At 38.8% G+C, this 144,179-nt stretch overlaps 1 protein-coding gene and 1 pseudogene across 4 annotated transcripts; one reads left to right on the top strand and one right to left on the bottom strand.

Annotated features, from left to right (window-relative positions):
- Positions 1-46,642: 46,642 nt before the first annotated feature.
- Positions 46,643-47,257, bottom strand: LOC126945871 (high mobility group protein B3-like; annotated as a pseudogene).
- Positions 47,258-54,917: 7,660 nt separating this feature from the next.
- On the top strand, positions 54,918-108,439 carry LHFPL1 (LHFPL tetraspan subfamily member 1). 4 transcript variants are annotated; one of them, XM_050776775.1, is made up of 4 exons: positions 54,918-55,258; positions 63,731-64,126; positions 74,116-74,214; positions 107,478-108,439. In XM_050776775.1, the coding sequence occupies exons 2-4, from the start codon at positions 63,745-63,747 to the stop codon at positions 107,657-107,659; spliced, it is 663 nt and encodes a 220-aa protein (XP_050632732.1). In that variant the 5' UTR covers positions 54,918-55,258; positions 63,731-63,744; the 3' UTR covers positions 107,660-108,439. The 4 variants fall into 4 exon arrangements, with proteins under 4 accessions (XP_050632732.1, XP_050632733.1, XP_050632730.1 ...); XM_050776773.1 differs by having other exon boundaries at positions 54,958-55,258; positions 63,488-64,126; XM_050776772.1 differs by having other exon boundaries at positions 54,958-55,258; positions 63,293-64,126.
- The last annotated feature ends 35,740 nt before the right edge of the window (positions 108,440-144,179 follow it).

The raw sequence follows: 144,179 nt of genomic DNA, 5'->3' as shown, positions 1-144,179 counted from the left end.
GGATAAGAAATCTGTCAGTGGATAGGAAATTCCAACTACAATAGAGGGCAAATCTGCTTTCTTAGTAGAAAAGAAAGCAGGCAACTGTACAATCAGGGAAGCCAAATTGTGGAAGAGTAGCTTACAGTGGCCAACAACGTAGGCAGCTAGGAGAGAATAGAGAATTCCAAGAAGTGGATAGAAGTGCCTGCAGATAGTGGCCAGACAACCATAATCTGCAAGGTTAGCAACATGGAGGCAAATACCTTGAAGGCTAGACTGTTATACTTATGAGAGGAATGCCAGTGAGCTCTGGAAGCCCCACCCCTAGTTGAAAGCAGAAAGAGAAGGATTGGAAGCCAAATTGAAAGTTGAAACCATTTTCCAGATGGGCAACACATCAAAAGGTATGTTGAATTTATTCCAATCATCTCAGTGAATAGTTCGAGGGAATTAGAAATTGTGCTTCATTGTTCTGAGGAGTATGCTTCCATGAGAAGGCAGTTGCAATACACTAAAGGAGGGAAGTCAGAATGGGTTCAGTCACGGAAAAAAAGCTACAGGTTTTTCTTTATGATAGTAGGGTAAGTCTGGAACACTAATAATGCTAATTCACTGTTAGTAAGCATTTTTAATGCGGAGATTGTTTTTCTTACTGGGAAGCATTTTTTTTCGTTCAATACTTTTCTAGAAATGATTATGCTAATCATATTTTGAGTGTAAACATTATTATTTCCATAGGTGCCTTGTTAAGGTCAGGGTAAAACTGACCCTGAAATTGATCTGAAATGGAATTCTGATTGAACACACTTCTTTTTTTTTTTTAAACAAAAATTACACCTATTAGTTTGAGCATTTCATTGCATAGCAAGTCAGTGTATTCTAGTTCTTTAGAAAACAATATCTCATTGTTTCTCCATAACTATGCTAGGGAAAATAATCGAAGGGATAGCAACTCTTTGGAATATCAGTGATTGTATATTTATCTAACACTTACATTAAAAAGTATTTCTTAAAGTGCTAATATATCTTAGCCATGTTCCTCTTAGAGCATGTTTCAATTACGGTTAACTGATTGTTAAGAGCACTTAAACTTTATCTTCTAACTCCATAGAAAGATAATGCTACTTGAAATCAATTTGTTAAAGTCTTAGAGATAAACAGCTTAAAAATTTTATTAATGCATAATAGATGTACCTAGTTTTGGGGTACAGGTGATAATGTAATACATTCCTACAATTCATAAAAATCAAATTTGTGTACCTGGAATATCCATTACCCTAAATATTTATATTTTCTTTATGCTAGAACTATTCAATTCTTCTCTTCTAGGTATTTTGAAATATACAATAGATTTCCGTAAACGAGAGTCACCCTACTTATCCATCTAACACTAGATCTTATATCTTCTATCAAACCATATATATGTATTCATTAATCTGCTTGTCTTTATTACTGCCTACTCACTACCCTTCTTGGCCTCTGGTAACCACCAATCTACTCTCTATCTTTATGAGATCCACTTTTTTTTTTTTTTTAAGCTCCCACAGGTAATTGAGAACATGCAGTATTTGTCTTTCTGTTCTTGGCTTACTTCACTTAACATAATGACATCTAGTTCTATCCACGTTGCTACAAATGACAGGATTTTATCCTTTTTATGGCTGAATAATGTTCCATTGTATATACATACCACATTTTCTTTATCCATTCATCCACTGATGGGCATGTAGGCTGATTCCATATTTTGACTATTGTGAATAGTGCTGCAATAAACACAGGAGTGCAGACACATGTCTTTTTGATATATTGATTTCTTTCTTTTGATATCTACCCAGTAGTGGAATTGTTGAATCATATGGTAGTTCTGCTTTTAGTTCTCTGAGGAACCTTTATGCTGTTCTAATAGTAGCTGTACTAATTTACATTTCCACCAACAGTGTATGCAGGTTCCCATTTCGCTGCATCCTTGCCAGCATCCGTTACTACTTGTCTTTTGATAAAAGCCATTTTAACTGTGATGAGATGATATCTCATTAAAATTTTGATTTGAATTTATCTGATTATAAGTGATGTTCAATATTTTTTTCATATATGTGTTGACCATTTGTAAGTCTTCTTTTGATGAATGTTTAATCAGGCCTTTTGCCCATTTAAATTGCATTATTTCTCTTTTTTTGGAATTGAATTGTTTGAGCTTCTTATATATTCCGGTCAGATCCCCAATCCCTTGTCAGATGGGTCTTTTGCAACTATTTTCTCCCATTCTGTGGGTTGTCTCTTCAGCTTGTTGATTGTTTCCTTTGCTGTGCAGAAGGTTTTTAGCTTGATGTAATTTTGCCTATTTTTGCTTTGGTTGCCTGTGCTTTCGAGATCCTACACAAAAATCTTTATGCAGACCAATGTCATGGAGCATTTCTCTGCTGTTTTCCTGTAGTTTCACAGTTTCAGGTCTTAGACTTGTCTTTAATCCATTTTGATTTGATTTTTGTGTATGGTGAGAGATAGGGGTCTAGTTTCATTCCTCTGCATACGGACATCTAGTATTCCCAGCACCATTTATTGAAGAGACTGTCTTTTCCCCCTTGTATGTTCTTGGCACCATTGTCAAAAATGAGTTTTCTGTAAATGCATGTATGTATACCTAGGCTATATCTAGGTTATCTGGGTCTATTCCATTGGTCTATGCATCTGCTTTTATGCTAGTACAATGATGCTTTGGTTACTATAATTTGGTAGTAAATTTTGAAGTCAGGTAGTGTGATACCTCTAGGTTTGTTCTTTTTGCTCAGGGCTGCTATGACCATTGGGGGTCTTTAGGGTTTTAAATACATTTTAGGATTGTTTTTCTATTTCTGTGAAGAATGTCATTGATATTTTCATGGGAATTGTATTGAATTTTTAAATTGCTTTGGGTAGTATTGCCATTTTAACAACATTAATTCTTCCAGTTCATGATCATGGAATATCTTTTCTTTTTTGGTATCCTTTTAAATTTCTTTTTCAGTGTTTTATTGTTTTTGATGTATAGACCTTTCACTTTGGGATTAAATATATTTCTAGATGTTTTACATATTTTGTAGCTATTGTAAATGAGATTGCTTTCTTGATTTCTTTTTTTTTTTTTTTGAGACAGAGTCTCGTTCTGTCACTTGATTTCTTTTTAGATTGTTTACTGTTGGTGTATATAAATGCTACTGATTTTTGCATGTTGATTTGTATCCTGCAACTTTACTGAATTAGTTAAGTCTTGCTCTGTCACTTGATTTCTTTTTTAGATTGTTTACTGTTGGTGTATATAAATGCTACTGATTTTTGCATGTTGATTTGTATCCTGCAACTTTACTGAATTAGTTAATCAGTTCTAATAGTTTTTGGTGGGATCTTTAGGTTTTCCTAAGTATAAGATAATGTCATCTGTGAAGAAGGCAAATTTAACTTTTTCTTTCAAATTTGCATGTCCTTTATTTCTTTCTCTTGCCTAATTGCTCTGGCTAGTACTTCCAGTATTATATTGAATAAAAGTGGTGAAAGTGGGCATCCTTGTCTTGTTCCACATTTTACATGAACAGCTTTCAATTTTTTCCCCATTTAGTACAATGTTAGTTCTGACTTTGTCATATATAAGGTCTTTATTATTTTGAGGTATGTTTCTTCTATACCCAATTTGATTAGGGTTCGTATTATAAAGGAATACTGAATTTTATTGAATGCTTTTTTGGCATTTATTAAAATAATCATATTGGTTTTGTTCTTGGTTCTGCTAAGCTGATGTTTCACATTTATTTATTTGCATATATTGGACAACCCTTGCATCCCTGGGATTGAATCCCACTTGACTATGGTGAATGATCTTTTTCATGTGCTGTTGAATTTGGTTTGCTAGTATTTTGTTGACAATTTTTGCATATATGTTCATCAGTGATATTGGCCTGTAATTTTCATTTTTCATTGTGTCTTTATCTGGTTTTCGTATCAGGGTAATGTTGGCCTTATATAATAAGTTTGAAAGTATTCCCTCCTCTTCATTTTTTTTGAATAACATTGATATTAGTTTTTCAAATGTTTAGTAGAATTCAGTAGCGAAGTCATCAAGTCCTGGGCTTTTCTTTGATGGGAGATTTTTATTACAACTTCACTCTCATTACTTGTTATTGGTTTATTAGGAGTTTATATTTCTTAATGGTTCAATCCTAGTAGGTTGGGTGTATCGAGGAATTTACCCATTTCTTTTAGGTTTTCTAATTTGTTGACATATAGTTGCTCATAATAGTCTCTAGTGATTCCTGGCATTTCTCTAATGTCAGTAGTTATGTCCCTTTTTCTGTTTCTCACATTGATAATTTTGATCTCTCTTTTTCTCTTAGTCAAAGGTTTGTCCATTTTATCTTTTCAGAAAACCTACTGTTATCTTCTATTTTGTTTTTTCAGTCTCAATTTCATTTATTTTTACTCTGATCTTTATTATTTATTTTCTTCTACAATTTTGTGTTTGGTTTATTCTTGCTTTTTGAGTTTTGTGAGGTGCATCATTAGGTTGTTCACTTGAGGGCTTTCTACTTTCTTGATATAAGATTTTACCGCAAACTTTCCTGTTAGTACTGCTTTTGATATATCCCATAGATTTCAGTATGCTGCATTTCCATTTTCATTTGTGTCAAGAAATTTCTAAATTTCCTTCTTAATTCTTTTGTTGACCCATTGGTTATTCAGAAGCATGTTGTTTAATTTCCATGTGTTTGTTAAGTTTTCTGAGTTTCCTCTTGTAACTAATTTCTACTTTTACTTCATTGTGGTCAGAACAAATACTTGATATTTTTTCTATGTTTTTGAATTTGATAAAACTTGTTTTGTAGTCTAAGATATGAAATATTCTAGAAAATACCACATGTGCTAATATAAAGAAGGTGTATTCTGCAGCAGTTGGATGAAATGTTTTGTAAATGTAAGTTAGACCTATTATGTTTAGTTTATAGTTTAACTTTGCTCTTTTTTTGTTGTTGATTTTCTCTCTGGATGATCTGTTCATTACTGAAGGTGAAATGTTAAAGTCCACCACTATTATTGCATTTTAGTCTATCTCTTTCTTCAGAGCTATTCATGTTTGCTTTGCATACATAAAAGCTCTGGATGCATAGGTGTTTATAATTGTTATATCTTCTTGCTGAATTGACCTCTTTTACATAGTGATCTTTTTTTGGCATTTTACAGTCTTTGATTTGTAGTTTATTTTATCTAATATAAGTATAGCTAGTATAGCTACTTTTCTTTTTCGTTTTCCAGTTGTATGAAATAGCTTTTTCCACCCCATTATTTTCAGTCTATGTGTCTTTAAAGGTAAAGTGGGCTTATTGTAGGAAGCATACAGTTGGGTCTTATTTTTATCCACTTAGCTGCTCTATGTGTTGTAACTGGATAATTGAGTCTATATTCAGTGTTATTATTGATAACTAAGGACTTTGTATGACAATTTTCTTGTTTGTTTTCCCGTTGTCTTGTAACTCCTTTCTTCCTTTCTTACCATCTTCATTTGTGGTCAAGTGATTTCTTTTTTAAGTAGGATGTTTTATTTTTTATTTTTCATGAATCTATTTTAGACTTTGTGGTTATTATCAGACTTACAGAAACATCTAATAGATATAATACATTATTTCAGAGGGGTAAAAACTAATCTCAAATCAAAAAGAATAGAAACAAATTAAAAACAAAAGAAATTCTTCTACACCTTAACTCTATCCTCCCAACATTTTGACTTTCAGTTATCTTAATTTACATGTTTTTATATTACTTCTGTCTCAACAGGTTGCTGTAGCTATTGTTGTCTTTGAAAATTTTGTCTTTTGGGATTCACAATATGTTATGAATGGTTTGCAATCTAACGTTACAGTATTAGAGTATTCTGGGTTTGTCCGTATCCTTCATTTACATTTAGCATTTTTTGTGAGATGGGTCTGGTGCTGAACTCTCTCAACTTTTATTTGTCTGGAAAAAACTTTATCTCTTCTTCATATTTGCACAATAACTTTGCTAGATACAGTACTCTTGAATGGCAGTTTTTTCTTTCTGTGTTTTTTGGTATTTTTAAATTAGCATTTATTTTAGGTTCAGTAGTACCTGTGCAGGTTTGTCACACAGGTAAACTATGTGTCATGGGAGTTTGGGGTACACATTATTTCATCACCCAAGTAATATACTTAGTCCCTGATAAGTAGTCATTCAATTCTTACCCTCTTCCTACCCTCCAGTAGTCCCCATGTCTATTGTTCCCTTCTTTGTGTCCATGTGTACTCAAGATTTACTTTCCACTTTTAAATGAGAACATGCAGTATTTGGTCTTCTGTTCCTGCATTAGTTTATTTAGAATAATGACCTCCAGCTCCATCCATGTTGCTGTATAAGACATGGTATCATTCCTTTTTATGGCTGCATAGTATTCCATGGTGTATATATACTACATTTTCTTTATTCAACCTACTGTTGATAGGCATTTATGTTGATTCCATATCTTCACTATTGTGAATAGTGCTGTGATGAACATATACATGCATGCATCCTTATGGGAGAACGATTTATATATTTTGGGGTAGATACCTAATAATGGGATGGCTGGGTCGAATGGTAATTCTGTTTTAAGTTCTTTGAAAAATCACCAAACTTCTTTCCACAATGGCTAAACAAATTTACATTCCCACTGGCAGTTTATAAATGTTCTTTCTTTTCCACAATTTCATCAGTGTCTGTTTTATTTTGACTTTTTAGTAATAGCCATTCTGACTGGTGTGAGATGGTATCTTATTTTGGTTTTGATTTACTTTTCTCTAACGGTCAGTGGTGTTAAACATTTATTCATATGCTTGCTGGTTGTGTGTATGTTTTCTTTTGAAGAGTGTCTGATCATCTGCTTTGCCCACTTTTTAATGGAGTTGTTTTCTGCTTGGAAATTTGTTTAAGTTCCTTATAGATTCTTGATATTACACCTTTGTCAGATGTATTCTCTGACAAATATATTCTCCTATTCTGTGGATTGTCTGTTTATTCTGTTGATAGTTTCTTTGGTTGTGCAGAAGCTCTTTAGTTAGATCCAACTTGTCAATTTTTGTTTTTGTTGCAATTGCATTTGGCACCTTCATGAAATATTTTCCAGGTCCTATGTCCAGAATTTTATTTCCTAGGTTATTTTCCAGGTTTTTAAAAATAGTTTTAGTGACTGGGCTTGGTGGCTCACACCTGTAATCCCAGCACTTTGGGAGGCTGAGGCAGGAGGATCATGAGGTCAGGAGATCGAGACCATCCTGGCTAACATGGTGAAACTCCGTCTCTACTAAAAAATACAAAAATTAGCCAGGTGTGGTGGTGGACACCTATAGTCCCAGCTACTCGGGAGTCTGAGGTAGGAGAATGGCGTGGACCTGGGAGGCAGAGCTTGTGGTGAGCTAAGATGGCGCCACTGCACTCCAGCCTGGGAGACAAAGCGAGACACCATCTCAAAAAAAAAAAAAATAGTTTTAGGTTTTGCATTTAAGTTTCAATCCATATTGAGCTGATTTTTGTATCTTGTATAAGGAGGGAGTCTAGATTCTGTCTTCTGTATATGACTAGCCAGTTATCTCAGCACCATTTACTGAATAAGGAGTCCTTTGCCTATTGCATGTTTTTGTCAACTTTGTTGAAGATCAGATGGTTGTAGGTGTGTGGCCTCATTTCTGGGCTCTCTATTCTATTCCATTAGTCTATGTGTCTGTTTACACACCAATATCATACTGTTTGGTTACTGTCAACTTGTAGTATAGTTTGAAGTTAGGTAACACGATGTCTCCAGCTTTGTTATTTTTGCTTAGGATTGCCTTGGCTATTCGAGCTCTTTCTTGGTTTCATGTGAGTTTTAAAATACCTTTTTCTAGTTCTGTGAAGAATGTCATTGGTAGTTTTATAGGGATAGCATTAAATCTGCACATTGCTTTGGGCAGTATGGCCATTTTAATGATATTGATTCTTCCTCTCTATGAGCATGGAATGTTTTTCCATTTGCTGTGTTTGAGCGGTGTTTTGTAATTTTCATTGCAGAGATCTTTCACCTCCCTGGTTAGCAGTATCACTAGGTATTTTATTCTTTTTGTGGCAATTGTGAATGGGATTGCATTCCTCATTTTCCTCTCAACTTGGCTGTTGTTGGTGTATAGGAACGCTAGTGATTTTTGTACATTGATTTTGTATCCTGAAACTTTGCTGAAGTTGTTTATCAGCTGAAGGAGGTTTTGGGCCAAGGCTCTGGGGTTTTCTACAGAATCATGTCATCTGAAAACAGGGATAGTTTGACTTCCTCTATTCATATTTGGATGTCCTTTCTTTCTTTCTTTTGCCTGATTGCTCTATACAGGACTTCCAATACTATGTTGAATAAGAGTGGTGGGAGAGGGAATCCTTGTCTTGTGTTGGTTTACAAGGGGAATGCTATCACTTTTTCCCCATTCAGTATGATGCTGACTGTGGATTTGTCATAGATGGCTCTTACTATTTTGAAATGTGTTCCTTCAGTACCTTGTTTATTGAGAGTTTTTAACATGAAGAGGTGTTGAGTTTTATCAACAGCTTTTTCTGCATCTATGGAGATATTTATGTGTTTTTTGTCTTCAGTTCTGTTTATATAATCAATCACATTTACTGATTTACTTATGTTGCACCAAACTTGCATCTCAGGGATAAAGCCTACTTGGTCTTGATGGATTAGCTTTGTGATATGCTGCTGGATTAAGTTTGCCAGTATTTTCTGAGGATATTTGCATCTATATTCGTCAAGGATATTAACTTGAAGTTTTCTTTTTCGTGATGTCTCTGTCAGGTTTTGGTAGCAGGATGATGCTGTTCTCATAGAATGAATCAGGAAGAAGTACCGCCTCCTCAATTTTTGGGGAATAGTTTCAGTAGCAGTAGTACCAGCTCTTTTTTATACATCTGGCAGAATTTGGCTGTGATTCTGTTTGGTCCTGGGCTTTTTCTCATTGGTAGGCTTTTTATTAGTGATTCAACTTTGAAACTCACTGTTGATCTGTTCAGAGATTCAGCTTCTTTCTGGTCCAATCTTGGAAGGTTGTGTGTTTTCAGAAATGTATCCATTTTCTTCCTGGTGTTCCAGTTTGTGTGCATAGTGATCTTCATAGTAGTCTTTGAGGGTTTGTTATTTTGTTTTTTATTTTTTTTTTATTTCTGTGGGGTAGGTGGTAATGTCCTCTTTGTCGTCTCTGATGTGTTTATTTGGATCTCTCTGTTTTTCATTAGTCTAGCTAGTGATATATCAATCTTATTTATTCTTTCAAAAACAAAAGTCTTGGATTCATTGATCTTTTGCATGGCTTTTTGGGTGTCCATTTCCTAAAGTTCAACTCTGATTTTGATTATTTCTTGTCTTCTGTTAGCTTTGGGATTGGTTTGCTCTTGTTTTTCTGGTTCCTCTAGGTGTGATGTTAGGTTGTTAATTTGAGATGTTACTACATTTTTGATGTGGGCATTTGGCACTCGAAACTTCCTTCTTAACATTGGTTTAGCTGTGTCCCAGAAATTCTGTTGTGCTACATCTTTGTTCTTATTAGTTTCAAAGAATTTCTTGTTTTCTGCCTTAATTTCATTGTTTACTCAATAGTCATTCAGGAGCAGACTGTTTAATTTCCATGTAACTGTATGGTTTTGCACAATTCATTTTTATTTTAAAATTTTTTAAAATTTAAAAAATTTTTGTGGGTACATAGTAGGTGTATATATTTATGGAATATATTAGATGTTTTGATATAGGTATGAAATGTGAAATAAGCACATCATGGAGAATGGAGTGCCTCAAACATTCATCCTTTGAGTTACAAACAATTCAATTACATTCTTTTAATTATTTTAAAATGTACAATTAAGTTATTATTGACTATAGTCACCCTATTGTGCTATCAAATTGTAGGTCTTATTCATTTATTTTTTGTACCCATTAACCATCCCCACCCCCATCTACCCTTTCTAGCCTCTGGTAACCATCTTCTACTCTCTATGTCCATGAGTTCAATTGTTTTGATGTTTTTTTTTTTTTTTTTTTTTTTTTTTTTTGAGACAGAGTCTCCCTCTGTCGCCCAGGCTGGAGTGCAGTGGCACGATCTTGGCTCACTGTAAGCTCTGCCTCCCGGGGTCATGCCATTCTCCTGCCTCAGCCTCCCAAGTAGCTGGGACAACAGGTGCCCACCACGACGCCTGCCTAATTTTTTTGTATTTTTACTAGAGATGGGGTTTCACTGTGTTAGCCAGGATAGTCTCGATCTCCTGACCTTGTGATCCACCCACCTTGGCCTCTCAAAGTGCTGGGATTACAGGCATGAGCCACCGCGCCAGGCCAATTGTTTTGATTTTTAGATCATACAAATAAGTGAGAACATGAGATGTTTGTCTTTCTGTGCCTGGTTTATTTCACTTAACATAATGGTTTCCAGTTCCATAATCTATTTACATTCAATGTTACTATTGATGAGTAAAGACTTACTCTTGCCATTTTGTTACTAGTTTTCTGGTTGTTTTGTGGTCTTTCCTTTTTTCTTTCTTTCCTCCCTGTCTTCCTCTAATCAAGGTGATTTTCTGTGCAATTTTCTTAGTATTGATTTCTATTTACTTTGCATTGTGGTCCAAAAGTGCAATTGGTATGATTTGAGATTTTTTTTTTTTTTTTTTTTTTTTTTTTTTTTTTTTTTTTTGCTGAGGATTGTTTTATGGCTGATTGTGTGGTCGATTTTTGAGTATGTGCCATGTACAGATGAGAAAAATGTATATGTTCTTGTTTTCAAGTGGACAGTTCTGCAGATGTCTGCCAGGTCCATTTGGTCATGTGTTGAGTTTGGGTCCAAATATCTTTGTTGGTTTTCCACTGCGATGATGTGTCTTACACTGTCAGTGGGATGTTGAAGTATCCTACTATTATTGTGTGGTTATCTAAATCTCTTCATAGAGCTCTAAGAATTTGCTTTATAAATCTGGATGCTCCTGTGTTGAGTGCATACACCTTTAGGATAGTTAGGTCTTCTTGTTGAATTGAACTCTTTACCATTATGTAATGCTCTTCTTTGCCCTTTTTATAGTTGTTGATTTAAAATCTCTATTGTCTGAAATTAGAATAGCAACACCTGTTTTCTTTTTTCTGTTTGCTTGGTAGGTTTTTCTCCATCCCTTTACTTTGAGCCTATTTGTGTCATTGAATGTGAGATGGGTTTCTTGAAGACAGCATATATTTGGGTCTTGCTTCTTTATTCAACCTGCTATTGTGTGCTTTTTAATTGGGGGCATTTAACCTGTTTACATTCAAGGTTAATATTGATATGTGCAGATTTGATCCTGTCATCCTGTTGTTAGCTGATTATTATGAAGACTTGATTGTGTGGTTGCTTTATAGTGTCAATGGTCTATGTACTTAAGTGTGTTTGTGTGGTGGCTGGTAACAGTCTTTCCATATTTATCACTCTCTTATGGTGCCTTATAAGGCAGATCTGGTGGTAATGAATTACAGAGCATGGCAGAGCAGAAGAGACAGAGAGTGAAAAGGAAAGTGCCACACACTTTTAAACCATCAGATCTCTCAAGAACTCACTTGCTATCACGAGAACAGCAAGTGGAAAATCCACTCCCATGAGTCAATCATCTCCCATCAGGCCCCTCCCCAACACTTGGGGATTACAATTCAGCATGAGTTTTCGGTGGGAACACAGAGCCAAACCATATCAATCAGTTATATGTTCCCTGCTTTATCTCTTCGAGGAGTCATGGTTCTCTGTCTGCTGTTTCTTGTGGATGTACATCTATGTCTTTGCTTTGAAAGATTAGCTGTTTATTCCAGTCATCTCTGTCTGGCTTGTTTATTTTTTATGGGATATATTTGCTTAAAAATACTTTTTATTGTAAAATCTAACAGATATAGGAAACTATATAAAACAAACCAAACACCCTTATAACCATAACTATGTTCAAAAAATGGAATTTTGCCATTCATCCTAATCACAGCCCTTTCCTGCTTTTCAAAGGTAATAACAGTCCTGATCTTTATGGTAATCACACCTTTATTTTATTTTATCACCAAAAAGTTCATTCCTAAGCACTAGTTTCGTTATGCTTCATATCTTGCTAAGTCTTTTTTTTTTTTTTAATCTGGAGACTGCCTTCATATTTTTTTTCATTGTAATTCATTCAAGAAATATTGTCTTTTTTCCTCTAAGAGTTTCTTATAGTCTTAACTTTGCTTGATGGAGTCTCCTGTTGTAGTTTAATAAGTTACTCTGTCCTGTACTTCTTGTAAATCGGTAGTTAGTTCTATAGGCTGAACCAAATTTGAGTTGATGTTTTTTTCCTCTTGACTTCATAGTGGTGTGATCTATTTGGAGGTACAAAATTTTGGGTTGCCTCTCTTTTCTCTGATATTAGCTACCAGTAATGATTAATACCATCAGTCTTTAGGTTGGTGATATTTCACCAGGTGTTTCAGTTATTAGAAGCTTATTCTGTAAAATCAGGAAGAACTTGCAGGAACAGTATTTCCTGAGTTCTCACATGTTGATAAACTTGTCTTGGCATTTTTACTTGAACTCAGGTTGGTCATAAAATCTTTGACTCACATTTTCTTTCCTTGGGAATGTTAAATATGCTATCCCATTTTCTGCTGACATAAAAAAAATTGTTGTCAAAGTCTGATAATCTTGTTTTCTCTCTTTTATTAGTTATTTTGGTCCTTTTATTGATTATTTTCTTTAAGGTTCAATAATTTTACTAGAATGTATCTCTGTGTTGGTTAATTTGCTAGGTTAATTTCCCTTTTTAACCTGAAGTTTTAAATCCCATTTCAGAGAAGTGTTCATGAACCATACTTTGTAAAAACAATTGTTCTGTTTTCTTCCTTCGGTTTTCTCATTTGAGGATTGAGAGCTTATGAAAAATGAAACATTTTTTAAAACAGCTGCTGAGGGGCATCAACATAGGGATGAATAAGGACTTGTCAAGCAGTATTGAAGGCTGAATTGAGAAGAAATGACATACATTTCTAGTGGAGCCAACTTTCTATAGCAGAACTCAGCAGCTACAAACAAAATAAATGGTTGGGTTTTGTGGCGGGTCACACAGCATAGAAAGACAAAGGCTTGGGAAATCCTAGGATGCTAGCTGAAGTACAGCTGAAATAGTTACCAGCATATTAATTGTACAAATAAGTAAAAAATACATGCAGCTATTTCTGGAATAGTTCCAAGTTTTTTTATTTTATTTTAAATAAAGGAAATGTGAATGTTTGACTAAATGTGATTTATTTCTTATTCATTGGTAAGAATGTTCATTAACAAATCAGAAAAGAATATCTTGATAGACCATCTGTCCCAATTTTTAATTTGAAAAAAATTTATTCCACATCTATGTGTCATCAGCCAGTGCGGTAATAATGTCAACGAAAACAGTGCCTGAGAGTGAAAGCCCTTTAATTGGAGACTTTTTTTTATTAGTCGTGTTGGCAGTGTTGGCAGATTTCAGATGTTTCAATAACATTATTTATACTAAATTTGTGGCCTGTGGAACTGAAGGTACTACTTGCTTAAACAATGAGCAAAGTCGGTCTTTGTCCACAGACTCTCTGAAGTGGGAATCCTTGAGTATTTTCTACCCTTACAATTAGCTTAAGGTCAAGATAGACACAATTGTAATGTTAAAAAAAGTAGGTTGTTTTATTGGTCTCTCCTTTCCTCATAGGAATGGTAAAAGTGCCCCTTAGTTAAATCTCTTTTTACTCTTCTTTAAGTTTCCCATTATTCCTCTGCTCTGATATTGTCATATCTGACACCACCGATGCTTATTGATTAATTGACTTTCTTTACCTCTTAACTCAGTATTCCTATTAAACAGGGGCAATGTAGGGAGATAAGATACAGATGGTTATTCCAGAAAAAAAGTCTTCATCTCCACATGGTCTTGACATAAACAGTGGGGCTAGGGTAAATATAGGTGGGGGTTGGGGAACTAGATACACAACAAATCTGATATATAAATCTGATGGAATTCTGCAGTTAACTTTAGAATCTTACATAGATTTTTACTACATCTAGCTACCACTTCTTGTTCTTACTGTTACTACAAAGCCTATTTCTCTTTCTTGATCTGTTTCATTGCAATTGTCCATTCAGTAGCCATTTTGTCATCCTTGCCCCCACTTCTCGTTTGCCTTGACTAGGATGGTGAAATGTATTTGAAATGTACTGGGAGTAGCAAAATAGGATATTAATGTGAAATTTTTGGCTGATTTACCCAGCTCGTAGCTTTTGCAATAATATCCTTCTAAAGGATTTCAGTCAACCCCTGTCACTATCTACTTAAAGATGTCTTTTGCTACTGCTCTCCACAGATGGCTTCAGGATGCTGATGCTTTCACTGAGAACATCAATGCCTAAACTCTTTGTTGGACCGAGGCAACATTACAGGTGCTGAATCCCTCTTTGAGACTGCTGCAGATGCTTGTACTTAGAGTACTTAACCTGCATAAAAGGCAATACATTGTATTACTGCCAAAGCTCTTGGTACCAATGCTGCTAATTCTTTGGCTTGCAATATCTTATGGCGATTTTATCTCTTTACTGCAACCTCTTTGCTAAATAATTCAGACTTAGTACTCCGAGGTTGGGAATAAAATTCAATCTGATATATACCATCCTATATTTAAAATTTACATACCTTCTGTGTTCAAACACTTGTCTGTTTCTATTGAATCAAACTTGTTTATCTTGATTCTGCTTACATAATTCTTTCTCAGAAGAATTATTAGACTCTAGTGTAGTATCTTTCCCAGCCCCACTGGTTCTCCTGATAGTGCTCAAAATGTGCCTGGAAACCCTCCTATGACATTCCCTTCCCTATTACTCCAAGTAAAAATGTTGTTGTCTTTATTAAAGTCTACACCCACCCAAGTATCAGTTTGAGTAATTGGCATTCCTTCAAGTGAGATCTTACACAATACCAAAGCATTGGGAAGAGAGAAAGGTGGAGCCATCTGATTGTTGACTATTAGTTCACACAAATCACCACTGTCTTGTTGCTACTATCTCTATTTGGTGATTTATAGAATTCAGCAGAGAGCTGTTGTCCAGTGCCTGCCTGGGACATGGTAGTCTTTCTATTGCTTCTATTCCACATTTGGAATACTAGTATTTTTATAAGGATTGTTGTGGTCATCGTTAGGACACATACCCCATAGCCATTTCCTTTCTGGGTCATGAGACCCCACTATTCCCACCTCTGAGAATCAGATGCAGGGCCTATGCTTTTGTTACCTACATAATTCTTTCTTTCCATTTCTCTGATCTTTTAGCCCAGAGTAATATCCAGACTGTAGAGAAAAGCCCCTAATCTTCTCCACCACTCACTACCCATATGAATTAATTTAATTTAATATATTTCTTCCATGTAGCTCAGCTGGAGTGGGAGTGGGGTTAGGTTTACAAGAGCAGTTAAAATATCTGTTAGAAAGCCTTGGAGTGGGTGTCTAGCAGCTGCTTGATGCTTTTTAAAGAATATGTGTGTGGAGAGGTAGTCCAGTCTTACTATCTTCAGCTTTGGAATTTTAACTGAAATAGTGACAAAAAGTCCCATTTATAAGTCTGTAAATCTTCACCATTAAATTTCAATCTTCTCACTAAGCATAGCAAAAGTGCACATCCTTCCCTAACTCTTACCTGTTCTCTTCGGAACATTCTTCTTCCAAGGCTAAAGAGGCTCCTCTCTAGTATCCTGAAATACAAGCAGGGTTAATGTAATCTGGGATAGATAGCACTCATACTATCTCGAGGGGAGGTAATGAGGACAGTAAAATAAGAGGGCACTTGAGTTACAATATAATAGGACAAACCAAGGTTATGTGCTTAAGTTTCTCTCACTGATGCAGTCAACAGTTAGTATAAATAAATCAGTTGTTGGCACACAATTCAAGGGGAAAAAGCAATAAACACTCCTATGGCTCAGAAATAAAAATATCTTGAGATCTTGCTAGGGATATGTAAAGAAGGGCATGAGATCAAGACGATGGAGAATGCAAGGCAATAGCCTTGAGAGTAGCCAGTTTCTACTGTAGGCTACACTGCATATTAGAGAGCTGTATTACTACAAAGAGACCACTTTCAGTTCAACTTTGGGATACCATGAAGCACAAATTTCATAGGAAACTTGGAAATTAAAAGGTTTGAAATATGTAAAACAGACTTTATGAGTAAGAAGAGAATTTTGAGTAAGATGTAATGACTGTGGTGTGCGTATATGTGGCAAATACTGCAAGTTTCTGAAGATTTGCAAGGAAACAGAGGTGTCCTAAATACCACCCTGAGAACAGACAGCTTGAAGAGTTATATTTTCACCAATATATGATAGCCATCACAATTATTCTTTTTTCCCCCCCTTGGTAGACTTTTCTCTAGCACCACCTGAAGTCATGTGGTCACTGAGGGTTGAGACTCCCTAACCAATGTCTACTTGTGCTGTAATCTTTTAATAAAGCCCTTGGGCTAAGCTGACTGACCTTCTTTTGGATAGCCTCCACAGATTTTGGAGCAAAGCCTGAGGGAGCAAAATTCCAGGGTCTCAAGGGAACCCTTTGGGTACCATTTGACTGGGAAGACCTACACCACAGCTCTCTTCAAGTCTTATACATGTGCTAATGGTCATTGCAGTCAAGGCAAGACTACCAATAGACCTTGATGCTAAATTGCTTTCAATTGTGTTTTTTTTTGACAGGGGGAATTGACTGGGTGTGTTACTGTGGAAGTCCAAACTTGGTAAAAAAGACACTGAGGTATCTTGAGTTGGAATCATGCCATTACAGAGGTCTGACAGAGATACTAGCTGGATGAACCGTACTTTTCCTCTGTGATTTCATAATATATTCTGCAAACTCTAGTTGAATTGGTTATTCATAAGTGTGATGAGTTACTGTAGATTTTTGTATCCAAGGCACCTATAACACTTTCTGTAGTGGCCAACTTAGACTTTCTATGATTTGGAGACATTTTAGTAGGTACCAAATACACAGAAGTATTTTCCACTGAATTTTAAGAAAATATATGCATTCTGATGTTTGCCATAAACCCACCATAGCAGATTAAATGACCAGCTCTTATTAAATCATTGACACCCCAAAGGCAAACCTATGCATTCTCTTCCTGGATGGTGTAAGCAGTGCTGGCATTAATGTTTTCTGTTATAGAAAGGCTAAGTTTGGAGAGTTATCTTTATTCTTTAAAAAATTATATATATAAATTATAGATATATGGTATACAATGTGATGTTCTGATATACACATATACATTGCATTCTTGGGATAAATCTTATCTGGTCGTGGTATGTAATTTTAAAATATTTTGCTACATTGAAATTGTATTTTGTTTAGGATTTTTATGTCTACATTCATAAGAAATATTGGTCTTTAGATTTCTGTTCTGATGATAATTTTGTCTGATTTTAGTGTCAATGTAATAGTGGTCTCATAGGATGAGTTGGGAGGCATTCTCTCCTCTTCTGTAGTTTTTGGAAGTGGTATTGCGGAAATGTTCACAAAAGTTGCTAAACAAGCAAAAACAATAACAGCAACAAACAGCAACAACAAAAAATCCTGGCCAAGGGAGAGAATATGATTTTCAAAATTATCTCATTATATTATTTATAATGTCCAGTTTTCAACAATATAAAATATAAGACAAGCAAATGAATGAGAAAGTATGACCTATGCATAGGAAAAGAAGGCAATCAATAGAAATGTTCTTTGATGAAGCCTAGGTTTTGCACTTATTAGACAATAATTTTAAATCAGCTATTAAAAATACTTTAAAAGAAATGAAAGAAATCATGCCCAAATAATTAATGCATGAAAATGTCTTGTCAAATTGAGAAATTAGTAAAAAGAAGTTATGAAAAAGAATAAAATAAAAATTCTCGAGTTGAAAAGTACAATAACAGAAATAAAAAATTCAATAGTGAAGCTCAATGGCATATTTGAGCATGCAGAAGAAGAATCAACAAACTTGAAGAGAGATCAATTGAGATATTCCATTCTGATTAACACAAATAAAAATAATAAAGGATATAAAAGAAAACTTCAGACCTGTGGGATACCATAATTTGTCCAACACACAATGGGAGTACCAAAAGGAAAGGAGAGAGAGAAACAAATAGAAAAAATAGCCAAAGAAATAATGGCCAAAAGCATCCTGAAATTGATGAAAAATAAGGATACACACATCCATGACGTCCAACAAACTTCAAGCAGGATAAACTCAAAGGGATCCAAACAAGATACATCATAATCAAACTGTCAAAAGCCACTGCAAAAGGGACAATCTTGAAAGCAATAAAAGAGAAGTGACTTATCATACACAATAGATCCTAAATACAATAAATAGTTGATTTCTAATCAGAAGTCATGGAAGCCAAAAGGAAAGGATGAGAAATTCAAAGTGCTGAAAGAAAAAATACAGTTGAACAACAGTTCCGTAACAGGCAAAGCTATCCTTCAAAACTGAAGGAGAAATTAAGACATTCTTAGATTTAAAAAAAAAAAAAAAAGATAATTCATTGCAAGTAAATCTACCCTATAAGAAATAATAAAGGAAGTCCTAAGGCTGATATCCTTAAGGATTTTTTTTTTTTTGAGTCGGAGTCTCGTTTTGTCACCCAGGATGGAGTGCAGTGGCGTGATCTTGGCTCACTGCAACCTCCTCCTCATGGGTTCAAGAGATTCTCCTGACTCAGCCTCCCGAGTAGCTGGGATTACAAGCCGCATGCCATCACATCTGGCTAATTTTGTATTTTAATAGAGATGGGGCTTCTCCATGTTGGCCAGGCTGGTATCAAACTCCTGACCTCAAGTGATCTGCCTACCTCTGCCTCCCAAAGTGCTGTGATTACTGGTGTGAACCACCACGCCCAGCCACTTTAAGGATATTCGAGAGTAACTTGAATGTACATGAAGAAATAAGGAGCACCAGAAAAGGTAACTATGCAGGTAAATATAAGACAGTTAAATGTATTTTTTGTTTGTAATGTTTTTTCTCTGTATGATTTAAAGGACAACTGTATAAAGCAATAATCACACATTTCTGTTGATGGGCATACAATATGTAACTATGTAATTTATTTGACAATAATAGCATAATAAAGAAAGAGTGAATGGAGGTATATAAGGGCCAAGTTTTTCTATATTACGGAAATAAATTTATATTAATCAGAGCTAGATTATTATAAATTATTATTTTTGATCCCCAGAACAATGACTAAGAAAATGACTATAATGAAATGGTAAGAGAAAAATAAGTAGAATTAAATTGCTCACTAGAAAATATCTAGTTAGAATGTAGAAGGCATAAATGGGGAAATGGAGTGAAAAAAGACATAAGATATATAGAAAACAAATAGCAAAATGACCAAAGTAAATCTTACCATATCAGTAATTACAATTAAAGTAAGTAGATTTAGCACTTCAATTAAAATGAAGAAATTGTTGAAACAGATTAAAAACATCAATCAATTACATGCTGTCTACAAAAGATACTTTAGATTCAAAGAAAAAATAGGTTTAACATAAAAGATTTCCAAAACCATGCCATACAAATAGTAACCAAAGGAAAGTTAAAGTGACTACACTAATCATCAGACAAAATAGACTTTAAGATCAAAATTTTTACTCGAGACAAAGAGGACATTTCATAATGATAAAAGAGTCTATCCATCAAAAAGATATACTGGCTATATATATATATATATATACACACATACACACACATATATATACATATATATACCCCTACAACAGAGTCCCAAAATATATGAAGCAAAAACTGTCAGAATCGAAGGGAGGAATAGACAATGAACAGTAGTAGTAGTAGACTTCAATACTCCATTTTGAGAAATAGATACAATAACTGGATATGTGATGAAAAATAAATGAGAAGACTTGAACAATGCTATAAAACAACTGTACCTAACAAACATCTATTGAACACTCCACCTGACAACAGCTGAACACAAATTCTTTCCAAATGCACATGGAACATTCTTCAGGATAAACCATATGTTAAGCTACTATACAAGTGTTACAGAATTTTAAAAGATTGGAATCATGCAGGGTGTATTCTCTGACCATAGTGAAATAAAATTAGAAATCAATAGCAGAAGGAAATGACCAATTCACAAATAAGTGAAAATTAAGCAACAAATTCCTAAATAACCAAAGAGTCAAAAAGAAAATCATGAGAAAAATTGGAAAATATTTTGAGATGAATGAAAATAAAAATGCAGCATTCCAAAATTTGTGAGATACCACAAAAGCAGTGCTTAGGGGAAAATTTATAGCCATATATATATATATATATTAAAAATGTTAAATCAACAACCTAAACTTTTATCTTAAGAAACTAAGAAAAAAAGAGCAAACTAAATTCAAAGCAAGTGGATGTAAAGAGATAATAAATATTATACTGGGAGTAAGTGAAATAGAGAACAGCAAAACAAGAGCAAATTAACAAAACAAAAAATTATTTTTTGGAAATATTAACAAAATGGAAAAAAATCTTTAACTAGACTGACCGAAAAAGAAAGAGGACTCAAATTTCTAAATCAGGAATGAAAGAGTGATATTACAAGAACCTTTATAAAAAGAAAAAGGATTATAATGTTATACTGTGAATAATTATATGCCCACAAATTAGATAGCCTAAATGAAAAGAATGAATTCCTAGTAAGACACAAACCATCAAGACTGACTCAAGAAGGCATAGAAAATCAGAATATAACTATAAAAAGTAAAGAAATTGAATTAGCAATAAAAGAGAAAGCCCGGGACCATATATTTATCCTGGCGAATTGTACCAAAGTTTTAAAGAAGAATTAATAACATTTTCTCAATACCACTTTAAAAAAATAGAAGAGGAGAGAACCCCTCTCAATTCATTCTATGACACCAATATTACACTGACACAAAAGCAAGTCAAAAACACCACAAGAACAGAAATCAAAAGACTAATATTTCTCATGAATATAGAAATAAAAGTCCAAAACAAAATATAAGCTAACTAAATTCAGAAACATATAAAAATTCTTATATACCGTGACCAGGTAGGATTTATCCCAGGAATGCAAGGTTGATAGAGCATATTGAAAACAAATCATTATAATACACCATATGAATACAGTAAAGGGAAAACATATGTTCATCTCAATAGATGAAGAAAAAGTGTTTTACAAAATGCAACATTCTTTCTTGATAAAAAACATTCAACAAGGTAGGAATAAAAAGAAACATCATCAACTTGATAACGGGCATATAAAAATCTACAGCTAATATACTTAATGGTGAAGGACTAAAGCTTTCCCCTAAGACCAAGAAGACAAAGATTTCTATTCTTGCCACTTCTGTTCCTCATTGCACTGCAGGTTCTAGTCATGGCCATTATACAACAACAATGACAACAACAACAAAATAGAAGACATCCAGAATGGAAAAAAGTAAAACAATATCTGTTCACAGATTACATGACCATGTGTATAGAAAAACCTTATGAAATCCAAAAAAATATCATTAGAGTTCAGCAATGTTAGGAGACACAAGATACGTATATAAAAATAAATGTTATGTCTATATACTCACAATGAAAATTGCAAAATAATTTAAAGAAACATTTTCATTTTCAATATCACCAAAAATAATAAAATACTTAGGAATACATTTTTTAAGTTGCAAAACTTGTACATGGAAAACTAGAAAACATCACTGAAGGAAATTAAGAAGACCTAAATGAATAGATAGTCCATGCTCATGAGTCAAAAGACTTAATATTTTCAAGATGGCAATATGTCCTAAATTGATCTACAACTTCAATGTAATCCCTATCAAAATCCTCACTGCCTTTTTTACAAAAATTGAGGAGCTGATTTTAAAATTCATGTGGAAATGACAAGGATTTCAAATAGCTAAAATAATCCTGAAAAAGAACAGCTGGAGGAGTGACACTTCCTGATTTCAAAAATTATTACAAAGCCACAGTAGCCAATTCTGCATGGCATTTCCATAAGGACAGACATGTAGATCAATGGAATGGAATTGAAAGTTCAGAAAGAAACCAATGTAACTACGGTCAATTGATTTTCAGCAAGGGCACAAAAGCCATCCAATGAGGAAAGACTAGTCTTTACAACATATGGTACTGGCACAGCTGGATATCTACATGTAAAAGAAAGAATTTGGACCCCTACCTCACCTCACCTTACACATATAGAAAAATTAACTCAAAATGGATCAAAGACCTGAATGTAAGTGTAAACTATAACTCTAACCCTTAGAAGAAAACTTAGGTTTAAACATTTGTGACCTTGCATAAGGCAATGGTTTCTTAGATAAGACACCAAAAACACAATGGCAAAAAAAAAAAAAGTGAATACAACTTCATCAAAATTTTTAAAATTTTGCTTCAAATGACAATCAGGAAACAGAAAAGACAATGCACAGAGTGGGGGGAAAATATTTGCAAATAATAACATTTTTAAGGATGCAGTATCCAGAATATATAAGGAACTCTTACAACTCAACACAAAAAGACAAATGGCTTAATTTAAAAATGGGCAAAAAACTTAAAACATTTCTCCATAACGGATAAGACTGGCCAATACATGCAATAAAACATGTGAAAAATCTTTAGCTTAATAGCTAAATGCAAACAAAATCACCATGACATACCACTTTATATCCACTAGGCTAGCTATAAGAAAAAAGTATGGAAAATAAAATGTTGATGAGGATGTGCAGAAACTGGAAAATGTCTATATTGTTGTTGGAGAAGACTTTAGCAGTTCTTCATAATGTTAAAAGTAGAGGTACCATATGACTCAGCAATTTCACTCCCAGGTATATACCCAGAAGAAATAAAAACATATTTCCACAAAAACACTTGTATGAAAATGTTTATAGCAGCATTATTCATAAAAGAAATGACCTAAATGTTCATCAACTGATAAATGGGTAAACAAAATGTGGTATGTTCATGCAATGGAATATTATTCAGTCACAAAAAGAATTGAATTTCTGAGAGAAGCTACAATATGAATAAGTCTTGAAAAGATTATTCTAAATGACAGAAGCCAAATAAAGGTCACATATTCTATAATTTCATTTACATGAGATGTCCACAATGTCAAATCCACAGAGGAAAAAAGTAGATCAGTGGTAGGAAGGGGTTTGGGCAAGGGGAGTAAGAAATGGGGAGTGAATGCTAATGGGCATGAGATTTCTCTTTGAGTAGATGAAAATGCTCCAGAGTTGGATAATGGTGATTGTTGTCAAACCTTGTGACTATACTAGATGTTGCTGAATTGTAACTTTAAAAGGATAAATTTTATGATATACAAATTATATTTCAAAAATCTAGAGAATAAAAAGTATTACTTATAGTTGGGCCATTCAATATGGCAGCAACTAGTGACGTATAGCTAATGAGCACCTGAAATGTCACTGGTCAGAATTATGATGTGCTGTAAATGCAGAATACATATCACATTTCAAATAAGGTAAAATATCTCATTAACAAATTTAATATTGATTACATGTTGAAATGATGACATTGAAAGTCCAGGACCAGATGGATTCAGAGCCGAATTCTACCAGAGGTACCAGGAGGAGCTGGTACCATTCCTTCTGAAATTATTCCAATCAATAGAAAAAGAGGGAATCCTCCCTATCTCATTTTATAAGGCCAATATCATCCTGATACCAAAGCCTGGCAGAGACACAACAAAAAAAGAGAATTTTAGACCAATATCCGTGATGAACATTGATGCAAAAATCCTCAATAAAATACTGGCAAACCGAATCCAACAGCACATCAAAAAGCGTATCCACCATGATCAAATGGGCTTCATCCCTGGGATGCAAGGCTGGTTCAACATATGCAAATCAATAAATGTAATCCAGCGTATAAACGGAATCAAAGACAAAAACCACATAATTATCTCAACAGATGCAGAAAAGACCTTTGACAAAATTCAACAGCCCTTCATGATAAAAACTCTCAATAAATTCGGTATTGATGGAATGTATCTCAAAATAATAAGAGTTATTTATGACAAACCCACAGCCAATATCATACTGAATGGGCTGGAAGCATTCCACTTGAAAACTGGCACAAGACAGGGATGCCCTCTCTCACCACTCCTATTCAACATAGTGTTGGAAGTTCTGGCCAGGGCAATCAGGCAAGAGAAAGAAATAAAGGGTATTCAATTAGGGAAAGAGGAAGTCAAATTGTCCCCGTTTGCAGATGACATGATTGTATATTTAGAAAACCCCATTGTCTCAGCCCAAAATCTCCTTAAGCTGATAAGCAACTTCGCAAAGTCTCAGGATACAAAATCAATGTGCAAAAATCACAAGCATTCTTATGCACCAATAACAGACAAACAGAGAGCCAAATCATGAGTGAACTCCCATTCACAATTGCTTCAAAGAGAATAAAATACCTAGGAATCCAACTTACAAGGGATGTGAAGGCCCTCTTCAAGGAGAACTACAAACCACTGCTCAATGAAATGAAAGAGGACACAAACAAATGGAAGAACATTCAATATTCATGGATAGGAAGAATCAATATCATGAAAGTGGCCATACTGCCCAAGGTAATTTATAGATTCAATGCCATCCCCATTAAGCTACCAATGACTTTCTTCACAGAATTGGAAAAAAATACTTTAAAGTTCATATGGAACCAAAAAAGAGCCAAGGCAATCCTAAGTCAAAAGAACAAAGCTGGAGGCATCACGCTACCTGACTTCAAACTATACTACAAGGCTACAGTAACCAAAACAGCATGGTACTGGTACAAAACAGAGATATAGACCAACGGAACAGAACAGAACCCTCAGAAATAATACCACACATCTACAAACATCTGATCTTTGACAAACCTGACAAAAACAAGAAATGGGGAAAGGATTCCCTATTTAATAAATGGTGCTGGAAAAACTGGCTAGTCATATGTAGAAAGCTGAAACTGGATACCTTCCTTACACCTTATACAAAAATTAATTTACAATGGATTAGAGACTTAAATGTTAGACCTAAAACCATAAAAACCCTAGAAGAAAACCTAGGCAATACCATTCAGGACATAGGCATGGGCAAGGACTTCATGTCTAAAACACCAAAAGCAATGGCAACAAAAGCCAAAATTGACAAATGGGATCTAATTAAACTAAAGAGCTTCTGCACAGCAAAAGAAACTACCATCAGAGTGAACAGGCAACCTACAGAATGGGAGAAAATTTTTGCAATCTATCCATCTGACAAAGGGCTAATATCCAGAACCTACAAAGAACTCAATCAAATTTACACACAAAAAAAACAAACAACCCCAACAAAAAGTGGGCAAAGGATATGAACAGATCCTTCTCAAAAGAAGACATTCATACAGCCAACAGACACATGAAAAAATGCCCATCATCACTAGCCATCAGAGAAATGCAAATCAAAACCACAATGAGATACCATCTCACACCAGTTAGAATGACGATCATTTAAAAAGTCAGGAAACAACAGGTGCTGGAGAGGATGTGGAGAAATAGGAACACTTTTACACTGTTGGTGGGACTGTAAACTGGTTCAACCATTGTGGAAGACAGTGTGGTGATTGCTCAAGGATCTAGAACTAGAAATACCATTTGACCCAGCTATCCCATTACTGGGTATATACCCAAAGGATTATAAATCATGCTGCTATAAAGACACTTGCACATGTATGTTCATTGTGGCACTATTCACAATAGCAAAGACTTGGAATCAACCCAAATGTCCATCAGTGACAGACTGGATTAAGAAAATGTGGCACATATACACCATGGAATACTATGCAGCCATAAAAAAGGATGAGTCCATGTCCTTTGTAGGGACATGGATGCAGCTGGAAACCATCATTCTCAGCAAACTATTGCAAGAACAGAAAACCAAGCATCGCATGTTCTCACTCATAGGTGGGAATTGAGCAATGAGATCACTTGGACACAGGGTGGGGAACATCACACACCAGGGTCTGTTGTGGGGTGGGCGTCGGGGGAGGGATGGCATTAGGAGATATACCTAATGTAAATGACGAGTTAATGGGTGCAGCACACCAATGTGGCACAAGTATACATATGTAACAAACCTGCACGTTGTGCACATGTACCCTAGAACTTAAAGTGTAATAAAAAAATAAAAATTAAAAAAATGATAACATTGTGCATGTATTGGATTAAATAAAATTATTACAATAAATAAGTTCACTTTTTAAAAAAAGTCCCTGCTGAAAATTTTAAACTAACATATGTGGTTTGGATTTTTTATTCTCATTTTATTTTCTTAGGACAGCATTTTCTTAGAAGGAAAATACATCAAGCCCACTATAAATTTTTTTTTTTTTTTTTTTTTTTTTTTTTTTTTTTTTTTGCTATCTAGATAGTTGACATTGAACTTTATGTTTCTATTAGCTCACAGAAGGAGGCCTGTGGGATCAGGCTGGAATATTGATTCCTGTGGGTGTGGATGGGTACAAGAAAAGGAGAGAATGGAAACAAAGCTGGTTTCTAATTATCAAAACAATCTAAAGGGTATGGGAATGCAAGATTATTGTTCATTCGTTTATTAGGTAGAATCATGTTTGGGGAATCATGATTACTATCTCTAAAGCATGTATGGCTTAACAATATGTATCAATCAGTGAGAAAATCTCTAAAACTCAAGTGTACATGCCATATATGTGTTTTAAAACATGTTATATTTTGTTAAAATAAACCGTTTTTCCCTCTCACTGAAATAGAGTGAGAATAAATGAAATGGTGGGCTACCACATTGAGCCATTCCAGCCATTTACACCTCCCTGTGATTGACTTCTTAGAAAGTTTGCTGAGGAAATATTATTTCCTCTATGATAGATGCCTCTTAAGTAAGAAGCCTAGGACTGTGAAGATTGCCCAGACCAGAGTCCATTGGCCTGACCCAAGGGTAGGGTGCACTGTTATTTAAAGAGGACAGAACAGGCAGACACTGGCAAGTGCGCCTCTGAGCTTTCAGAACCCACAGTACATCACCTTGGCAGACCACACGAATTAATGGGTTATTGATGACATGGAGAAACAAAAATATATTCGAAAATATTTTTTTAAAAGCTGTTATTTAAATACTACATAACAGGTAGATAGTAAAGTCATCTTTGGCTTTCAAGACCCATATGGGTTCACCATAGTTGACCACATAACTTAGAGACTATTGTTAATATAAAAAGAGAACAAATGTAAATCCTAAAAGCCTAAAAAAAGGGGTCAAGGAAATGTATCTCTTTGATGAATAATAACTCAGAAATGCCATAACTCTTATGTGCGATTCTAGGACATATACCAGAAGATTTATGGCTTGAGTGGCTTTCTGTAAGCTACTGCTGCTGGTGGTGGTGATCATGGTGGTGGGCCTAGTCAAGAGTGCAAATACTGTAGTTGTGGATGGAGATGGCAAGGAAAGGGGTAAGGCAAAAAGATCATTTTTTTGTGTGTGTGAACAGAGGGCTGAAATGCAAACCACCTTCTGCAAAGGCAAGTTTCCAGTTAAGAAGGTGCATTGGTTTAACTCATTGTTCAGGGAAGAGGTGCTTTCAGATTAAAACCTTAAGACTGTAAGATTTGAAGCCATTGGTGAGGAAATCGCCCACCTAAAGATGAATGCATCATATTTTCTCTAGTTAACTACAGAGTGATTTTCTTTTTTATTAAATGGAAATTCTTCCTTTCTACTATTAAAGGGAAAAATAAAAAAAAAAAATGGTAAGGGGGTGATCACAGGGCACCATCCCTGTCATTTGTACCTCCTAAAGGAGGGTCACTTCTGCCTGACACAAAGGTTTATCACACCTTCCTGTCTGAGGGCATCTCCAAACAGGCAAGCTGGGGGAAAAAAAAGAATCAACCTTTCAATTAGGAAGGAAAAACACATTTTAAAATGGGGAAGCAGAACAAGATGTCTGAATGGAAGCCTATACCATTACTTCCTCCTACAAGGACATCAACATTTAGCAGCTAGCTACACACAAAAAAGCACCATCAGAAGAACAAAATATCAAGTGAGCAATCACAGTACCTGATTTTAACTTCATATTGCTGAAAGGGACATTGAAAGGGAGTAGGAGAGACAGTCTTGAATTGCCAATGCTATCCCTCCCCCATTCCCCAGTAGCAGAGAATCTGCGTCCTTGGAAGAGGGAGAGCACAGGAACTGGAGGACTTTACATTGAACCCAGTGAAGATGCCCTGTCACAGCAGAAAGCAAAACCGGGCTGTACCCAGCTGGCACCCGCCCATGGAGGGAAGCATTTGAACTGGCCCTAGCCAGGGAGTAATCTCTCATCCCAGTGATCAGAGCTTGAGTTCTGGCAAGCCTTGCCACCACAGGCTGGAGTGCTCTGGGGTCCTACGTAAACTTGAAAAGCAATCTAGGACACAAGGACTGCAATTCCTAGGCAACTATTAGTGCTGAGCTGGGCTCAGAGCCACAGAGCTAGGGTAGCATGTGACCTAGAGAGACACCTTCTGGGGTAGCTAAAGGAGTGCTTGTGCCTCTCCTCCTCCAACCCCAGGCAGTGCAGCTTGAAGCAATGAAAGTGTCTCCTTTCTTCTGCTAAAAGGGAGGAGAGCAAATAACTAAGAGGACTTTGTCTTGTATCTTGGATACCAGCTCAGTCACAGTAGTATAGGGCACTGGGTAGAGTCATAAGGCCTCCATTCCCGGACCTTGCTCCCAGACAACATTTCTAGACATACTCTGGGCCAAAAAGGAATTCATTGCCTTGAAGAGAAAGATGCAGTCCTGGCAGGATTTGTGACCTGCTGACTAAAGAGACCTTGGGCCCCAAAGAATGAATAGCAATACTCAGGTAATATGCTATAGGCCTTGGGCTCTGTGTCAGCCAGCACATTCCCAGCTGTGGTGGCTGTGGTGAAAGATTCCTTTTGTTTGAGAAAAGGAGCGGAAAATGTAAAGGGGAGTCTGTCTTGAGCCTTAGGTACCAGTTTGGTCACAGTGAGGTAGAGCACCAAGCAGGGTAGTGGGATCCTCAATTCCAGGCCTAGGCTCTTGGTCAACATTACTGGACATGCCTTGGGGCAGAAGGGAGCCCACTTCCCTGAAGGGTGAGTCCCAGGCCTGACACATTCACCACAAGGTGACTGAAGATCCCTTGGACTTTAAGTGAACATTGGCATTGGCCTGGAAGAAACTGGTGGTAGTGGCCACAAGGAGAAGCTCTTCTGCCTGTGGAAAGGGAAGTTCCACTAGGAAGAAATTTGACTTGTGGTTTGAATGCCAACATAGCCATAGTAAAATAGAACATTGGGTAAATTTCTAAGGATTTTTACTCCAATCCCCAACTCTCAGACAGCATCTCTGGACACACTCAGGGTCTAGGGGGAACTTGCGGCCCTGAAGGAGGAGACACAAACTTGGCTGGTGTCACCATCTGCTGACTGTAGAGCCCTAGGGCCTTGAGTGAACATAGGTGGAAACCAGGTATTGGTTACAGTGGGTCCTAGGTGAGACCCAGTGCATTGCTGGCTTTAGATCTGACCCAATGCAGTCCCAGTGGTGGTGGCCCAGAGGTGGTTGTGTCCACCCATCCCCAGTTCTGTGACCAGATATGCAGTTGGGTGCAGGGAGATGTTTCCCTACACACCAAGCAATTCTCTAGTGGACACTGAATGGGTATCTCATAATTTATCTCAATTCTGTCCCTATCTACCTAGAAGTAGTGTCAGATCCCAGAGGTTAAGGTTTTAGTTTCACAAGTTTGCCCCCTCTTCAGATGACAATTACAAGTAGTAGGTTAACACCTATACTGTTGACTTACTGGATATAAAATAAAGTTCCTGTGAGCCTCTCCTCAAGTTTGATTAATTTGCTAAAGTGGCTCACAGAACTCAGGAAAATGCTTTACTCACGTTTACCTCTTTATTATAAAGGATACAGATAAACAGCCGAAGGGAAGAGATACATAGGGCAAGGCATGGGGCAGGGGTGTGGAGCTTCTATGCCCTCTCTGTGTATCCCACCCTGTAGGAACTTCTATGAGTTTGGGAACTAGAAAGATCTCCAAATCCTGTCATTTTAGGTTTTTATGGGGACTTCGTCATGTGGGCATGATTTATTAAATCATTGGCCATTGGTGATCAATTCCCCCTCCAGTCTCTCTCCCCTCCCCAGAGGTTGAGGGGATGGGGCTGAAAGTCTCAATCTTCTATGCCTTGGTCTTTCCTATGACCAGCCCCCATTCTGAAGCTATCTAGGTGCCCCAGCCACCAGTCACCTCATTACCATACACTCTTGTCACTCCAGAGATTCCAAGGGTTTTAGGAGCTGTGCGCCAGGAACCAGGGGCAGAGACCAGATATATCTTATTATATCACAATGTCACATTCATTCTCATTTTTCTCAACATGAAAAAGTCATGAACCCTATTGTCTTTTCCTACTCTCTGTTGCATTCTGCCATCATCTTGTAATCTTGTCACTTATCCACCAAAGAGATGCGGGTTTTCTTACCAGCAAGTGTTGCCCGAGAAATCTCCAAACCTTTCTCTCAGGATCCTCTCAGCCTATGCTCAAAGTAAGGGATCTGTTCTTTTCCCCTCTGATGGGGATTGAGGGCTGCTTTTGAGCTTGTGGGCTGGTGGAGACATGAGGAAAGCCAGTATAAAATGTCACTGAATATTTATGTACTTCAAACTGACTTTGGACTCCAAAGCACTCTCACTGAAGCCCAGGCCTCAGGCATACTTCTCCCAGCATCTCAACTGACAAGCTTCGGCCATGGTTCCTTGTACACTATGTAGGTCTTGCATGTTAAACCACATGTTTGCCCAGAGGTGAGAGCTGTTCAGAAGCAGAGTTAGACATTGGCGAGAGAGAAACTTTTTGGACAGCAATGTTTCTCCTTGGCCAACCACGTGACTGAGATCCTGCTGTCTAAACAGAAGTTTTAAAAAAGTGTAAAACTTGAAAATTATAGTAATGGCTACTGTATCTGTGGAAAGGCACCCAAAGGTCATCATTCCTTTGTGTGGTGCCAGGACACTTAGAATAAGACTTTATGGTTTAAGGAGGCCTGGGTGATCTGTTAGGAATATGTATTCTTGTGGTGGTGCAAGCAAGAGGCCAAATATCTGGCTTTTAGCCAAAATGTGAAGAGCCTTCTGGGAAGGCAGGATCCCTGTTTAGAGGGTCCATTGGCTAGGCCTGAGATAAGCATTCAAGGACGAGCAGAATGCTCAGATTGAAACATTTAAGGCTGCAGAATATGCAGCCTTCTGTAAGAAAACCTCCAGACTTCAGTAATACATGCTGCATACTTGTTCTAGCTAACTAAATGGTGCTATTCTCTGTTTTAAAGATAAGAAATCTGTCCCTCTGCCAAAGAGGTTAAGAACGAATAAAAAGGAGTCTATCACACTGAGTCCTCTCAGTTGTACTTTAAATCACAAAGCCCAAGAGTGCCAAGTCTGCCCTGAGGAGGCCCTCTTGATATGACCCAGGTGGTAGAGTGCACCATTACTTGGAGATTAAGGAACAAGTAGGTACTTGTGAGAAAGTCTTTTTAAGTTTTTAGGATCTACAGAGGTTCGCCTTGTCCAATTCAAGGATGTGCTGTTGGGGTACATGTGAAGGTTTGTTAAATAGGTAAATGTATGTCATGGGGGTTTGTTGTACAGGTTATTTCATCACCCAGGAATTAAGCCCAGTACCCAATAGTTCCTTTTTCTGTTCCTCTCCCTCCTCCGACCCTCTCCCCTCAAGTAGACCCCAGTGTCTGGTGTTTCCTTCTCTGTGTTCATAAGTTCTCATTATTTAGCTCCCACTTATAAGTAAGAACATGTGCTATTTGGTTTTCTCTTCCTGCATTAGTTTGCTGGGGATAATAGCCTCCAGCTCTACCCATGTTGCCACAAAAGACATGATCCTGTCCTTTTTATGGTTGCATAGTATTCCATGGTGTATATGTACCACATTTTCTTTATCCAATCTGTCATTGATGGGCATTTAGGTTGATTCCATGTCTTTACTCTTGTGAACAGTGCTGCAATGAACATTCAAATGCATGTGGTTTATAGAATAATTTATATTCCTCTGCATATATATCCAGCAATGTGATTTCTGGGACAAGGAGATACTCTTAAAAGAAGAAAACAAACATTTGTAAAACAAACAAAAAAGTATCGATTTCAGGGTATGCATATGAAGGCCATAACTCCTTTGGGTGATGCCAGAACACGTAACAGAAAACTTTATGGCTTCAGTGTCTCTTATAGTGAGGTCTGGCTAGTCTCTCAAGAGTACTGACTCCAGTGTAAGGGGGGAAGGGAGACCATGGAAGAGGTCAAACAAGAAGCTAGCAAAAGTAAAGACACAAAAGGACTTCTGAAAATACCAGATCCCTATTAGAGAGTCCATTGGTTAGGCTTAATGTCAGGGTCGGCAGTGGGCCCAGAATAGGCAGCCATAGGTGAGGAAGTTTCCTAACCTTTCCGATCTGTTCTGAATAGTTGCTTTCATAAAACCCAAGTATTTATCTTTCATTAAAAGATAATAATAGATTCCTCTCACCCCCCAAAAGAAAACAAGAAGTTGAAAAATAACAACAAGAACAAAACCTGTACACCACTAAAAGCTCACTAAAATGGGGGCCACCACACTGAAATTTACCAAAGATGTTTTTATTTTCTGATGATCTCTTTTGTTCGTTTGTTTGTCTTTTGTGGCAAACTTACCAATAGTTTATTTCTGGTGATACAATATTTTTATTGAGGGCTTTCTTACCTCCCAAGGAAAACACTGGGCCCCCTGCACCCAGGCCTAAAGGAAGAAAACAAAACAAATGCCAGAGAGAAAAGCCAAGCAGAAACCAGGGGCTTATACACAAGTGATTAAATAAATCATACACTTTATGTACTCTGAGTTGTATATTGAAAGGCCAATTTTTAAAAATCTTTTTTTTTTAATTACTATTATACTTTAAGTTCTAGGGTACATATGCACAACGTGCAGGTTTGTTACATAGGTATACATGTGCCATGTGGATTTGCTGACCCCATCAACTCATCATTTACATTAGGTATTTCTCCTAATGCTATCCCTCCCCCAGCCTCCCACTCCATGACAGGCCTCAGTGTGTGGTGTCCAAGTGTTCTCATTTATCAATTCCCACCTAAGAGTGAGAACATGTGGTGTTTGGTTTTCTGTCTTTGTGATAGTTAGCTGAGAATGATGGTTTTCACGTTCATCCATGTCCCTGAAAAGGACATGAACTTATGCTTTTTTATGGCTGCATAGTATTCCATGGTGTATATGTGCCACATTTTCATTATTCAGTCTATCATTGATTAATATTTGGGTTGATTCCAAGTCTTTGCTATGGTGAGTAGTGCTGCAATAAACATACGTGTGCATGTGCCTGTAGTAGCATGATTTATAATCCTTTGGGTATATACCCAGTAATGGGATCACTGGGTCAAATAGTATTTCTAGTTCTAGATCCTTGAGGAATCACCACACTGTCTTCCACAATGGTTGAACTAATTTACAATCCCACCAACAGTGTAAAAGTGTTCCTGTTTCTCCACATCCTTTCCAGCATCTGTTGTTTCCTGACTTTTTAATGATTGCCATTCTAACTGGCGTGAGATGGTATCTCACTGTGGTTTTGATTTGCATTTATCTGATGACCAGTGATGATGAACATTTTTCATATGTCTGTTGGCTGAATAAATGTCTTCTTTTGAGAAGTGTCTGTTCATATACTCAGCCCATGTTTTAATGGGGTTGTTTGTTTTCTTCTTGTAAATTTGTTTGAGTTCTTTGTAGATTCTGGATATTAGCCCTTTGTCAGATGGGTAGATTGCAAAAACTTTCTGCCATTCTGTAGGTTGCCTGTTCACTCTGATGGTAGTGTCTTTTGCTGTGCAGAAGCTCTTTAGTTTAATTAGATCCCGTTTGTCAATTTTGGCTTTTGTTGCCGTTGCTTTTGGTGATTTAGTCATGAAGCCCTTGCCCATGCCTATGTCCTGAATGGTATTGCCTAGGTTTTATTCTAGGGTTTTTTATGGTTTTAGGTCTAACAGTTCAGTCTTTAATCCATCTTGAATTAATTTTTGTATAAGGCATAAGGAAGGGATCCAGTTTCAGTTTTCTACATATGGCTAGCCAGTTTTCCCAGCACCATTTATTAAATAGGGAATCCTTTCCCCATTTCTTGTTTTTGTCAGGTTTGTCAAGGATCAAATGGTTGTAAATGTGTGGTGTTAGTTTTGAGGCCTCTGTTTCGTTCCATTGGTCTATATCTCTGTTTTGGTACCAGTACCATGCTGTTTTGGTTACTGTAGCCTTGTAGTATAGTTTGAAGTCAGGTACCATGATGCCTCTGGCTTTGTTCTTTTTGCTTAGGATTGTCTTGGCAATGCAGGCTCTTTTTTGGTTCCATATGAAGTTTAAAGTAGTTGTTTCCAATTCTGTGAAGAAAGCCTTTGGTAGCTTGATGGGGATGGCATTGAATCTATAAATTACCTTGGACAGTGTGGTCGTCATTTTCGTGATATTGATTCTTCCTATCTATGAGCATGGAATTTTCTTTCATTTGTTTGTGTCCTCTTTTATTTCATGGAGAAGTGGTTTGTAGTTCTCCTTGAAGAGGTCCTTCACCTCCTTCATACATTGGATTCCTAGGTATTTTATTCTTTTTGTAGCAATTGTGAATGGGAGTTCATTCATGATTTGGCTCTCTGTTTGTCTGTTATTGGTGTATAGGAATGCTTGTGATTTTTGCACACTGATTTTGTATCCTGAGATTTTGCTGAAGTTGCTTATCAGCTTAAGGAGATTTTGGGCTGAGGCGATGGGGCTTTCTAAATATACAATCATGTCATCTGTAAACAGGGACAATTTGACTTCCTCTCTTCCTGATTGAATGCCCTCTATTTCTTTCTCTTGCCTGATTTCCCTGGCCAGAACTTCCAACACTGTGTTGAATAGGAGTGGTGAGAGAGGGCATCCTTGTCTTGTGCCGGTTTTCAAAGGGAATGCTTCCAGTTTTTGCCCATTCAGTATGATATTGGCTGTGGGTTTGTCATAAATTGTTCTTATTATTTTGAGATATGTTCCATCAATACCTAGTTTATTGAGAGATTTTAGCATGACGGGCTGTTGATTTTTGTCAAAGGCCTTTTCTGCATCTATGGAGATAATCATGTGGTTTTGTCTTTGGTTATGTTTATGTGATGGATTACGTTTATTGATTTCCATATGTTGAACCAGCCTTGCATCCCAGGGATGAAGCCCACTTGATCATGGTGGATAAGCTTTTTGATGTGCTGCTGGATTCGGTTTGCCAGTAGTTTACTGAGGATTTTCACATCAATGTTCATCAGGGATATTGGTCTAAAATTCTCTTTTTTTGTTGTGTCTCTGCCACCTTTGGTATCAGGATGATGCTGGCCTCATACAATGAGTTAGGGAGGATTCCCTCTTCTTCTGTTGATTGGTGTAGTTTCAGAAGGAGTGGTACCAGTTTCTCTTTGCACCTCTGGTAGAATTTGGCTGTGAATCCATCTGGTCCTGAACTTTTTTTTGGTTGGTAAGCTATTAATTGTTGCCTCAATTTCAGAGCCTGTTGTTGGTCTATTCAGAGATTCAATTTCTTCCTAGTTTAGTCTTGGGAGGGTATATGTGTCCAGGAATTTATCCATTTCTTCTAGATTTTGTAGTTTATTTGCGTAGAGGTGTTTATAGTATTTTTTTGATGGTAGTTTGTATTTCTGTGGGATTGGTGGTGATAGTCCCTTTACCATTTTTTATTGCATCTATTTGATTCTTCTCTCTTTTCTTCTTTATTAGTCTTGCTAGCAGTCTATCAATTTTGTTGATCTTTTCAAAAAACCAGCTCCTGGATTCACTGATTTTTTTGAAGGTGTTTTTGTGCCCCTATCTCTTTCCTTTCTGCTCTGATCTTAGTTATTTCTTACCTTCTGCTAGCTTTTGAATGTGTTTGCTTTTGCTTCCCTAGTTCTTTTAATTGTGATGTTAGGGTGTCGCTTTTAGAGTTTTCCTGCTTTCTCTTGTGGGCATTTAGTGCTATAAATTTCCCTCTACACCTGCTTTAAATGTGTCCCAGAGATTCTGGTATGTTGTGCCTTTGTTCTCATTGGTTTCAAAGAACATCTTTATTTCTGCCTTCATTTCGTTATGTACCCAGTAGTCATTCAGGAGCAGGTTGTTCAGTTTCCATGTAGTTGCACAGTTTTGAGTGAGTTCCTTAATGCTGAGTTCTAATTTGATTGCACTGTGGTCTGAGAGACACTTTGTTGTGATTTCTGTTCTTTTAAATTTGCAGAAGAGTGCTTTACTTCCAATTATGTGGTCAATTTTGGAATAAGTGTGATGTGGTGCAGATAATAATGTATATTCTGTTGATTTAGGGTGGAGAGTTCTGTAGATTTCTATTAGGTTTGCTTGGTGCAGAGCTGAGTTCAATTCCTGAATATCCTTGTTAACCTTCTGTCTCACTGATCTGTCTAATATTGACAGTGGGGTGTTAAAGTCTCCCATTATTATTGTGTGGGAGTCTAAGTCTCTTTGTAGGTGTCTAGGGACTTGTTTTATGAATCTGGGTGTTCCTGTGTTGGGTGCATATATATTTAAGATAGCTAGTGCTTCTTGTTGAATTGATCCCTTTACCATTATGTAATGGCCTTCCTTGTCTCTTTTGATCTTTGTTAGTTTAAAGTCTGTTTTATTAGAGACTAGGATTGCAACCCCTGCTTCTTTTTACTTTCCATTTGCTTGGTAGATCTTCCTCCATCCCTTTATTTTGAGCTGATGTGTCTCTGTACATGAGATGGGTCTCCTGCATACAGCACACTGATGAGTTTTGACTCTTTATCCAATTTGCCAGTCTGTGTCTTTTAATTGGGGCATTTAGCCCATTTACATTTAAAGTTAATATTGTTATGTGTGAATTTGATCCTGTCATTATGATGTTAGCTGGTTATTTTGCCCATTAATTGATGCAGTTTCTTCATAGCATCAACGATTTTTACAATTTGGCATTTTTTGCAGTGGCTGGTACCGGTTGTTCTGAAAGGCCAATTTTTATAGAAATTTCTTGGAGTAGAATGAGAGCACTTAGAGACTAGACATTTGATAATTCCACAAAGAGGGGAAAATCAGGTTATATGCATTAAGGATCAGCTGATCTTTTAGGAATAATGAAGAAAAGCTCCTGAGAGTGCCAGGTAAAGGTATAGCTCATCTGTGATTAAAAAATTTGATTGTTGTTTTTCATTCTGGCATAGCATGGAAGCTATAAGGAGCAGCTGTTGTGTTGCTTTGGGTAACAACACATGTTTGATGTTTTCTAGCCAAGTTCAGACCAGATGAACTTCAGGACAATTGGCTCATTAATCAGTAGGATTCCTCACGATTATTGGATGTCATTCAGCTCTCTACTTTCACAAAAAACCCTATTGTTAGATTATTTCTATCAGAGACCTATCTGGCACAAAGCCAGTTGTAGCCAACCTAAATATCTGCATTATCACAGAGACTATTTTGTAAAGGATATAAGTCAGTGAGAACTAAAACTGGCTGAGGTATGGGGAGATGAAAGTGGGAATGCAGGTAACTGGTAGAGTCTTAGCTGTAGCAACTAGTTCTATTGCCACTGCTCTAGCTTATAAATGGTCTTTCCTATATGCAGTTCTCCCAAAGATTACTTTGAAGGGCCCCACTTGGTGGAAGTCCCAAGAACAGCCTTGAAACCCAGGGACTCAGATATGGGCAACAAGCCTCCTCTGAAGACAAGATGTTATGTTAGTTCACAGGACTTGACTTTCAGATAAGTTGTTTACAGATCTATCTAAAAGGCTCATTTTATGTTTTCCTTTTTCTGGCCTCATAAGAAAGACTTCAAAGACCTTCACTAGCCTTGACCCCTGCTAACTCTGAATTTTAGGGTCACAAGGCACTCTTGGCAAAAGATGAGAAGAAGGAGGCTGAAAGATTCAGGAGTCCTTTAAGCTTTGCTTCATTTCAGTGATAGGTAATATCAGAGACCCTTTGAAAAGGCTTTGAGTGGGACCCTTTGAAAAGACTTTGAGTGGTTGAAGTGCCATCCTGTTGGTACCAGGTGGTTACTTAGCAACAGTGGGAAATTTTAGAGAAGTGGTCTTATGAATGTGTATGCAAGACTCTCTGATATTCTACATATCTCCTTCCTTAAGGGTGCCATCTACACCCCTGGATTACCACAGGTCTTATTCATTTGTCCACTGGATTTACAGGAGAAATAATAAAATATCTTAGCACACACCTAACCCCTAGAAAGAACTCAAAGCTCCCTCTCTCTCTCCACAAGAAAAAAGTACTGAAGGGCCAGAGGGAAGGCAGTATGACATGGGGGGCTAAAAGCAAGGGCTCCTATGCAAATGGCAACCAAAAGGGAGTATGGGTTGCTATACTAATATCACACAAAATAAACTTTAATAAAAAAACTGTTACAAAACACAAAGAAGAACATTATATAATGATAAAAGGGCAATTCACCAAGAAGATAGAGCAATTATAAATATTTATGCACCAAACCCCAGAGCTTCTAAATATGCAAAACAAACTTTGATAGAATTGAAGGGAGAAATAGGCAATACAAAAATAACAGTAGAAAACATCAATACCTCACTGTTTCAACAATGAATAGAACAACCAGACAGAAGATCAACAGGACAAAGGACTTAATAACACTGTAGACCAATTGGAACTAACAGACATGCACAGAACACTTTATCCAACAATAGCTGAATTTACATTCTTCTCAAATGTACATGGAACATTCCCCAGGATAGACCACATGTTAGGCTGCAAAATAAGCCTTAACAAATTCAAAAAGATCGAAATTATAAAAGCATCTCTTCTGATCACAATGCAATGAAGGTAGAAATCAATAGCAGTAGAAAAAAATCCACAAATATGTGAAAATTAAACAAACCACTCAACCAATGGGTCAGAGAAGTCACAAGGGAAATTATAAAATATTTTGAGACAAAACGAGATTTTTTTTTTCTGTTTTGAAAACAAAAACACAAATACAAAATAGTATGGGATATAGCAAAAGTAGTGTTAAGAGAGAAGTTAATAGAAAGAGGCAGATATCAAATCAACAACTTAGCTTTATATCTCAAGAAATTAGAAGAAAAAAATGAACTAAACCCAAAGCTAGTGGAAGAAAAGAAATAATAATTAGAGCAGAGATAAATAAAATGGAGAATAGAAAACATGAAAAAAATCAACAAGAGTTTTTTTTTAGAAAAAGATAAACAAAATTGACACACTGTTAGCTAGATTAACCAAGAAAAAGAGAAAGAAAACTCAAATAACTAAAATCAGAAATGAAAGAGGCTACATTATAACTGACACCACAGAAACACAAAGAGATTTTAAGAGAGTACTATGAATGATTGTACACCAACAAATCGGATAACTAGAATAAACGAATCAAGTTCTAAAAACACACAAACTGGCATAACTGAATCACGAAGAAAGAGAAAATCCAAATAGACCAATAACAAGTAAGGAGATTAAATTAATAATTAGAAACCTCCCAACAAATAAAAATCCAGAACCAAATGGCTTCACTGGAGAATTCTACCAAACATTTAAAGAGGAATTAGTGCCAATATTTCTGAAACTTTTTCCAAAAATTGAAGAGGCAGAAACACTTCCAAGTTCATTCTATAAGTACAGCATTACAAAGCCAGACAGACACTACAAGAAAACTACAGATAAATATCTCTGGTGAATATTGATACAAGAATTCTTAACAAAATACCAGTGAACTGAGTTCAACAGAACATTAAAAGAATTATACATTATGACCAAGTGGGATTTATTCCTGGAATGCAAGAATGAGTCAATATGTGCAAATTAATCAACGTAATACACTGCATCAACATTATGAAGGATAAAAACCACATCATTATCTCAACTGAGATTATAGAAAAAGCATTTGACGAGATGAAATAACCTTTCATGATAAAAACACTCAGCAGACTAGAAATGAAAGAAAATGCCTCAACATAAAAAAAGGCCACATAGGAAAAATCCACACTAATGTCATCCTCATTGGTATGATTAAAACTTTTCCTTTAATATCAGGAACAAGACAAGGAAACCTATTCTCACCACTCTCTCACCACTATTATTCAACATAGTTTTAGATATCCTAGCCAGAGCAATTACATGAGAAAAAGAAATTTAAAAATCCAAATTGAAAAGAAAGAATTAAAATTATTCTTCTTCACAGAAAACATGATCTTATATATAGAAAATCCTAAATATTCCACAAAGAACTGTTAAAACTAATAAAGAAATTCTGCAAAATTGCAGGATACAAAATCAACATGCAGAAATAAATTGTATTTCTACACACTAACAATGAACAATCTGAAAATGAAATTAAGAAACAATTTCATTTACAACAGCACCAAATACTTAGGAGTAAACCTAACCAAGGAGATGAAAGACTTTTACACTGAAAAGTATAAAATGTTGCTTAAAGAAATTAAGACATAAATAAATGGAAAGATATCCTGTGTTCATGGATTAGAAGACTTAATATTGTTAAGATATCCATAACACTCAATGCAATCTACAGATTCAATACAATCCCTATCAAAATCCCAATGGGATATTTTGCAGAAATAGAAAAATCCATGCTAAAATTTACATTGAATCTCAAGAAAGCCTAAAGAGCCAAAACAATTTTGATAAGAACAAATTGAAAGATTCACACTTCCTGATTTCAAAACATATTACAAAAATACAGTAATCTAAACAGTATGGTACTGGCAGAAAGACCAATGGAATGGAATAGACAGCCCAGAAATAAACTCTTATGTATATGGTGAAATAATCCTCAAGGTTGCAAAGATTTCCCCCTCAAGTAGGGGAAGAAACAGTCTCTCCAAAAAATGGTGCTGGGAAAACTGGGTATTCACATGTAAAAGAATAGAGTGGGAACCTTATCTTACACCATACAGTATACAAAAATTGACTCAAAGTGTATTAAATTCCTAAACATAAAACCCAGTGCTATAAAACTCCTAGAATACATGAGACTTGGCAATAATTTTTTTGGATATGACAACAAAAGCACAGGTGAGAAAAGCAAAAATAGACAAACGAGACTGCATCAAGCTGATGAACAATTTTCATCAAAGGTTGAAAGGGCAGTCTATGGAATGGAAGAATATATTTGCAAATCACATACCTGATAAAGGGTAATATCCAAAATATAAAGAACTTCTACAATTCAACAATGAAAAGCTAAATCACCAGATTAAAAGACGGGCAAAAGACTTAAATAGACATTTCTCCAAAGATGATATACAACTGGCCAAGAAGCATGTGAAAAGATGCTTGACATCACTAATCATCAGAGGAATGCAAATGAAAACACAATGATATTAGCCCACTCCTATTGGGATGACTTCTATTAAAACAAAACAAAACAAAACAAAACAAAAAACACACAGAAAATAACCTGTGTTGGCAAGAATGCGGAGTAACTGCAACCTTTCTGCACTGTGGTTGTGATTGTGAATGGTGCAACCACTATGAGAAACAGTATGAAGCCTCCCTCCCAAATTAAAAATAGATCTACCATATGAATCAACAATCCCACTTCTGGGTGTATATCTAAAAAAATGGAAAGCAGTGTCTCAAATAGATATTTGCACACTCTTGTTCAGAGCAGCACTATTTTTACAATAGCAAGAGGCAGAAGCAATCCGAATGCCCATAGAAGGATGAGTGGATAAACAAAATGAATGGAAACAAAATATAAATGTATTACATATACAATTTGTGTATATATATTTATATATACATTGTGTGTGTGTGTGTGTGTCTATACACACACCACATAATGGAATACCACTCAGCTTTAAAAAAGAAAAAAATTCTATCATATCCTACAACACCGATGAACCTGGAGGACGCTATGCTAAGTGAAATAAGCCAATCACAAAAAGACAAATACTGTAAGGTGGTAAAATGTATGTCATGTATTTTTACCAAAATTTTTAAAAGTTAAGAAAAAAAAGTAAGGGTCCTGTGGTATGAAATGGACCTCAGTGTCAGTATTTTTATGAGCTGAGAGATCTAGCATAAGTTTGTTCTTGTAAATATGCTTTGGTTTTCCCAATCATGAAAAGGGGATGATAAAATACTACCTATTACTCAGGCTTGTTGTCAGGATCAAACAAGATAATGTATGTAAAAGTGCTTACTACAGCACTTACTATATAGTAAATGATTAGTATCTCTTAGCTATGATTGCTAGCTAAGACAACTTTAGGCTATAATTCCAGAATAATGGCTTTCATGGGATGAGGGAAACAATTAAAGCTGGAATCCTGATAACAAACACATTTTTTCCTTCTTCCCTCATGGACCTCAGCTGGGACAGAGAAGTGGCCTGATGAAGGTGTACAGATAGGATGTTTCTGGTTCTCTACCTATCTCCTCTAAGGTGGCCAGTTACATTCCTTGTTGGCCAAAATTTGTATATTTATCCCACTAAATTAACCAGATTAAAAAATAAAATGTATTTAGAGCATACCTCTAACTTCTAGAAGGATCTCAGAGCTTCCTCTCATAACCCCACAGAATAGGAGTACTCCTGGGGGTCAGAAGGGACAGAGTAGTATGATGTGATGCTGAAGAACAAGTTAAGATGGACAGAACTTCTACGCCAGTTCTGATTATGAAATCTTAAGCGGGGTTTTGAACCACCTCTGCCACAGTTTCCTCAACTATTAAATTTGGGTTATAAATGTGTAAAATAATCACTAGATTGTTGTATGAATCAAATGAGATAACCTACGTAAAATCACCTAGCATAATGCCTGGCACACAGTAAGCATTGAATAAAATGTAGTTAATGTTAACCAAGGTGATCCTTGGGCCATCGTTCTGGAGAGAACTGATGTGATGTAGGGAGCCATTAAACAAACCTCCATGTCTTTGTGGCAAGAAGGACATCCTCTCCCTATTGTAGCCTCCCTCCATTGCTTCTTTGATTACTTTTTGATTCTTTTGATTACTCTCCATTTTTGATTCTTTTGATTACTCTCCATTGCTTCTTTTGATTACTCTAGACACACAAAGTGTGGAGTGGGGAGTTGGGAGGATATTCACAGCATTTATAGGACTAGGGAGAGTACTAGGACTACTTTTGCTCTAGAAACAGGGACAAATATTCTTTTTCTCCCTGAGTTGTTATAGGGAACTTTGTTCCTTTCTTTCGGAGTGCTACTTTCTAGAAGGAAAGAAAAGACCTTTTGTCTAGCTCAAGGAAGCTAAGGAAACTGCTAAGCTTATACCTAGCATGATGAGACTTAGACCTTCGTGGGGCCATAGGAGGATGACATCCTTAGGAAATTTCCATTTCTGCCCCTTCTGTCACTTTCCCTCTTGCTTACGATTTTCCTATCACATTAGCCTGGTTTTTGAAAATGCATAACAGTTTTATTGAGATATATTTCACAAACTGTACAATTCTCCTAATTAAAATGGTTTTTAGTATGACCATAGAGTTGTGCAACCATCACCATTTTCTAGTTTTAGAGTATTTTTATTGCCCTGAAAGAAGCTCTGTAAATGTTTTTAGTTTTTATTTCACTTTTTATTTTTTCATGATATCCTCTGGTGTTGAAACTGATTTTAATTTCTTTTTATTTTTTTCATGATGTTTTAAATTATTTTTCTTTTTATTTTTTTCATGGTGATTTATTTTTCTTTTTTTTCACGATGTGTAAATGTTGAGCAATCTCTCCTGTGGGAGACCAGAATAGACCACCCTCAAATATGCCTCTTTGGCATAAGGATTGTCTTAAGCTGAAGGCAATTGAGAAAAAGCAGATGCAGGAAAGCTCTCTGCTCTCCCTCTTTTTGTCTAAAAACAGAATATAAATTTAGAAAGACAAAAGATACACCACCTCTCCCTTCTACCAGAGAGAACAAAGGCTAACCACTGAAGAAAACTTTAGATTCTCATAAGCCTTGAGATGGCAACACAGAAATCTACATTAACAAGCTTTACTAACAAGCTTTTATGTGCCATTTATTTGCATTCTCACAAGTTATCACTCCTAGAGACTCACAGTCCTTTTTCTTTGTCTTGTCACTTCTCTAAAAATTGACTGTTGTTTGTTGATGGTGCTACATAAGGTGGACTTCAAAGCCACCTTTCTGAGAATTACTCATTCTCTGGGTATCTTCCATATTTATGTTATATATATTATATGTACTTATATATTATGTATTATATACAACATATATAATCTTATATAATATATAAGTACATATAATTATATATAACAAATATAAGATACATACTATATAACATATAAAAACTATATATTATATAATATATAATACATAACATTATATAATATATAACATGTATATAGAATATGTTATATGTTTGTATTTATATAAGTATATAATACATTATATATAATATATATTTATATTTATATATTTATGGAAATATATTTATATATTTCATATAAATACATATATGTGTCTATATAATATGTATGTATAATATGCATAATATGAATACAGATTATATATATGGCAATAAACTTCCTTTTGCTTTTCCCTTGTTACTCTGCCTCTGCCTTTTATTACAGGGATCTGCTTTAACTGGAATTTATGAAAGTTGAAAAAAAAATGATTCTTCCTTCCCTACACTGTCCATTCTCCCTTCCCCCAGGCCCTGGCAACCAATAATCTACTTTTTATCCCTATAGATTTGCATGTTCTGGACATTTCATATAAAAAAATCATACAATATGTGGCCTTTTGTGTCTAGCTTATTTCACTTAGCATAATGTTTTCAAGGTTCATTCATGTTGTAGTATCTATCAGTACTTCCTTCTTTTATGGCTGAATAATTTGCCATTATATATAATGGACACATTTTATCTATTCATTGGTTAGTGAACATCTGAGCTGTTTCTATTTTTTTTTTGGCCACTGAGAAACTATAAACACTGTGAATACTCATAGCTACTATGAATATTTACGCTCAAGTTTTTGCCTGAGTACCTAGCTTTTATTTTGGAGTATGTATACCTAGAAGTAGACTTGCTGGGTCACATAGTAACTCTGTGTGACATTTTTGAGGAATTGCCAAGCTGTTTTTCACAGCAGCTGCATGATTTTGCACCTCTACCAGAAAAGTACAAGGGTTCCAAATTCTCTACTCTTTCCCAACACTTACTTTCTGTTTTTAAAATTGTTGTTATTATAGCTATCCTAGTGGGTCTAAAGTGGTATCTCATGTTTTTTTTTTTAAGTATGATACTGTTTATTTTTATTTTTATTTTTATTTTTATTTTTTATTTTTGAGACGGAGTCTCGCTGTGTCTCCCAGGCTGGAGTGCAGTGGCGTGATCTCGGCTCACTGCAAGCTCCGCCTCCCGGGTTCTCGCCATTCTCCCGCCTCAGCTTCCCGAGTAGCTGAGACTACAGGCGCCCGCCACCACGCCCGGCTAGTTCTTTGTATTTTTAGTAGAGACGGGGTTTCACCGTGTTAGCCAGGATAGTCTCGATCTCCTGACCTCGTGATCCACCCGCCTCGGCCTCCCAAAGTGCTGGGATTACAGGCTTGAGCCACCGCGCCCGGCCGATACTGTTTATTTAACTTAAAAAACATTTCAGCATTCTAAACGTAGAAAAAAATAACAGAACGTTGCAAATCGTATTTAAGTACAGAAGGTTCTTGAACTTCATTGATCCAGTGGATCTTTACTGACAATTAAGAATTCTAGAGTTTGTTTAAAAACAGTTTAAAAACTACCACACTTCACTAAAAACAAAAAAAACAAACACTTCTCATGCCAGCTGACCCCACTTTGTCCACAGCTAAGAATGGCAGCAGAATGCTATGTCACTATAACCCAGAAACAAGACCACCTGAAGCTAAATGGATGCCCATGCAGAGTCAACAGGTGGAGCCTCACAGCAGCAGCACACCCTGAGCTACAGCCCCTCCAAAAGGCATCTTCCCCCACAGCTTCAACGCCAAGCAAGGAGCATGAATAGTTTGTCGGGATTGTTTTTTCTTTTTACAAATTATAGATATATGCAGTTGATAACTCAGCATTTCTAGCCAATAACCATAGACTTAATACCACCTTAAAAATAAAAAAACTGCCAAAAACATCTTTAAATGCCTTGACACACCAACTACAATGTACACAGAGTAGGGAGAACACCAGAGTGACTTTTCATTTTTAAAATGTTTGAAATATGTACAATTTGATACAGTTTCAGGATGCTCCAGACACCCAGCCACTTCATGTAAACCACTGACAATTTCTAGAGCACTTTGAGAGACTACACTATGATCATGGTCAAATTTTGCAATTAAGCTTAGTGAGGGCAACAGACACTTCTCAAATAAGAGATAAGTAATTATGACACTCCCCTACTCTAAGGTATTCACAAGATGACAGATAAACAGGTTTTTTTATTCCACCTCTTCCTCCTTCTCTTCCTCCTCCTCCTTTTCTTCTTCCTCCTTGTCTTCTTTGTCTTTCCCTTCCACCTTTTTCCAGGTAACTTTAGTGGGATCCTTTGCACCATCAAACTTTCCTTTAGACTTATAGTCAGCAACATCCTTCTCATACTTCTCCTTCAGCTTTGCTGCCTTAGTGATGTAAGGCTGTTTTTCCCTGTCACTTTAGTTAATCCACACCTCACCCACCTTTGTTGCCATGCCTCCAATAGAGATGCCAGGATTTGTGGATTTGATCTTGGGGCGGAATTCTGAACAGAACAAGAAGAATCCAGACAGTGGCATTTTGAGGGCATTAGGGTCCTTCTTCTTGCCTCCCTCAGCTGGTCCATTATCCTTTATTTCCTGATCATAGTGTACTTTATCCACCTTTGTCATTTCATCAAATTTGGTCTTCTCTTTCCAAGACATGGTCTTCTGCCTCTCAGAGCACTTCTTGGAAAATTCTACAAAATTGACAGGGACCCCTAGGTTTTTCTTCTTATGTTCTTCTTTTCACATCTGCGTAAAGAAGGCATAAGCAGACATCTTGCCCTTTGGTTTCTTGTGGTCACCTTTAGCCATCCTGACTCTATTGTTTCCTAGTCCATCTCATGTGTTTCTATTTGTATTATCCTAATGACTAATAATTTTGAGCATCCTCTCATGTGGTTATTGACCTTTTGCATATATTCTTTGTAGAAATATCTACTCCAGTCTACGGGGTGTTTTAAAATTAGGTTGCCTTCATGTTCTTTATATATTCTAGATACTAGGCTCTTATCAGATACACAATTTGAAAATATTTCCCCCCCATATGGGTTATCTTTTCACTCTCTTGATAGTGTCCTTTGATGTGTAGAAGCTTTTAATGTTGAAGTCCAATTTATCTTTTTTCTTTTGTTGCTTGTGTTTTTGGTGTCATATCTAAAACACATTGCCTGATTCAAGGTCACAATGATTTATGCCTATGTATTCTATGAGGTTTATGGTTTTAGCTCTTATATTGAGTTCTTTGATACATTTTAAATTAATTTCTGTATATGGTGTGAGATGAGGTAGAGGTTCAACTTTATTCTTTTGCATATAAATATACAGTTGTCCTTAATCTGCTTTTTGTTCCTTAAACACTTTGATCATTTGTATAACTTAAGGCTTCCTCATTTGCTGTTTCCTTTGCTTGGAAATTTCTTACCTCTCTTCCTCGTATGGCTGGCTTCTGACTTTTTAGGTTTCATGTGAAATATCACCTCATCAGAGTGTCCTAACTACTCCATCTAATCTAAAGTTGTCCTTATTCCCACCCCACCACTCTCTCCTATAACCAAATTTTATTTTTGTTTTAAAATTTATCTCTCTACCTCATTAATGTTCACTTGTTTTATTGGCTGTCTTTCCAACTAATAGGTGAGCTCTGTGAGAGCAAGGATCTTGTCTGTCCTGTTATCACTGTATCTCCAGTCTCTGACACATAATAGGTGGTCAACAAATTATTATAGAATGAATGTAGTGGTCCCATAAGTAGTAGTAATACTAATAACAATTACCTCAAAATTATTTTGCTACTTAATGATTTGTTCTCATAGTATAATGATAATTTTTTAAATTTTTAAAACTTTTTCCCTAGGTAGAAGAATTAAGTCCTGAGAAGGGTGAAAGTGACTGCCCAAGGTGAAACAGGGAATCTTTGATTTGTGGAGCAATCCTCACAGCATTAATTTAGCTTGTGGTATCCCACAAGAGTAAAGGGAGAAAGACACAAGAGACACATGGTTTGAAGCTACTCAAGGCCAAATTCAAGGTGCTTGGACCTGCTTCCAGCCTCCCTGTATTTCCTCAAAGTTTGTCTAAATTCAAGAAAGAAAACCAGGTGGTACCAGAGTTGATGGCTCTTTGCCAAGCACAGCAAGTATCAGCCACTGAGTCGCCCCTTAGAACTCATTAAAAATGAAAAAGAATTGTTAAGGAAGCTGGAAATACTGCTTCATTTCTGGGTAAGATTGGCTTCTCACAGCTCATCCCTGGTTACCACCGGACAATAGTTGGTCGATACAGCACTTAAAGCTGAAAGGATATGTAACCACTTTGCCCCAGTCCCCACATCCTTCCTGAGTCACTTCTTCCTGAGCCACCTCTTGTCCTTGAGAAGCTGTGGTATGTGGGAAACAGGGTGGTTGGGGGAGGTCTGACCAATCTTTGTCTCCTTCATAAGTCCTTGTTTCTTTACCTATCCCTTAAGTGTGAGTGTTTCTCAGGGTTGCTCCTGTTCCTGGCCCTCGTATTTGACAAACACCTTTGTTCTATCATCTACCCGTAGGCTAGTATCTTCCCCATATGAACTTTTAGCCCGGAACTTTCCCCTGAGCTCTAGACCCATATAACTATGTTTATTGCATATGTCCACTAGGATGTACAGAGATGCTTTGAACCTAATAGCGATGCTGAACTCAATAATTTACTGATCCTCACCGTCCACTACCAGGGAGAAAGAGTGTGGAGAGGTGGGGATACTGCCGTGTGCCTGTGTTCTTATTTTAATGAAGGATATATCTATGCACAAATTTTCTTAAAGCAGAAATTTAGGATTCATAAAATATTTCTCCCTTTCCTTTACTCCCTTTTGGACCCTGCCTTCTGTCCTCATCCAGCCTCCAGCCTTTCTTCTTTCTCCAGGGTTGTTTTTTTTTTTTTTTCCTGAATCTGTTACTCAACAGACGTAAGAGCTCTGTGGCTTTGGAAAAGTCATTTAACTTTTCTAAGCTTGAGTTTCCTGCTCTGAAAAGGGGGGTAATGTTTATTTCATAAGTTTATTGTGAGGATCAACTTTACTATTCAAATTTTAGGAATCATTACTCATTAAAATGCAAGTCCTGCTTGCAAGGATTAGGCAATGTTTGCCTGTAATTCCTAGCAAATATTCTTAATGACAGCCTCCTGGGCAGATCTTCTAAATGGAAGGCATGTTAGAATCCACCAATGTGCCTATTATTTCCCCAGAGATCAGAATTACATCCCAAGAAGTGATGAAATGAAGTTGTTTGGCTGTCAATTGCTTTACTCATTGCTGCCAAGAAAACATGGTTTATATCGCAGATCACTAGGCAAATGCCCAAATGTTCTCTGGGGTGGTCTTAAGCTAGCACCCGAATACTTAGCCAGAGAACAAAGCTGAGGTTTCTAGAGCAGGGCTTTTCTTATTGTATCATCTTTGCTTCCTGTAGCTGTTGCTTCATGGGATTTGGTGGGCAAGTAGTCTAGTTTGTAGCACTGTCTCCACTGGCCAGCCACTGGCCCTATCAGATTACCCCTGTAGAAAAGGTTGCCGTGTATTTCCTGAGCTCCATGTCTCATTTCCTGAGCATTTTTTGGGGGGGGGACGGGGGACTATCTTGTAGCCTTCACTTTTCCTTCAGCCTCTAAGCCAGCACTGAAATGGCAGAAGACATGTTCATCCTTTTAGCTCTTTTGATGTCCTTCTGTGGTGTGGCTTCCCAGGTCTTTTGGAGCAGCCTGGCTGCCTATACTATTCAGCAAAGCCAGGAAACTATTGCAGTGCTGTAATAACCAACGAGAGGCCTAGAAACCAAAGTCTTTGTGAGTGAGATCCCAAAATTGTCAAAGCTCCGTGATTTGCTTTAGGAGACAGAGGCAAGAACAATGATTTCTTGGTTCTGGAATGCTGCTTCTCTTGTTTCACTGAATTTTCTAAAACTGACTTTTAGAAAAAATTCTCCAGGAAATGAATTGGGGTGGTCTGGAAAATCAGCCATGCCACCAATGGCCACTCCTCCACATGATTTGACTGACTGAAAAGAGAGGGATGTTTATGTTAGAAAGTGTTTGAAAGGCACTGATGGCTTTGTGGTAAGAGAGGTAGGATGAGGAAGAATAACAGAGGAAATACTGTTGAGAAAGTTGGTAGAGGATTTGTTCTTTCAGCTTTCTGGACCATCATTTGGGATACTGCCTGAAGAGTAAAATTCTACTCAAATCTTCACTAACTGGACCATGAGAGAGTTGACTTTCTGTTCCTAAGCTAACCAATCTCATAATTAGCTCAGCATTGAGGTACTTTGAATACAGGGGCCCAAGGTATATAGAATTCTGATATATAGGACTTTTTAAGAGTTTTGTATTAACATCTTGATGGAAATTTTCACTAAATCTGTTTCCATTTATTTAATTATTTATTTTGAGATGGAGTCACACTCTGTCACCCAGGCTGGAGTGCAGTGATGCGATCTCAGCTCACTGCAACCTCCACCTTGTGGGTTCAAATGATTCTCCTGCCTCAGCCTCCAGAGTAGCTGGGATTGCAGGTGCCCACCACCATGCCCAGCTAATTTTTGTACTTTTAGTAGAGATGGGGTTTCAATATGTTGGCCAGACTGGTCTCAAATTCCTGACCTCAAGTGATCTGCCTGCCTCGTCCTCCCGAAGTGCTGGAATTACAAGCATGAGCTACCGCGCCTGGCCACTAAATGTACCAATAAAAACATATTGGTTTTTATTGGTACATAATACATGTACGTATTTTCAGAGTACAAATGATAATTTGATACATTCATATAATGTGTAAAGATTAAATCAGGGTAATTGGAACATCCATTACCTTAAATATTTCTCTTTTCTTTATCTTAGGAACAATTACATTATTCTTTGCTAGCTATTTGGAAGTGTACTATAGATTAATGTTAACTATAGTCACCCTACTCATCTGTCACACACTAGGTCTTATTCTAACTGTATATTTATACCTATTGACCAATCTGTACTCATCCTCCTTCCCCGCTGGTTTCCAGACCTCTGGTAATCATCAATCTACTCTTTATCTTCCTAAATCTGTTTTTTAAAAATTTACTTAAACATAAATATGCTTACAGAAAGATACTCATAGTGGTGTGAATATAATGCAATTTAGTTTAACTTACCCTATTCAATTTGGACCCAAAATTTGGTACATGATTTTAGTTAAAAGAGGATTTGCAATCTGTTTTATTTTCATCTACTATAAATATAATAAAAATCCTCCCTCAAAAGCTGTTAAAGCAGGCAGCAAGATCCATGAGCAAATTTATTTTTGGTTTACTTCTGAATAATACACAAATTGCACTGCAAAAGCTTAAAAGTTGGTGCAGCAAAATATTTTTGAAATGCATTTTAAAATATATTTTGAAACATATTGTGTAGTGGAGAGAAGCCTATGTGTAACATATGAAACAACTATAACAGCAATCCCATTTTTGTTAATATTGTGTGTAGCTTATAAAGCTACACAGACCAAGATAGAAGTAACTTCTTGAATCCGAGTTCCAGTGGTATGCTGGAGCTGGCTTGTAGCAGCTTCTAAGAATCGATTGTGCTTATCTCTTCCCAATTTTACTTTTACTGATGTCAAGTTGGTAGCTTGAAATTGGCCATGATGGGAGTATTTATACTACGGAAATCAGCAAATGCCACAAATTAGGGCTCTTTTGCAGTCCTCCACCTCCCACCTCCTGAAGCCAGTTACTAAATGTTTACCAACACACCACATCACTGCTTAACACTATCAGTTCATCCTTCGAGGTCAAAAAGGAAACTCAACAAGAGAGTTATTGGTTCTCATTTTTATATACTAAAGAAATATAAGTTTCATCTCTAGGTTTTCAATCTATAACTGAAACTATAGTTTAGGCAAGGAGTACCTTCCATATCCAACCTGTATGGGTGAGAGGTCATGGAGTTCACATGATTTTAAATTTGCAAACACGTATATACAAATTTCCCAAAGTTCAAGGGCAATGGGACTCTAGAAATGATTTTTTCTTTTCTTTTTTTTTTTTTTTTTTTTTACAAAATAAATGCTCTGTCTTTGAAGACTACAACAGAACATACTGATAAGAGAAGAAGAAACTTTGACAAAAGAGGAAAAAATAACTTAAAATATGTTGGAAAACAACATCAACAGAGGTTCAAAGGATAATTAACAGAAAAATACATTTTCATAAAACTACCAAATGTTTGGCTTAGCTGAATTCCAGTGTGTTGCTAACTCACAGGGAATAGATTTTAACTAGTGTGGGTTAACTGGCACCTTAACAAAGCTGACAGTAAGCAGTATTTCTTTTTATTTCACCATTTTCCCTTCCTTTCCAACCTCTTTCTCATCATAATCAATATAATGTCTCTACCATAATCTATCGATGTGTGTTTAACCAGGGGTCAACATCTTTTCTCTGTAAAGAGTCACTTAGTAAATATTTTTAGGCTTTGTGGACCATAAGATCTCTGTCACAACTACTCAACTCTGCAACTGTAGCGTGAAAGCAGCCATAGATGATACATAAGTGAATAAACAGTGGGAGTGTGCCAATAAAACTTTACAAAAACAGACAGCCTACTGGATTTGGCATGCACAGTCTCTGGCTTGCTGACCTCTTGTCTAGACTGCAAAATGCTGTGGGGGTGTTGATCTCATTTGGGAAATGCTATTGTATGCAACAGTGTTTGGCAAATGAGGGATGGGGATGGGGGCATATATCAGAATCACCTGTCACCCATATCTTACCCTTGCAGAATCTCTTATTCCAGACTGATCAAAGGCAGGATTTAGGTATTCCCTAGTTTCCTTTCCAATACCCATTTTAGCACCATCCCGTCCCCTAAATACATTACAAGAAGTGTTCCTTTCTCAAGCCTTTCCACATAATCTTAGGAAAGCATGGCTGAAGAGCATTTTTAATTGAAAACACATCAAGAGCCACAGATGCAAGCAATTTTTTTTTTCTGAGAGAGCGTTCAGCTGTTAAGAACAGGAAAGAAAACTTTGCCCAATAAATTAGATTATTATTTATTATACACTTAAGTGTCTATAGAGAAAAGAGGATAAAAAGAAGAAAGTAAAACGAAAGCAAAATGGTACTCTTCTTAGAGTTTCAAATAATGATAGGTTCCCCAAATGACAGGTGTAGTCACTAAGCAAAGGGCAATATTTACGGCTGTGCATAGAGTGGGGATAATCTATTTTTTATATGTCAACATTTTCAGCCATATCTCACACAGTTACTATGTGTCAGTTAATATTAACCTATTTTTAATGAAGGAGGGCCTAACATTTCTTTTTACATAATCCTATGTCTGAAGCAATGGCTCTTAAGGGAATGACAGTTTGGAGATTAAAACTTAGTTGGGGGGCTTACACTGCCAAAAGTCTGACATTCTACCTAAGGGGTCATCTGTGCTTCCCCCAGAAACATGATGGCCTCAGTAAGCCATGATTACAGATGGAAATGTGATTTATTACTGTGTCGTAGAACAAAACGGTAAAAATTGCTGATGGAAAGTTGCTAGATAGACAAATACATGCATTAATATAAGATTATATCACTGATAAAAGGCAGGATACAGGTGGTATACACAGAAGGCAGGAGAAACTTTGTAAGTTCATTAAAGAATCACGGTACACTTAATATGTTAACTTATGGACATATTTTGAATTATTGCCACAAAATGCCAGACAATAGGCCTAATCACCTTTGTAGAATTCTGGTGAGGGAACTGGGCCATCAGAGAAGCATAGATACTTTGGATCAGTCCAGTGTGCTCTGTTAAGGGAACCATTCTTCCTTCTAATTCATTTGGATTTGTTCAACAAAGTGCCCCATTCACAGGACATGTAGGAGGGGAAAAGAGACATGTATGAAAATAATAATAATAACAATAATAATAATAATACAAGGTAGAAGATAATAAGTTTCCTAAAATATGAAGTGTCAGGGACATTCACACGTGGGAAATATGACATCAGTTTGGAGTAGAACATCAGGCAAAGCTCCATTCATCTCCAGACCACTCAGCTCTTTTCCCAAGCAGAGGAGCAGTTATTAGTGCACTGGGATAAATTAAACACTGACTTTTGATTGTATTATTACTATAAAAATATGTTAGTTATTCCTTTCAATGTATGATTTCCACAAATTCTTAAATGTAAGCTCATTACATCTTGGAGCCAAAGATTGCTCTGCGGGAGCATCTTCCCCATCAGGCAATGGAAATCAGTTTGGGGAGAAGAGATTGTTCTGTCTTATTCTATTTAGGCATGTGTTCTCTCAGTCACTTCTAGCCACATGGGTCTGCTGCCTACCATGGTAGAGATTATTTAGGTCATTGGAGGAAAATTAGAGATAATCTCTGTTCCTCAGCAGGCTTTTGGGCAGCAAGTGAGGAAGTAACATAACGCAGTTCAAGAGCGGGCATGCCTGCGCGCATGCGCGCGCGCGCACACACACGCACACACACACACACACAGCTGAATTGAATTGTCCGCTGTGAGGCTGGAGGTTTGGGGACTCTGTGCCCGCTAAGCTACTTTCTATTTCAAGTGCCTGTATGTCTGAGGCTGGGTTTATAGCCTCCAGCGTGTTTGGAGTTAATCCCCATTAGGTTGGACTCCGCCCCTTTCTCCCAAAGGTAAAGCAAGGTTTTCAGGCATCACTGCAAAGGGCAGCTAGTATTCCCATCCTTGTTTAACAAGCTGTGAGGAGAAGTTGTTTCTGAGATCTGAGCCTGAAGAGAGGGAACAAGTCAGTCAGCCTTCGTGGTCAGAAGGTAAATATGCAACTTGGGCCAAATGCAATTCAAACAGCTGGATAAGAAACTGCTTTGCTCTCCCCTTGCTCAGCCCCCCTTCTCCCTTTCCTTTCTCAGGTTTCCTGTCCTTTCATCTCAAAGCTCAGAGAAGCCGTTTTCTACCCAAGGGCAGCCTGGTGCTTTTTTATTTCTTCATAGTCCGTTGTTTGCACAGAGGCTACGATGAATCAGGGCTGGATTCCTATTTCATATTGACAAGATTTGAGGACCTAAGGGTTAAGCGCTAGTTGGTTTCCCCAGGGGAGTTGGTAACCTGAGGAGAGGAAGTGCCTGTTTCTGGGAGTGGAGAGAGTGATTTTGTTATGACCTGTCTATACAAGTAAAAATGGATCCGGTTTGCTAATGTGGTAGGTTGATCTAGATTTGCCTAAATCTGAGGGGTTATGCGACTGAAATGGGGTAATGAAGTTAAACTGAAATGCAAATATTGAGGCCTCTCAGGCTGGAAATAAAAGAATGCATCCATTCGGTAAATATTTATGAGTTCCTACTATGTGCGCCAAGGCATGACAATTTCCAAAAGAACCTGAGATACTTAAACTACAAATCCATTCTTGCAAAGAACACTCGGCCAAGTGGTTTCATTTTGTCGTGGGGAACTGAAAATAGAACGAAGCCTAGGGGTGAGGAAAAATCACCCAGGGAGTGGTTGTGGGCAGAGAAAGGGGAAAGGAGAGACGTTCTAATTCTTATGTGGCTTCAAATCTTTTCCATTACTTATGAGAGAATAGGGTCTCTTTTCTGGTAGAAAGGGAGAGAATTGATACCTACTGTAGTGTTAGGTATAGTGCAGATGCTGTTTCACTTGAATTTTATGCTTAATCATTTCCATTTTATAAATGAAACCAAAACTCACAGATTTTAAGTGATCTTTTCATGGGCATATAGCCTGTAAGGGGCAGACTTCAGGCCTCTGTCTCTGATCTGATTTCAAAATTGTGACTCTTCCACTAAAACAGTATTCCTCAATCATTAGTTCCCATTAGAATCAATTGGGGATTTTTAACAGTATGAATTCCCATAAATTCGAATTCAGTGAATCTAGGAGGGGGTGACATAGTCTGCATTTTGAACAAGCATTGAAAGTGATTCTAAACAAGCATTGAAAGTGATTCTGTTGAGAAACATTCTTGATATACCATGCTGCCTCTCAACTTCTCTGAAGTGATTGGAAAAGCAATCAGCCCATCTTCTTCCCATATAGGCCAGATTCACTCAATGGAAGTGGTCAGCTGTGGTGACATTTTATTTCCAGCTTATACAATGGGGTAGAGAGACTAATAGGCAACAATAACATGGCTGGAGTTTAGAACTTAACAGTGTCTTGCCAGGGATCTTGATAGGGGTAGTTTCTAACTAGCTGAGAGTGTGAGACAGAACTCGTAGCTAACCAGCTTATCACTGAAGATGATGGCACCTGTCTAGCCAGAATAAGAACTGAGATGAAGCTCTGTTATTGGCACCTCACTTTTAAAATCATAGGACAGATGGGGAGCTCAAGGAGCAGCATCTTGGGGAGAGGGAAGAAGAGAGAAGCTGATATGAAATTTGGGGAGGTTATTCTAGTTCCTACCTTTTCAGTCTCAAACTCTGGAGAAAGGAAATAGCCCAGGACCTGATGTAGAGGTTCTTTTTCTGAGCTCACTTTGTCTCTGCATCGTCAAATATATTTATTTAGAGTTGATCATTTCAAAGTTATCAATTGCTCAGTTAGTCCTTTCTCTCCACTTAGTCTCTGGCTTCCTGCCTTTTAATGACTTACCAGCTTGTGAGCATTCCCACCTGTGGATGGAGAGATGCAAATAAACACATAAACTCACCCAACACAGTTTTACTAGTCTTTCTACCCCAAACTAAAAGAGGAGGGAAGGAAGAAGAAGGCCCAGAAAGAGGTTCAGCAAACATGAAATCTGAGGAATTTGAAATAAAAGACATAAGTCAAAAGAGAGATCTTCTTAGAGTCACCAAGGTAGAAATGGAAAATAAAGCCCTTTGAGTGAGTACATCGTGAGATGATTTCAGGCACAGGAGAACTCAGAGCACTTCTCATAATGGAGGTAGCCAGGGGAGAAGAAACCCCTGAGGGAGATAGGTAGCAGAACATGAGGAGAGAAATGTTGGGGGAGTAGCAGTATTTTTTTTTTAAAGCTTTGTCTGAAACATCTGAAACAGACAGATCTAGCATGGTCAGGCTGCTCATATACCCAACTTGATATAAGGAGTCACATCAGTCCAACACGTTTCTGTGGAGCAGGACTCTATTTACCCACTGGAAACATATGCCTGCATATCTCGTTCATTTCCTAGGGAAGTCTCAACTCTGGGTAGGATGTATTTGTAACAGGATTGGCAGGAAGACAATGCACACTGTCTGGGGGCGTGAGGAGAAAGGCCTGTTCACATTCCTTTGCCAACACCAGTGCCAAGAAAGCTTCTCTTCACAGACCAGTCCTAAACCAGCAGTCTTGCAAGCATGTTTCTCTCAGCAGCTGTTAAGTCACTGACTCCCTTTCTTACCACTTCATGTTCTAGTCTTTAATTTGCTTACTGTTTTGCCTGTACCCTCTTACCCTGGGAAAGGCAGTGCTTTCCTTAACTCAGAAGTTGCACAACAAGCTCAACTGGGAACAAAAGGATTTGTGTCTTTTTCTGTGGGTACTGGGGAGGAGGTGATAGAGGAAGGAGTAGCTTTGTTCTTCTCCACCAAGAGAAATATAAAAGCAACGTTTCACTTTCACTGATACTTCATTGTAAGTGCCCATACATGAGCAGGTATACAAGAGAGTGAAAAAAAGAGTGAGAACGAATTATTAAAGGCTTGGCAATTGGACACCACAGGGAGAGGGAGAATGCTCATTATGGCGAAAAAGGCTAAAGATCTCATCTCCTGCTAGCAATCAAGTTGATGAAGGGCTCTCATCTGGAAGATGGTGGCTAGCTGTTCTCCATTCCCTCTGAGGACCCAACAAAAGGATCTGGCCTTAGGTTGCAACAAGCAAAGTTTATAAAGGCATGTGACAAATCCCTTATTGACAGTGAGAGTTGTTAAGCTACTCAGAGATATTATAGATTCCCCTTTCCTAGAGTTCTTTAAAAGTAGTAGAGATAACCATTTGCCATGTGTGGTTTAGGTGGGTTTCCTGCATCATATAGGTTGAGGTGACTTCTACCCACGAGGCTGTGCTAGAATGGCTAGCATTATCTCTAAAGATGAGCAAACATTAGGCTTTAGTAAGGATAGCAAATTCAGAACAGAACTCATGCTTTTATCCTATTTATTACAACTTTCTGGCAGCATTCACTGCATCTCATACAACCAATCTCGGAAACAGGCTTGTGACCCATCTAGCAGATTAAAAAACCCGAGGAATGAGGGATAATGTGACACCTAGAGAGAGAGGTTCAGCTGCAGTCCTATCAATGCCTGGTAACTCGACCACTCAGCAGGAGCATCAGGGTGAGTTCTTGGTTCCTGAAACCCAGTGTGGCTATTTGGCTGGAAATTCTAGGACAGGGAAACAAAGCTGTTACATACATGAAGTATACAACAGGAATTAAGATAGAATAAAATGTAGCATTGTTTGTGATTTCTAGTTATGTAAATATAAAGTGACTTAGCCGGTTTCTGGGAATGAACTTGGATTGCTTGGGAGGGTTGTCATGAAGGAGATTACTCCATTGCAGGTGGCATAACTAAAAGCATTTTCTAGAATACACTTCACTGTCCACCACATGTGAACATAAAGCAGTGTGTGTGAACAGACTACATGTGCCCTGCGGCTTCTCTATCCAGCCACAAGAGAAGTTGGGCTGAGACTCATATTGTGTTCAGAAACTATTAAGCAATTGGGTCTCTGAGATCTCTACCTTGACTCCATTCAAGTGAAGTCTATGATTTAGAAAGGTTTACATTTAAAGTATATAAACTTCATATCTTCAATGTTTAATTCCATGGTCACTTTTAACTTTATATTGTTTGAGTCCTGAAAAGAGAATATTAAAGAATTATCTGTGGCAGTGATTCTTAAACTGCTGTCCATGGATCGTGCTAGCCCATAACATCTCTAGTCCTAAATAGGGTGACCATTTCATCCAAGGTTGTTTGGGACTTTCCTGGTTTTATCACTGCAAATTCTACATCCCAGGAAACCTCTGAGTCCCAGGGAAACTGACATGGTTGGTCACCTTAGTCATAAATGAAATAAAGGCTATGAATTTTCCGTAAAGTTGAAAGTACTTCATCTAAATTCTGAAGGATAATGAGTTTTTCTAAAGCTAAACATATTTAATTTAAATTGAATTTTGAGAATTTGCCTTCCTATGTCTTGGCTTCAAAAATGTTACTTTTAAACTGAAATCATGGTAACAGTAGTTGATAGTTTAATTTAACAGCTTCATTTGTCACAGGTGAGGACAACCATATATTACAACCCCTCCCCTCATTTCTACTGTAGTCTCGGTACTACACAGAGATAGTCCGATCCTCTGCCTTAAGTTCTCTGCCCCTCCTACTGGTTGTTACATTGGGACTTTTGAAAAAATTTTATTTTTCCATAAGTTATTGGGGTACAGGTGATATTTGGTTACATGAGTAAGTTCTTTAGTGGTGATTTGTGACATTTTGGTGTACCCATCACCCAAGCAGTAAACACTGCACCATATTTGTAGTCTTTTATCTCTCACCTTCCGCCCAACTCCCCAAAGTCCATTGTGTCATTCTTATGCCTTTGCATCCTCATAGCTTAGCTCCCACATACCAGTGAGAAATATGATGTTTAGTTTTTCTTTCCTGAGTTACATCACTTAGAATAATAGTCTCCAATCTCATCCAGGTCGCTGCAATAATGACTTCTTTTCCTCTAGGTAGATACCCAGTAGTGAGATTGCTGGATCAAATAGTAGTTCTACTTTTAGTTCTTTAGGGAATCTCCACACTGTTTTCCACAGTGTACTAGTGTACACCCACCATCGGTGTAGAAGTGTTCCCTGTTCACCACATCCATGCCAACATTTACTGTTTTTTGATTTTTTGATTATGGCCATTCTTGCAGGATAAGGTGGCATTGCATTGTGGTTTTGATTTGCATTTCCCTGATCATTAGTGGTGATGAGCATTTTTTTTTTCATATGTCTGTTGTCCATTTGTATATCCTTTTTTAAGAATTGTCTATTCATGTCTCTAGACAACTTTCTGATGGGATTGTTTGTTTTCTTTTTCTTACTGATTTGTTTGAGTTCATTGTAGATTCTGGATATTAGTCCTTTGTCAGATGTATAGATTGTGAAGATTTTCTCTCACTCTGGATTGTCTGCTTACTCTGCTGACCATTCCTTTTGCCATGCAAAAGCTTTTTAGTTTAATTAGGTCCCGGCTGTTTATCTTTGTTTTTATTGCCTTTGCTTTTGGGTTCTTGGTCATGAAATCCTTGCCTAAGCCAATGTCTAGAAGGGTTTTTTCAATGTTATCTTCTAGAATCTTTATAGTTTCAGGTCTTGGGTTTAAGTCCTTAATCCATCTTTAGTTCATTTTTGTATAAGGTGAGAGATGAGGATTCAGTTTCATTCTCCTACATGTGGCTAGCCAAATTATTCCAGCGCCATTTGTTGAAAAGGGTGTCCTTTCCCCACTTTTTGTTTTTGTTTGCTTTCTCAATGACCGTTTGGCTGTATTTGGGTTTTTCTGGGTTCTCTATTCTGTTCCATTGGTCTATGTGCCTATTTTTATACCAGTACCATGCTCTTTTGGTGACTGGCCTTATAGTATAGTTTGAAATCAGGTAGTATGATGCTTCCAGATTTGTTCTTTTTGCTTCATACTGGGACTTTTGATCTCCAGGTGATGATGTCCATGAGGGACATTTGGAGTTAGTTTTGACTGCAAGTGCTGAGATTGAAAGAAATCATGTTCTTGCCCTGACGGTGTTTGCACTATGTTTGGAGAATTTGGGTTTCCTTCTGTCTTCCCTGGAATTCTTTCCTGATTCTTCAACTTTTTTTTTTTTTAATTCTCTATGGGAAATCATGGAGGCTTTTAATTGTAATACTTTTGGGGTAATACTGTAGGGGAAGCCTTCAGGTAAAAGAGAAGTGAGAAATTATGGCCTTGCCGTTGAATCACTGTGTACCCTTGGGTAGGTCACTTGTCTTTCTGAAACTCAATTTGCTCATTTGTAAATTTGGGATAATATCTTTCTTACTAACCTAAGAAGACCGTTGGGCAGAGGACATACAATAACGGATTTGGAAGGGATTGTGATGACACAGCTAATAGCTGTTTGTCAGCTTGTTTCCTCTCCTCCTCTGGCCTGGGCTTCTTCATCAGGAAATGAGTCTGTCACGGAGGGCTGCTTGCACTTTTTGTAATCTTACAAACTCTAATATAACAAGCAGAGGCATTACCTCATTGCGGCCAACCATACCTGCTGTCTAACAGCAATTACTCAAAACTAGTTCCACTTCTCCCCCTGTTGCCTTTCAATCCCTCATCACATCTTTCTCTCATTCCTCCCATTCTCAGCCACAAAGCCTAATTCCCAGGGGCCCAGCTCAGGGCACTTTCTTCCCAAGCCCTAACATTCCAGAGTAAGCACCTGCAATTTACGATCTCTGCTCCCTTCCTGCACAAAACACATAGCACAAAATACATATGTATCAAGAGGGGAATTGTGGTTGAGTAAAAAAAGAGCATTATATTAAGAATCAAATAACTGGGCTCTGATCTGGCCAGTGTACCTCACTAGCCCTTCACCCTTGAGTAAATCACTTCCTCTCCATATTCCCATCTGTAAAGTGATGGAGAGGGGGTAGTTTAACATTGCGTGGTAGAAAAGTACTGGCCTAGGCATCTGCAGATCAAGTTTCTGGTTCTGATGTTGCTGCTTGCTTACTCTGTGACTTGAAGAAAATCACTTCCTCCTTTACTGGACCAAATTCTCCCATATGTAAAACAAGAAGGTTGGATTAAATGATTCATTAAGTTCCCTACCCATCTGGAAATTGAATGATTCTATGAAATGGCTTTCACTAAACAAACGTGAATTGAACTGCCTGCTCTGTGTCAGGCACTGTTTGACGATGGTTGTGAAAGGGCTCATGACTGAGACCCTGAGACACTTAGTACCTCTGCTGCTTGTTCCTGTCAGTGTCTAAAATTAGGAATGTGGCAATGACCCCATACAGCCAGTTCCTGTACTTCCCCTGCTTTGGGTCCCCCAACCTCCTTCCCTGTCCTCTACACCACCACATATAACTTTAAGCAATGGTGGTGAATCATGGAGAAGTTTTTGAAACATATTCCACCATCTGCCTGCTGGAGACATTCACAGTCCTGTCATCAAGCTGCAGTGTGGTCTCTAGCCGGCCCAATAGAGAAACAGGCCAGAAAGCAATGGCAGGTTAATGGAGTTGGGAGGAAAGTTGTTGATTTTTGACAGAGGGGTCTGTGAAAACCATTTGTGAGCTGAGCTGAGGAATTAGATCTGGAAAGACTCTCAGCGTCTTGATTACAAGATTACTTGTTCCAAAAAGGACCTTGAAAGGTCCTTACAGCTATATGTTCCTTCTGCAAGGTAGGGAGTGCCTGATCCTGATCTATTTCAGAATTTTGAGAAGCTTTTTGGATTATATCCAGCAAAGGACGAGGAAGCTTTTCTTAATAGCCAGTCCAGAGTTAACCTCTCCTGGTTGGAAATTTGCCTCCCATTTCAATTGTGGGAAAAGTGACTGATCAGTGCTCTCTCAGTGACAAGCACAGGGTATGAGACTAGACACCCCTTATTTTATTCTATCCATTTTAACCTGGCTGATGCATCCCAGTTGAAAAGCCCACACTAACACACTGCTGGACATCTTACCAAAGTCAAATGGGAACAACCTGGAACTCCATGGCGAGGTCTCTTTCCCTCTTACCCCTTATAGTAGGGGCAGGTCCTGCTAAGTTGTCTTCCTTCTCCTTCACTCACTGAAAACAACTTTGTTCCTGATCCTCTTCAGATATTGCCTCCTTCCAAGCTACCAGGCCAGGAAGTCCATTCAGCTGGAAGCCGGGACAGCAGCCTTGTTTTCATTTAGTCTCCTTTCCTGCCACTTGTTCCACAATGTATGTCAAGAGTTAAAAGCTGTCTGATCCGGCTGTATTTGAGTTGGCAGAGCAGACCCTAATTCAGTTATCTGGTTCCTCCATTGCAGCCTAAAGACCATAGAACTCTAAATCAGGCAGAAGGAAGGGAAGGTGGGAAAAGTACTGAAAAGCAAAATCCCACAGGGATCCAAATGGTCCTCGAGAGAATAATCTTATCTAGAAGCAATGAACAAGTGGCACATAATTGAGCCCCAGGACTGGCCAACCAGATGAAAAACAGGCCAGTGGAGCCTACATGGTAACTTACTGCATTTGGTGCTGTGATCCAACTCATCTCCCCATCCCTGCAGAGAAACCTGTGACCATGAGGAGCAGCCTGACCATGGTGGGAACCCTCTGGGCCTTCCTGTCCCTTGTTACTGCCGTGACCAGTTCTACCAGTTACTTCCTACCTTACTGGCTCTTTGGATCCCAGCTGGGGAAGCCAGTGTCATTCAGTACATTCCGGAGGTGCAACTACCCTGTGCGGGGAGAGGGACACAGTCTGATCATGGTGGAAGAATGTGGGCGCTATGCCAGCTTCAATGCCATCCCAAGCCTGGCCTGGCAGATGTGCACGGTGGTGACAGGTGCCGGCTGTGCTCTGCTACTCCTGGTGGCACTAGCTGCTGTCCTGGGTTGCTGCATGGAGGAGCTCATCTCCAGAATGATGGGACGTTGCATGGGAGCAGCGCAATTTGTTGGAGGTAAGACTGTGCTTTTAGGACTGAGTGGGTTGGGTAGCTTTGGGGCAGGGAGGAGTGGGGAGTGTAGCCTTATGGGGAAACCCATTCTCATCCCCTTCACTTTGTCCAACTCTAAGGCTATGAATGAAGTCTCGTTTAAAATTTTAGTCTAGGACTTCCCAAAGTGCAATCAATATCAGAGTTTTATTCACAGTAAATTTGGCTAGTAGGCAGAGTTGATATCTGTTGTTTACCCTCTATTTTTGTTACCTTCATCTGCCTGCAGGTAGCCCATTTAAAAACATTATCTATTAATATATCTGCCTTACAGAGGCAGCAACATACACTCTAGTATTACTGCTCCAATATAAACTTAATCTCTAGTAGTCCTGCTCTCTAGTAGTTATCTCAGAGAACAGTGATCTGATAAACACATACACACAGGTACAAATTACTAACAGTTCTCATCAAAGAAATACACCTCTAATAGTGAAATGCTAGGTATGAGACAAACTGTAGATGACTACTTATTTGGAACACATCTAAGGCTAGCCCTGTCTGGCAACTATTAGCAGTCTACCCAGATTTCTTGTGACCTTGACCCACCTTACTTGTTATTCCCCTCATTCAGGCTCCCCCTAACTTTAGTGAAGGGAACCTGAGATACTGGCAGTGTGTGGACTGGCTAGAAAAAAACAAAATGCAAAAATGGGAGACTTCAGAAAGACGATGAGAGCTGTATAATTTGAACGTCTGAGAAGAAAAACCAAATTTAGAAAGGAAAATATATATGTGAATATTTGACTATTTTGCAAAACCTAGATTAGGCACTGGAAAAAAGTGCTGGTAGAATCTACCGCTGAAGTTTGTTGTTACAGAGTTTTAGAATTATTATCCAATTCATTATCATTATTATCTCCATTAGCATGACAGTGTGGGTCACTAGGGCCAGGAAACTTGGATTTCACTTCTGTTTTTTTCACCAAGTTGCTGTGTGACCATAGTGGGAAAATGACATGACCTTTCCTATGCTTCACTTCCTTTGAATTTGTCCCCTGGTGATATAGTCCAGATCTGATCTTTCTTTCTTCTGCCCAATGACTGCATTCAGGTGGCCTTGGAGTGAGATGGCAGTGATGAGCTAAGACAGTGGTTCTCAATGGGGACTACTTTTGCATGCCCCTCCCCCTGGAAGACATTTGGTAATGTCTGGAGGCATTTTAAACTGTCACAACTTGGGGAGGGTTCTACTGACATCCAGTGGGTAAAGGTGAGGGATGCTGATGAACGTCTACAATGCACAAGACGAAGACAACACTCCCCCACAACCACAAAGAGGTATCCAGCCAAAATGTCAATAGTTCCAAGTTTGGGAAACCCTGGGCTAGGCTACCATGGTTTCCTGGCCTGATTATGAAAAGCATCAGACTCTTTTTGTAATACCAATTAAGGTGATGCTTTCTGGTTTCCTCTTTTCTCAGACTTTAAAAGTTTTAAATCTGAATTACCATTCTAGCCTCCTTCATTTCTGATTTTTCCCACCGTTTAGCCACTAATGGGTTTTTAGCCACATTGGAATGTATAATTAGGTTAGTTTCTTCCCTTTGAAAACTGTAATACTACACCAGTTGCTAAGGCTGATCTAAGCCAATTATTTTAGCTGGCTTTCGAAGCTCAATGGGTATTACAAATAGGTCTTAGGCTTACCTTTCACTTTTATTTTTAAACATGCTATAATTAACTCAGCACTGCAATGAACACATTATTTCAGGAAGTGACACTTGGCTGATAGGGCAGAGGGATCATCCTTGCAATTCGTATTCATAGCCCTGGAGCCCAGTTCCGTGACTGGCACAAAGCAGATGTTCAGTAACTGTAGAAAGAATGAATGCATGGCTAAGGCAATATCTAGCATATGTTGAGATAAACTGAATGTGTGAGAGCTGGATTAGTTCACATCTTTTCCACTTTTTCCAGGCTTCCATGCAGGGATGTTAGCACCCTGAGTTCTCATCTCTTCTGACAAAAGAGTGACAGTTTAGTTTCACTTGTATTTCTAAGAGTTTCCAGCAGAGTGAGGAGGGGCTGACTGTCAAGAATCAGAAAGCCTAGCAACAGCCTCCATCCGATTCCACACATTAAAGCAGCTCCCATACCCCCAGCTTGCTTCCTCTTTTGGGCTCAACTGAGACTTTCACAAAGCATTCGTAATTCTCCATATGATGTATTTCAGTTGATTTCACCTACTAGGTATAGAAACTCAAATGAAATTGTTGATGGGGGATGTGGGAAGGTAGTGGAGATCTGGATATTCACAGCTTGGGCGGGACAGAACTTTGAGTGGCAGGTATCATATAGAGGAAATAAAAACATGAGCATCATTTTAGTTTCACATGATTCTGCCATTCTATATCCACAAGAGCCTTGCTCATAGGAACATAGTCACAGTGTTCATATGTAGATGAGGGTCTTTAAAGCTCAAGAAGAAAATGCCATTTGGCAGTAGTCCTACAAATCTTCAAGACCCTGGGTGTGCTACCAGGTTTATCCCTGGGCAGGGAATTGATATTGGGACAGATCACTAGACATCCACAGCTTCCCCATCTGTAACACCAGTCAATTAAGAACCATTCCTGCCTCCTTTCTAGAGACTGGTGGCTGTCCAGGTTATATCAGATGTGAAAGAATGGTGAGGGTTGCTTGGATGAACTTACTAGAAGCCCCTTGGCATATGACTGTGACCTAAAGATCTTTGGACATCTTCGGCCTGACCCTCTGAGACAGGCTTTGCCAGTGGAAGGAAACCATGGCTGGGCAGCATTTTGGGCCCAATGGATAAAAGACAGTAGGGAAAGAGTTTGGGAGATTAAGTTCAAACTTGTGTAGCTGTGGAGAATTGATTTTGTTGCTTCAGGCCTGGCCGCTTCTCAGCAGCTAGTGCATTAACTGAAATACATTGGAGGAGGAGTCAATTTCTGTCAGGTCTGGTTTCTCTCTCCCAGACCCCAAACCACTGAAGAGATGGAGTATCCATTAAGAACTACCCGCTCCCCCACCTGACTCTTCTTCCCCCATTTGGCGGCTGCCCACAGAGATGAGTTGTGGGAAGTGGGAGAGACAGGAAGAAATAAAGAGCTGCTGGCCTGACTCATACTCAGCAAGGTGACCTGATGGGGCCCATGGGGCCCATTTGCTCCACCTGTAGCTGATCCATCTGGACAAGCCTCGGGTCCAGAGAGCCTTCCACTGGGACCTCCATGCCCTGTTCCAATCAATGAAGGAAACACCTGGCCAGGAGATTATTTCAACACTGGGGATGCTGAGATTTCCAAACAGCTGGCTCCCAGTCCCTGAGAACATGGCCATTATTCACATTCCCCTGTGTATACATATGCAAGATGCTTATGAGATCCTCTATCTTCAGTGAGAGCTAAACAAAGAACAAATAGGTGAGTAGTAAATATAAGGAACTTCTTGGCAGGAAAACAATGTAAGATCTTGGATCAGGTTACTCATGGGAGGCCAAAAATCTTTCTTGACCAAGGAGTGTATCAGAATCACCTGGGGTGCTTAAAAAATGTGAGCTTTCCAACTCTCTGGTCTTGTTTCCCATTTTGACATACACAACAACAGGTGTAAGACTGCACATTTAGTGAAATCTCCCCAGTGACTTTGATGTGTATGTGTGTTCCCTTTCCCCAGCCCAAGGGAAGATCACTACCCTGAACATTATTTTTTATTGTTAAGAGAACAGCATTCAACACACCAGTGCTTTTCCCCATATAAGATCCTAACATTATATGCTTCAAACTGAATAAAAGTTGCCGTTGGAGGCATATCACTGAGAACTTGATTTCAGGAAGAGTGCCATGCTTCTAAAAATCATTATCATCTCTGGAAACCATTTTTTTTTCCGGAAAATCTTTCAAAGTTTCACCAGATATCATTTTATTTATCCTTACCATGCTGAGAAAGGATTATGAAAGTGATTTTCTGTTTGGGAAGTGGTATTCAGGGAAGTTAACCCACTAGCAAAGACTTGTGTAGCAAATTGGAGCAGAGCTGAGAATATGGTCCAGGACTCCTGACTCTCAATCCTGTGCTTCATACACTGATGCTCTTGATTTTTTTTCTTTTCTCTGTTGGAAAAGAAATGCTATCACAGTGTTTTCCAGAGTGGTCCATGAACCACTTGGATTAAGAATTACCTGGGGTGCTTGTCATTACAGATTCCTTAGTCCTACAGACTGCACCAGGGCCTGCTAAAGTGCATAATATACAACCTCTCATGCTCATATGTTTTTGAAAATATGTTATAAAATATTTCAGATGTACTCACTACTCTGTGTAAGAAATGGAATATTAGCAATATAGCGGAAGCCTCCTTTATACCCTGATAACATTCCCTTGTCCCCACTGAAAAGGTAACAACTGTCTGGGAGTTGTTACTTACCATTCACTATCATGATTCCAGGACACACTAAAATTTGAGAAACTCTGCTCAGCCTTGTTTAGGGTGTTGCTTCTTTCTGGAATTCCCTTTTCCTCTATCCCTCCCTGTAAATATCTACCTATCTCTCAAAGGCCAGGTCCAATGCAGTCCTTCTGTGAAGCCTTCCCTGATCTACTTTTGACATCTTTAGCAGGTATGAACTATCCTGTAACTCCAAGAGGAATATGGGGTAGAATGAATGGGGGAGGTAAGTGAAGGAACTCCCTAGGAAGGGAAAGCTGAGATATAGTTGAAAGTCAGGTTTGTAAATTTTCCTCTGGTTTGTGTTTGAGTCAAAATTGTTATAATAACAAATTAGCCCATACTAGGCTTCTGCTCAGGGCAGTAATTCCAAGCTACCCAATAATTATGTTTGGAAAGCAGGATTGGCAGCTATGCAAAGATAAAAGAATTGAGAACGAGAGCAGGAAGTTTAACAAATGGCCACCCAACAGTTACACTTGTGAATAGTGGAGGGGTGTGCAATGGGGGTTGGTAATACCCAACGAGGAGGTTATCCCTGCCAGAAGACAAAGATTAGGCATCTACCTATTTGAGAATGTGTAGTTGGGAGAGGATTATATAGCAGCTGGGATATAGGTAACTAGTAATGCTGGGAAGAGGGGAAAGTTGAGAGCAGCTGTGGTATGGCTGGAGGGAGGGTTCCAAGTTCTGTATTAGATTTTGCACTTGAGGGTATGTATTGGTGTCCCAGTTTCCACAAGGGCTGAAGCTGAATAAAGTAACTCCAGCCCTCTTCTTGGTTAGCTCAGTAAATTCAAACCATGGCAACTATGTCAGGGAGAACATTTGGTATTTTTTTGATAGGGGATCCTTAGGGAGGGGAGCAGTTGAGGAAGGGAAACAAAATGGCAGCCTGTTGGACACCTGCCCACGTGTAGTAGGGGAGTAAAGACAGTAACACACTCTAAAGGCTTTCTTTTCCTTCCTAGAGGCACGCGAGATTAGAAAAGTTCCCAGCTAAGCATATGCAGTTGAAACAGACTTCTTCAAGGGGCATATGTGGTTGAAGCGGAAGTCAAACTGGGAGTTAGCAATGACACAGAAGAGAAGTGAGAGCCAGGGCTGCAGCTCATATGTGGCAGAGCTGGGATTTAAACAAGTTTTCTCTGCCACCAGAGCTTCTGCTTTTAACATTTTTAGTGGTGTTTTTCTTAAGTGTTGGTACCAGGACAAGATACCTCCACATTACAGGGTGCTTTTAAAATGCATAGTCCTGGGCTGCAGTTACTGAATTGAATACCTGGGGCTGAAGTTCAAAAATCCACATTTTTAATGAACCTCCATTCTTTCAGAAGGTGGCAGGTACTGACACTTGTGAATGACTTCCCTGTTGCTACCTGAAGCACATCTTCACAACTCCAAATTAATGAGAACTGCTGGAGACAAATATAATTGAGAATGAATTACTCAGTGAATCCATTTTTATTTTTAATGTGTTCCCAGGGGCATCTTTCTCCAGCTATGATAAAATGTAATGGAATCAGCTGTCAGTTACAAGTCAAATATCTTCATGAAGTATGTTTACAACCTAATGTGCTCACCTGTCTAAAAGGCAGGATGGAGGGCTGAGGAAGATGGCAGGGGTGGGAGGGCGGGTTGGGCAGAGCATGGAGCTACATGCACTAGAGCTGAACAAATGCTTTGCAGAGATTCCTGTTCTTTCAGCAGGTACCTCTGCAAAATTGCAAGATAACTCCAACCAGGCGGCTTTTGAATCAAGCCCTGTTCAGGTTTGGACTTTTTAGCTATTTGTTATGAGGTTAAAGGGTTGAAGAGGTGAGGAAGAAATTACCATGGAGAACACAGGTAGAAACTGGGAGAGGAGCCACAGGAAGAGTCAGCTGCATAAGAATAATAAATTTTTCTTGAGCACTTTCTATGTATGAGGCACTTTATGTATATTAATCTCATTAATTCTTAGAACAGCTCCATAAAATACAGTCAGCCCTCCATATTTGCAGGTTCTGCATCCACAGATTCAACCAACCATGACTCAAAAATATTTTTAAAAATCCAATAAGAATACAACTATTTACATACCATTTACATTGCACTAGGTATTATAAGTAATCTAGAGATGATTTAAAATATACAAGAAGATGTGCTAGGTTATATGCACACTACATCATTTTATATAAGGGATTTGAGCATTCACAGGTTTTGGTATCTGCAGGGGTCCTGGAACCAATCCCCTGTGAATACCAAGGGACAAGTGTATTATTATTACTCCCATTTTACAGATGAGGTGAATGAAGCACAGAGAAATTAAGTAACTTGCCTAAACTCACACAGCTTCCAAGTGGCAGGGCTGGAATTTGAATTCAGGTCTAGTTCTGCATTCTGACTACAGAACCCATTGTTTTAAGCCACCATGTTGTGCTGTCACTCTCCATCTAATGCCTAGAAAATTCCTAGTGCCTGCTAGAAATATTGTTGCCAAGAGGTAATCATCCCTGGACACATGTCTCTAGAAGGACAGAGCCTTTAAGGGTTGATGATCTCTTTGATCAGTGAAAAAAGGCATTGCTAGTTACTGCTATGTGACCTTGGGTAAATCATTTTCCCTTTCTGTGTGTCAACATTCACATCTGTAACAAGGAGAGATTAGGGTAGGTTATGTCCAAAAGCCTTTTCCTTTCTAAGTTTTGTGTGTTTTTTTTTTGTTTTGTTTTTTTGTTTTTTTGTTTGTTTGTTTGTTTGTTTTACGGTGTCAGGTGTCTGGGATGATTTCCCAGCCGTGACATTGGAGTCCCTTCAGAAGGGACTTTCCACTTGGACAATGTGGGCAAAGGAAACTGTCTGTTATATAGCCTGTGCATACTCTGAAACAGATGCATTTATCAAGTACTTATTATCTACCATGTGCCAAGGACACAGAATTGAAGGTAAGTATGTCTCCCTCCTTCAAGGAATACACACTCTAGTGAGGGAGGCAGATGATAAACTTTTGTAAAGAATATATATTACAGACTATTTTAGTCACAGGAGTAAGCGCTGGGTGCTATGGGAACAGAAAGAAGGAGCATGTAATTTAGCCTGGGGGTTGGGGATGGTGAGGGAAGACTTCCTGGAGAAGGAAATCCTTGACCTGAGCTCCTCAGTATGGTAAGATCTGAGGGGCAGGGGTCTGAGGAAGATGGAAGGTTCCCTCTACTGTGCCAAGAAAGGCACTTGGCCAGCTCTAGTTTCCGCTTGAGAAGGCAGAGTTCGTGCCAGTCCCAGGGATCTGAATGTGAAGGTTAGAAAATAGAGCTGGTGTTCTTTTATAAACTTGTGTTCTTTTCTTCCTAGCCTGTGTGGGAAAACTCAGTCTTTATTAAATTTTCCCTCAAAGGGTATATACTGGCAGCAGGAAAAGGCTTAGGTTTCATTTCTACTTTTGTCCTTAACCCAGTGTGCATACTCTGGACGACCTCTTCATATCCTAGGATTTCAGTTTATCTGTGGAAAAAACAGGGGGTGTTGTTGTATTACCACTGGATGAATTCCAGGGCCTAGAAAGGTCTTTGAGTGACCAGTTTCACTTCCTGTGATACCACGAGACAGATAAGAATGTGTTCTAATTTTAAGCATTCCACTGAAGAGAATTTCTAACCTTAATTGGTCATTGTTTTAGTTTCTAAAACCATTCTCACTGTCAGTAAATTCTCCATATTTTCTTATTTAAATCCTTCTTGCTATTTCTTAAGGTCCTTCTCTTCTTCTGCGGCCTCAATGAGTACTGAGAAAAGCTAGTTGCCATGGCGCAGCCAAGCTTGGAGGCTACTTTGAGATCTTCCTAAAGGATTCATCTGAAGGCAATATGAGTTCCTTAGAGTATATATGGCTTCTTCCTCAGTGAGAAAAGAGAAGTGAAGATGAAGCTGGCAGTCCCTGGAGCAGCCTGCTTTTCACTGTCCAGTTGAGCCCCAGAGCTCTGGAACCTGTAAATGTGCTATTCATTCACCATTAATCAAGCAACTGCTTTGTGACAGTTCTGTGCTATGTGTTACTTTCTGCATCCACATTCATGGCAGGTGTCCCTCCCATGATCATTAGTGTGACACCCAAGTATGGTGTGATTGTAATTAGACTCTTGCTTGCAAGTAGCAGAAACTCACTTGAGTTTCCTCAGTGAAAACGGAATTTATTAAAACATAAGGAAAGTAGAATTGGAAAGCCATCAGGAAGGCCTGGCTTCTCTTTTTTTCTAGCAGTTCCATTGACAGTATGGAGTTTTTCTCATGGTATGTCTGCTTCATGTCACTATTCTCCTCTATTCTCTCCCTCTACCAGTCAGTTTGCTCAGCTTATCCAGAATTGATACCCACTCATAACTTTGAATTGAACTTGGCTTTAGCTTGACACAGACTTGATTCTACCTTCTGGTGTTGTGGGGGTGTTTTCAACTTCTGCATTATCTGTTAACTAGCTCAGCATCTTTATGATTTTTTTCCCTCCATTTTTAAACAGACTAGTCAAGTGCAGTAGTGAGAAGGGGGAAAGAGTAGAACAATAAGTTCAATCTATAACTGACTGTGAACAATCAATTGAGACAACTCACTACCTTCAGACCAGTCATCTTTATGTTTCTCAATTAAAAATTCCAGAAACAAGAATCTAACCCAGGTCACCTCTTCATGCCAGGCTGCAATGTCACCCATCACTGACCAGCCAATGAATTTGTTTTAGTTGTCAGATGCCAATGCTTGATAAAATCCTCTGTGACCAGAGGCAGGGTAAAAGCCATAGGATATAAAATGTGAAAACATATGCAGCAAGAAAAAGTTGTGAGCAACACAGTTGCCCTTAGAAGGCAGTGTTGGCAAGCAGATCCAGATTTGTATCTCTGGTTGGAAGAATAAGATTATCACTAAGGTACAACAGAATTTCCCTGTAATGACTAAATGACCTAAATAAAAGGGCTTTAATCCTTTTATTTAGGGTAAGGGTTCATGGTGGAAGGCATTTGGAAACCAAAGAAGGAAGGACTGCTTGGTATAAAGCTGGAATGATTTATTAGGGGAGGAGTGTGGTTCCCTGCTCATCAGTCCAGCAGTTGACTCCATGTTACAGAAATCATTACATGTTTTCAGCTAATAGGGACCTACCTGATGTTAAGAAACAGCTGGATTTTGGAAAAGAGTAGCAGCCTTTACATTGTTATTCTCTGTGTATCAGACCAAAGCAAAAGAAGTTGGAAAAGCCAACCTGGCCTTGTAAGTCATTGACTAAAGTATTTTGACTGTAAAAAGTTTATTGGGTTGTCTCAGTTTTCAACATTTTTTAAATTTATGAGTTGTCCCCTCTGTTACCTATTACACCCCACTACCTGTGGCATGGCCAAAAAAAAAAAAGTCCTGTCGAGTTGGAACTCTCATAGAAATTTAGGGTAAAGGGGGAAGTGTAAGCTCAATTGAGGAGGCAGAATTTGCGCTGAGCTAATCCAAAGGGAATGTTGGGGTGACAGAAGACGTTATATTTTTTTCTACCTGTGTGTATGCTTTCTTTCTAGGGCTGCTGATAAGCTCAGGCTGTGCCTTATACCCTTTAGGATGGAATAGCCCGGAGATAATGCAAACATGTGGGAATGTCTCCAATCAATTTCAGTTAGGTAAGGTGGCCTGGGCAGATGGCAGTGATGGTTCATGGGAAATCTGTTTTCCAAAGCGCTTTACCACTTGGAGGGGACTCTGTTAGTGGTACTTGCCTGAATCTCTCTCAATGTGTTAGCTTATGGGAAGTGGTGGCTTAACTCACAAGAGTTAGCTGTAAATTCCCCTTCTTTAACTATCTCTCCATACCATTTATGCACTTTTACCCAGAGACCTATGACCTGTTAGGGCAACCTTATCTTCAGAGGGATTTAAAATGCTTGGAGACTAACAATCTGCCATCTTCTGAATAAATCTTAGTTCCTACTAGTGTTTCCTTCTAGGCACCATTTTCCAAATGTAAATCAACAGTATTGCTTGTCAGTCTCCACTGAAGATGTAACACAACGTTATTTAGTTTACCTGATGCATGAGGAACCTATATAAATATTCAAAATTGTTTCTAACGGCAAGAGTTGTTAAATATTAGAGTAGGTGACAGAAGTAGGCCTGAACCATTCTCTGGTTGCCAATTTTCATTGAGAATGTCTCAGATTCACTATTGTGAGTTGGTAATAGATTAGATTCTAATTGGAAGATTTCAAAAATACTCCCCCACCTATCATGATGAAAGAGAGTAGGAGAGGGAATGTCTAGGTTTCCTTGGGTATTCTCAATTGTACAGAAGGATTTGGGAACAACAAGGCCATCCAACCACTTATAGCTTGTGCTCCAATACTTCCCTTTCTCTCTGTTGCCTCAGATTGTTTTTTGAGTCTTGCTTGATTCATTTTTGAGAAAGTTTTTCATTATGCAAACATAACACGAGGGAAAGTGTAACTAGTGTGGACGCTCTAATGTCCGGTGTTCTTCACTCAGGGCAAGGCTGACTGGTAAATATAATATTTCTGACATAAAGGAATGAATAAATACCTGGGGCAGGTGCTGAAGAAAGGGAAGCAAGCTACTAGTCCTGCTAGCTGAGGTAAAAGCTAAAGATTGAGTACATTTTTCCTAGTTGGTTGTGGGGACTGATTATACTTTTTGAAAATGACAGTTTTGTTGATATATAATTCACATACTATAAAATGTACCCATTTAATGGGTATAATTAGTGGGTTTTAGTATAGTCACAATGTTGTCTAGCCATCACCACTATCCAATTCCAGAACTTTTTTTTTTTTTTTTTTTGAGATGGAGTCTCACTCTGTCACCCAGACTGGAGTGCAGTGGCCCAATCTCAGGTCACTACAACATCTGCCTCCCAGGTTCCAGCGATTCTCCTGACTCAGCCTCTCGAGTGGCTGGGACTACAGGCTCATGCCAGTATGCCCAACTAATTTTTGTATTTTTAGTAGAGACAGGGTGTGCAGCGGGGTTTCTGCCATGGCTCAAACTGCTGACCTCAGGTGATCCTCCCACCTTTGCCCCCCAAATTACTGGGATTACAGGAATGAGCCACCGCACCCTGCCCCAGAACATTTTTATCAGCCCAAAAAGAAACCTCTTATCCATTAGCAGTCAGTGCCTATTTCCCTTTGCTCCCAGCTGCTATAACCACTGTCAATATGGATTTACCTATTTTGGATATTTTATGTAAATGGAATCATATAATATGTGGTTTTTTGTGTCTGGCTTTTTCACTGAGCGAGAAGTTTTCAAGATGTATACATGTTGTAGCATGTGTCAGTACTTTATTTCTTTTCATGTCTGAATAATATTCCATGGTATAAATGTAACACATTTTATTTATCCATTTATCATTTGATGAATATTTGACTTGTTTCTACTTTTTGGCTATTATTATATAATGTTTCTATAAATATTTGTGTACACATTTTTGTGTGGACATATTTTCATTTCTTTTGGGTATATATCTCAAAATTGCTGAGTCACATATTAACTCTATGTTTAAGCCTTTTGAGGAACTGCCAGGCTTTCCCAAATGACTGTATCATTTTACATTCCCACCAACAATGTATAATGGTTTCAATTTTCTCAACATCTTCCTCAATACTTATTTTCCACTTTTTTGTTATAGCTGTCCTAGTGGGAGTAAAGTGCTCTCTTATTGTGGTTTTGATTTGCATTTCCCTGATGGCTGATGATTTCAAACATCTTTTCATGTACTTATTGGCTGTTTTTACATCTCCTTTGGAGAAATGTGCATTCAAAACATTTGCTTGGTTTCTTTCCTTCCTTCCTTCCTTCCTTCCTTCCTTCCTTCCTTCCTTCCTTCCTTCCTTCCTTCCTTCCTTCCTTCCTTCCTTCCTTCCTCCTTCCTTCCTTCCCTCCCTCCCTCCCTCCCTCCCTCACTCCCTCTTTCTTTTTTCTTTCTTTCTTTCTTTCTTTCTTTTCTTTTTCTTTCTTTCTTTCTTTCTTTCTTTCTTTCTTTCTTTCTTTCAAGATGGAGTAACACTTTGTCACCCAGGCTGGAGTGCAGTGGTGCGATCTCTGCTCACTGCCACCTCCACTTCCCAGGAGGAACTTTATTAGGTTGAAGAAGTTCCCTTCTATTCCTATTTTGCTGATTGTGTTCATAATGAAAGGGCGTTGGAGTTAATCAGATGCCTTTTCTTCATTTACTGAGATAATCATGAAATTTTTGTCTTTTATCCTTTCAATATGGTGCATTTCGTTGATTGATTTTCATATGTTAAACCAACCTTGCATTTCTTGGATAAATCACAGTTGGTCATGATGTATAATTTATTCTATACCTTGCTGGATTTACTTTTCTACCATTTTATTAAGGGTTTTTGCATGTATATTTATTAGGGATATTGACCTGTATATTTCTTTTCTTGTGATGTGTTTATTGACTTTTGGTATTAAGGTAATATTGGCTTTACAGAATGAATTGTTATGATTCTACTTTGATTAAGGTAAAATGCCAAAGTAAAAAGTTGGATATGTGATTTGCATGGAGATTACCAACTTTGTTTTCTGCCCTAATCACCACCTAAGGACCTAGTTCATAAATGGGTAGTTCTGGGCTGAGTGCAGTGGCTCATGCTTGTAATCCCAGCACTTTTGGAAGCTGAGGTGGGTAAATCACTTGAGCCCAGGAGTTCAAGACCAGCCTGGGAAACATGGTGAAACCCTCTCTTTACAAAAAGTAAAAATAATTAGCTGGGCATGGCAATGTTCACCTATAGTCCCAGTTACTTGGGAAGGGAGATACACAGAGCCAAAAAAGAAAAGACACAGTCCCTACCAAAGGAATAAGAGTTTTACCCTGACATGGTTCAGAGAGATGAAGAAGGTAGGGAGGAGAATAGAGGCAGGCATTATCAATCTGTCAGAGTAAGTAAAAAGGATTTACCACTCTAATACTCTGATAGGTTTTCTGCAGCCTCCTATATGAAGAAATCACATTCATGTCTTCAATCTATCTTTTCTTAGGTTTTCATTCAAGTTATCCTAAACTATCCACACTATTTTTCAGTCCTAATTTGAATGATCAAAGATACAATTTATATTAAGGCACTGATCTTGATGTCTGCATTGGATTAAAGATAGCCACAAATTTCTTGACAGTCTTCCCATAGAGAAGCTGGGTCTATCTCAAATTCCTATTCCCCAAATCTTAAGTGACTTATAGCCGCTTTAAGTTAATCTAATTAAATCTAATTAGAGCATTAGACTTCATAGTCTAGTCAGCTTCATTATAGAAGATAAATAGAGTATGACAGAAGTGACGTCAAGCTTATTCTAGGCCTATGGTCTAAAGAACTTGCAGTTTCCATCTTGGTTTCTTGGAGCTCTGAGTCATCATGTAGAAAGTTTGACTATCCTGGAGAGACCACATGGGATTTCCAAGAGTTACTTAAAGACAGAAAAGTTCAGCTAGTGCAGCCATTCCTGCCAAGGCACTAGACATGTGAGTGAAGTTGTTCTGAACCCTCCATACCGGTTAACTGAATATCACTGAATAACATCAGTTAATACCATTTAAAGTAGAAGAATTGCCCACCTGAGCTCTGAACAAATTGTGATCCGCAGAACCACGAGATATAATAAAATGGTTGGTTTTAAGCTGCTATGCTCTGAGGTAGTCTGTCATACAGCAATGGATAACCAGAAAGATGCCAAACCATAAGTATATTTCAGAACGTTATTTTAAATAAAAATAATTCATGTATGTGACAAAATAAAACAATACATATATAAAGGTTTAAAACTTAAAATCAGTCTTTTTTCTGACCTCAATCCCATTCCCCAAAGTGACCATTAAGTTCCTTTTATATACTCCAGAATTTTTAATAAATACAACACATTTTTTCCAACTGGGATCATATTATCTAGCTCTCTATCTATCTAGCTAGCTACACTGTTCTGAACTTTGGATTTTTCACTTATTCATGTCTCTTGAAAAGCTATCAATGTTTATAGATCTTCCTTCTATATTTTAGGTATGCCATATTTTTCCATTGTAGGGATAACATGCTCTGTGAGGGCATAGATTTTTGTCTGTGTTGTTTATTGCTATCTCCCCAGTGCCTGCTTAAAGAGTACCAAATAGTACTGAATATTTGTTGAATGATTGAATCATGATTATTAACCACTTCTTTATGGACATTTAGGTTGCTTCCAGTTTTTGGCTTTTCCAAAACATATTTCAGGGAACAACTTTATGTATATGTCTTAGCATACTAGTTTATCTGTAGGACAGATTCTTAGGAGTGGAATGATTGGGTTAATGGTTATTTTAAATTTTCAGAAGTCACTGGTGAATTAAATTCTCTCCAAAGAGACTGCACTAAGTTATTCTCCAACCCATAGTGTGAGTTTGCCTGATGTCCCATAGCCTCCTCGGTTTTGTGGATTGTCAACATTTCAGTTTCTTCCACTCTGGTATCTTCTTTTAATCTGCATTTCAATAATTATGAAAAGGAGTAAATAACATTTCATTTTTATTGCTCATTTCAAATAATATATTCAACTCCAGCAACTTTAAAGTGTAACAGTGTCTATTTACAATTACAATTCTTTAAAAATCCTTAACTTTTATCCATTTATATTTAAGTCTACTTTGATTTCAGACCCTGATTAGAATGTTCCTGAGATTTGCCTTGGTGTATTTTAGCTTGGAGTCAAAGCCCTTTCTAGCAGCTCATCTCCAACTCCCAGGCAGGCTTGCTATCGAAGGACCTCCTGCTGCTTCTCTTGGAGAGAACAGTTTTTAGCATATGCCATCTTCCTTCAGCAAGGAAAAGAAATAGAAAGGGAGGGGGCAGAGGATGGGAGACCCACTTTATCCTTTCCATTCACTTATTCATAACTCTTTTTCTTTTTTCTGTGCATAGGATTGAGGAGAATAAAAACGATGTTAACAATAATTAATATGTTTTTGAGAATTTACTATATCCAATACATTATTTTACTTAAACATTGATGACAGGCAGAGAGGGAATAACTGAAGGAGCAAAATTCTTGACAAGGTGGTTTTTAAGTTACCCCAGGGCACAGAGCTTGTGATTGGCAGAACCAGGATTTAAAACCAGGCCTGGCAGTCTCCATTGCCCTAGCTGTCAACTATTACTTAGTGCTGTGATCATTATGTAACAATAATTGCTATCATTTATTGAATGCTTGCATAGGCATCATATTAATTACATTTTAGAATTATTATGCAATACTTCAAATATTTTAAGAGATATGAAGTAATACCATGAACATCCATGTACGTATCACGGATTAAGCAGCTACTTAAAGTTATGTAGCTTGCCTAAGTTCACTCACTCAGCTGGTAGAGTGGCAGAGCTGGAATTTGAATTCCAGCTTAGAAAATAAAACCTTACCAATATGTTGGATCTCTGTGTATCCTGCCCCAATTACATCTCTGTGCCTCTTCAACAGAAGTAACTACAATCTTGAATTTGGAGGTCTTAAAAATGTTATATGTACCATTATGGTGATTGTGCTATGAACATTAAATTCATTACCATATTGGTTTCTTAAAACAATTCTGTGAGGTTGATTTCATCTACTGATATTATCCTGAGAGGAAGAATAAAACTCTCATATCCCTGCACTGAGAGCACAAAGCCCTTGGTGCCAGTTTTAATGAGGCAGCTCCCTCCTTTATGCTACTTGGCATACTTAGCTATGTGTGGCATACAGAATCATAGAATGTCCAAGCAAAATAGATCTTAGCTATCATTTGGGTTTGGCTGGTTCTTTATTATCCTTTGTCTTCAATGTCACCACCTCAAAGTCCCCCACCATCATACTTTTCTATCACAGCATCATTTTGGTGTCTTTTGTAGCACTAATCACAATCTATAATTATTAGATTTGCCTATTTGATTACCTGTGTTCCTTATTAGAATGTAAGCTTCATGTTGGCAGAGACCTTGTATGTCCTTTTTCACATTCAACAGAGGCTTATTGAGCAAATAAATCTAATCCCACCTCCTCAATGTAAAGACAAGAATCCTGAGACCTGGAAAAGAACTTGCCAAGATCACACACCTTAGGTTTTCTGAATCTCAGGCGGGCACTGTCCTATGAGGGAAGGAACTTCAGTGGTTATAAAAATGGTAGATATCCTCATGGTGTCTGATTAGTGTTGATAAAGGATATGAAGGAAGAGATAGGGTTTGGTAAGAGAATTCTAGAGGGGCATCTGACTTCAATTAGAGGAGGATTAAGGAAGTCCTCTTCAAGAGGGTAAGATTTAAGAAGAAACCTGAAAGGTGGGTAGGCTTAACCAAGTGAACTACGTGAAGAAGAGAGTTCCACACAAAGAGGTAGAATGCTATAAAGGCTCTAACGTGGGAAAGCACATGTTGCATTTGGGTACTACTCTAAGGCCAGTTTTACTGAATCAGAAGAGTGAGTAATGGGAAGAGTAATAGATGATCTCAGAGACATAGGCATTAGTCAGAATTTAAAGGACTTTGTATTTTATCCTAACTGCAATGAGAGACTATTACAGGGCTTGAAGAAGAAAAGAGATAGGATATGATTTCTATTCTAGGAAGTTTCCTCTGGCAGTGTTATAGAGAATGGCTATGGGGATGGTGACAAGAGTGGAAGCAGGAGACCAGTCAGGAGGCTGAGCCATAGTCTAGGCAAAGACATGAGCATAGCAAAGGTGACTGTGGAGCTGGGGAAAGTAGGCTGTTTCAAAATATATTTTAAAGGTATAATCAATTGTACAGGTGGTAGATTTGATATGGGTATGGAAGAGATGTCCGGAAATGGGGAAGACTAGAGGAGAAGCAACTGTGGCTGGGATTGGGAAAAGAGAAGGAAACTCAGTTTTAGGTAGGTTTTGGAGATACCTGTGTGAGAAATCCAAGTGGAGATGTCAAGCAAGCAGTCTGGAGCTCAGTGAGGTATCTGACCTTGAGTTTAGAAATTGGAAGTTCTTAGTACATAAATGATGTTTAAAGTACTGGGAAAGAGGATTGTAATACTAACAGTGGTTATCACCTAGTGAATGTGACCTATGTGCCAGACAATGTTCCAAGTGTTTTATACGTATCATCTCAATTAATCTTCACGGCAACCAAGTGAAATAGATGCTGTCATTATCTTCATCTTATCATGAGGATGAGAAGTTTACAGAAAGGTAAAGGGACTTATCCGAGATGAATTTAGCTATGGAGAAAGAGTTGAGTGAGAAGAGAAGAGAGCCCAGTCTTAGTAATGGGAAATTCTTCATATGTAAACATTGGGCAATCATAGCGAACTCCTATGTGGCACTCACTATACATCAAGAGCTCATTACATCTTTGCCACAATCTATAAGGAAGATATTATTAGCCTCATTTACAGAATGGGAAATTGAGGTTAAGAGAGGTTAAGTAACTTGCCTAAGGTCATTCAGCTGTGGAGTGGCAGACAGAAGTCCGATCTAAGCAACACCATCTAACAGAAGTTTCTGCAATGATGGAAATGCTCTCTGTGCTGCTGTCTAACGTGTTGCTAGTCACATGTTGTTGAACAATTATAATATGGCTAATGGGACTGAGGGACTGAATTATTACTTTTAATTTTATTAATGTCTAATTTTTTAAATTAATCTAATGTAATTTTATTAAGTGTAATAGACACAATGTGACTAGTGGCTACCATATTGCACAGCACGACTTGAGAGAGTCTGTGCTTTTAGTTGCTTCTCTGTACAGAAACTTACTAAGGAGACTCAGAGGAGTAGCCAGAGAAACATAAAAAAGAAAATCAAGAATGTGGGGGCCACAGCAGCCAAGAGAAAAAGAGTATGTCAAAAAAGAAGGTGTAATCAACTATGTTTAATACTGCCGCATTAAACTCAATGAGGACAGAGAAGTGACCATTGGAGTCAGTCAGACAAAGGTGATCTAGAAGAGAAGTTTTGGAGTTACAGATACTGGCAGTATTGTGAGATGAGGGAAATGAAGCCAATGTGTGTAGATAGTTCTTTCAAGCAATTTTGCTAAGAAGGAGAGCAGAGAAAGTAAGCAGTAGCTGGAGGAGAATGCGGGATGAAGAAAGGCCTTTTCTAAGATGACCAAATGCTTGGATGCTGATGGGAATGATCCTGTAGTGGAGAGAGAATGATGCAAAAAAGAACAGTCTCTGAGAAACTGAGGGTGCAATGAGTAGGATACTTTTTTATTGTATTATAAAGAAATCTAAGTAAGAGCCCTGAACAGAGATTTCAAGTGATTTCTTGATATACTTATTTCAACTTCGACGAGATTTTCAAAATCCTCTTAAATCCACCACACTACTAGAGAATTCTTTCATATTCAATGGCATATAGACAGGGGACACCCAAATAGGTCCCACTGAAAACTTAGAGAAGCTATATACTTCTTTTTTTTCTTCACAAAAAACTAGATGTTTATTTGTTCCACACATGAAAAAAGGGATGTGAGAAGTCATGTTCAGCAACATAAAAGGTCTCCCTGATTACTCTGCACAATGAGAATAAAAGGATTCATGAATACACATATTATGATAAAATTTCAGAACATTAAAGATAAACAGAATGCCTTAAAAACTCGTAGAGAAGAAAAAAGTTATAAAAGACAAAATACATATAAAAATCAAAATCCTGGCCGGGCGCGGTGGCTCAAGCCTGTAATCCCAGCACTTTGGGAGGCCGAGACGGGTGGATCACGAGGTCAGGAGATCGAGACCATCCTGGCTAACACGGTGAAACCCCGTCTCTACTAAAAAATACAAAAAAAACTAGCCGGGCGAGGTGGTGGGCGCCTGTAGTCCCAGCTACTCGGGAGGCTGAGGCAGGAGAATGGCGGGAACCCGGGAGGCGGAGCTTGCAGTGAGCCGAGATCTGGTCACTGCGCTCCAGCCTGGGCGACAGAGCAAGACTCCGTCTCAAAAAAAAAAAAAAAAAAAAAAAAAAAAAAATCAAAATCCTTCTGGCATAATATATTTTATCAAAGTCAATGAATGCTAGATGAAAAAGGTACAATGCTTTTAAAATTTTATACCCAGAAAAACTGTCATTCAAGTAAAATAAAATAATGAAGATTTTCAACATGGAAGGCCATATAACATTTATTTCTCATGCATTTTTCATAAGGGAATATTGGAAGATACATTACAGTCAAAAGAGAGAATAAATCCCAAAAGAGGAAGGCAAGTAATCCAAGAAACCATAACTACAAGTCTGCAAATTTTTGAAGAATGCATGAATGACTCCTCTGTAACATATTAGAAGGCAATTGTTCCCAATTGGAGGAGGCTTATGGCCTTCAGTGAAAAGGTTGATAAGGAAAAGGGAGTCTTGAAGAAGGAGAAATTCTGACTGAAAGGTTAGGATAATTTGTGAATAGGAAAATGTCAGATGACAGATAAAAAGAATACTAGAAATGCCCAGATAAACAAACATGCAATAAACATATATAAGAAAGTCATGGTCCAAATATAACGCAAATGAAAAAGAAGTATACTTTAAAACAATTGGGAACTAAAGTAAGAATATATTTTAATTTTAAATATGGGTTCATTTATATTAAATTAGCTCAAGAAAATAACACTGTACATGTAACAAGTGAGAAGTATCTTAGTAGAGAACTTGGTCCCTTATTGAACAATACTTACTACTTCCTATTATTGAAAGCACTATTTATTGGTAATAGAGTCAATCTATTGTCAAGGTATGGGAGACTACATTGTGATTATAAGATAAAAATAATATGTTTCAACTTATACCTTCTATACCTAACACAGAGTCCACAATAAATGTCCTCATTAATATTTGAAGAATAAATAAATACATAAATTTCTTTTTTAATGTTGCAATTTTTATTTTACAGATGAAAAAGGTGGAAGATAAAATAATTTAAGAAGTCCTATTTTGTCTAGCATAGGGGAAAAGAGAACACAGTTTTGTGAGTTTTTAAAATATAATATATACTTTAAGTTCTAGTCTATTAAGGTAGAAGTCAAACTATTCCTATGTTAAAGTTTTAGTTTAATCAAAATGAAATGATCAGGAAACAGATTATTTTTAGCTGATTCTTATACTGTTATTTTCCTTTACTCTTTAGTTCTGAGGAAGAGGACATAAAAATCTTGAATTTTACTCCTGTTGCTCAGTGACAATGTTCAGAGAAATGTGGCATTTTAACCATCATTTTGGTAAACTTGGTTATTTTTGTATGGCCATCTGTCCCTAAACTACATTATTAAAGATATTCTTTTTTAAAAATTATACTTTAGGTTTTGGAATACATGTGCAGAACATGCAGGTTTGTTACATAGGTATACACCTGCCATGGTGGTTTGCTGCACCCATCAACCATTCATCTACATTAGGCGTTTCTCCTAATGCTATCCCTCCCCTAGTCCCCCACCCCCCAACAGGCCCCAGTGTGTGATGTTCCCCTCACTGTGTCCATGTGTTCTCATTGTTCAACTAGCACTTATGAGTGAGAACATGCGGTGTTTGGTTTTCTGTTCCTCTGTTAGTTGGCTGAAAATGATGGTTTCCAGTTTCATCCATGTCCCTGCAAAGAACATGAACTCATCCTTTTTTATGGATGCATAATGTTCCATGGTGTATACGTGCCACATTTTCTTTATCCAGTCTATCATTGGTGGGCATTTACATTGGTTCCTAGTCTTTGCTATTGTGAATAGTGCTGCAATAAACATATGTGTGCCTGTGTCTTTATAGTAGAATGATTTATAATCCTTTGGGCATATACCCAGTAATGGGATTGCTGAGTCAAATGGTATTTCTGTTTCTAGATTCTTGAGGAATCGCCAAACTGTCTTCCACAATGGTTGAACTAATTTACCCTCACACCAACAGTGTAAAAGTGTTCCTACTTCTCCATATCCTCTCCAGCATCTGTTTTTTCCTGACTTATTAATAATCACCATTCTAACTGGCGTGAGATGGTATCTCATTGTGGTTTTGATTTGCATTTCTCTAATGACCAGTGATGAAGAGCTTTTTTTCATATGTTAGTTGACCGCATAAATGTCCTCTTTTGAGAAGTGTCTGTTCATATCCTTTGCCCCCTTTTGATGGGGTTGTTTTTTTCTTGTAAATTTGTTTGAGTTCCTTTTAGATTCTGGATATTAGTCCTTTGTCAGATGTATAGATTGCAAAAACTTTATCCCATTCTGTAGAGTGCCTGTTCACTCTGATGATAGTTTCTCTTGCTGTTCAGAAGCGCTTTAGTTTAATTAGATCCCATTTGTCAATTTTGGCTTTTGTTGCCATTGCTTTTGTTGCCATTGCTTTTGTTGTTTTTGTCATGAAGTCTTTGCTCATGCCTATGTCCTGAATGGTATTGCCTCGGTTTTCTTCTAGGGTTTTTATGGTTTTAGGTCTCTAATGAGACATAGCTGCTTTTAAGTAAGCTTATAAAACTGTCGTGTTATAAATAGCACTTAATTCTAGGGTCATGTCTGTATCGTCCACCAGTGGATCACATTCACAACATGTTTTCATGAACATAATATAATAAGACCCTAAAAAACTCAAGCATAACTGATGGTAATATGCCATTTTTATAATGAGGAAAACCTGAGATGGAGAGCTAAAGTGATTTGTATAAAGTCACACAGCAAACTAAAGGCAGAATAATGAATGGAACCTATCTTCTAACTCACTGCCTGTGTGCTACAATGACTTTTTTCCTCTCCATTGGTGAGAGTATGTCTTGAGTCATTTGAGAATTTGTTTTCTTTAGGATACACTTCAGCTCTATTGTTTTCAGAAACAAATGTCTGAAACATCATGGAAAGTACCTAGTGTTGCATCCTGTATCCCCACCTCAACCCCTATCCCCACCCCCAGCCCCCTTCAATCTTTTAGTATAATCAGATTAAACATAAATAAGGAAGTGGCTGGACCTGATGGGATTTTGAAAGAGATCCCAATTGGAATGGATATATATGAGAAATTCTTAAATGCCTCTAGATTTGATTTGCACTAATAAAGGAACCTAAATGGTCCTGCTAAACTCAATCAAATAAGAAATATCTACAAAAATTGTTGTGTTCCACATGTTCTAAGAGTATATACAGTTTATCTGGGGCCTCTCTCTGATCTTCTGGGGTATGTGTTTGGGGCATAGGGCGGATGAATGATTGGGTGGGGTTTGGGGAAGATACAGCCTTGAAAACAAAACCCCGTAAACCAGGAAAGTTTGACCTCCTTCCTTCCACCGCCTCTTTTGTTTCCAGGTTCTTCTCTTGTGTCTTCTAGTCCATCTTCCAGGTCTCTTGCTGTCCTGAGACTCCCTTGGTGCTCACTCTACCCCCGCTGGAAAATTATGTACCTGACCCTGTCCCACCAGTCTTCAGTTGAACGGTTTAGGAAATTGATTCCTTTTCTTCTTTTCTTCACTTAAAGAAGAAACTAACAGCCAAATATTTAAAACAGAAAATGAACAAACATTAACCAGAACTTACACTGAAACTTAAACTGAGAGGGACCTTGAGATGAGTCAGTGGGGCAAATAAGAGCAGGTGACTTTCTCAAGGCCCCACAACTAGTGACCTAGGACTCCCACATATACGGTAGATGCTGCTTAATGGCAACCCAGTATCTGTTTCTTGAATGAATCACCCATTCAACAAGAGGGAGAAAATAGGTAAAGGCTCCTTGCAACAGCCCTGTCAAATGCAATGCCTTTCATATGCCTTAATTTTATTAAATAAATGAAAAAAAATTAAGTTGAGAAAAATGCTTTGCTGGTTGTTAATTGAATTCCAGCCATCAAATGAAGATTTTATGGACTTGATGCCACACAGATGAATTCTTGAGAAGTCTAATTCTAAATTGATGCTATTCTTCACCAAGCATGTAATTGAAAGGGAGGGTTGGGCATAGATTGCCTAGTTGTAAGACTGGGCTTTTGCATAGGTACATTCTTAGCTCTGAGACCTTGGGCAAATTATTCAGCATTTGTGAGTTTGTTACTGCCTCATGGATTGTTATGAGGATTAGATGAGATAATGCATGCAATACACTCAGTATAGTATTTGGTATATAGTAACCAGTCAATAGTTGATATCTGATATAATCATCATCATCATCATCATCATCATCATCCCGATACCAGTTGTTAAAATAAAAATGTTCCCAGCACTTTAGTTTCCAGAAAAAGAACCTATTACAGCAAGGAGTCAGTATATGCAGCATGAAGGATAAATGCACAGGTTAATAGTAGAATGACCTGGGTTTAATGAGAAGAATAAGTGAAGTATAGACACATACAAAGCACAACAGGCTGCATTATATGTAACTTGCTATTAGTAGCAGCCCAGTTCTCAAGAGCCTTTTTGGAGGGGATGCCTCAGATTTGGCTTCTGGGAGGGAAGGAGGGACTCCCTCCAACACACACTTGGCAAAGGCCTGCAGTAGAGGCTACCCAAAAGCCATGTGTGTGCTCCCTGTGTTTTCTCTCCTGGAGGTTCATTTCCTTTGCTCTCCCATCATTTCCGCTCATTCTTGCCAGTTCAAAGCCTTTTATGGTGACTTGGGGTTTGACCTTTGTGGGTTCAGTTTCCAGGCATTTCCTGTTACCTTTTCTTTCTGTCAGTTTCCTTCTTTATGGACAGTTTGTTTTCTTGTGCTCACCAGAGCACAAAGAAGCAGGCGAATACATTTCTGTGCCCATAGGGGGGCATCAAAGTGTGGTAGAAACAACCATGGCCAGGGTATCAGGGCACCTGGGTTTTGATCTTCTTAAGCTTGCTTGCGCATGTCACTTTGGCACTCTGAGCCTTAGTTTCCTTGTTTCCACATAGAGAGCATTAGACTAGATCAATAAGTACTCAGAGGCCCCAAATACATGCCTAGCTCCCTGTGTTGTGATATGCCTAATTTTATGGTGAGGTCTTTGATCTAATTTCATGTCTACCTATTTGTTTTTAAATAACAGAAAAGCAGATATCAGGTCCTCTTAATGTGTACACACACACACACAGGAGAAATATATGTTAATTTGCTTGACTATAGTAATCATTTCACTATAAAAACATATTGTATATGTTTAAAATGTACAATAAAAACTAAAGCAATCTACTTAAGGCATCCCTTCTAGAGGAAAGAAGCTTTTTAGTAATACCCATCCCATCAAGATTAGGTTATAGAGGAAAAGAAAAGAAAAGAAAGTAATACCCACCCATGGAAGCAGGGGCCAGAGATTGGCCAAAGGGATTGTCCAAAGCAACTCATCTATAGAAGGCCATCCGCCCCTCACAATTTTCCTGCAGCATCAGCTAGAATGCCCTGGCAGGCAGTCCTTGAAAATCCATGGCTTAGGTGTTGCTTAAGATTTTTTAGTTGCCTGTCTAGCCCACACATAGAGGGGTATCCAGCCAGAGAAGCAACTGTGTTGGGCTGGAGCAGGCAGCGGGGAATCAGTCAGTTAAAAGGCAACTTAAGCAGCTGCTCTGTGAGGTAGGTAGTATCGCTTCTGTTTTACTCATGGGGAGCTGAAACTCAAAAAGGTTTGATGACTTGCCCCAGAGGTTAAGTTTGTGACAGGATGTGATTTCAACTGCACATCCGTCGTGCTTGGCATGCTAAGTGTTGCACTGAATGGAATGAACAAATTGTAGGGTGGCTCTGTTTCTATCTGACTGTATGACCATAGATAAGTAATTTCACTTCTTTAAACCTGTTTCCCCATGACTAAAGTGAGGATGATATTACCTACTGATATGGTTTGACTGTGTGTCCCCATCAAAATCTCACCTTGAATTGTAATAATTCCCACATGTCTAGGGCAGGACCAGGTGGAGATAACTGAATCATGGGGGAAGTTTTCCCCATACTGTTCTCATGATAATAAGCGAGTCTCACAAGATCTGATGGTTTTATAAGCATCTGGCATTTCCTCTGCTTGCACTCATTCTCTCTCCTGCTGCTCTGTGAAGAGGTACCTTCTGGTATGATGATAAGTTTCCTGAGGCCTCCCCAGCCATGTGGAACTGTGAATCAATTAAACCTCTTAAACCTCTTTCTTTTCTTTTTTTTTTTTTTTTGAGATGGAGTCTCACTCTGCAGCCCAGGCTGGAGTGCAGTGGCACGATCTCGGCTCACTGCAGCCTCTGCCTCCCAGGCTCAAGCAATTCTTTTGCCTCAGCCTCCTGAGTAGCTGGGATTACGGGCGTGTGCCACCACGCCTGGCTAATTTTTGTATTTTTAGTACAGACAGGGTTTCACCATGTTGGTCAGCCTAGTCTCAAACTCCTGACCTTGTGATCCACCCACCTCGGCCTCCCAAAGTGCTGGGATCAGGCGTGAGCCACTGTGCCCGGCTTTTTTTTTTTTTTTTTTTGTAAATTACCCAGTCTCAGGTATATCTTCATAGCAGCATGAGAATGGACTAATACACCTACCTTCAAAAATTGTTTTGGCCATAACATGACAAAATGCACATAAATGTGCTTTATGAAAATAATGCTCTATAGGTACAAGGCATAACAGATTAGAAAGCTAATTTACCATTAGATTTTCTTACTGATCATCTTCTTTTATTTATTTATTTATTTATTTATTTATTATTATTATACTTTAAGTTGTAGGGTACATGTGCATAACGTGCAGGTTTGTTACATATGTATACTTGTGCCATGTTGGTGTGCTGCACCCATCAACTCGTCATTTACATCAGGTATAACTCCCAATGCAATCCCTCCCCCCTCCGCCCTCCCCATGATAGGCCCCGGTGTGTGATGTTCCCCTTCCTGAGTCCGAGTGATCTCATTGTTCAGTTCCCACCTATGAGTGAGAACATGCGGTGTTTGGTTTTCTGTTCTTGTGATAGTTTGCTAAGAATGATGGTTTCCAGCTGCATCCATGTCCCTACAAAGGACACAAACTCATCCTTTTTGATGGCTGCATAGTATTCCATGGTGTATATGTGCCACATTTTCTTAATCCAATCTGTCACTGATAGACATTTGGGTTGATTCCAAGTCTTTGCTATTGTGAATAGTGCTGCAATAAACATACGTGTGCATGTATCTTTATAGCAGCATAATTTATAATCCTTTGGGTATATACCCAGTAATGGGATGGCTGGGTCATATGGTACATCTAGTTCTAATTCCTTGAGGAATCGCCATACTGTTTTCCATAATGGTTGAACTAGTTTACAATCCCACCAACAGTGTAAAAGTGTTCCTATTTCTCCACATCCTCTCCAGCACCTGTTGTTTCCTGACTTTTTAATGATCGCCATTCTAACTGGTGTGAGATGGTATCTCATTGTGGTTTTGATTTGCATTTCTCTGATGGCCAGTGATGATGAGCATTTTTTCATGTGTCTGTTGGCTGTATGAATGTCTTCTTTTGAGAAATGTCTGTTCATATCCTTTGCCCACTTTTTGATGGGGTTGTTTGTTTTTTTTCTTGTAAATTTGTTTGAGTTCTTTGTAGGTTCTGGATATTAGCCCTTTGTCAGATGAGTAGATTGCAAAAATTTTTCTCGCATTCTGTAGGTTGCCTGTTCACTCTGATGGTAGTTTCTTTTGCTGTGCAGAAGCTCTTTAGTTTAATGAGATCCCATTTGTCAATTTTGGCTTTTGCTGCCGTTGCTTTTGGTGTTTTAGACATGAAGTCTTTGCCCATGCCTATGTCCTGAATGGTACTACCTAGGTTTTCCTCTAGGATTTTTATGGTATTAGGTCTAACATTTAAGTCTCTAATCCATCTTGAATTAATTTTCGTATAAGGAGTAAGGAAAGGATCCAGTTTCAGCTTTCTACTTAAGGCTAGCCAATTTTCCCAGCACCATTTATTAAATAGGGAATCCTTTCCCCATTTCTTGTTTCTCTCAGGTTTGTCAAAGATCAGATGGCTGTAGATGTGTGGTATTATTTCTGAGGACTCTGTTCTGTTCCATTGGTCTATATCTCTGTTTTGGTACCAGTACCATGCTGTTTTGGTTACTGTAGCCTTGTAGTATAGTTTGAAGTCAGGTAGCGTGATGCCTCCAGCTTTGTTCTTTTGACTTAGAATTGTCTTGGAGATGCGGGCTCTTTTTTGGTTCCATATGAACTTTAAAGTAGTTTTTCCCAATTCTGTGAAGAAACTCATTGGTAGCTTGATGGGGATGGCATTGAATCTATAAATTACCTTGGGCAGTATGGCCATTTTCACGATATTGATTCTTCCTATCCATGAGCATGGTATGTTCTTCCATTTGTTTGTGTCCTCTTTGATTTCACTGAGCAGTGGTTTGTAGTTCTCCTTGAAGAGGTCCTTTACATCCCTTGTAAGTTGGATTCCTAGGTATTTGATTCTCTTTGAAGCAATTGTGAATGGAAGTTCATTCCTGATTTGGCTCTCTGTTTGTCTGTTACTGGTGTATAAGAATGCTTGTGATTTTTGCACATTAATTTTGTATCCTGAGACTTTGCTGAAGTTGCTTATCAGCTTAAGGAGATTTTGGGATGAGACAATGGGGTTTTCTAAATATACAATCATGTCATCTGCAAACAGGGACAGTTTGACTTCTTCTTTTCCTAACTGAATGCCCTTGCTTTCTTTCTCTTGCCTAATTGCCCTAGCCAGAACTTCCAACACTATGTTGAATAGGAGTGGTGAGAGAGGGGCATCCCTGTCTTATGCCAGTTTTCAAAGGGAATTTTTCCAGTTTTTGCCCATTCAGTATGATATTGGCTGTGGGTTTGTCATAAATAGCTCTTATTATTTTGAGGTACGTTCCATCAATACCGAATTTATTGAGCGTTTTTAGCATGAAGGGCTGTTGAATTTTGTCAAAAGCCTTTTCTGCATCTATTGAGATAATCATGTGGTTCTTGTCTTTGGTTCTGTTTATATGCTGGATTATGTTTATTGATTTGTGAATGTTGAACCAGCCTTGCATCCCAGGGATGAAGCCCACTTGATCATGGTGGATAAGCTTTTTGATGTGTTGCTGAATCCGGTTTGCCAGTATTTTATTGAGGACTTTTGCATCGATGTTCATCAGGGATATTGGTCTAAAATTCTCTTTTTTTGTTGTGTCTCTGCCAGGCTTTGGTATCAGGATGATGTTGGCCTCATAAAATGAGTTAGGGAGGATTCCCTCTTTTTCTATTGATTGGAATAGTTTCAGAAGGAATGGTACCAACTCCTCCTTGTACCTCTGGTAGAATTCAGCTGTGAATCCATCTGGTCCTGGACTTTTTTTGGTTGGTAGGCTATTAATTATTGCCTCAATTCAGAGCCTGCTCTTGGTCTATTCAGGGATTCAACTTCTTCCTGGTTTAGTCTTGGAAGAGTGTAAGTGTCCAGGAAATTATCCATTTCTTCTAGATTTTCCAGTTTATTTGCGTAGAGGTGTTTATAGTATTCTCTGATGGTAGTTTGTATTTCTGTGGGGTCGGTGGTGATATCCCCTTTATCATTTTTAATTGAGTCGATTTGATTCTTCTCTCTTTTCTTCTTTATTAGTCTTGCTAGTGGTCTGTCAATTTTGTTGATCTTTTCAAAAAACCAACTCCTGGATTCATTGATTTTTTGGAGAGTTTTTTGTGTCTCTATGTCCTTCAGTTCTGCTCTGATCTTAGTTATTTCTAGCCTTCTGCTAGCTTTCGAATGTGTTTGCTCTTGCTTCTCTAGTTCTTTTAATTGCGATGTTAGAGTGTCAATTTTAGATCTTTCCTGCTTTCTCTTGTGGGCATTTAGTGCTATAAATTTCCCTCTACACACTGCTTTAAATGTGTCCCAGAGATTCTGGTATGTTGTATCTTTGTTCTCATTGGTTTCAAAGAACATCTTTATTTCTGCCTTCATTTCGTTATGTACCCAGTAGTCATTCAGGAGCAGATTGTTCAGTTTCCATGTAGTTGAGCGGTTTTGATTGAGTTTCTTAGTCCTGAGTTCTAGTTTGATTGCACTGTGGTCTGAGAGACAGTTTGTTATAATTTCTGTTCTTGTACATTTGCTGAGGAGTGCTTTACTTCCAATTACGTGGTCGATTTTGGAGTAAGTACGATGTGGTGCTGAGAAGAATGTACATTCTGTTGATTTGGGGTGGAGAGTTCTATAGATGTCTATTAGGTCTGCTTGCTGCAGAGATGAGTTCAATTCCTGGATATCCTTGTTAACTTTCTGTCTCGTTGATCTGTCTAATGTTGACAGTGGAGTGTTGAAGTCTCCCATTATTATTGTATGGGAGTTTAAGTCTCTTTGTAAGTCTCTAAGGACTTGCTTTATGAATCTGGGTGCTCCTGTATTGGGTGCATATATATTTAGGATAGTTAGCTCTTCCTGTTGAATTGATCCCTTTACCATTATGTAATGGCCTTCTTTGTCTCTTTTGATCTTTGATGGTTTAAAGTCTGTTTTATCAGAGACTAGTATTGCAACCCCCGCTTTTTTTTGTTCTCCATTTGCTTGGTAAATCTTCCTCCATCCCTTTATTTTGAGCCTATGTATGTCTCTGCGTGTGAGATGGGTCTCCTGAATACAGCAGACTGATGGGTCTTGACTCTTTATCCAGTTTGCCAGTCTGTGTCTTTTAATTGGAGCATTTAGTCCATTTACATTTAAGGTTAAGATTGTTATGTGTGAACTTGATCCTGCCATTATGATATTAACTGGTTATTTTGCTCGTTAGTTGATGCAGTTTCTTCCTAGCCTCGATGGTCTTTACATTTTGGCATGTTTTTGCAATGGCTGGTACTGGTTGTTCCTTTCCGTGTTGAGTGCTTCCTTCAGGGTCTCTTGTAAGGCAGGCCTAGTGGTGACAAAATCTCTAAGCATTTGCTTATCTGTAAAGGATTTTATTTCTCCTTCACTTATGAAACTTAGTTTGGCTGGATATGAAATTCTGGGTTTAAAATTCTTTTCTTTAAGAATGTTGAATATTGGCCCCCACTCTCTTCTGGCTTGGAGAGTTTCTGCCGAGAGATCTGCTGTTAGTCTGATGGGCTTCCCTTTGTGGGTAACCCGACCTTTCTCTCTGGCTGCCCTTAAGATTTTTTCCTTCATTTCAACTTTGGTGAATCTGGCAATTATGTGTCTTGGAGTTGCTCTTCTCGAGGAGTATCTTTGTGGCGTTCTCTGTATTTCCTGGATTTGAATGTTGGCCTGCCCTACTAGGTTGGGGAAGTTCTCCTGGATGATATCCTGAAGAGTGTTTTCCAACTTGGTTCCATTTTCCCCCTCACTTTCAGGCACCCCAATCAGACGTAGATTTGGTCTTTTTACATAATCCCATACTTCTTGCAGGCTTTATTCATTTCTTTTTCTTCTTTTTTCTTTTGGTTTCTCTTCTCGCTTCATTTCATTCATTTGATCCTCAATCGCAGATACTCTTTCTTCCAGTTGATCGAGTCGGTTACTGAAGCTTGTGCATTTGTCACGTATTTCTCGTGTCATGGTTTTCATCTCTTTCATTTCGTTTATGACCTTCTCTGCATTAATTACTCTAGCCATCAATTCTTCCACTTTTTTTTTTCAAGATTTTTAGTTTCTTTGCGCTGGGTACGTAATTCCTCCTTTAGCTCTGAGAAATTTGATGGACTGAAGCCTTCTTCTCTCATCTCGTCAAAGTCATTCTCCGTCCAGCTTTGATCCATTGCTGGCGATGAGCTGCGCTCCTTTGCCGGGGGAGATGCGCTCTTATTTTTTGAATTTCCAGCTTTTCTGCCCTGCTTTTTCCCCATCTTTGTGGTTTTATCTGCCTCTGGTCTTTGATGATGGTGATGTACTGATGGGGTTTTGGTGTAGTGTAGGTGTCCTTCCTGTTTGATAGTTTTCCTTCTAACAGTCAGGACCCTCAGCTGTAGGTCTGTTGGAGATTGCTTGAGGTCCACTCCAGACCCTGTTTGCCTGGGTATCAGCAGCAGAGGCTGCAGAAGATAGAATATTGCTGAACAGCGAGTGTACCTGTCTGATTCTTGCTTTGGAAGCTTCCTCTCAGGGGTGTACTCCACCCTGTGAGGTGTGGGGTGTCAGACTGCCCCTAGTGGGGGATGTCTCCCAGTTAGGCTACTCAGGGGTCAGGGACCCACTTGAGCAGGGAGTCTGTCCCTTCTCAGATCTCAACCTCCGTGTTGGGAGATCCACTGCTCTCTTCAAAGCTGTCAGACAGAGTCGTTTGCGTCTGCAGAGGTTTCGGCTGCGTTTGTTATTGCGCTGTCCCCAGAGGTGGAGTCTACAGAGACAGGCAGGTTTCCTTGAGCTGCTGTGAGCTCCACCCAGTTCGAGCTTCCAGCAGCTTTGTTTACCTACTTAAGCCTCAGCAATGGCGGGCGCCCCTCCCCCAGCCTCGCTGCTGCCTTGCTGGTAGATCACAGACTGCTGTGCTAGCAATGAGGGAGGCTCCGTGGGTGTGGGACCCTCCCGGCCAGGTGTGGGATATGATCTCCTGGTGTGCCTGTTTGCTTAAAGCGCAGTATTGGGGTGGGAGTTACCCGATTTTCCAGGTGTTGTGTGTCTCAGTTCCCCTGGCTAGGAAAAGGGACTCCCTTCCCCCTTGCACTTCCCAGGTGAGGCAATGCCTCGCCCTGCTTCAGCTCTCGCTGGTCGGGCTGCAGCAGCCGACCAGCACCGATCGTCCGGCACTCCCCAGTGAGATGAACCCAGTACCTCAGTTGAAAATGCAGAAATCACCGGTCTTCTGTGTCGCTCGCGCTGGGAGTTGGAGACTGGAGCTGTTCCTATTCGGCCATCTTGCTCCGCCCCTGATCATCTTCTATTAAAAATAGTGAGGTGCTTAAGGTAATGAGACTCTATACATCCCATGGGCCACTAAGCTACTTTCATTTTGAACAGAAAAATAATGACCGTGCTTATAAACATTTCTATCTTTTCTGACATAGTCTGCATGAGAATGGGGTGCTCACCACTGGAGTAGTTGGTGACTAAGGTGACTTCCAGCTGGATGACTCCAGAGGAAAACAAGGCTGTTACAATAGCCTGAAGGGCAGGTCTTCTGCTTCACTTGGCCTTATTTTCATATTGCCTTGCAGAGGGCCTAGTAGGCTCAACGACTGGAAAAATGAATGCAGAATTGTGAGCCAGTTGTCTATGCATCAGATGACCACACGATGGCAGTAAAGTCAGGTGAATTCATTCTCTGCAGCTTTCTCAGTCCTGCCTCTGATCCTTAGCTCAAAGGATGTGAATCACACTTTATCCTTGCTTCTGTTTCTTCCGGTTAATGTCTGGGCAACATGGTGAAGCCCCGTCTCAACAAAAAAATATATTTTTTAAAAAATATTTTTCACCATGTTGCCCAGGCTGATCTCGAATTCCTGGACTCATGTAAGCTGCCCACCTCGGCCTCCTAAAGTGCTGGGATTACAGGCTTGAGCCACTTGGCTTGACATTAACTGATAGTATTACTATTGTTATTAGTATAGGTTGGACAATATAGAAGGTTTTTTAAATAAAGTGAAATGGGTTTCAAAGGCAGGAACCAGGAGGAAAACTAGGGACAACTGTAATCCTAGGAGCAATTCCCTGGTGAGGCTAGAGTTACAGGGGTGAAAATATATGTTATATCTGGGTTCTATGTCATATGACTTTTTCAGATCTTTGTCACCAAGCCACACCCTGGTGAACTGTGAGAAATTATGAGAAGGAGACAAATGTATCTTTCAAGTGAAAGCCGCTAGCACTGCATCAAGCACAAGTATAGGTTTCCAATAAATGTTGATTCCTCTTGCTTTAGACTGATGTGGACTAATGATATGGTCATATCCAGTGGTTCCCCATGGAGCTGTGTATCAGAATCATCTGGGCTTTCTCCCCAGACATACTAATTTTGTAGAGCTGGAGTGAGGCCTAGGAATCTGTAGTTTACTACTCTCTCAGATGCTTTTGGGAACTTGTTGGACCAGTTGGGAGCATGTTTAGCTGAGATGAAGAGGATCTAGAAGTATTAATTATTCTAGGCCTGGTGCTAAGTGTTATGCATGTGTCATCTTTTTGACCTTCGTAGCTGCTCTGTGAGATAGGTGGTATCACTTCCACTTTACTCTTGGAGAAGCTGAAACACAGAAAGGATAAGTGGCTTGCCTCAGAGGTTCATTTTGTGCAAGGACATGATTTCCAGCCCAGTTCCCTGTAACTCTCATCCCAGACTCTTCTTCCTGTATCACACTGACTTCCTGAGCACACACAGACCTGGGCTCAGTCTCTATATTCTCTAAGTGGGGACCTTGGTCAGACACTTTATCTGACTGTTCGATTCTTTCCTCTATAATAATTCCTGCCTCTGGCTGGGACTTGAAGAATGAATAAAACAAATGAAAAATAAATAAATGAGATAATGGATTACAAAATACCTTAAAAATGATACAGGGCAAACTCATATTAGGTGGTATTTGTGGCATTTGTCATTACCCAGGAACCTTGGACCTGGAAAAGTCTCTATGGTGTTTATCCTTTGGCTGATAAAGCATGGATGGAAATAGTTAATGTTCAAAGCTGACATTGCTGGTATGGGGCTAATTTGATGGCTAGAATGAGGGAACATGCACTTCTGAGTCCTGAGGTAAGTCAGCTCACTGGGTCTGGCTTTCTAGCATTCTTGAATATTTGAGGATTAGGTCAAAACTTAGTAACAGTCACTCAGTAAGCATATTCTGGACATTCACTGTATTCAAGATGCTGAATAAGGCATTGTAAAAACTACAAAGAATTTAAGGATGTAGTCTTCAACAAGCCTGTAGTTTATTTGAGGAGACATGATCCATACACACACACACACAGATGGAATCTAACAAAAGCAGCCATAATGATGTCAATCACAAATGTGTAGTGTCGTCAGGAGTAAATTACTGTTGTTATGCTAAGGCACACAATAAGAACTCTAGAATCTACCTTCCTTCTCTTTATGTAAGTTCTCATCTAGATTACTGAAAATAGCCCCGACTCTCTCTCTCCCTGTTCCACACAGGTACTGCACATTAACCCCTTTATCTATCTCCCATTTGGTGGACAAACTGACATTTCTAAAATGCAAATCTGATGTCATTGTCCTTCTTTAGTAGTGGATCCCCATTGCCTTCAGGATGAAGTCCGGATTCTTTAACAAGGCCTACAGGGACTCTGACTATCACTTCCATCACGACCCTATCTTCTTCTCTTGCCCAGCCACCTCGAAAATGCCATGTTCCTCCACCCCTTTGCAACTTTGCATGTGCTACTGCGTTTGCTAGGAATGCCCTTCTTTTCTTCCTTACCTAGCTAACTTCTTATTTTTCCCTGAAAACTCCCCAGCTCCTTTCAATTGGATTTGATATCTCTCACCTATATCCTTGTAGCAGTCCATATCGGAGCACTTGTCACACTAATAGTCTATTTCCTTGTCCCATTTCTGCTTCTGACTCCCTTTCACTCATCTAGTTTGTTGATCTTACCTATGAGAAAACAGTATGTTTACAGAGCTTACTATAGTGACTGGCATATAGAAGCATTTAACCAATATTAGCTATTACTATTCCAGTAACTGCCTTATTTAGCTGAGAAAGTTTAAGTGGAAGCAAGCAGAGGGCTACTGAGCAGATGTTAGGGGAGAGGAACCAATTTCCTAGAGGCTAAGTGTCCTCAAGAGCTAGCGCTGAATCAAATACATCCAATATTTGGTCAGATGGGTTTTAACCCATCTCCTTGAGGAGAGCGCCCAAAGCTCTTCTGAGAAGCTGCTCCAGGTGTAGCTGACAGGCTATATAAAACGCAACACGGGGTGACACAGAAGTGTTTTTCAGAGGCAGCTAAAGGTAAATCTGGAGAGAAACCTAGAAGCACAATTTAACTTGGCCTGAGACATGGTAGATGAGCAGAGTAGCTAAAACTCAGGACAGCTATATGAAAAGCGATATACATAAGCAATACAGGTTGGCAAAACATGAGGAAAGGTCGGAAGCTAATGCTCAATAGTTGCGAGGAAGATTTTAATTGAAAGACTCAACTTGTTTGGCAGAAGTGTGTGAGAGAGAAAAGAAAAATCAGCCAAATCAGGGCATTTCTGTCATCATGAGGGCTTGGCTCTTCTTTGAGTACTCGCATGGACTTTCTAGCAAGTGCTCTGGTCTTCCCTTACCCTTTGGAACATTGGGTTGAACCGCGATGAAGTTGAAAACCCAGAATGTCCTACCCCTCCAGCAGACCTGACTGGACCAAAAAGTCAGTGGCTACTCACAATAGCATATTTACCTGAACAACTGAAGTTTTCAGTGGGTTTTTTTTTTTTTTTTATTCTTCTCTGGCAAAGGAGCCTGGCAGGCTTCTGGAATCTTCAGTAGGTTCTGGGCCTCCAATTTGGGCTGCTGTTGACACTCACGCCCAGCTTGGAGAGTGAGAAGAGAGATGTTCTCATAGCTTTGGCTGTCTTTTTGCTGGGGGCCGTGGTGGGGGTGGTAGGATGTTTGGCAATTGCTCTTGAATTCGTTGGCTTTGCTTTATCTTTGTGGATTATTCATCTGTGTTTGCTGAACCTAGCAGAGAAAGTTCTCTGCTCATTTAGCTTGGCTGCATTAAAAATGTTTTTATGTTGCTACCTATAAAGACCCTAAAGCCAACAGTATGTTTCTGAACAGATGCGACCACCAGCTCTTGCTAATATAAAATTCAAGTCCTCATGGCAAAAATATGTTGAGTCAGTGAATAGCAACCATCACTTCCTCCCTTACTCTACCATGTGTACCAAACGGTAGTTTGGGAGATGGATTGTTACCTGGTTTCATGACTTTAGATGGTGCCACAGTGTTGAGAAGAACAGCTGGCTTTCCTGAACTGAGTTTGCTTTGGAAAATATAATACCCTCAATAGGAAGAGGTCTGTAAAAGCTTAACCTTCCCCAGCCATCAGTCTCCATGTGCCATGATCCCTATCTCTAGTGTTCTAATCTTCCACCCGCCCCCTTGATTCTCCTGTAGTCTCTTTCTCTTCTTTGATTTCTCTCTATTCCCTCGCCTCACTCCCTACTCTATCAAATTCCAAAGGATTCCTAGGCGTTTCTCTGTAGCTGAGGGTTTTGTCCTCAGGGCCAGTATAGGCTACCTGGCTTGATATGTGGAAGCCTATGAAGGCCATCGAGACCCCCGGGTCACTCCCAAGCAGACTTCTCTGCATATCTGTCCTGTCCCTCTACACTGGGTGGTGAAGTTGAGGATGATATATGCAGGTTCCCATTTTAGGTTCTTCTCTATCCTTGGTGTCATTCCTTCCCTTCTTTTGCCTATCTAAGGCCAGAGCAGTGTCTCTTAAACTTCCTGATTATTGGAGTATTTTAGATGAAAAAACAAATGCTAATATTGTTCTCTTTGCCCCTTACCTGAAACACTCTCCAGTCTTCTGATTGCAATAATTCCTAGAAATTGGATCTCATCTTTCTAGTGGAATACAACCCTCTATCTACACCTTTGAACTATTCACGTTGTCCAAATTGATTTTTCCCTTCTTGCTTGACCCTGAAACTCCAAACTGCTTCACAATTCTTACCCCATCTTCATGAGCCTCTCCCCTGCCACACCAATATCGAACACTTCTTACCATAATCCGGGGTCCTAGCATGCTTGTTTTTTTCTTCTACAGTAGCAGCTCTCAGAACTTGACTGTTGGCAACACTTGTGTGAAATTAAATTGTCATAGATCTGAAGGTGCCATTACATTTCATGCAGCCTTATTCAGTTTTGGAGGTGTTAGTTGTCATTATGGGCTTGCTATATCCCTGCTTCCCTGACTCTTCCTCCAACCTTTCAGGAGCCTGGAATTTCATCAGATGATTCTCTGAAAGAGAAGACTCAACTCACTCAAAAGACAGACTTACCTCACTCTTTTTATGCCCTTTCTTTTCGACATTGTTTCCTTCTTCCTCCAAAGAGAACTCCTTTTTTTGATTCACTCTCGAGCATTCTTGGTTTCTAAGCTGGCATTCTGCACATGCCCCCTGAATGAGGGAGCCACTCTATCAGATTCTGACTCACTCTGGTCCATAATTTTGATGCTCACACCAATGCTAGGTCCCACCACAAGCACTGGTTTAGGGCTAACTCCCCATAGCTCATCATGACCCATTGACAACTAGCCAGACACCACAACCCTGAAGGGCATATGACTGCGGCTCTAGGGAGGGTGGTCAGTTTAAGTGGCTGCCAGTGACAATTTATCTCTAAACAGTGAGCTGTAAAACATAACATAGTGCTGCATCAAAGGAAACAGAGTCAAATTCCAAACCAATTTGATTTGCAACTTGGAATAAAAGCAACGTGTCTTGATTTAAATGTCAGGCCCACTGCTGAGTGATGATTTAATAACTCATATGAGGGATTCTGTCACAGCAAATTCAACACTAGAGTTGAGTGACTCACAGATAGAGTGTTAGAAATGATACAGAAGAGCACAAAAAGGAATAGGCTTTTCTCAGGGCTCAACCAGAATCTTTGCATAAAGCTAATTTGCAGTTAGAACCTCTTTTCTCCCCCTATCCTGCCACCGATCTTTCTCTTCACAGACACCCATGCATGGATATGGAGAAAATTTCTAGGTGTGATGTCATCTCCCTGCAGTATCTTCTAAGGACACAGACTTTTAACAATTCTAGCATGGAAGTAGAGTCAGTGCATTTAATCTGAAGGCAAGGAAGCGGTTAGTCTGGTGTTTCTCAAGGGACTTTAAGAACGCATCTGATCCTAATGTGATGTCTTTAGGCAGGTACTTAATTATTTTTCCCCATTTTAAGGGTTAAAGAGCTGAGACCTGGTGGAGTCAAAACATTTATTCACATGTTTATCCTGTCTCCTTACTCCCAGGGAATCAGTGCTTCCTCCTCAATACCTTGTGAGATCTCTCCCCTTGAGTTTCCCTTGCCTTCCAGGGGGTAACATACCAGAATGCTCAAGACTGACCATGCCTCCGTCCCAGTCTGCTTCCCAGGTCAAGAAGGAACCATGCATGGCCGTTCTTAAGGGAGGAAATTCCATTCTGTTGGGCTAATTTTTTAGTCATCGAGATTTATTTTGAATATAATTTAAAGTATAAATATCTGGTGTTTGTCTACATGAGGATTGCTCAACCTAGACAATATCGATACTTTTTGGCCAGATCACTTTCTGTTGAGGAGAACTTTTTTATGTATTGTTGGATGTGTAGCAGTGTCCCTGGCCTCTGGTTAACTCTCTCTGCCTATGTCCTCCATTTACCTCCAATCTATTTGACATAGACCTTTCAGGTTAATATTTCCAAACAATACCTCTAACTTAGTGGTTCTCAATAGAAAGCAACCTCCCCTCACACCAGGGGACATTTGGCAATGTCTGGTGACATTTTTGGTTTTCACAACTTGATGGGGAGGAAGAATAAGCTGCTATAGATATATAGTGGGTAGAAGCCAGGGTGTTACAGTGTACAGGAAAACCGCCCCCTGCCCCCGCCCTCACACCAAATAAATGTCCAACCCCAAATGTCAATAGCGCCAAGGTTGAGAAACCTTGCTCTAGCATATCGTTCCCTGCTCAGAAACTTTCCATTGTTTCACACTGCTTGTCAGAAAGATGACAGATTTCATGACCTCTCCTGATGTAGATTCAGTTTATTATTTTGTCAACTATAGCTCCTTTTTGGAAACAACTCTGAATGTTATGCTTTTTCTGAAACATGTCATGTGCTTTCTCACTCACATAACTTGGCTCACGCCAACCACTCCCTCTGCCTAGAATGCCCACTTCCCACTACTAAAGCGAAGTTGAAATGTAGCATCTACAAAGGCTTACCTGAGCTCAAATTTTCCCAGCTGCAAATAATTCCTCCTTCCCTGGATATTCCTATAGTATTTTACACATATATCTCTTAAAGCACTTATCATAGTCATACTACAATAGAAAATATGAACTGGAAGGGCTTTTAGAATTCTCTTCAGTAAATCCTTCCACTAAAAACAAAGGAAACGGAGGTCCAGAAAGGTGAAGTAATTGGCTGAAGACATTGTATATTCTCGTAAGACTTGGACTGTAGTAATTTGTGTTCTTGGTTTCATTCTCCTAGCATGGTTGAAATGGATGATCATGAACTTTGAGTTAGGTCTGGCAGTCAAATTGCAATTCTGACACTTATAAGTGGGCCAAGTCATCTACCTTTCTGAAACGCAGTTCCCTGAGCAGTAAATGGAAATAATCATGGCTATTATGAGAGTTAAATGAGATTGTGTATTAAAAATGCCTAGCATATAGTTGGTACTCAATACATGTTTGTCAGATGAAAATAAGGATCAATAGTACTTTAAATAATGGGATTTAGGAATGGATGATGGTCCACAGGACTTCACTAAAAGGCGACAAGAGGTAAAATATGGCAACTCATTGCCACCTGCTCCCTACTTTCGCACCCTTCCATAGAAGGTTTCCTCAGTGAGCCATCAGACCAGCATGCAAGTTTTCTGTGGAGTAACTGAGTGCTTACAGTGGCTCTCCAAATGGTAAGGTAGTTCTTAAAAGGTCTGCTTTTTCTTTTTCTTTCACAATGCCAATGATATAATCTCTTCCTTTCCTCCAGTAGATAACAGGTAGAGTTGTGGGGAGGGATGTGGATGTAAGAGATATTTCCCCTCTTTCTCCTTAGTTTCCTTTATGACAGCAGCCTGGGGCTTAGATGCCTTCAGAGGTCTAACAGGAATCTCTGTGAGAGGGAATTCACAAGGCACTTGGGATGGCAATAGGAGCACTTTAGTGTTGGCTCCTAGCCCAGTGATACCTGGTCTGGCTTCAGTGAGGTTTATTGGGGCCTTTCTAGCCAGTTCTTCACTCTGGAGCTGACCACTCTGTCAGCTTTCTTCCTGCCTAGGGCTTTGGGGTAATGGCATGCTATGCATTTATTCTCTTCATTCAGAGAAATGAGTCTTTCCCTGATCCCAGGGTGCATGTACCTAATAGAAATATCCTTGCTCCTCGAATGAGGGGATGACCTGACAGGCAGCTGAAGAAACAAAATGAGACTTTTGATGTCTTACCTAGACTAGATTTGGAATAAGCTGGGGAGGATGAAGTTGCTTGACAATGGGCCTACCTGAGAGCTGGCTCCTGTCTCCTCTGCCAGGTGAGTACAGGAGATTTTTGTTGGAGGGGGTTAGAAGAGAAGCTCAGGTGAGTCTATTACAACTTGACTTAGGAACCCCCCTCCTTAGGGCTTACAGGTCAAGGGTCCCGTAAGAGGAAAATGCTTTTGGGTATGATGAAAAAACCTGCAGAGGGCACAGCACTGAATTGGGAGTAAAGAGACTTGGTCTGGATTTCTGCCTCTACCTCTCTGTTTCTGAGACAGTTCCCAGGGCTATCACCAGAGCCTCATATTATGGTTTGTGAAGTAGATGCAATAAAGTCTGCAGTCTTCCTCCCAGTGATGGCAAGAAGTTGAAGGTTTTCCAGTCTCTGGAGTTTTCACTCTGTGAATTCCAAAACATCGTTCAAACCTTCCTACTTTGTGTATGTGAACCAGGGAGTCTGTGTGTGCATGAGTGTGTGTGTGTGTGTGTGTGTGTGTGTCTAGGGGGAGGAACAACAAGGCGGGGATACAGCTCTATAGGCTGCTTGTCTCTATACGTTATTCTTCAGTTTACTGTCTTCAGAGTCCACCATTGTTGTTCTTGTTTAAACTACTTTGGAGATAGTTGAGCTCCTTTCTCAAAGGAGGCTTCTCTTTCAAATTTGCTCTTTCTGAGGTTTGCACTATTTTCATAGCTGCTATAATTGGGCTTTCACCATGATTTTGGGTGGGACCACAGGAGTTCAGGAACTTATATGACTGCCCAGGTCTATTGGTAAAGTACTATTTCCTCTGAAGGACTATAACACTTGACACTGGTCATAAGAGGGGATAAGGGATCCATTCACCCATTCAAGTAGAGAGGAAGGATACATGGTACTGTGAGAGCCTCTGACGAGGGAAGTTGACTTAGGAAGGTCAGAGAAAACTTTACTGAAGAATTAATGATTATGTTTAGTTCTGAGGAATTATTAAACATTGACTAAGTAAAGAAAGTAGTGGAAAGTATATGCATACACGTGCACATGCAGTAAATATTTTAGGCAAAGGAAACAGAATGTGCATAAGCCTTAAGGTACAAGGGATCAGGGCACATTCCAGAAAGAAATAAAATACTATATTCACTGGTTTTTCAACTTTAATTCAAAATTTAAGCCGTAGTTTTAGGTGTTAAGGGTTGAAAATGCCAATGTACTCAGCTTTGAAGTACTGTTAGGCTAAATCACACATACTGAAATGGTACCCACTGTGGATAGAGCACATGAAAGTATAATCACAAAAAGAAACAAATGCATCTGTACTATTGAGCCAACAATCTGGAAGAGAGGAAAGGACAGATAAAACTGTGAAATGTAAATCTTTCTCCCAATATTTTGTCCAGCAGGTACATCTGTTTATGGAGTATACAGATACATTCCTGGAGGGCTACTTGGTTGAGGTGATATGAGCCCAATGGAGTGAATTAAGGGAGGGCTTCAAGCAGGTGCCAAGTTCTGGATTGTGCTCTGAGGAAGCTATAGATTGGTGAATAAGAGGAGAGAAGATGTTTCTGGCAGGTTAAACAGCATGAGACATGACTTGGTGGTAGACTACTTTATTTCTGAGATGGGAAATGTGAGGATAAATTAGGCTGGCCTGAATGGGAAAGGAAAGCAGCCAAGCTTGGGGCCATCTTAGACTCTTTCTAGGACACACCAACTAATCAATTAAAAGCAGTAAAATTAAGGTTCACCAGGTACTATATGAAAATAAATAATTGGTTATTTGAATTTAGCCTTTTAAAAAATAAATTGGCATACAGATCAATCTTGACATCTTCCACTGACTGTAGTCAGGATTATCTTTCTTCAAGATTTAGAGGTTGGTGAAAGTTGCTGCCTATCTTTCTTTTCAGGGCCTTTGTGCAATTTTGTATCACTGGGACCCTACCATAATTTATGGAGTCCTGTTTGCTTAACTTTATTTTAGCAGTTAGTTACTTTGATACCTTTTAAAGTAATAGCTCTTATTTCTCTAGGCATTGACATTTTCTGAAGGATGGCTGAAAAGTCACAAATCTTTCAGACAAAGGAACCTGTCTCTGATGGAATAGCAGGTGGTGGGGTGGATGTCTTTGAGAAGGTGACCTTTCCCGTTACCTTATAAAGAGAAAACTACCTACTTCAAAGCTTGGCTTTGATTCCAATGCATATTTCTTTCCTGGGTGTTGGAAGGCTAGGTTAGGCTAGAGACATGATGTAAGAGGGAGTGGATTTTATTTTACCTGTCTAATCCCCTGATGATGCAGGCAGCCCATGTACAGTATTCTATCACTGTGGTTAAAAGTGTGGAGTTTTGAAGTCATGATGAGTCAGCATTTATATCTTTAGCACTTGCCAGCTGTGTGGTTTTCAGTTGCCTCATCTTCTGTAGCTGTGTGTGCCTCAGTTGCTTTGTCCTTTGTAAAACAGGGATAATAAGAGTACCTATCTCATATAATTACTGTAATGATCAGTGAGGTATATGTTTAAAGAGCTTAGCATAATGCTTGACATCTTATCAAGTTGTTCTTGTCATCATTGTCATTAGCATTGCCACCCATACCACCCCCAGGCTTCTACTCTAACAAAAAAAATAAAATCTTACAACCTCTTGCTAAAAAGCAAAGATCAGCAGTCAGCACAGAAGGAAAGAAGAAAATAGGAAGCCCAGGGGCATTCACTGTTTCCTATTCTCACCCTAACCATAGCATCTCAAAGAGAATGTATAAAAACTATACTTTCTGGAATCATTTCTATAGTTCATTACCAAAGAGAAAATATGAAAAGACAACCCAATCCTCATTCTCTGTCCCTGTTCTCACAGGTACGTGTCGGCTTGGCTGGGCCTATTACTGTGCTGGAGGTGGAGCAGCTGCAGCCATGTTGATCTGCACCTGGCTCTCTTGCTTTGCTGGAAGAAACCCCAAGCCTGTCATATTGGTGGAGAGCATCATGAGGAATACCAATTCTTATGCTATGGAGCTTGACCATTGCCTCAAACCTTGAGCTTTGAAAGAAGATTGGAGAGGGTGGGAAATGGGAGGAGAGAGCCCTGAAAAGAGCTACTAAGGATTAGGCCATTTGTCATCTAACTGTCATTAGTGTAGCTTAGTGTTTGCATGTTTTTTAAACTAACCGTCATTCATTTTCACTTATCTTTTAGCCAGTAGGTCACTGGCTGTTTATAAAATTCATCTAGAGGAAACAATCTCAGACATTTACCCAACTGGCAAGTACCTGCTAACCCGAAGACCCAAAGTACTCCTTTATGCAAAATAGGATCCAAAGCTAAGGCTGGGTAAGAATAGCTGTGCAGGGAGGGAGCATGAGATGGGCAGGGCTGGTTCCTACCACTCCATTCACACAGTTCATTCCCAAGTATTTATTGCTACCCCCAAACATCTCTGGAGTACTACTGCTCAATTTTTGTGTCATTATCAGGAGTACACCTTGACTCTTCCTTTTTCTTCCCTGCTTTTCTTTTTCCCCACTTTTCTTTTTCCCCCTGGTTGTGGGGAAGCTTCGGGAGAGGGGGGAGGGTGACTCACAGTGGGGAAAACGTTAGTCAAGGATACTTGCATTTAGCCTGGAGCCCCTTCCTCATTATGCTTTAGAATATTCATAGGCATTCATTTTGTGTTCTGACTGGGTGATGAGCAAAAAAAATATATAGTAGCAAATATTCCCTAATCCTTTAGAGATACAGAAATGGTGTTCATCAAATGTACTGAGAATAGACTAGCATTTGTGGGGCACTCAATCAATTTAAATTCATGGTGACAGTGACAGTGACAAGGATGTTTCTGTTAGATACTTATTGAAATTTCTATCAGAGATCATTTTTATTGACTAGGAAATCCACGGTGGCCTTTTACCCCCTATAGTCACTCCTAATGTGACATAAGTTCATCTGCCTGTTTCAAAGACTGTTCGTCAAATGATCTCTCCTCCATCTGGGGCGAGTTAGCCACAAAAGAACACAGCACTGATGTCACCTAGGGCTGATGTATTTTTAGGCCTGGACTCCATCCCATCTGTGCTCAAGGTTGATGGATGGTGTAGAAGAACTTGGTGTCTCCTGGGGGCAGAGTTTGTCTCACTCCTCCCCCCCCACCCCAGTTAATTCAGGCCAGCTCTATTGTTCCATAACTACAGCTTTAGGGAATGAGGAGGGCCCGTGATTCAAAAGGCCAGCTCATCTGTTTCTATTCTTAATAATTCCAGCATGTTTTTGGTACAGCCCTACCTAGAGGGATAGAAATAGAAAAAAACTGGCTTCATAAGTTACATTCCATCTCATGAGAGGTCAGAATTCTTCCATTGGCTTTACATAGGTAAGTGAATTTAAATGCTTCCCCCATCTATAGTTGATTCATTACTGAGTCACTCATTCAGAAAACATTTCTTGAGTATCTTACTGTGTGACACATTCTGTGCTAAGTTCTGGGGATAAAAGGACAAAGACAATTTCTCACCTTAAAAGGGATAGTGGTGAGGTATTGAGAGACATGTCGACAAGTACTTGTCAGTGTATTAAGTGCTAGAAAAGTGAAGAAGAATAGCTAAATGATCACAGAGAAGTCATTAAACCAACCCCTTCAACCTGGCATGAAGGGGTTCATGGGAAAGCATCCTAGCAAAGAAGATACCTAAGATGGGTCCGAAAGATGAATAGCAGGAGCTTTGTCAGCAAAGGCAAAGAGTGCACAAGACAAGCAATGATGGCAGCCAAGTCATGGAGACAGCATTAGAATGACAGATGGGTGTAAAAAGAGGTGGCAAAAGCTGAAATTGAAAAGGGAAGCAGTAGCCAGATTCCGTGGGACCTTTTACTCCATAATAAGGCATTTGAATTTTATCCTGAAGAAGGGTCATTGAAAGGGAAGTGACATGAACAAACTTGTAGCTTTCAAAGATAAGTTTGGCTAAAGTGAGGAGAATGAAAGAAAAGAAGAGGAGAACTAGAGATATTTCAATAATCTAAGTATAAAACGATCAAGGCCTGGAGGAAGGTAGTGACTGTGAGGCCGGAGAAGACAGATGAATTTGAAAGAAGATATTTAGGAAGTACGTTGTCTAATGGATATGTGTAGGTATTGGCAAGTGAAAATTTTGGGATGACCACTCTGGTATGTGAGCGACTCCTATCATCAAGATGGCAAATGCAAGATGAATAACAGGTGGTAGGGAACTGGTGATTGAATTCATTTCACGTATTATCTCCCTCATGGAACTGCATTAGGTGTTTAAGGTAAGGCCAACTTGAACATACCTCACTGGGAAGGAAGCAATGTAATGTGTTTGCAGCACCTCCTTTCTTTAAGAAAGATGACTAAGAACAGCTAAAACAAAAATGCAACTACCTTAAACCTCAATTTTATTGTGTCGACACAATAATGTAACTTTAATTTAGGAAGGCCCACGGTATAGAGAATATGTCAAATATTTGAGAAAAGGCAGATAGCTCACTTCAGAAAAGATAGTTGGATCAGTCGATCTCTCTTCTCGGGCTAGGCAACCTTCTGGATTTCTGTAGGATAGACTTTGTCAAAGTGACTGTATAAGTCAGAATCCTGCCAAGAAAAAGACGGTATACTCAAGGAGTTTAGCGGAGATGAGCTCAGTGAAAGGACAATTTATGATGGTGTGTGCAGGGTTAAGGGAACTTACCACTGATGGTGAGGCATAGAAAGAGTATGAACAGTGAGGGGCTATTATTATTACTACTCCTAACACTGAAAAGACAAAGGGGAAAAACAGTGTTATTGGCATCCAGTAAGTACTGCACATGTACAAGAGGGGCTGCCTCACAGGAGCTGTTGCTTCAGGTAGCACAATGTAGTCTCTGCCCAAATGCAGTAAGGAGGGAGAGAGGGGAATGAACACCCATATCTCACTCTCTTTCCACTCTTTGATCTCCTGCCAGTGCCCATCATTAGCCAGATCCAGCCATACAGCAGCTGGAAAAGAAGCCTGTTGCTATAGTCAGTTGAGGTCAGACTCCTTTGGCACAGAGCATGGCAGGGAAGGGTGGAGAATGAAGCTTGGGGGTATGAGGGGCCAGTGGAAAATGACATTTCAGTGAGTGCTCTTAGCCACCAGGCAATGCCATTGCCTTACGCACTGCTTCCCAGGAAGTATATGCTTTGCTTTCCTCCATGGCCCAGACACCTAAACACACTGTGAAGTAATTGGACCCTGGAAAGGAGACTGAAGAGGAAGGGGGTCATTTGAAATAACACTTTAAATAACTATCACCTTGCAGGAGTTAGTTGCAGGTTGAATGAAGTTGGACTGTTTTCTCCTGTTTTCCAATGAAAGGAAACTGGATTTAAAAGAGATGATTTTTTTTCTGTGAAGAAACCAGGCCTGCAGGGGCTTATATTCAAAGACGGATCTAGCCCCATGTTCAATTCAGATTTAAATTCCTCCTTGCCTGTGTCTGGTTTCTTTCCTGCCAGGCCTTGTTTTTACATAGATGTCTGACAAGACTAGGTTCTTTTCCCCATGGCCTGGAGAAAACTTTTAGAAGCAAAATCTGTGTCTTGGGCTGCTATTGTACAGAAAGGAAGGAGAGCCCATGGGTCAGGTGGAGGCTGAATGAGTGAGGTAAGAACCTAAAAGACTCTGCGGTTTGTCCCATGCCTGGCTGGCTGTCATGTTCCTTGCCTGGGCATGCAGGCTGAGTGCCTAACTATGGGCCCATTCTGACCCTGGAACCACTTAGCTCTTGGGGAGGGGGAGAGAGGTGGGAAGTGATTCTTCTGGACTAACTCACAGTCCATTTAGTATTTCATAAGAGCCCATTTTGCAAGATACTCCTTTCAGAAAATAATGTCAGATGGGCAGCAACTACCTAGTTGGCATGCTTTTGTGTCTAGAGGATTGAAATTTCTACACCTGGGCTAGCAAGTGTTAAGTCACTGGGGTGTGTCTTCGGTGGTGCTGTCTCTCTAATGTCACACCTCATTACCTCTGCTCTCAGGGGAGAAGCTGCTTTCATTCACTTACAGCTGCTAGTGACTTCCAGGCAGTGGGTTGTGCCTTGCAGGAGCGTGTGACCTGAGCCAAGATGGAAATGTTCTGGTCTCTGGGAAAGGAGTTCTGGCTTATGTAAGAGTAGATGGCAATATGAAGTCCTGGCTGGATGAGAGACAACCCTGTGAGGATGAGGGAATGAGGAAGCTTCTGGGAAGCAGAGGCTTTATACATTTGTCACATAAATTGTGCCAAGGAAAGGTCTAGCTCCTTCAATATGTGATGGGGACACTTTCTTCAGTCTGGCATTCGCTTTCTGTAGAAATATTCATATTAATTTAAAGTAGTTTCAAGATTGTATTTGGTCCCAAGGAAGCCTGGTGATGGGAAAAAATGGAACTTTCAAGAAAACTAATACTCAATATATTTTGTAAAGGATGGAAGGCATCCTACTTGGTGGCTTGAGGGGAAAGGTGTGCTATTTCTAGAACTCACAATCAATCTCTGGCCATACCCAGTAAAGCTTTCTTAGTAGACAGCAGACAGGGCCCCTCCAAAGAGTCATAGCCACCTTCTTGGTTAAAGAGCATTTTCTGAGCTGGAGTGGGGCTGGAGTTGAAAGATATTTATTACTGGCCTCTCTCTCAGATGTAGAGAAATGCATTTTAAGCTTCATTTTTTTCATCTGCTTCTGAGATTTGGCTCTCCCAGGGTTGATCTCTTCTCTAAACTCGTCGAACCCCCTCTGAGTCCTCAAAGCTAACAGCAAATAAACAGTTGCTATGTGTGCACACAAATAATTTAGATTTTCATTATACAGAGCTGCTGATACATTAGGAGGCAGAAGTAGGGGGAGACAAAATGCTAGGTTTTGAATATGGCAACGCCATATTCTCCTTCCTTCCCCTCCAGAAATGAGGCCCAGAAAATAGTACTTGGGAGTCAGGGGGGCATCAGGGCCAGCCAGCATCCACATTGGCAAGACCCTGATGTTGGCTCCCTTTCATGTAGTATCTCTGCTACATGAAAGAGACATTAGAGGAGGTGGTAGAAACTATAGATGAGAATCAAAGCTGGTAGAAAGTTCAAGAGAGAAAAAGGGTAAATAAAGCGGTAAATATCAGAACCATTCCAGAGAAAGTGTCTCCTCCCACTGTAGCTTACTAGAATTTCATTTGGGGCAATTTGACTTTCTTTCCAAGATATCTCAGTAGCTTCTGCACTAAAACATTGTCCTCCTAGGAAACACGGTAAAGTGAAGTCGGTCCAGGCTTTGGAGTCAGACAAATCAAGGTTTGAATTGCAGCTCAAACGTTTATTAGCTGTGTGTCCTTGGGCAAGGCAGTGAACTGAGCTTACTAACATTCTAAGATAACACTGGCTATTGGCTCCACAATTCTCAGCAACTATAGAAGGAGTTAATCATTCGGTGGCCCCATTCATTTTAATTTGCATTGATTATTCTAATGCAGTGATTTTTAATCCTGGTCGACATTAGAATCTGCTGGGAAGCTTTTACAAAATTTGATGCTTTTGTTTGTCCCAGTTCAACTGAGTCAGAATCTATAGATGCCACTACACCATACCACCCTCTCTTTATTTTTGCCATCATCTACTGACAATCCCTCATTCATAAGGACTTTAGCACCTGGCTCAGTCTCTTCTCTATTTTTAATTCTTTCGTCCTTTTAGAAATTTCAACATCATGTGAACCAATCTTCCAATTTACTGGCTTCTAAACACTTTGACTTCTTTACCTCCAATAATATATTTTTTCTGCCCAACCTTTTTAGCTCCCACTCTTGATATCAACAATAAACACAAATCACTAAAGTCCTGATGTCAAATCTCCCATTCCTGACCAACACTTCTTATTCTTTCATCTCATGTTTTTTAACATCCCCACTCTACCAACTATTTGACCCCATCCTAGTTACACAACTAGAGTCCCTAGTTTATCATTGTAATCACCCCTTGCATAAATGTTCCACTCTTTTCCCCTCTTTAATTCTGCCATATATTTATTAAAAAAAAAAAAAAACCCTAACCCTGGTTAAATGTAATAATTTCCCTGCTCAATGCTTACACCAAGTTCTCACCTATTTAGAGAGAAAAACTAGGTACCCTTGCACCTTTTCCTTGTCTATACTCACCCCCTTGGTGAGTTCATTCAATCCCATGGCTTTACATGTTATCTATACCCTTGCTACACAAAGGGTGGGCTATGGTCCAAAAGCATCAGTATCACATTGGGAATGTATTAGAAATTTAGAAATTTAAAATCTTGGCTCCACTCCAGACCTACTGAATCAGAATCTGCATTTTTAACAAGATCCCTAAGTGATTCATTTGCATTAAAGTTTGAGAGGCACTGGTCTATACCAATGGTTATCATCTTTGATTGCAAACCAGAATCAGCTATGATTTGCTAGTGCCAATATCTACTTTCAGAAGCTCTAATTTAATTGGTCTAGGGTAGGGTTTGGATATATATAAATTTTGTAAGCCATCATGTGATTTCAATGTTCAGCCTAGATTGACAACCACTGACTTAAGTACTGATGACTCCCAAGTTAATATCTCTAAGCCAAACGTCTCTGAACTTCAGGCTCAAATGTTCAACTACTTGTTCCATGTCTCTACTTGGATATCCGGTAGACTTGACAGAGTGTACATATCCATAACCAAGATCCAAATCTTCCAATCCTAAACCCATTCCTTGTAATCATCCCCATCTTACTAACTAAAGGGCACTATACTTACTGGGTTTTCCCTTCTACCTCCTTGGGTAGCCCTTCTCATCCTTTTTTTTGGATCATCTGCCTATGTTCAACCTCCCAGTGTTGAAATGATCCAGGGTACATAGCTCCTCTCGATATCTAGAATCTCCCCAGGTGATCTCATTTACATGCTGATGATGCTCTGATTTAAACATAGTCATGTTGCTCACATTTAACCTGTGCAACAGGAAATTATTAGTTTTCTCCTCCAACCCCACCAGCACTTCTGCCAAAACCTCGGAATAATCTCTGATGTTTTTCCTTCCCTGGGCTGCTACCTCCAATCCATGTGCAAATCTTAACAAGTCTACTTCCAAAATATATTTGTTATCTACACACTTCTCTTATCTCTACTATTACAACCCTAAGACATTAATGACAAAAAAGTTTCAGCAAACTGAGACTAAAAAGGAATATTCTACTATGGTAACAGGTATCTAATAAGCCTCTAGCAAACATTGTACTAAAAAAAAAAATTTAGGAGCATTCTAGTTTAAAACGGAAAAAAAGGACAAAGATATTTCAGCTCACAATTGCAACCAAAAATATAGGGTACCTAAGACTAAATCTTACAAAAGATGTAGAAAAATTATAAAGCAACATGGGAAAAGACAAAAAGGATTCATAAATAGGTTTCATGAATGGAAAGACTTGAGATGTTTTTTAAAGCATGTCAGGTTTTTTTCAAAATGAATCTATAAATTCAATGCCATTCCAATAAATATTCTGTCTTTTTTTAGTGTAAGTTTACATGCTCATCTTCACATTTGTGTTCAGATATAAAGACTTAAAGTTATAATCATTAACAAGTGTGGTAGTGACACAGAGATGAACAAATGGATAAATGGAACAGAATAGAGGATCAAGAAACAGACTCATGATTATAAGGAAACTAGATAGATATGATAGAAATAGCATTATTAACCAATGAGGAAAGGATAGACAAATCCAACAAACGATAACATTTGGGAAATGAAATTATATCCCTAAAACACTCCATTTATAAGAATCTTAATTCCAGATGGATTAATGACCTAAATGTGAAACAATTCAAACTTTGAAAAGATAACTTAGAAAAATATTGTTTTGACTTTAATATAGAAAGAAACTTCTAAAAAAGACACAAAAGGCACAGCCCATAAATCGAAAGAATGATGCACTTGACTACATTAAAATTTCAAAATGTCTGTTTAATGAAAAGGTCAGCTTGACTTTTCTGGTCCCCTTCTGTTGGGAGTGGGCCATGTGACTAGTTCTAGCTAGTGGGTTGTGAGCAGCAGTGATATGTGCCACTTCCAGGCTGAATTATTAGTATTTGCCAGTGTGAGCCCTTCCAGAGATCTCCTTTCCCTCTCCCATGGTGACACAAAATACTCTTGTTGAAAACAGCCTGGATCCTGGAGTGAGGAAACAGCCCCAGCCAACTAATAGTGCACCTGTGATCAAAAAAGATACATTTGCTACTTAAAAAAGCCTCATTAATGAACAGTATCATAAGCAAAATGAAAGGGTAAGCCTCAGACTGGGAGAAAAATATTTGTAAAGGTATAGCTAATGAAGGATTAATATGAAAACAATGTAAAGAGCCACAAATCAATAAGGAAAATCTAAATAACTCAATAAAAATAAAACACAGGCAGAGGGTATGATTGAGTAATGAACTTAGAAGGAAACTTGATAGGATGCTTAACTACCTAAACTCGGGGAAATACAAATTAAAGTAACAAGAAGATACAATTTGCATCTGTAAGTTTGGTAAAAATGTAAAAGTCCATTTATAGCAAGTGTTGGAAAGAAATAAGAACTGTCATTATTGCTGGCTCAAATATAAATTGGCATAGACACTTTGGAGAAGAATTTGTCAATATCTTGTAAAGATGAAGATGTAGGTGTAAATGTAGTTTCTCCTTTATGAATTTGCTGTGGAGAAACTCTAGTACAACAGCAGACAAAGACATATACAATGATGACTGTCAATGTCATTGATATCTGGAATAGAAAATGTCAAATATTTACCAGTGGGAGAATAGAAAAATAAATTTGATATATTTACTTAATTAAAATGAATGACTTGGAGTCACATGTATGAATGCATCTCAAAATCATAATGTTGACTGAGTAAAGCAAGTTGCAGAATGGCTTCAGAGCATACCTTTTCCAAAAGTTTGAAAACATGTAAAACAATACTACATATTTGTTATGGAGTATATTTTTGTTCATCAAGTATTCATGCCTCCTCACACTACATCTTTTGCATCTTTTGGAAGAGTATATTTTCCCAGTCTATTGATGCCTTGGCCATGAGATTCACTTTGTCCAGTAGAATATTTGGGTAGAACTGATAATGTAAGAATTCTGAGCCAAGGCCTTAAGAAGCATCATATTTTTGTTTTGTTTCTTTGGGAGTTTCTGACCTCCACAATGAGAAGCACATGTCACTTGAGACTATCCCTTCAGTTTCAAACTCAGAATGAAAATACATGAATCATTGCTGCCCCAGCTGACATAGAGACCTGGGAACAAGAGAGCAAACGCTTGTTGTTGTATGATACTAGGTTTGAAATACATGAAAAACTGAACTATGCAATGTTCATATGCCGGAACATATGTAATATACGTGTATGTAATACAAACAGGAATAATAAACAGTAAATAATAAAATAATAAACAGTAAATTCAGGAGAGTGGTTATTTTTGAGGAAGGAAACAAGGAATCCTTATCCTTGTTTATTCTGTTTTATTTTTCTTCATAGCGCATTTATTTATTGTTTCTCTCTCCTTCCCACTAAAATGTAAATTTTACAAAACCAAGCAACGAGCCTTATTTGTTGACTGCTCTGGTGCAGGCATCCTACTGGCACACAATAGGCACTCAGTAAACATTTGTTGAAAGAATGAGACTGTTTACTCATCTGTAGTAAGGACAACACTAATGGTCATGCAGGATTTTACTGAGGGTTAAACAAGATTATACCTGGGAATATGCATCATATTGAACCTGGCATCTAAGCGCTCAATTATGTCAGTCTTTTTTCTTTTTCTTTTTCTATTCTGGATATGTGGTTTCTCTGTTGAACTATCTCAATAATGTACAGAGCACTTTGTAATGTGTAAGGTGTAGACAAGAAACTGTTTCTTAACTGTGCAATCTCTAACAAGTTATTTAACCTCTGTGTTCCTGATCTGTAGACTGAGGATAATAATACCCATCTTATATGTTGGTTAAGAGTATTAAATAGTGTAATGATATGAAGCACTTAACATGGGGCCTGACACATAGTAAATGCTCAATAAACATTAGTTATTATTACTGCTACAAAATAGACAGTTGCCTATGTGGTATCAGGTCAGGAATATTTGGCAGGCTGCTTTACTAAAATAATATCTTCCACACCAGCTTGTCATTTCCATATCTACTTTTATTACTATGGAGTTATTCTTTTGGTTTATGCCTTGTTCATTCCAGCTACTTCTTATAAGCTTCACTGGGGATATGCTCCCAATAGTTTCTTGTGCTTAATATTATGTGATATCTTATTTTCCTCTACTCCTGGACAGATGGGCAACATAAGGACCCCAGGCAAAGGTTTGGGAAGATAAGTGAAGAAACGCATTCCAGAGGCAACCTTGGGATATTTGCCCCTTTTCCTTAAGGATGGCTCTGTTCAGAATTGCCTGTAGTCATCACTCTGTGTCTCAGCAGGAGCTAACTCTCTAGCTTCTGCTCCTTATGATATAGGTGAGAGATTAGTAATCTATGATAACTGCTTTCTCTTAGGGTTCCCAAGTGTTCCATGTTCTGAGGACTATCTCCTGCTGTACTATCTTTTATGATGCATCATCTCTCCTATTTGTTGGGGACCTGCCAACTGAAACCATGCCCAAACTCACTATATAGATGCTGTTGGCAAGACTTCTTCTTGGGCCAGGGGATATTATCCTTAGCTCTCCTGATTATAAGGCTGTATTATTTAGCTCATGCCGTATTTGATGGCTTTGTACTTAGGAATCCTTGAAGTATATTTGAAAATAATTGTGATCGACATGCAAACATGGACAAAAATTTCTGAAAATGTCCATAACTTGTTGGCTTTTTAAAAAACAACCTTCTTAACATGTACTTTATACATCATAAAATTTACCTGTTTTAAGCATATGATCAAGTTATTCTCAGTATATTCATAGAGTTGTGCAACCATCACCACAATCCAGTTTTGAAACATTTATGATTGGATTCTGAATGTATTGCTTATACCAATAATCAGTAATCTTGTTGGGAATCCTGGAAAATGCCTAAAATTTAACTACATTGTTTTACGGAATATGTGGCCTCCAACAAAATGATACAAATACATTTACATAGTATCAATACAATTTTACCATCAATCTTTTCATACAATTAAAAATGCATTTAATGACATATGGTGGGGGGATGTAGGAATCATGTAAAAAACTGACCAAATTGAATATTTCCATGAAGGTTAGAAACTACATTAGGATCAGTAACTGCTAACTGCCACAAAAGAAAACCAAAGTTTCATTAATCTCAACACAGCAAAAATTTATTTCACCAAGTTTAATGCAGATTGGTGGGAATTCTCTTCCAAGCAGTGACTTGGGGATTAAGGCTCCCTTCTTTCTGTGGTACCACCATCTTCATATATAGCATCTAAGACCACAAAGGGCAAAGGGAAAGATGGATGAGGAACACCAGCTCTTAACCTCCTGGACCTAGAAGTGGTACACGTCACTCCCATTGGTCAGAACTAGCTACATGGCCCCAACCTAACGGCAAGTTTGAGGAAGGTAGGTTAATGCATCAATCATTCAGTGAGCAATTTCTCAGCTATGTTGCTGTAGGGGCAAAGATGGAAAGCTTTCCCCTTCATCCTATGAAGATCCACTGAAAATGAACTGACAATAGGCAAATTAATATGTAAAAAAGGCATACAGATTTAGTTAATGTGTGTAGCACAGGGGAATCACAAAATGAATACCCCATAACCCAATGGGGTACAGAAGCATATACACCCTTCTTCTTAGAGGAAGGGAAGATGATGGTTGTTGGAGTAAATGTTTTTTAGGGGGAATGAATGGACCCAGTGTTCAGACAATGGTTAGTAAATAATTATTTTTGGGATTTGAATGGGATTTGAGAACAGACAATAGTTTGGGACAAAGTTTGTCTGGGCTCTATTATAGGTGTGGTGTTTAATTTTCAGTTTCTTTCTCTATGACAGGAGTTTTAATCTTCTCTGGTTAATGAAATTTCAGGGAAGAGATTGAAGGCAGTTGTGTTCTTTTTTGGTGGTCCAGTTTTAAAGTAGATAAGGGGACATCAGAGAACAGCCTCATTCTGTGCTTTGGAAGAGATAGAAGATTGAGTGAAAGGGAAGCAGGGAAGGTCAGAGAATCTTTGAGGCTGCTTTTTCAGTTTAGCATGTCAAAGTGCCATACTTTGGGGTATTATTTATTGAGCCCCCAAAGTGGTCAAGCCTGTGATGCTTTATTCTTCTTTTGCTCCTTCCTCAAGCACTAAGAATGGCTGCTATATCTCACAATATTATCATTTTATATTCTTCACTTCTAGAAATTAGATTCACTCTTGGTCATTTAAAATGTGCAGTTCTCATGTATGCCAGCAGTTAAAGTGAAATTTTTTAAAAATGAAATAAAATGTGCAGTTTCAGCTAGACTGCAATGTCATCTTTCACCAACAGGTGACACAAGTCAACATACTTGCCCTTCAGCCTGCAAAATCCTCATCTAAGATTGTTTGTTCTGCACAATAAAATGCTTATCAATTCAGTGAGATTAATTCTTTATAAAATTAATATATTTGTACCAACAGATATCATATGTTTATGAATCTTTAGATTGTCATCCATCAGTTAGCTCACTAAGTAACCAGTGATTTTAGTCATTATTTGATGACCCTTATTTAGTGTCTGTGGTAAGTGTAATGAGGGGGTCTCTTTTTTTGTCCTCTAATCTTCTTTTCCTAAATCCTTGCCATATTCAATAACATATAACAAGAACGTACTCAAGGTCAAGAACCTAGACGTGAAAACTGTCAAAAAGGTCAGAAGACATGGGTTCCAAACCTGGCTCTGCCTCTAATTAACTGTATGATGTTGGGCAAGCCTCAACCTCTCTGAGTCTCTGCTTCTTTGTCTGAAAAAAATTATAAATTTTAATATCTGCTAATGAAAATGAGTGGTTAGTGTAGCCTTCAGAAAACAACCTTGTAGCCTCTGTTGCTAGCTAACTCTCCTTTCCTGCATTCCAGGGGTGTGTCAGTCCATTCTCACACTGCTATGAAGAAATACCTGAGATAAGGTTCTGCATAGCTGGGGAGGCCTCAGAAAACTTACAATTATGGTAGAAGGCACCTCTTCAGAGGGTGGCAGGAGAGAGAATGAGTGCTGAGCAAAGGGGAAAGCCCCTTATAAAACCATCAGATCTTGTGAGAACTCACCATCATGAGAACAGTGTGAGGGGAAACTGCCCTTATGATTCAGTTATCTCCATCTGGTCCTGCCTTTGACACATGGGGATTATTACAATTCAAAGTAAGATTTGGGTGGGGACACAGAGCAAAACCATATTATTCCACTTCTGGACCCTCCCAAATCTCATGTCCTCACATTTCAAAACAATCATGCCCTTCCTACAGTCTCCCAAAGTCTTAGCTCATTCCAGCATTAACCCAAAAGTCCAAGTCCAATGTCCTATCTGAGACAAGACAAATCCCTTCCACCTATGAGCCTGTAAAATTGAAAGCAAGTTAGTTACTTCCTAGATACAATGGAGGTACAGGCATTGGGTAAATACACCCATTCCAAATGGGAGAAATTGACCAAAACAAAGGGGCTACAGGGCCCATGCAAGTCTGAAATCCAATAGAGTAGTCATTAAACCTTAAAGTTCCAAAATGATCTCCTTCGATTCCATGTCTGACATCCAGGTCATGCTGATATAAGAAGTGGGCTTCCATGGCCTTGGGCAGCTTTGCCCCTATGGCTTTTCAGAGTACAGTCCTCTTCCCAGCTGCTTTCACAGGCTAATGTTGACTGCCTATGGTTTTTCCAGGTGCATGGTGCAAGATGTCAGTAGATCTACAATCCTGGGTTCTGGAGGATGGTGGCCCTCTTCTCACAGCTCTACTAGGCAGTGCCCCAGTGGGGACTCTGTGTGGGGGCTCCAACCTCACATTGCCCTCCCATACTGCCCTAGCAGAGGTTCTCCATGAAGGCTCTGCCTATGCAGCAAACTTCTGCCTGGACATCCAGGCATTTCCATACATCCTCTGAAATCTAGGCAGAGGTTCCCAAAACTTAATTATTGACTTTTGTGTACCCACAGGCCTAACACCACATGTAAGTTGCCAAGGCATGGGGCTTGCACCCTCTAAAGCAATGGCCTGAACTGTATCTCGACTCCTTTTAGCCATAGCACTGGAGGTGAGGGAGCTGGGACACAGGGTACCATGTCCCAAGGCTGCATAGAGCAGGGGGGCCCTGGGCCTGACACATGAAACCATTTTTCCCTCCTAGACCTCCAAGCCTGTGATGGAAGGGGCTGCTGGGAAGGTCTCTGACATGCCGTGGAGACATTTTCCCCAATGTGTTGGTGGTTGACATTTGGCTCCTCATTACTTATGCAAATTTCTGCAGCTGGCTTGAGTTTCACCCGAGAAAATGGGTTTTTATTTTCTATCACATTGTCAGGGTGCAAATTTTCCAAACTTTTATGCTCTGCTTCCTCTTGAATGCTTTGCCGCTTATAAATTTCTTCTGCCAGATACCCTAAATCACCTCTCTCAAGTTCAAAGTTTGACAGATCTCTAGGGCAGGGGCAAAATGCTGCCAGTCTCTTTGCTAAAGCATAGCAAGAGTCACCTTTATTCCAGTTCCCAACAAGTTCCTCATTGGGGGGGGGGGGGGGGTGGGGTTGTGTGGGGGGGGGTTTTTTTTGTTGGGGGGGGGGGGGGGGGTTTGGGGGGGGGGGGGGGGGGGGGTTGTGGTGTGTGGTTGGGTGTGGGGGGGGGGGGGGGGGGTGTTAGTCCACACAGCCTGAACTTCATTGTCCATATCACTATCAGAATTTTGGTCAAAGCAATCCAATAAGTCTCTAGGAAGTTCCAAACTTTCCCACATTTTCCTGTCTTCTTCTGAGCCCTCCAAACTCTTCCAACCTCTGCCCATTACACAGTTCCAAAGTTGCTTCCACATATTCGGGTATCTTTACAGCAAGACCCTACTACCTTGGTACTAATTAACTGTATTAATCCATTCTCATGCTTCTATGAAGAAATACCCAAAACTGAGTAATTTATAAAGAAAAGAGGTTTAATTGACTCACAGTTCTGCATGGCTGGGGAGTCCTCAGGAAACTCACAATCATGGCTGAAGACACCTCTTCATCAGGTGGCAGGCGAGTGAATGAGTGCCAAGCAAAAGAGTAAGCCCCTTATAAAACCATCAGATCTTGTGAGAACTCACTCACTATGACAGGAACAGCTTGGGGTGAAACTGCCCCCATGATTAAATTTTCCCCAGCTGGTCCTGCCCTTGACACATAGGAATTATTACAATTCAAGGTGAGATCTGTGTGGGGACACAGAGTCAAACTATATCAAGGAGTTTCTTTTCTGAGATCCCTGTTCCTGAGATTCCAGTCCTTCCTTCAGTTTCTGTGGTGCTTCTCTTCAAATGTGTTTGTGGAGCTTCTGACTTAATAGGTCTACAGTGAAGCCTACGAATCCGTTTTGCAACAAGTTCTGGAGGGATTTTGGATTATTAGCCAGGTATCACTGCCAGATTATCACACTTCACTATTTAGAGTGCACAGACTATGCAAAGTTGTCCCTCAGTATCCAGGACCCCTTTGGATACCAAAACATATGGATGTTCAAGTTCATGATATAAAATGACATAGTATTTGCGTATAACCTACTCATATCCTCCTGCATACTTTACATATCTCTAGATTATTTATAATATGCAATACAATATAAATACTATGTAAATAGTTGTCATACTGTGTCATTTAGGGAAAATCAAGAAGAAAAAAATTGTACTTTTTTTTCAATATTTTCAATCCATGGTTGGTTGAATCCATGAATGAAAATCACATGGATATGGGTGGCCAGCTGTACTTCTAACATCAATAGGAATTTCTGGTTCAAGGTAAATGCCAATTAAGAAAATCAAACGTACATGATCTCTATTTTGATTTCAGCTTATTGTAGATTAAAATGTAAATTGTGCTCTTACAGTTTTCATTGGTTCATTAAATTTACTTATACTTTCATATTCCCAGTCAAATTCCACAATTCTGTTTCAGCCCCCCATCCCCAAGAATGCAAAGTGTTTTTTTTTTTGTCTGACCCTTATATATTTCATCTTTCTAGGTCAAACATGCTGTCATTACTTATACAAAATTCTGATGCAGTAGCATTCCAGGTTCCTAAAACCAAACTCTGAACTCTTTGGCAAACAACTTAAGAAGAAAAGTATTTCTCATTGTTATGCAAGCTTTCCTCCTCTCTTTGACACTACAGTTCCCCACAGATCTCTAAGCTCTTTCACAGTTCTGCTCTCTCAGCCAGCACCAGCCCATCTCCACACCATACTTTTAGGTCTGAGTCAGCTGGTCCTGTAGAACATTAACTCATTAACAACACAATTGTCCCTTATTTCTGAGCTCTCACCCGACTAGGGTTGTTTCAGTGAGCAAATACAATGAAGGACTTTTTTTTTTTTTTAATTGCCATTCTTTTTACAGGGTAGTTGGGAAGCTCAAAAGAAGCCATAAAAATGTACTCTATGATAGATATAAAACATAAGTCAAATATAGAGTGGAGGTATAAATGGGTGCCATCCTCTATAATTTATTCTTCCTCCATTTATTTTAGAGAGAAAAAAACTAGAATCCTCATACACCTTAAATTTCAAGGACATTTATCATTTGCATTGCTGGCATAGTACCATCCAAACATAATCATATTTATCTTCCATCCCTATTGGGTTCTGGAGAATTATGCATATTTTCTTCTGTAAATCTTCATACCAATACAGATATTAGCCCCTACTCAACCTCATTCCCAGCTGCACCACTAACTCTAACCTATCCTGCTTTCATGTCTTCAGTCACGTGCACTATCTTCTCTTTGAATTTACATTTTAGACTGTTAGATGGGACCACAGTCAAAAGTTCATTTTATTTCTAAATGATGGAAAAGTCATGAGCATTGAGATAAATAGAAGTATTAGTATTTTCAAAGTCAACAACTCAAAGAGATTTGGGGTCCGAGGTAGCTTATGAAATGTGAAGGGCCACCACACCGTGCCCCACACTATTGAGCACTTCTGTAAAAACCAACAAACAAAAATGGTTTCTATTCTTTGGACAACCATGAAGGAAAATTTGTTCACAAAGTAGTATTCTAACATAGCTGTAAATGCAGTCACTCTTTTGTGGTTTAAGCTCAAGGACTACACTGGTTTCTGAGATGACGGGATCATTATATTTCCAGAGTGACGACAAGAAAATAAGTTGGGGGAAATTTTGACTATTGCTGGTTCCTAGATATGTACTCATTTATGGACTCACAGTTCTGCAAATCTGTGCATGGTGATAAGTGGGGGTAGAGAACCTTTGTGGGTGCACACACATATACAAGTTTCCTTTTATTACTTGTGGTAGTTAGAATTCTAAAAATATACTCCTAACCCCCAGCCAGGTGCCACTCCCTAATAAGTTGAGATATCACTCCTGTGATGACATTACATCATATGACACAGTTGACTTCCAGATAGGAAGATTATCTCGGTAGTCCTAATCTAATCAAGGAGCCCTTAAAAGCAGAAAACTTTTTTCCAGCTGGTGTCAAAAAGGAAGGCAGAAGGAGAAGTCAGAGAGATTCAAAGCATAAGAAGGAATTAAAGTGCTGTTACTGATTTCAATATGGAGGAGACCACATGACAAAGAATGTGGGTGGTCTCTCAAAGCATAGATTGGCTCCCCTGGCTGACATCCAGCAAAAAAATGGGTACTTTCAGTCTTATAACTGCATCAAACTGAATTCTACCACAACCACATGAGTTTAGAAGAGAGCTCTGGGCCTCTAGATGAGAATGGAGATCAGTCGATAGCTTGATTTTAGCCTTGTAAGACCCTGAACAGAGATTCCAGTTAAACCATGCTGCACTTTTGAACTATAGAACGATGAGCTAACAAATGAATGCTATTGTAAGCCACAAAGTGTGTAGTAATTTTTAGGCAGCAATACAAAACTAATACATTATTGAATTAGTCTTTTCCCTGGATCATGGAGCTCCTGAAACCATAGATCATGTTATCTCCATGGGAAAGTCCCACTGTCCCTCATTCAAAGTCTTGTGTTCAGGAAGTACTCCACAACTGTTATCTGTTAACAAATAAGGTCACTGAACCAGGTGCAATTGCTTAGTGTCCTCACTGACTTAGAGCATAATTGAGCTGCTTCTGTGGTTCATGGTTACTATTAAACTGCTTACTGGTCAGAAGGTGAGGGCCACACAACTAAGGGGTTCAGCTTAGGTTTTCTCTCTCCACTCTATAAAAGACAGGAAGCGTTCTTCAGACACACACGAGACTAACAGTCACATCATGTGGCCTTAAATAAGCCAGACTGGGCTTCCTCTGGGATCAGGGAGATGATATCAGAAATAAAAATAAACCACAAGGCACTTGCTGCCCTTGTTCTTGGGCTGATGAGGAGCCAGATAATGAGGTTACACATTTTAACATGATCATGAGAATGAAACAGGGCTCACTCCTCTCTCAGTTTCCATTAGGGACTTTGTCCAGAGAAAAAGCTATATTAACAGGTGCTTTACAAAATGTGGCTTCCTTCCTGTTCTCAGCAGGGAGGGCATCAGTGCCTGCTCTAATGCTTGATCATCCTTCTTTTCCACTTCTGTTCATTCCTTTTCTTCCTTTTTCCTTCCCTTTCCTCACTTCCTCTTCCTAATTTTATTTTTTGTTATTGAGCTCTTTAGTTGGGAGAGTGAGAGCCCCAGCAGCACAGAAAAAACCTCAGCCTTTCAGAGTGAGATAAATGCCCTTTATTCTTATTTGAGTTTCTCACTGCCTAGAGTGTAAGTGTAGAAAATAGAACAGTCTAACAGAAGCAGAGAGCAAGGCCTTTTTCATGGTGTTTGAAAAAGACTAGGAAAAGGTGGCAGAAAGGAGGATGAGGTGACTCTGTTCCTATCTCTCAGTAGTCACTCAGTCAACATTTCTGGAGTGCCATGACATTTACTCTCATTTCATGTCATTAAACAGGGTATGAAGTAGTTTCAGCACAAGTGTAGATTATGCACAGACATTTGCTGTCTGTTCTTGGGAGCCAAGGGAAACATAAGATTTGCTCCCTATCCTTAAGGAACTAATAGGGCTGCCAGGCAGCATAGAACCCATATATGAAAAGGACTTGTGGAAGACACAGATAGCCCCAGGATAGTGCAGAAGAACTAGAGCGATAGGGTATTGTGGCATTGGAGAAGAGTAGAAGGGATGTGATTTAGTGGAAGTGGCAGTGATGGTTATAGAGGAGCAGAGGAAGGTTTTTTTGTGGCAGGGAATGGGGAAGGAGTGCAATGTAGTTTCATGGATGCAGGGTGAAGCTGGAATGAACATTCTTTATGCCTAGTTGTCACAGTATTCATGTTGTTATGGACCAAATTGCATCCCTTACAAATTCATATGTTGAAGTCCTAAATTCTAGTATCTCAGAATGTGAGTGTATTTTGAGATAGGGCTTTTAAAGAGGTAGTTAAGGTTAAATGAGTTCATATGGATGGGGCCCTGATCCAATATGACTGATGTCCTTATATGAATAAAAAGAAGAAGAAACACCAGGAATGTGCACACACAGAGAAAAGGCCAAGTGAGGACACAGTGAGAAGGCGGCTCTCTGGGAGTCAAGGAGAGAGGCCTCAGGAAAAGCCAAATCAGCCAACTCCTTGATCTTGGACTTCCAGCCTCCAAAACTGTGAAAAAAAAATATTTCCGTTGTTTGAATCTCCAGTCTATGGCATTATGTTGTGGCAGCATGAGCTAATACACATGTGAAAGAAGATTGTTCTCAGTGCTGAGTGAGGGTTGCTCTAAATCACTTACTCTCATAGTCAAAGCTTTTAGTGGGCTTACAGTAATGGGTGTGTCAGCACTTGAGGAGACAGGCAGGTTCTGGCAGGACTCTTAGATGGGTGACCTTCTGTAGGTCATGTTGCTTATCTGGGCCATTTTTGTCTCTTTGGTAAATTAGGAAATTAATAAGAGTGACTTGCTAATGCATAGATACAAGGTTCAAGGTGGAGATCATAATAACTTTTGTAGATTTTTCAAAATACTCATGCTCTACTGCTTTTCTCCCTGCCCCTGCTGAGAATCCCTGGTTTTTATTATCTTATTTTATTATGTTAGGAACACTTAACATGAGATCTAGCATCTTAAAACATTTTAAGTTAAGTGAAAAGAGCCAGATACAGAGCGACAACTACTGAATGATTTCACTTATATGAGGTATCTAAAATAATGAAACTCATAAAACCAAAGACTGGAATGGTCATTATTGGTGCTATTGGAATGACAATATGGGGACTTATTAATCAACAGGTATAAAGTTTCAGATAAGTAAAACGAATAAGCTCTAGAGAATCTGGCTTTTGTATTGAAGGTCATTTAAGGTCAGTCAGTCTGCTAGTCTTGCATACCCATGCATCCCTACTTCCTGTTATTGATAAGTGGCCTAGTCCTAAAAGGACGAGTACCTTCTGCTTTTTGCGTGGCTCAAGAATTTACCCCATCCTACGCTACCACCATTAAGTGCTAGCAGAGTGGTAAATGCCTCTTTTGAAGTGAGAGTTGAGGTAAACCATGAGAGTGGCAAGTTGGGGCTCTCAGAGCTGTCAGCTGGCTGAGATTGTTCAACAGGTAAGATGCAGTCTAGGAAACACCAGTGCCTTCACCTTCTGCTTTGTGTTTACTTTTAGGAAAGATGTCCCTAGCTCTGGAGGAGGTGGTATGAAATCATGAGGCTTCTCATGGTCAGAGAGAAGCCCCTGTCCTTAGCTCCCTTTGTTTCCCATTAGCTGAGAATATATGTCTTGGTTGTAGTTTTCCATTGACAGTCTGAATGTGAGTGTGTGCATAGGGGCCAGGGACCTAAGTATAAGAATGGAGTTTCCAGCTCATGGGTACAGACCTCCTTGCCTCTTCCCTGCCACTAAGCCCAGTTACATCACCTGACCTGTTCCCAAATTCCATTACTCAAACGCCCACACCATCTACCTGATGTGGGGAGGGAGGCAGTCCTAGAACCCCCTGAAGCCCATACTAGAAATCCTGAGTGCAGCTGAGTAAGTGGCAGAATGATTGAGCATCTCCTTCTTCTGCTTTGATGAGCCTCTAACCCAGGCAGGAGATTTATTTCTGTTGTCAATGTTATTTCAGGACTCAGAAACCAGTTGTCTACCTTGCTCTTCAGCCAATCACAGGCAGGGGTAAAGAGGGGAATGGCAGACAATAAGGTCTATTGGGGATAGTGCAAGTTATTTTGAGCTTATCTTATTCTTAGCCAGCAGCCTGGGGTGTCGGTGTCTGCACATGATTCAGTTTTGCCTGGTGGTGGTGGCAGCAGGACACTTTGCTTCAGGTGCTTGACGTTCAGTATTACAGAAATGAATTATGGGAAAAGCAGTTTCCTGATGCTAACACAGTCTCTAAGTAGACTCCTGAAGGATCGGGAGGAAGATTTCATGTAGACAGCCTGCTATGTGAGCAGATGTCGAAATGCCTGTGCCCACTGGGGAACATGGTCTTTATAAAGGAAAACAATCCACCTGGCACTCCAATATGCTGGATCTGATTTTGAGATGAAAGAATATAAGGTCCTGTCATTCTGAGGTTCAGCCCATGAGGCAAGACTAGCAAAGGAAAAGATAAGAGGAGAGTGACTGGTAGAGAAAACTGGGGAAGGGATGCCCTACTCTTTGTTCTCACTCCTCTAAGAGAACAGTGATGGAGCGCCAACATCTACACCTTCTCAGTGCATCAAACACTAGGTGTTGAGTTATCCTGCTTCCTAGAAATGACTTTCCCATTATCTCTACACTACCAAGTTCTTGATGTGTAAAATTCTTCAACAACTCCAGCCCCCAAGTCTTTCTGTTTTTTAGCTGCCTATAAGAATATTAGTGCATTGCTGGACACATAGTAAACTTTCAACAAATGTTGAATGAATTAATGAAAGGTCTGTATTAGTAATTTTTATACTTAAAAACTCAGCAGAACCTTTACTTTCAAATATAATCTTAATCTCAAACTCAATACACAGAATGAATCAGAGTTGAACACTCGAGGATTGGATCAAATCCTGCATCACTGCATTTATTTCTTCTTGTATCTCTAGTGCTGCAGCCAGCCTTTGACAATTCTCAACCTGACTGTGATTCAGATATCCACATGTAGACTCCAATTTTAGGTATCCTGTGTAGGGTATGGTATTGGGAAAAGGAGATAGGAGTGGTCACAAGTAAAGGGGCCAAAAGGCCTAGACAAAGAAAACTCAAAGAGAAGAACACATCAGGAGAGGCAGATGTGACAAGCTATGAACTTTCGCTGGAAATTAGAAATGTGACAGCTATCATTATGAGTGAATATGACTCTTTATAAAAGGCACAAGAAAGAATAAAGAAACAAGGAGTGGGAGGCTAGGGTGGGGCCAAATGTGACTGTGAGGGAAGTATTTAATGAGACACAATCATTCATTTCACATATTCAATACATTTTTAATAATTGCATTGTTATGGGCACTAGAGAAACACCAGTGAGTAGAAATACCTATTCTCATGAAGCTTACATTCTAGTGTGGGGTAGGAGACAGGCAAGAAACAAAGTAAACAAATAGACTCTTTCCCTGAATGATTTCATCCAGCTTTATGGTTTTATTTACCTTCTATATTTTTTTTTAACATTTTCTGCTTGCAGTATTTATTTATAATTTTAATTTTTAATTTTTTAAAATTTCAATAGCTTATTGGGTCCAAGTGGTTTTTGGCTACATGGATGAATTGAATAGTGGTGAAATCTGATATTGTACCCAATATGCAATACTTCATCCCTTGACCCCCTCCCACCCTACCTCTTCTGAGTCTCCAATGTGCATTATACCACTCTATATGCCTTTGTATACCCATGTCTTAGCTCCCACTTGTAAGTGAGAAGATACGATATTTGATTTTCCATTCCAGAATTACTTCACTTAGAATAGTGGCCTCTAGCTCCATTCTAGTTGTTGCAAAAGACATTATTTCATTCTTTTTTTGTGAGTGAGTAGCATTCCATGGTGTGTATATACCACATTTTCTTTATCCACTCATTGGTCGATGGACACTTAGGTTGGTTCCATATCTTCGCAATTGTTAATTGTGCTTCAATAAACATGCGTGGAAGTGTCTTTTTGATATAATGTCTTATTTCCTTTGGGCAGACACCCAGTAGTGGGATTGCTGAATCAAATGGTACATCTACTTTTAGTTCCTTAAGAAATCTCCATACTGTTTTCCATAGGTGCTGCACTAATTTACACTTCTATCAGCAGTGTATAAGCGTTCTCTTTTCAACACATCCACACCAACATCTATTGTTTTTTGACTTTTGAATAATGCCCACTGTGGCTGGGGTCAGGTAGTATTTCATTGTGGTTTTAATTTGCGTTTCCCTGATTAGTGATGTTGAACATTTTTTATGTGTTTTTTGGCTATTGGTATATCTTCTGAGAAATGTCTGTTCATGTCATTTGCCCCCTTTTTGATGGGATTATTTGTTTTTTTTTTTTCTTGCTGATTTGAGTTCCTTGTAGATTCTGGATATTATTCCTTTGTCAGATACATACTTTGCAAATATTTTCTCCCACTCTGTGGGTTGTCTGTTTACTCTGATGATTATTTATTTTGCTATACAGAGGCTTTTTATTTTAATTAGGTCCCACTTATTTATTTTTGTTTTTGTTGCATTTGCTTTTGGGGTCTTAGTCGTCAATTCTTTGCCTAGGCCAATGTTCAGGAGAATTTTTCCAAGGTTATCTCCTAGATTTTGTTATGGTTTCAGGTCTTAGATTTAAGCCTTTGATCCATCTTGAGTTGATTTTTGTATAAGGTGAGAGGGATTCAGTTTCATTCTTCTACACGTGGCTAGCCAGTTTTCCCAGCACCATTTATTTAATAAAGTGTCTTTTCCCGATTCATGTTTTTTGTATGCTTTTTTGAAGATCGGATGGTTGTAGGTATTTGGCTTTATTTCTGGGTTCTCTATTCTGCTCCATTTTTACCATTATATTCAGACTCCTAATTTATATATCCAGTCATGAAGTGTCCTCAGAAGTTTAGATTCACGTATCTAATTGCCAGTTCTTATGAGTCCCTCAGGTTTAACATGACCAAAACAGAATGTTTGATATTGTTCCTCCCACAGCCTATCCCATCTTGATATGGTTTCCCCATTCCTCAGTTGCTCAGGCCAACACCTAAAAGTCACCCTTGATTACTTTCTTTCCTTCACCTCCCTGCTTTCAATCTGTCAACAAGTCTTATTGGTTTCACTGTCAAAATACATGCTGGATCTAACCATTCTTCATCACCTCCATGGCTACCACCCCAATCCAAGCTATTATCATCTCATACCTGAACAACAGCAAGATATCCCTATTCAACAATTAATAATTTCCCATGACTCTAAGAATTAAACAAAAACACTTTTTTAAAGCCACCCACAGATTTTGGTCAAGATCTATCCCCAATGTATTTCTACAACCTCATCTCCTATCAGTCTTTCCTTCTCACAAAGCTCAAGACACATGGGTCTCCTCTGTATTGTTTGAACCAGGCAAGTCCTTCTCCACCTCCTGCTTTTTGCCATGTATTTTTCCCTCTGCCCGCAGTGTTCTTTCTCTTGCTCTTCATATAACTCATTCCTTCCTCTTTCCACTATAACCACCTCAGAGACATCTTTCCTGACTCTCTAAAGTAGACTCAACTCCATTTTTCTGACATAGAACCCTATTTGTTTCTTTCATAATTCTCATCACAGCTTAAAATTATTTCAGCTGTTCATGTGTATATGTGCATATGTGTGTGTGTATGTGTGTTGGTTTATTTGTGTTTCTGTCACTCCCATTAAGCTGCAATAGAGGGGCATAATGGGAGTGAATGTGAATATAGGGGCAATGTCCATCTAATTTTCCATTGTATTTTTAGTGCCTGGCATATTAGTCACTTAATAAAAATGTTTTGAATAAACAAATGGGTGGGGAAGGATTCTGGAACTAGAATATCACGAAAGTTTGAAGAGACAATGAATTTTCTGAGCCCCATACCATCAATCACAGCAATGACTGGTAGGTTAGGCACAAGCTTCCAGGATATAGTCAGGGCCATATATTTTTGTGGCCAGGGAACATAGTATGGAGGCTAGAGCATTAATTGCATTTGCATTAGGTTAATGGAAAAAGACTGGAAGAAGAAATTTAAGTCCAGAGTGAAGCTGGCCTTAATAACCAGTGGACGGGGCTGGGTGCCGTGGCTCACGCTTGTAATCCCAGCACTTTGGGAGGCCGAGATGGGCGGATCACGAGGTGAGGAGATCGAGACCATCCTGGCTAACATGGTGAAACCCCGTCTCTACTAAAAATACAAAAAATTAGCTGGGTGTGGTAGTGGGCGCCTGTAGTCCCAGCTACTCGGGAGGCTGAGGCAGGAGAATGGAGTGAACCCAGGAGGCAGAGCTTGCAGTGAGCCGAGATCGTGCCTCTGCACTCCAGCCTGGGCGGCAGAGCGAGATTCCGTCTCAAAAAAACATAAAAATAAAAATAAAAATAATCAGTGGACACAGAACTTTCTATGTTCAGAGGTGGAACACTACCTAAAGAGACGAAATAAATGCTTTGATAACAGGCAGACCTGAGTATGAATACCGGCTGAGCCACTGACAAGTTAGGTGACTTTCATCAATTTATTTAGTCTACCCAAGCATCAGATTTCTCATCAGCAAAATAGATATGATAAGGTTGCCTACTGCATAGGGTTATTGTAACAAGTAAGTGAATTAAATATGTGTAGCACTTTGAACAGAACCTAGTACATAATATGCACCAGTAATGAACAAAAGGAAGGAGAGGGAGAAAGGGAAGAAATGAGCTCTCCTGTGGGTTGAAGATTGTCCTAGTTCTTGGGGAGAAATCCAAATGGGAAGAGAATAAATTTGCAAGATACACTTATGTCTGTGCCTATTAATTTATAGCAAACTTGCATCTTTTTGCTTACAGGAAAAAAAAGTGTATAGAGTCCTAGATTCTCTATCTCTGTATTGTTACCTTGGCCTTCTTTCTCAGTTAGGTGACTGTGCTGACCTGGACGTGATTACATGGGTTACATTCCCAAAGGTATGGTCATGGTTACATAAACACACTAAAACCCAGTCAATTCATCAGGAGAAAATAGAGTCACTCAAGCTAATTATATGTCCCAGGGCCCAGACCATAAGCCAGCAGTGGCTATCTAGCGCAACAATTTCATGCCATCCATATCCATATTGATTACTTTAGACCAATAAGAAATTTCCTCATATTGTAGTTTGAGGTGGATGTCTTGGTGTAGCATGGAGTTGCAGATGGCTCAGGAGCCAGGAAAGGCTTTCTTCAAAGAATGCCATAAATGCAGTACAATCAAAGGAAGTCACTTTGCTCCTAAATGAGGGCATAAATTCTGAGAAATAATCCTACCAGTAGTCATTCTGGATGTACGAAACAGAAACAGCAGTGAGTTATCAATCCTAAAATTAGGGAAAAATATTTTCTATGAATATTTGTAGTTCATTATTGACTTTGAGGCTCATTATACAAGGACTAAAATATGGAATTTTATGATTACTTTGTATAATTATGTATAGACAGGGAGTGCCAAGCTCCCTTTAAAGTTAGTGAGAGATATGCATGAAGAATGAGAGATAAAATTAGTTTCTATTTTTCAATTTTGTGCAAAGTAGAATTCAATATTTCAAAATGACAAAAGACTCATCTTGTTTTCTAATAGACTATAAAGCACAATAGCACAATTTATTTACATACTTTCCTTCCGAAGCTCAAAGCATTTTTCAGGTGTTCTTTTAGTTATTTTCATAATGGAAAGGGTAAATGGTTTTAATCTCTACTTTTTTCCAGTTATGAAAACTGAGGCACAGAGTGGCCAAGTCATTTACTAACAATCGCAGTAGATTGTTTTTACATTTTTCCCTTTAAAATGAGATGAATAATAATTTCTGCCCTATCTCATAGTGTTGCTGTAAGGATATGTATAGAACACCTCTTGTGTGATTTAAAAGAGTCTAGACCTTACTTTCTACTCCAACCAATACCGTATTAATGATTTCGTTGCAGACTTCCACCCACTTTGTTGTGTGCAACCTGACAGTGTTTCATCTTGAACCTACTGCTGCCATGTCTTGCTCCTTACCCTGTGGTTTTGATGACACCTTGGCATTGGATGTCCTTGGGACCTTCCTTGACCAATGTTTTCCCCTGGACTGATAGCCCCGAGATATACTCCTTCATACTCCTTTAGGTTTCTCAGAAGATCCCAGCCATCCACAGAGATATCCAACTCAAGAATTCCTACCTGCATTTTCATTCCCTCCTTACCTGTTTCACTTCCCTAGCCCTCTTGTCTGTTTTCTGGAATCACTTCCCAAATATACTACCTTCAAGCAAGCCTTTTCCTCAGGCTCTGCTTTCCAGATAAGTAAGCCCAAGACAGAGTGACATGAAATAACATATATAAGATAATTTGAAAACCCAAAAATGCTATGCAATACAAGCTATTAATCTGATTTATGTAATGTTAGTAGTCTTCACACCAATTATAACCATAATAATTATGCTCCTAATGAAGCTATTAAAGGATGGAAGCAAAACTTGGCAGTTTTTTTTTTTTTTCCTGAAACTCTGGATCCTCTACAAATTAGAAGTATTCCTTCCCCTGGAGGAACACTAGGTTTATCAAGGGGTATTCGGGCAAAGGGAGAATTAAAATAATCAATTCCCAGTGTTATCTCAACTTCCATATAATTCAATTCTTAATATTGATCCACCAGAGCCCATGCTCGAAGTCAAGGTGTCTTACCATGGTTCCCTTTTCCTTCCTCTCCATTCATAGTTGCCCTTCTCCCACTCCACAAAAGAAAAGCAGAACATTTATCTTGAATCTTGCTATGATGTATTCTATCACCCAACTATGTTGAAAAATAATAGCAACATTGCTGAGGAAGAGAAAAGCAAAGAGAGCACTGATAAAAAAATAACTTTGGTGGACCCGTCAGTTACTAATGACCCTATAGCTTCTCTATATGTTTACATGCAGAGATTTCCACACAGAGATTTAAAATGACCTTATGAAAGTAGAATATTTACTTATGCACAAGTGTAATACAAAATGTTACTGAAATGCTATCAAGAATGTGATGCCCAGAGCTTCAGAAAAACAGTTTCACCTAATTAGAAGAAAACCCTTCCTTTTCAGCTAATATGCTGCCCTAATTATGTCAAATGAATACTTATAAGGAATAATTTTTAACAATAAAACTAAATTACTAATCTATCTATAATAACTCTCAAGTGTCTTACTCTCTGTCTACCATAAATTTTAGAAGTGCTTGTAGAAGATTTTGATTTGAAAACTGAAATATGACCTGTAAAATATATGGCTGTATGTATGTGCCTGTGTGTTTGTAGTCCATGAGACAAATCCTAAAATAAACAATTTCTAATTTTTTAGTTTGTTTTAACTTCTTATTTTAAAATAATTGTAGACTTTCTCTTTGCAATTAATATATATTTTATTATTCAGTGTTTTCCAGAGAAACAGAGCTAACAGGTATAGATATACGGAAAGATGTTTTTATGAGGGATTGGCTTATGTATTTTTGGAGTCTGAGAAGTCCCATGATCTGCTGTTTGAGAGCTGGAGGCCCAGGAAAGCCAGTGGAACTTCCAGTTCAAATCTGGAGGCCTGAGAACCAGCGGAACAACGGTATAAGTCTCATTCTGAGTTCAAAGTCCCAAGAATGTGGCACATCGATGTCTGAAAGCAGGAGAAGATGGATGTTCCACCTCAAGCAGAGACAGCAAATTCACTCTTCCTCTTCCTTTTTACTCTGTTCAGGCCCTAAACAGATCAAATGATCCTCACATACATTGTTTTTGTCCTGTTTTGTTTTGCATGTCTTGAATATCTTCACTTCTATTTATTTATGTTTTGGTTGACAATTTGTGTATTTTTTATTTTTTGAAAGTTTTATTTTAAGTTCTGGGATACATGTACAATGTGCAGGGTGTGCAGGTTTGTTACATAGGTAAACGTATGCCATAGTGGTTTGCTGCACCTATCAACCTATCACCTAGGTATTAAGCCCAGCATGCATTAGCTATTTATCCTGATGTTCTCCCTTCCCATGCACAGCCCTCCAACAGGTGTTCAGCTCTCACATATAAGTGAGAACATGTGGTGGGTGGTTTTTTGTTCCTGCATTAGTTTGCTGAGGATAATGGCTTCCAGCTCCATTCATGTCCCTGCAAAGGACATGATCTCATTCCTTTTTATGGCTGCATAATATTTCACGGTGTATATGTACCACATTTTCTTAATCCAGTCTATCATTGATGGGCATTTGGGTTGATTCTATGTCTTTGCTATTGTGAATATTGCTGCAATGAACATATGCATGCGTGAATCTTTATAATAGAATGATTTATACTCATGCACATTGTTGATGATGATCTTTTTTAGTCAGTCTACTGAGTAGACAGAGTATATGCTAATGCAAATGCTAATCTCTTCTGGAGACACCCTTACAGACACACCCGGAAATAATGTTCACCAGCAATCTGAGCATCCTTGATCCCAGTCAAGTTGACACATAAAATTAATCATCACATGTATCTTGGAGTAGATACTTTGAAACTATGCAAATATCCTGTTTCTCCTTAAACTTTTGCCCATTGATTTTAGCATCCATTGGTGGATCTTCTCTGCAACAATAATTACTGTGGTGTTCTAATGGTGATTTTCTATTTCCCTCAATCTTTCTACATTTGTTAATTGGAATTCTTCTGTAAAGAAAAGCTGTTCCTTCATAATTTTGTGTTTAACTTTTTTTTATTCTACAAGTTATTATCCTATACTGTTGTTATCTATTCTGTTGCTCAAATTGTTCTCATTTTGATCATAGGGATCTCTAATAATATAGAGAGAAATGTCTTTAAAAGTCAAATGGTTTAAATCATTTGCTTCTGATAAAATTGAGCTAGTTGCATTATCAGTGACTGATCATTAAAAAGTGTGTTGAGGGTAGAACACTGTGTAATGTTTCACACGTAACACAGAAGACATTCAAAGAAACTTCCATTCTTATAAACTTTTTTATATGAACAAAATTTCTCAATACTTTTTCTATAAAAAGTAAAAATTAATGACCAGTGATGAGCTTTTTTTCATAAAAGAAAGAAATTGAATTGATACTGAGACATATCTAAATCTAGCAATTTTCAATAACATTTTGCTTTTTTTCCCCATAGGTTATTGAGGTACAGGTGGTGTTTGGTTACATGAATAAGTTCTTTAGTGGTGATTTGTGAGATTTTGGTTCACCCATCACCTGAGAAATATACACTGCATCCAATTTGCAGTCTTTTATCCTTCATCCCCCTCCCATTCTTCCCCCCAAGTCCCCAAAGTCCACTGTATCATTCTGCCTTTGCACCCTCATAGCTTAGCTCCCACATATCAGTGAGAACATACGATATTTGGCATTCCATTCCTGAGTTACTTCACTTAGGATAATAGACTCCAGTCTCATCCAGGTCGATGTGAATGCCATTAATTGATTCCTTTTTATGTTTGAGTAGTATTCCATATATACCACAATTTCTTTATCCACTCGTTGATTGATGGGCATTTGGGTTGGTTCCATGATTTTGCAATTGCAAACTGTGCTGCTATAAACATGTGTGTGCAAGTATCTTTTTTGAATAATGACTTCTTTTCCTCTGGATAAATACCCAGTAGTGGGATTGCTGGATCAAATAGTAGTTCTACTGTTAGTTCTTTAAGAAATCTCCACACTATCTTCCATAGTGACTGTGCTAGTTTACATTCCCACCAGCAGTGTATAAGTGTTCCCTTATCACTGCATCCACGTCAACATCTACTGTTTTTTCATTTCTTGATTATGGCCATTTTTGCAGGAGTAAGATGGTATTGCATTGTGGTTTTGATTTGTATTTCCCTGATCATTAGTGATGTTGAGCATTTTTTCACATGTTTGTTGGCCATTCGTATAACTTCTTTTGAGAACTGTCTGTTCATGTCCTCAGCCCACTTTTTGATGGGATTGTTTGTTTTTTTCTTAATGATTTGTTTGAGCTCATTGTAGATTTTGGATATTAGTCCTTTGTCAGATGTATAGATTGTGAAGATTTTCTCCCACTCTATGGGTTGTCTGTTTACTCTGCTGACTGTTCCTTTTGCCACACAAAAGTTCTTCAGTTTAATTAAGTCCTAGCTATTTAGCTTTGTTTTTATTGAATTTGCTTTTGGGTTCTTGGTCATGAAATCTTTGCCTAAGCCAATGTCTAGAAGGGTTTTTCCAATGTTTTCTTCTAGAATTTTTACAGTTCCAGGTCTTAGATTTAAGTCCTTAATCCATCTTGAGTTGATTTTTGTATAAGGTGAGAGATGAGAATCCAGTTTCATTCTCCTACATATGGCCAGCCAATTATCCCAGCACCATTTGTTGAAAAGGGTGTCTTTTTCCCACTTTATATTTTTGTTTGCTTTGTCGAATATCAGCTGGCTGTAAGTATTTGGGTTTATTTTCTGCATTCTCCATGGATCTATGCACCTATTTTTATACCAGTTCCATGCTGTTTTGGTGACTATGACCTTATTGTATAGTTTGAAATCTGGTAGTGTGATGCCTCCAGATTTGTTCTCTGTGCTTAGTCTTGTTTCGGCTAGGTGGGCTCTTTTTTGGTTCCATATGAATTATAAAATAGCTTTTTCTAGCTCTGCAAAGAATGATGCTGGTATTTTGATGGGAATCGCATTGAATCTGTAGAACGCTTTTGGCAGTATGGTCATTTTCACAATATTGATCCATGAGCATGAAACGTGTTCCCATTTGTTTGTGTCTCCTGTGATTTCTTTCAGCTGTGTTTTGTAGTTTTCCTTGTAGAGGTCTTTTGCCTCCGTGGTTAGGTACATTTCTAAGTATTTTATTTATTTATCAATTGCAGCTATTGTAAAAGGGGTTGAGCTCTTGATTTGATTCTCCGTTTGGTTGCTGTTGGTGTATAGAAGAGCTATGTAGAGAATGTACTGGTTTGTGTACATTAATCTTGTATCCAGAAACTTTGATAAATTCTTTGACCAGTTCTAGGAGCTTTCTAGAGGAGTGTTTGGGGTTTTTGAGGTACACAATCATATCATCAGCAAACAGTGACATTTTGACTTCCTCTTTACCTATTTGGATGCCCTTTATTTCTTTCTTTTGTCTGATTGCTCTGGATAGGACTTCCAGAACTACGTTGAAGAGGAGTGGTAAGAGTGCGCATCCTTGTCTTGCTCCAGTTCTCAGAGGGAATGCTTTCAACTATTCCATATTCAATATTATGTTGGCTGTGGATTTGTCATAGATGGCTTTTATTACATTGAGATATGTCCCTTGTACACTGATTTTCTTGACAGTTTTAATCATAAAGGGGTGCCGAATTTGTCAAATGCTTTTTCTGCATCTGTTGAGATAGTCATGTGATTTTTGTTTTTAATTCTGTTTATGTGGTGTATCACATTTATTGACTTGCATATGTTAAACCATCCCTGCATCCCTATTATGAGACCTACTTAATCATGGTGGATTATCTTTATGATATGTTGTTGGATTTGATTAACTAGTATTTTTGTTAAGGATTTTAGCATCTATGTTCATCAGGGATGTCGGCCTGTAGTTTTCTTTTTTGGTTGTGTCCTTTCCCGGTTTTGGTATTAGGGTGATGCTGGCTTCATAGAATGAATTAGGGAAGATTCCCTCTTTCTCTATCTTGTGGAATAGTGTCAAAAAGATTACTGCCAATTCTTCTTTGAATGTCAAATAGAATTCTGCTATGGATCCGTCTGGTCGTGGAATTTTTTTGTTGCTAATTTTAAAATTACCATTTCAATCTATCTGCTTGTTATTAGTCTGTTCAAGGTATCTAATTCTTCTTGATTTGAGCTAGGGAGTTGTATTTTTCCAGGAATTTGTCCATCTCTTCTAGGTTTTCTAGTTTATGTGTGCAAAGGTGTTCATAGTAGCCTTGAATGATCTTTTGTATTTCAGTGGTGTCAGTTGTTATATCTTCTGTTTCATTTCTTAGTGAGGTTATTTGGATTTTCACTCTTCTTTTCTTGGTTAATCTTACCAGTGGTCTATTAATTTTGTTTATCTTTTCAGATAACCTGCTTTTGTTTCATTTTACTCTTCTGTATTTTTTTTTTTTGTTGTTTCAATTTCATTTAGTTCTGCTCTGATCTTGGTTATTTCCTTTCATCTGCTGGGTTTGGGTTTGGTTTGCTCTTGTTTCTCTAGTTCCTTGAGAGTGTCAATTTGTGCTCTTTCAGTCTTTTGATGTAGGTGTTTAGGGCTATGAACTTTCCTCTTAGCACTGCCTTTGCTGTATCCCGGAGGTTTTGATAGGTTATGTCATTATTGTCATTCAGTTCAAATAATTTTTAAATTTTCATCTTGATTTCATTTTTGACCCAATGCTCATTCAGGAGCAGAATATTTCATTTCCATGTATTTGCGTAGTTTTATAGGTTCCTTTTGGAGTTGATTTCCAGTTTTATTCCACTGTGGTCTGCGAGAGTGCTTGGTATACTTTCAATTTTCTTAAATTTATTGAGGCTTGTTTTATGGCTTATCATATGGTCTATGTTGAAGAAAGTTTCACGCACTGTTGAATAGAATGTGTATTTTGTGGTTGTTGGATGAAATGTTCTGTATGTATCTGTTAAGTCCATTTGTTCCAAGGTATAGTTTAAATCCATTGTTTCTTTGTTGACTTTCTGTCTTTATGACCTATCTAGTGCTGTCAGTGGAGTATTGAAGTCCCCCACTATTATTGCGTTGCTGTCTATCTCATTTCTTAGGTCTATTACTAATTGTTATATAAATTTTGGAGCTCCAGTGTTAGGTGCATACATGTTTAGGATTGTGATATTTTCCTGTTGGACAAGGCCTTTTACCATTATATAATATCCCTCTTTGTCTCTTTTAACTGCTGTGGCTTTGAAGTTTGTTTTGTCTGATATAAGAATAGCTACGCCTGCTCACTTTTGGTGTCCATTGGCATGAAATGCCTTTTTCCACCCCTTTACTTTAAGTTGATGTGAGTCCTTATGTGTTAGGTGAGTCTCCTAAAGCCAGCAGATAGTTGATTGGTGAGTTCTTATTCATTCTGCAGTTCTGCACCTTTTAAGCGGAGCATTTACGCCACTTATATTCAATGTTAGTATTGAGATATGAGGTACCTTTCCATTCATTTTGCTGTGTACCTTGTTTTTTTTTTTTTGGTTTTGCTTTTTAAATTGTCATTTGTTTTATAGGTCCTGTGTGATGTAGATTTTAAAGAGTTTCTGTTTTGATGTGTTTCCAGGATTTGTTTCAAGATTTAGAGCTCCTTTTCAGTTTTTGTAGTGGTGGCTTCATAGTGGCAAATTCTCTCAGCAGTTGCTTGTCTGGAAAAGACTGTGTCTTTCCCTCATATATGATGCCTACTTTCATTGGAGACAAAATTCTTTATTGATAATTGTTTTGTTCTAGGATGTTGAAGATAGGGCCCCAACCCCTTCTAGCTTGTAGGGTTTCTGCTGAGAAATCTGCTGTTAATCTGATAGATTTTCTTTTCTAGGTTACCTGGTGCTTTTGTCTCACAGCTCCTAAGATTCTTTCCTTCATCTTAACTTTAGATCACCTGATGACAATGTGCCAAGGCAATTCTCTTTTTGTGATGAATTTCCCAGGTGTTCTTTGTGCTTCTTGTATTTGGATGTCTAGGTCTCTAGGAAGGCTGAGGAAGTTTTCCTCAATTATTCCCCCAAATAGTCCAAACTTCTAGATTTCTCTTCTTTCTCAGGGACACTGACTATTCTTAGGTTTGGTCGTTTAACATAACCCCAGACTTCTTGGAGGCTTTGTTCATATTTTCTAATTCTATTTTATTTGCCTTTGATGGATTGGGTTAATTGAAAGGCCTTGTCTTCAAGCTCTGAATTTCTTCTACTTGTTCAATTTTATTGCTGAGACTTTCTAGAACATTTTGCATTTATATAAGTGTGTCCAATGTTTCCTAAAGTTTTGATTGTTTTTTCTTTATGCTATCTATTTCCTTGAATATTTCTCCCTTTGCTTCTTGTATCATTTTTTTGGATTCCCTTTCATTGAGTTTGCCTTTCTCTTGTGCCAACCTGATTAGCTTAATAACTAACCTCCTGAATTCTTTTTTAGATAAATATGAGATTTCTTCTTGGTTTGTATCCATTGCTGGTGAGCTAGTGCGATTTTTGGGGGATGTTAGAGAGCTTTGTTTTGTCAAATTACCAGAGTTAGTTTTCTGGCTCCTTCTCATTTGGGTAGGCTCTGTCAGAGAAAAGGTCTAGGGCTGAAGTCTGTCGTTCAGATTCTTTTGTCCCACGGGGTGTCTCCTTGATGTAGTACTCTCCCCCTTTTCCAATGTATGTGGTTTCCTCAGAGCTGATCTGCAGTGATTGTTATCTCTCTTCTGGGTCTAGCCACCCAGCAAGTCTACCAGGCTCTGGGATGGTACTGGAGGTTGTCTGCATAGAATCCTGTGATGTGAACCATCTATGGGTCTCTCAGTCATGGATACCAGTACCTGTTCTGGTGGAGGTGGCAGGGGGGTGAAATGGACTCTGTAAATGTTCTTAGCTTTGGTGGTTTATTGTTCTGCTTTTGTGCTGGTTGACCTCCTGCAGGGAGGTGGTGCTTTCTAGAGAGCATCGGCTGTGGTAGTATGGAGAGGAACTGTTGGTGTTCAGGGCCCTAGAAGTCTTAAGAGTATGCATTATTTGTCTTCGGCTGCCAGGGTGGGTAGGGAAGGCCTATCAGGTGGGGGCAGGGCTAGGCGTATTTGAGCTCAGACTCTCTTTGGTTGGGTCTTGCTGTGGCTGCTGTTGGAGATGGGGGTTAAATTCCCAGGTCAATGCACTTGTGTACCTAGGAGGATTATGGCTGCCTCTGCTGAGTCATGCAGGTTGTCAGGGAAGTGGGGGAAAGCCGGCAGTCACAGGCCTCACCCAGCTCCCACGCAATCTGAAGGACCGGTTTCACTCCCACCCTGGGAAAGAAAAGGGCTTTGGTTCTTCTCCCACCTGTGGAGTCTGCACACCTGATTAGCGCCCTCCCCTGAGTTCTGATCAGGAGGCTTCTCACCCTATTTAAATTGTTACAAAGTTCAGCTGGAGACTTTTCTCCTTGTGGTATTTTCCCCTCACCTCTGGCTGTCCTCCTGAAGGATCCCTGTGGTACCAGGTAAGAATGGCCTGCTCGGGGACCCAGCCAGCTCCCAGGGCCTTTCCTGTTGCTTCCTCTACCCCGTATTTCACTCA

The sequence above is a fragment of the Macaca thibetana genome, chromosome X (genome assembly GCF_024542745.1).
Source record: "Macaca thibetana thibetana isolate TM-01 chromosome X, ASM2454274v1, whole genome shotgun sequence".
Lineage (NCBI taxonomy): Eukaryota > Metazoa > Chordata > Mammalia > Primates > Cercopithecidae > Macaca > Macaca thibetana.
The sequence above is the reverse complement of the archived record's forward strand: the minus strand, read 5'-3'. Positions and strand labels throughout refer to the sequence as shown.

What these genes read in the sequence shown, in the direction of transcription:
- LHFPL1 (XM_050776773.1), top strand. Translation starts at nt 63,676, where the DNA reads ATGGTAACTTACTGCATTTGGTGCTGTGATCCAACTCATCTCCCCATC. An exon ending in AGCAGCGCAATTTGTTGGAG is followed by an intron (nt 64,127 to 74,115) that starts GTAAGACTGTGC and finishes CTTTCTTTCTAG; the next exon opens with GGCTGCTGATAAGCTCAGGC. An exon ending in CTCCAATCAATTTCAGTTAG is followed by an intron (nt 74,215 to 107,477) that starts GTAAGGTGGCCT and finishes CTGTTCTCACAG; the next exon opens with GTACGTGTCGGCTTGGCTGG.